This window comes from Stegostoma tigrinum, chromosome 20 (assembly GCF_030684315.1).
Source record: "Stegostoma tigrinum isolate sSteTig4 chromosome 20, sSteTig4.hap1, whole genome shotgun sequence".
Lineage (NCBI taxonomy): Eukaryota > Metazoa > Chordata > Chondrichthyes > Orectolobiformes > Stegostomatidae > Stegostoma > Stegostoma tigrinum.
In genome coordinates this window covers 27975947-28081290 of record NC_081373.1, presented here as the reverse complement: position 1 = coordinate 28081290, position 105344 = coordinate 27975947, and the positions used below count along the sequence as shown (strand labels likewise).

Below are 105344 nucleotides of genomic sequence, written 5' to 3'. Positions count from 1 at the left end.
CTGATAGCTAGCCTAACTATCATGAGAACTGGAGACCAGTAGAAAATGGCAGCAAAAATCCCAACGTCCACACAGCAGCACATTGCCAAATTTTTCAAAAAGCAGCCAACAGCAAAATGCAGACTCACCATCTGCAAACTTGGATGCCACACTAGCCAGATCTAGTGCAACTGCCAACAGTGACATGCAGCTCTTACCTCTGAGAAGACGGAGCTTAAACATGTACTCAAAGTAATCAACAGAACCAAAAATTTGTCTTTTGAATTGAAAAATCCCGGAAATAAGTTAAAATTAATGCATGTATCATTGCTTACAATCAATGATTTCTACAGCTGCAATCAACTGGTTGTTTAACTTTTATTTAATCACCAAGCTTTCTTGTGTATTCTCTATTTCACTTCATGCTATGCTTGTCTTGGTGTTTAACCTAATAAAAATGGTGGATTTTTAAAAAAATTCCCTATTGGTATAGTTAAATCAGTGGCACACAAAAGCAATCCATAAACCCTTTAAAAAAAAACTTGAGAGTTCCTCGGAGTTCCATCTCTGGCACTTGGGCAGGGTCTACTTGTAAGGGACTCAAACATAGGCAAATATGACCCTGTAGAATCCAAATCAGAAATATCAGCAATTATCTTCAGTGCCACCATACCAAAAGCCATTACTGAGCCAAATGTTATTTAATAAGCAGCAGTCTCACCTCTGTGGCATAAAGTGCCTTTCCTCAGCTTGAACAAGTAATGCCTAGAATTCCAAAAGGGAGAGAGGGGGCTAAATCTGCAGAAAGGGTGCAGTAAGAAGAGGTAAAAATTCATTCTACCAGAATCCCTCCCAGTTTCAAATCCAGCCTTAAATTTTGGAATGTAGGATGACAGCTTAAATCCTGGGGAGTGAACTGAAAGTTCTAGATTCAAACAGATTGCGCCAAGTCATTCTTTTCCAGAGAACATTAACAATCTCAAACAAAATTTGAATAAGAACAGGAACACGTACATTAGTAACATGGTTTTAATCAGGATGGTGAAAATAAATCATCACACACTTGTATATTTGTGGGGAATTATTGGTAGAAGATAGCTTCTCTATTTCTCTACTTAACAAGTCTCTCCACTTCAGAAAAATTCAGTGTTCAGGGGAGTAAAATTTCATGGAAATGGTTCTATGAAGTGTAGTAGAGAGAGTTCTTTCTCTTCAGTAAACTACTTACTGAATCAAAGGCTATAACAGAGGTACAAAATTGCTTTGAAGGAAGTGGACCTCTATTGGACACCCAACTGTTAGCACAGGTTTATTGCATTTTTCACACCTTAACTTTCTCCTACTGGTAAATTGGGATGTACATATTTAAACCATTATGAACTATGGGTTTCCACTGTATATTAAATAGCTAATCCTGACTGGTAATAGTACGTTTAAGATCAAAATCGGGGAAAAGAAAAAAAACACAAAGACTTTAGGCTTCTTGGAATAAGAGATGACATTTGTTAAAGGTAGACTCCAAATTTAGAAATCGGAGTCCTAGAACTGGGAAATTTGAATTCATAATGAAACATCATTTACTAATGCAAAAGGAGTAAAGAATATGCACCATGCAAGTAAAACACAAATCAAAGACGGTATAATGTTTAACATGTCAGATGCAGTGTTCTTAGCTGGAGACAAATATATATTTTAAAGATGGTACTGAATATATGGAATAAGCACAAGCTAAAGAAAAGGAAGCAGATTAAACACATGACATGAGATGGCCAATATGCATGAAATAAGAAAAACTGCGATTCTCTAGGAAGATAGATGGAAGAAAATCACTGGGAAGAACACAAAATCTACAAGAAACAAATAATTGAAGAATGTCAGAGTGGGGCAGCAATTGCAAAATGACAATCATATTACAATATGGTTCAATATTAACTTGGAAAAGGGTAAAAATTAGACAACGTTTAAAGACCCCACATTGGAAAAAGGCAAATTTTAAGGGCTTAAAAGTTGAACTGAAGCAGCGTGATTGGAAACATATTTTAGTAGATAAAACAGTGGATGAAAAATGGGAGACTTAAAAGAAAGTGAATAGGGTGCAAACTAGGTACATACTATGAAAAATAAATACAGGGTATCCAAAGCTAGAGTACTCTAGAGTACTCTATTAAGAATGCAGATGAAAAAGTAAGATAAAAGAAGCCATGTGATGTATACCAGAATAACAATAGAAATCACACAGAGTATCTCAAGTGCAGGAGAGGCTAAGATTGGAATATGGAAGGCTAAGAGGAAGCATGAGGAAAGGAGGTCAGGCTGCACTAAAACAAACAGTAAAATGTTCTTCAAACATACTAATATTAAAAGTTTGGCAATGAATAGAGTGGGATCCATAAGGAAAAAGCATGGTAAACTACTTACAGAATCAAAGGCTATAGCACAGGTACTAAATGAATAAAAAATACCCATAGAGCTACAGATGCTGGAAGCCAGAAACAAAGCAGAAGTTGCTGGAAAAACTCAGCAGGTCTGGCAGCATCTGTGGAGACAAAGCAGCGTTAATGTTTCAGGTCCCGTGACTTTCCTTCCGGATACTCAATGAATACTTTGCTTCAGACTTTATCAAATTACAACACGGTGAAGATGGTGACAATGGCCCAGTTGAACGACTGTCCATTTTAGTTGCTACTTCAAAAAAAGCTTCAAATCGGGTTTGCTGGGCACAGTCTATCCTTTACAAATCTATGTTGGTGTTGAACAACTGAGCAGTACAGTGATAGGTAAAGAGGTGCTAAAAGGCTGGCAGCACTCCATATAGATAAATTGGTAGGCCCGGATTGCCGTGGGGCAAGGGAGCAAATTGCAGAAATGTTTGAGGGTTAATCCCAGCAGACTGGAAAACTTAAAATGTGATGCCATTGTTAAAGACAGGGGCAAAATTAACCCAAGAAACTACAGACTTGTCAGCTTAACATCTATAGTCAGAAAACTAAGAGGCTATAATATGGGATAAGATAAATATATACAGAAAAATCACATTAGACAGTTAACATGGGCTTGTCAGGGCAGATGATGTCTGAGAAATTTATCTGATCTTTGACAAGGTGACAAGTGGGTGAGGGTAGTGCAGTGGATATGGTATGTTTGGACTTTCAAAAAGCATTTGATAGTGTCACACAGCCACTTGTTTAACAAATTAGAAACACTTGGAATTGGTAAGCCCTTTGCAGTATGGATCAGAAGATGGCTAAAAGATAAATAGAGGTACGTACTGATTGGCTGAAGGCAAATTGAGTGGTGTTTCCCCAAGGATGGTGTTGGGGCCTTGTCTTTTTATGATTGCCATAAACAATTTGGAGATGAGGATTGACGACAAAATCTCTAAATTTGCAGTTGAAATTCAGCTCGGGAAAACAGCAAATTGAGGATGATGCTGAGAGACCTCAGAGGGATATTAACAGGTTAGCCAAAAAGGGCAGACACCTGACAGTCAAATTGCCTAATGAAATTAAACCTTGTTCAATACAACGTTGATACCATTTTATGTTTTTGTATCATCCTTGCATTAAAATTTGTACGCAAGGAGTTGGCTCAAACAAATTGCAATCGACTTGCAATTATTCTCAAAATACTGATTTCTTATTAAATACCTCAGAGCCAAAACTCCCGAAAACTCCACTCTGCTAAAGTTCATAGGTCATTTACATAAGGCAAGAAAGCAACTAATCCATGCTGAAATGGGGGCCACTTGCAACATTCATGGTCTCAAAAGTGACAGACCAGTTATTTTAAACCTCTGTTATAGGGAAATAGCTAGAATTCATAATTAAGGATAGGGGAACTGAACACCTTGAAACTTTACAGCTTTTTTAAAAAAGCCTACATAGATTTGTAAAGGATAGTCTGTGCCTAGCAAACCCGATTGAAGGTTTTTTGAAGTAGCAACTAAAATGGACAGAAAATGCCCATGAATGTTACTTATTTTGAACTTCTGGAAGGCATGTTATACAGTCCCTTAGAATTAAAACCCTTGAAATTGAAGGCAAATGATCAACTTGATTTGGAAATTGGCCAAGCAGAAACAGGGAGAGGAAATAATGGATAGATGCTCAAATTTGCAGACGTGCAAAACTGCGCAATAAAAACAGATATGTTGGAAATATTCAATGTCAAAGAGGATCAGTGGAGACAGAAAAAAACAGAATTAGCATTTTACATCTGTATCTCATCATCACAGCTGAAAACTTAACTCAATTCCTTTCTCCACAGCTCCTGCAAGACCCACTGAGTATAATTTGCATATAAAAAGATAGTAGTCATATTGCAGCTATATAAAGCCCTGGTCAAATCACAGCAGGGTACTGCCAACAGATCTGCTGAGGAAGGATATATTGGCTTTGGAGCATTGCTTCACCTGAATGATATTTGGACTCAAAAGGTTGAGCTATATGCGTAGCTTAAGTAGACTTAAGTTGTATTGTCTGGAATTTAGACGGTTCAGGGGCAATTTCAAAGATTTCAACTTAAGACCAAAAGATAGGGTAGACGGGGAGAAACTATTTCTTTAGTTGATGAGTCTACGACTAGGGCCTTTAGTCTAAAACTAGAGCCAGGCATTTCACGACTGCAATTCAGGGAAGTTCTTTGCTCAAAAGGGTTTATAATTCCTCATGTACCCATTTGTGGGAGAACAGGTAGCAAATATGATTTTCAGTGTAAGCAGGGCATTTCCTCGAATGTCTTCAGAACACTGGTCTACAGAAATTTTTTTACAGAAAATTTATTTTCAGTAGAAGGCTAACATGAAATATCAAATCTGAGCAGCCGAAGAATTTACTTTCAAGTAATGGTGATTATTCAGACACACCCTTTGTTCTGTCATTCTTTCCGAGGAGAACGATGTTTTTGAGGTTGGTTGGCTCGCCAATCTGGTTTCTTGTTTTGCAAACGTTTCGCTACCCTGCCGGGTAATAAATCAGTAGAGCCTCTGATAAAGCAGTGTGTTTTCCCACCTAGTTTTAAAACTCTGGGGCCCATTGAGATGGATTGTCTCACTTCCGGTTTTCCTTTGCAGTGAAATGTACATGGGGTCGAGTTCAGTACATTTATTAATAGCCTGCTTCGTGGAGTGCCAGGCTTCTAGGAATTCTCGTGCCTGTCTCTGCCTAGCTTGTCCTAGGATTCTGGTGTTGTCCCAGTCAAAATGATGATTCTCCTTGTCCATGTGGATTGAGATGAGTGAGCATTGGTCATGTCTTTTTGTAGCCACTTGGTGTTCATGTGCTCTTGTTGTTAGTTTCCTTCCTGTTTGTCCGATGTAGTGTTTCTCGCAGTCTCTGCAGGGGATCTTGTAGATGACATTGGTCCTGTCCATGGCAGGGAGTGGGTCTTTAGTTCGGATGAACAGTTGTCGTAGGGTTGATGTGGGTTTGAGTGCCACGCGGATGCCCAGCGGTCACAGGAGTCTTGTGGTGAGTTCCGACATGTTCCTGATGTAGGGTAAAGTGATGGGTGTGTCAGGGCTTGGAGTACCTTCCTGATGTTGTTCGTGGAGGCATCTGCTGACTTTTTTTTTGGATATCCATTATCCTTGAAAACCTGGAAGAGGTATTCTTCTTCCTCTTGGTATAGCTGTGTGTTGCTGCAGGGTGTGGTTGCCCATTTAAACAGTGTTTGCACATAGCTTCATTTGTGTGTGCTAGGATGGTTCCTGCTGAAGTTCACTACCTGGTCTATGTTTGTAGCTTCCATTCCTAGACGTCATGGTAGAGCACAAGACAAATCGGCAACTGCAAACAAAAGTACACAGAAAAGCCACACACATGGACCAGGTCCTGAACTTCAACAGTAACCATCCCACCACATAGATATGAAGCTGGGTGTGAACACGATTTAAAAGGGCAGCAACACGGAACTACACCAAGAGGAAGAAGAATACCTCTTCCAGGTTTTCAAGGATAACGGATATTCAAAAAACTGGGTCAGAAGATGCCTACACGAACATGAGAAAGATACCACACGTCCCGACACACTCATCACTTTTCTGACATGTTCCTGATGAAGGGTACTCACAAGACTCCTACGACCGCTGGGCATCAGAGTGGCACACAAACCCACATCAACCCTATGACAGTTGCTCACTCGAACCAAAGACCGACTCCCCGCCATGGACAGGACCAATGTCATCTACAAGATCCCCTGCAGAGACTGCGAGAAACACTACATCGGACAAACAGGAAGGAAACTAACAACAAGAGTACATGAACACCAACTGGCTACAGAAAGACAACCAATACTCTCTCACCTCAATCCACATGGACAAGGAGAACCACCATTTTGACTGGGACAAGACCAAAGTCCTGGGACAACTTAGGCAGAGACAGGCACAAGAATTCCTAGAAGCCTGGCACTCCACGAAGCATGCTATTAATAAACGTACTGAACTCGACCCCATGTACATTTCATTATGAAAGAAAGCCTGAATTGAGAAATCCATCTCAACAGACCCCAGAGTTTAAAAAACCAGGCGGGACAACACACCGACGCTTCATCGGAGGCTGCACTGAGGATGTTACCAAGCATGGTAACGAAATGTCTACAAAACAAGAAACCAGATCGGTGAACCAACCAACCTCAACACCCATCTAATCCAAGCTACAAATCTACTCCAAAACCCTAGAGGAAGATGTTGTGTCCACATTGAACCATCTCTGAAAACGGTCACTGATGGTAGATAAATTGTTAATTTTAAAAGTGAGATTGATAAAATTCTTCTGACTAAAAGCATACAGAACTCTGATGCAAAGACAGGTTTATGGGTTACGATAGCAATGATATCAGCAAATGGCAAAACAGATTCCAATTCCAATGTTTCTATGGTATACTGAGTATCACCAATACATGCAAAACATTGAACATTGTAAGTCCCTATTCATTCATGCATCAGCTTTATTCAGGGTTGAAGATGATTTCATCTTCAAATAACCAGACAGCAATTTCAATGTTTCATGAGAGCCAGACTTTGTGGGTCATATCAAAATTTTCCACCTTTCTGATGCAAGCCTGCCAGAATTACAGCAGTGGACCAGAAGAACTGCCAGTTTTCAACCACTATTAAAATTATCATTACTGTTACCAATAGTGTCATGAGTATATTCCAAGCAAACATACATTTTCCTAATTAAATTGGCTATAGAGGGGGAACTTGCCATTTTTGTAGTGTCAAAGTGGTTCTCAGTCAATGTATTGCTTTTGTTGTCACTACTTTCATTTAGACAAATGTGACACCACATACAGTTACAAATGCCCCATAAATCTGATTTGATTAACATTACATGAAGGAAAAACACAATCTTTCATGTCCTGCTAAAATCAACAGAGGGTGGTGATTTATCATCTCATTCGGAAGTCAACAGCCTTAAACAGTCCATTCTATGCGTCCTGAAGAAGCAGGGTCCCCGAAGTATAAGCTGGGCAGGGGAACATAGGCTGATTTAAAGGGGCTGTTACATTGCCCTTGGTAAAGGAGCCTGTTGTATTTTCAAACAAATAGGAGACTTATTGCATATGTCTTTGATATTCATCTACATTTAAAGAACAAAATGTTCAATATTTCTCATATTTTAAAGAATGCTAAGCTCAAATATAAATGTTGGTAAAGAGTTAAAATTCCCTTCCAAATGTGGTTTTAGAATGTTAGGCAAGGTTATTCATCGTCATGTTTCAGTCACAATATTCTGGTACTGTGTAGGTGGCTAAAACTAAAAGCTCATCACATGCTTCAAAGGCACTCTTTGTTAAATCTTTAAGGGAACTCACTGTCCAAACCTTCCAGAAAATCAAGTAGTTCAAGAAAAATATTGCCGATCCCAAACCAGAGTTTCTGATTATTGTTAGTGTTGCTAACATAGATCAACTGGCTGTTCTGGAACAAGACTGGGCGTTGTGTATGTTGGGGGAAAAGAGATTGATTACCATGTGTGTGATCTCATTTTGGAGCCGAAGTATGGAGATCTATCATAAATTAACAAAATAAATTGATTTCAAGTTAAAAGATCCAATCACATGGATACAATCTTGGGTTTTTATGCTTTATATTTTTAAGGCAAGAACCCTTAAAATTCAACCCAAATACTGATGTTACTACTTCATCTAATAAAAGAAGTTCATTAAAATGAAAAACTAGCCCTGAGAATGTCTCACAAAGAACCCGCAAAAAAATTGGTGATTCTTGTACTCCCAATACAATGATCAGTAAAAGTTATTAGAAGTACAACAATTCTACAGCCTGTGCATTCTTAAATTCATGACTCAAATGGTTACACAGTTTGTTGGAAGTACAGTAAAAGGCTGCTTGAGGTGTTTCAGTAATAGTTCCTTAAGCTCACAACCTCTGCTTATACAAATCCATACATTCTCAAAATAATCCTTCAGCCCGGCTAGCAGTAAGACTTTAATTCTTTATAATTAAGATTTGATCAACACTTCCTGAGTTAAACAAAAATTAATGCCTTAAACAAGACTCTGTTTAAGTGACAATAAACCTGATACACAGGGGTAACTACTCCAATGAGTGTTTTGCCTCACTTCCAGCAGTAATTTGGAAAGACTTTTTAAATCAAAAAAATGTAATACTACATAACTGATACAGATCCTACAGTTTATAATGCTGCAATAATGTACAATGTTCATTGCTTTACCAATTTTGAATGGGTTGGAAAAGACCACTTTAGGTATCACTATCAATGGATATTAAAAATGGCAAACCTCAAAATATTCTGTATAAGACCATAAGACCACAAGACATAGGAGTGGAAGTAAGGCCATTCGGCCCATCGAGTCCACTCCGCCATTTTATCATGGCTGATGGACATTTCAACTCCACTTCCCTGCACTCTCCCCGATATAACTACAAATACAAATATAAATACAATTTCAGTTTTCCATTGTAATTTTACATATTGTCGAAATTAGAAAATAATGAACTACTATTCAAGTTCCAAACTTTATTACAATTGAAGGAAAAAAATACACATTCTCCATGATACAAATATAATTCAAAAACTATATAAATCAAACTTAAGATGTTCCACATATAACCACAAGATGTCGCTGTTGTTTTCTTTCGACGTGGAACAACTAAACATACACATGAAACAGGATAATAAAGTGTGAAGCTGGATGAACACAGCAGGCCAAGCAGCATCTCAGGAGTACTGATATGCTGCTTGGCCTGCTGTGTTCATCCAGCTTCACACTTTATTATCTTGGATTCTCCAGCATCTGCAGTTCCCATTATCTCTGATACACATGAAACGCATTTTTATTTCAACCTATGGTTCAGTGTATCTTAGACAACAAGGTGTAGAACTGAGATAACGGATTCTCCAGCATCTGCAGTTCCTAAGATAATAAAATGTGAGGCTGGATATGAACACAGCAGGCCAAGCAGCATCTCAGGAGCACAAAAGCTGACCTTTCGGGCCTAGACCTTTCATCAGAGAGGGGGATGGGGTGAGGGTTCTGGAATAAATAGGGAGAGAGGGGGAGGCGGACCGAAGATGGAGAGAAAAGAAGATAGGTGGAGAGAGTATAGGTGGGGAGGTAGGGAGGGGATAGGTCAGTCCAGGGAAGACGGACAGGTCAAGGAGGTGGGATGAGGTTAGTAGGTAGATGGGGGTGCGGCTTGGGGTGGGAGGAAGGGATGGGTGAGGGGAAGAACAGGTTAGGGAGGCAGGGACAGGTTGGACTGGTTTTGGGATGCAGTGGGTGGAGGGGAAGAGCTGGGCTGGTTGTGTGGTGCAGTGGGGGGAGGGGACGAACCTTCCCCTGCAACCGCAGGAAATGCTACACTTGCCCCCACACCTCCTCCCTCACCCCTATCCCAGGCCCCAAGATGACATTCCACATTAAGCAGAGGTTCACCTGCACATCTGCCAATGTGGTATACTGCATCCACTGTACCTGGTGTGGCTTCCTCTACATTGGGGAAACCAAGCGGAGGCTCGGAGACCGCTTTGCAGAACACCTCCGCTCAGTTCGCAACAAACAACTGCACCTCCCAGTCGCAAACCATTTCCACTCCCCCTCCCATTCTTTAGATGACATGTCCATCATGGGCCTCCTGCACTGCCACAATGATGCCACTCGAAGGTTGCAGGAACAGCAACTCATATTCTGCCTGGGAACACTGCAGCCTAATGGTATCAATGTGGACTTCACCAGTTTCAAAATCTCCCCTTCCCCAACTGCATCCCTAAACCAGCCCAGTTCATCCCCTCCCCCCACTGCACCACACAACCAGCCCCGCTCTTTCCCTCCACCCACTGCATCCCAAAACCAGTCCAACCTGTCTCTGCCTCCCTAACCTGTTCTTCCTCTCACCCATCCCTTCCTCCCACCCCAAGCCGCACCCCCGTCTACCTACTAACCTCATCCCACCTCCTTGACCTGTCCATCTTCCCTGGACTGACCTATCCCCTCCCTACCTCCACACCTATACTCTCTCCACCTATCTTCTTTTCTCTCCATCTTCGGTCCGCCTCCCCCTCTCTCCCTATTTATTCCAGAACCCTTACCCCATCCCCTTCCCTGATGAAGGGTCTAGGCCCGAAACGTCAGCTTTTGTGCTCCTGAGATGCTGCTTGGCCTGCTGTGTTCATCCAGCCTCACATTTCATTTTCTAAGGTGTAGAACTGGATGGACACAGCAGGCCAAACAGCAGAGGAGCAGAAATGCTGACGTTTCCGGCCTAGACCCTTTTTTTCAGAAATGGGGGAGGGGAAGGGGGTTCTGAAATAAATTGCGAGCAGGGCAAGTGGATAGAAGGTGGATAAAGGAGAAGATAGCTGGAGAAGAGACAGACAGATCAAAGAGGCAGGGATGGGGCCAATAAAGCTGATTGTAGGTGTGGAGGTAGAAAGGAGATAGGTCAGTCCAGGGAGGACGGACAGGTCAAGGGGGCGGGATGAGGTTGGTCAGTAGGAAATCGGAGTGGGGCTTGAAGTGGGTGGAGGGGATAGGTGGGAGGAAGGACAGGTTAGGGAGGTGGAGACAAGCTGGGCTGGTTTTGGGATGAGGCAGGGTAGGGGAGATTTTGAAGCTTGTGAAGTCCACATTGATACCTTTGGGCTGCAGGGTTCCCAAGCGGAATATGAGGTGCTGTTTGTCATATTCCACTTGGGAACCCTGCAGCCCAAGGATATCAATGTGGCCTTCACAAGCTTCAAAATCTCCCCTTCCCCAACCACATCCAAAACCAGCCTAGCTCGTCCCCACCTCCGTAACCTGTCCTTCCTCCACTTAAGTCCCACCCCCATCTCCGACCTACTAACCTCATCCCACCCCCTTGACCTGTCCATCCTCCCTGGACTGACCTATCCCCTCCCTAACTCCCCACCTACACTCACCTTTACTGGATCCATTCCCACCTCTGACCGGTCTGTCTCCTCTCCACCTATCTTTTCCTCTATCCATCTTCTATCCGCCTCTCCCTCTTTATTTCAGAACCCCATTCTCTCCCCCATTTCTGATGAAGGGTCTCGGCCCGAAACGTCAGCTTTCCCGCTCCTCTGATGCTGCTTGGCCTGCTGTGTTCATCCAGCTCTACACTTGGTTATCTCAGATTCTCCAGCATCTGCAGTTCCTACGAGCTCAGTGTATCTTCATTGTTTACTTTGACCGCATAACACTATTTACTCAGTTTATTAAAAGTAGCTGAAAATTTCATCAATGCAGAACCAATGATGCAAGTTTCTGAAGCTAAACCACAAGACAACGTAACAAATATTAAACATGATGGAAAAATGTTATTAGATTAGGTAACAAGGTGTAGAGCTGGATGAACACAGCAGGCCTAGCAGCATCAGAGGAGCAGGAAAGCTGACGTTTCAGGCCTACACCATTCTGAAACGTCAGCTTTCCTGCTCCTCTGATGCTGCTTGGCCTGCTGTGTTCATCCAGCTCTACACCTTGTTGTCTCAGATTCTCCAGCATCTGCAGTTCCTACTATATCTGAATTAGATAGCTTCTCCCAAAAGATGATAATCAATTTATACCATTGTTAAGGATTTGAAAGGAAACACGACATGCAGACATCTAACAACATCTGAATTTGAGTAAAATTAAAGTTTCATGCAAAAGGACAATTGTGCACAATTCTTGAAATAGTATTTATTACATGGTTCATGACCCTACAAGCAATTAAGGCACAAATGAAAAGTACACTCACCTTTGTTTTACTCCAATATCAGCAAACATCTTCATTCCCAGTGAGTTATGAGGGACCCAGTGATATCATTAACTCTGCTGAGTTAATCCCTGCTGCTTGTGCTTTCTCGTGGGGATCTACACTTGGTTTGCAGCGATGACACTGCCCAGTCGCGAACCACTTCAAGTCCCACCCCCATCTCCGACCTCCCCCTCCCACTCCTTGGACATGTCCATCCTGGGCCTCCTCCATTACCACAACGACACCACCCGAAGGCTGGAGGAACAGCACCTCCTTTTCTGCCTGGGAACCCTGCAGCCCAATGGTCTCAATGTGGACTTTACAAGTTTCAAAATCTCCCCACCCCCAACCTCATTCTAACACCAGCCTATCTCGTTCTCACAATTTTGACCTGTCTGTCATGTCTCCCAGCTATCTGTTCCTCCCACCTCACTGACCAACCCCCATCCCTACTTCCTACCGACTCTCACCTGTTCTGGCTTCATCCCCGCCTCCTTGACCTGTCTGTCTTCTCTCCACCTATCTGCTCCTCTATCCACCACTATCGTCACCACCCCCTCTCTATATTTATTTCAGAGCCTCCTTCCCCTCCCCTATTTCTGAAGGAGGGTCCAGGCCCGCAACATCAGCTTTTGTGCTCCTCTGATGCTACCTGGCTTGCTGCATTCATCCAGCTCCACACCTTGTTATCTCAGAATCCAGCATCAGCAGTTCCTACTATCTCTGAAAAAAAGGCTAAGCTTTTAGGGAAGGCTTCTGTCAGCAACTCAAGTAAAGGAGCAATTCCCACCGTGAAATTCAGCATAGGCTTCGATTCTTGCAGAGCCGGCAAATATTCAGAAATCATTTAGACATGTGTAGCCCTAATGTTGTTGAATTCACAAAATCATGGCCAAAGTTACATGAAAAGTTGCACGGATACAAACTTACACTGGGTTAAGCTTCATGTAAAGGGAATGGATTTCCAAGTGTCCTCCAGGAATAAACTAAAAGTACATGAAAATCCAAAAGACAAATTTGCTACAGATGAACTTTTGTTTTGGGTCTCAAGTGATTCTCCCTTAAAAAACTTGGCACCATTGACATTTATTTTTATTCATTTGTGGGATGCAGGTGTCACAAGTTGGTTAGCATATATTGCTTGTCCCTAGATACCCTTCAGAAGATGGTGGTGAGCTGATATTATCCATACATTGTGAAGTCTACTTTAATTCTGTTTTAAGATAAAAATAATTTAGGGTAGACTAATGCAGCAAGGAAAGAGACTCTTTGGTCCAACTCATCCGTGCTGACCAGATAAAATAGACTCCATTACAATTTTATTGATCCAGTTTCCTTACTGTGGTTTATCACAATGAAATCCTGTATAAATGTTTATTCTAAAATACTGATTTATTCATGCTAATCTGCTGAACACAATTCTCAGGTTCTACTGACCAATGATAAATGTTTACATATTAGTTAAAGATGGTCAAGAAACATTAACAAGGAGCCAGCATATCCATCCTGATACGGGTTAGATTTGTGCATTCTCTCATAACACTCAGAAGTTCGCACTGCATGGAGGAATCTGCTATTGTGCAAAACAGACCAACTTTGGTTTATTGCTGTAGACTCCATACCAAGCTGACAGTAAATAACTTTCAATGTGCTGCACATTTACTGAGAGATTCCTTGAATATTTCTATAATTAAACTTCTTAACCCTGAAATGAGCTCCACCCAGTGATTGACATTATGTACATGAACACTTAAGGCCGTCATTTTCTTAATGATACGCATTTGCCACACATTAACTGAAGGCTAGCTCAGCTAGGTTTGTCAAAAACCATATGCTTAGTGCAACATATACAGTATACAGATGGTATCATTTCATTCTCATCTTAATTTCAGAGAAAATCAAAGCAGATGCTCCATTGCACCAAATCATTTAGATCTAAACCAATAGCTCAGTGAGGTTGTAGGGCCTACATAAATGACTGGATAAAGTCATGACGTGGACGTCATTCTCCAGGTAACATAGAAAAAGCCCAAGCAATCAATACAGGAGGGAGAAGTTTCCAGTAGGTGGAGTCATAACACCATCTGGCCTGATATATTGATAAAGATTTTATACTTCACATATCAAAACACCATGAATGGAAGCTTATTTCACAAAGAAATTTTGTAACTATCTCCATCTGAAATCTAATCAAGGCATGCACTGCCTGTAACCATAAGACAAGGTTTTTAATCAGTGTCTTGCTTTCTTCCTTGGACAGTGCACCTAAAATTCAATTAACTGCTCAATATTTGGTAATTTGCTTGCCACGTATTTATCTCCTATGATGCAAAGGATGCAAAAACCTTGGAGAAAAGACAGTTACATAATCCAAAAGCATTCTGGAAACAGGCTGTCAGAAACTCAAATACTCAGGGTTTCTAATTCTTCTGCAAATTTATAAATAATAAATGGCTAAGGAAACAACATTTTCCATGTTCTGAACAGTAATTGATTGAAACAAGTATGGGAAAAGCCTTTGCAACATGTTGGGTTGATGTGCATGAAGCATGTTTAATTGTGGAGTACTTTCAAACATCTGATTGAGAAAGGCAGCAAAGATATAAAAATCATCACATGGTTCTTTATTGTCTTAGATGAACAAACATCATTCCGGTCAACATACATAACCGTCAAAAATAATTTAAACATTTTTATAGAATTATATAAAAAGTTCAGCAAAGATAAATAAAAGCTTCTGTTAGCAGACTAATACACATTTTTCAACTCAACAATTTAGATATTTTCAGTTCACCAGTAGTTAAATATAGTCCCCCACAATAGTGTAAATGTAAATCACGGCTTTCACCCAATTCATATATTTGCAAAGAATATTTTCAATAAACAGCAGTAGCACATGCAATTTCAGAAGCGGTACCTGTGCCAATAAGCTTAGCAAATTTACAATTACAAAAATAAAATATTGAACTAAATATATCAAGATTTTACAGGTTTGACAGGTAATTTCTCCCACAGGTTTTTCAAATATTTTGGGTCATACACAGTAGATTTCCTAACGTGGAAACAAGAAACTCAGCTATGAAATCACGTATCTATATTTTTCAATTGAGTTATTCCTTTTTGGTGGAGAAATTGGGGTTTAAAATTAATTATATTTCAGTATCACAGTGAGAACACATAGGAGAAAACATCTTTAGTGTATTCAAATGTAATGTCAGAAGCACACCCGTTCTCAGTTTAAAAAGAATGTCATTTGTGAAATTTTAACTGTGCTACAAGTTTTGATGACTCTTTTCGACAAAACAATTATACAGGCAAGCAGTTGAGACTTTTTTTTAAATTCAGCAACACAAACTTCAACTGACCATTAACAAAAAATATTTTTTGCTGGTATAGAGACAAAACTAAATCAAGCCAAAGCCCAACATAAAATGCATTTTATTTTGGCAAAACAAACTTAAAGATGAGCAAACTCAAAACTAAGGCATGTTTGAATAAAAACAACACCCAAGACAAAAAAACAAAATAAAGCTGCTGCATTTGAAACTATCCATGTCAGTACTTTGTTTTTCCTCAAGTGTCACAATATCACAGTTATCAAAACAAGCTAGCTAACTCTTTGAATTAGGTAAAATCTAAATGGATAGAGATCCTCCACTATCAATTACTCTTTAGACATAACTTTCAAACAATTTTATTCTATTACTTACTTTGTTTAAAAACTATAGTAACTAAATTGCAGCCAATTGTAGTATTAAAATTATTAAAGCTACCATTATTTATCAAAATACACTAGAAAATTATTTGATTGATGTAAAAGAACATTGCAGGATAAGGTCCAACAACGTCTTATTTTCAAGAGCAACATCAAAAAGTACCCTCCACAAATATTCATCATTTTTAAAGTTACAGTTTGTCAACCTTCCACCAGGTTTGCCACCATCCCAACAAGTTTCAAGCTGGATTCCTAAAAAGTAACATTTCTCAGCTCAGCCTGGGTATCCAAGACTCTGCCTGCTCATCACAGGAAGTGGTGGTAGTGGAAAGCACATTAGAAAATAATCACATTTCAGCACCCAAGCCTCAACACATTATTGTTGCAATGACCCCATATTCTTGACAAACTAATTTTACATAACTGCACTGGGATAAGTCATTGGAGGACCATGCAAAGGATTCAGCTATGCTATTTAAAAAGGACAGTTACATCAATTAATTCCTGAACAGATTGCTCATTTATATTAGGCACAAAAAGGACAGATAAGAAACAGACAGCATATTTAGGGGAATGAAGTACATTAACAAAGCTAACTTTCCATACAGAATAATGAAAATTAATGCCAACTTTTAAAAGGTATGAATGTGGATACAGTATTTGTGAAATAAATATTTTGATGGAAAATAAGTATATCCTATCAGGTACAAACTGCAGAAATACTACAGGTTTAGTAAGTGTGAAATTTCTATACATACGAATAAAATAGGATTGAGCAGATGCAGTATATTTCATCTCTACTAATAACATGGCATTTTCACCATAAATTAAAATTATTGTTATGGACTCAACCCTTGTATAATGCTCCTCTCTACATTCATATTCAGACCAAAGAGTCCTTTAAAGACTTGACAGCTATTCAAGTTTCACTTCAAAGCTTTCACCAATTAAGATGGGCATTCTCAAAGGAAGGGTAAATCTCATGCACAAATGAGCTGAAATATATTTGGTGGACACATAATTGAGAAATGCATCTGCATATTTATCCTGTGTACATAATTATGTATAGTTAAAAATCTCAAGATTTAATGTTCTGATTATACACAGTGACATTATCAAAACCCTCCAGTAAATTCTGCAGTTCACAATTAGAGAAACACATATTGCACAGGAAACCATTAAAAGATCCATAATATTCTAATAGTTTAGACTTGAATTATATCAAAACAATGACATTTACTACTTCCTCCAGTAATTGAGAATTCAAAAGGTTAAAAGCTCAAGAAATCAAAAATGTAACATTATACAATATAGATCAAATATTGATACATAAACAACCTACATCCAGAGATTAAAGACAGGCACTTTAAGCAGTATGGGATTTTGGTGCATTAAGACGTGTACAGGCCACAAGAGAAGGGTCATACACAGTACAACCTGAAGCTGTCAAGGCTGAGCAAAGCAAAGTTTAATACTTTCACAAGGAAACCCTTATTGTTCTGAAAATATAAAAGACTAACCAGTACATTTCATGACAAGGTGCAATATCTTTGGGACCACAATGGTACACCACACTGTTCTTTAGGCACAAACAAAGTCGTTTTTTGAAAAAGTAGGCAGATAACTGAATACAAAATCGATTCATATCCATAAATGCCACATTATGGAATCTGCCAGAGAGAGGTCAGCAGATGGACTTCACTATGCAGACTAATGAGGTGAATTTAGAAGCAAAGTTAAGAATGCGAGAAGATAATTCTCTTCCTGCCTGATCTACTCGCATTAGAGATCTCAAACAAACAAATTTGGATGACAGCGCTTTTACCTTCAAGTTCTACCTTTAAATGTCACTGACAGGAAGGCTGACATCATCCAGATCCAATGGAGCAGAATAACTTTCCGGCATGCCATTTTTTCCTTGAAGGACTGAATCTTCCTTTATCATTTTGGCAGCTGGTTTTCGGGCAGAGACAATCGGGATCTTGTGCTGCCCTGGCTGAGCCATGGTAGAAAACTTGTGAAGTCCTCGCTTCTCCTCGTTATGTTGGGGATTGTGGTCTGAAGTGCTGCTGGTGGCGGCAATGAGGGGATTATAGCTGGCTGGTGTTTTTGTGGAAGATGAGACAGTACAGGATTCTGCTGTGGAATTGTCAGAAGGCTCCTGTAAAGAGGATAGTTCGTCAGATACACAAGGTCATTAGTGGCATGTCAGTATTTCAGAGGCAGAATTTACTCTTTGTAAAACAAAAGCAGAATAAAAAAACCACAAAGCAAAGATGTTAGGAAGCACATGTGCTGTAAAAATGAGAAGCAATGCATTTTAGCCAGCGAGAGAGAGGACCAGTGCCCATAACTTAAGTGAAAGAATAAGCCAGATGGTACACAAAGTTGAATATGTGAAAATAAAGTCATCGATAGACTGTCTAGAAAGCCAGGATCCCCCAAATTTCTGTTGAACAGGGTTACTAATTTTGCAAAATCAGTGGCATACCATGCGATTCACATCTTTCACCTGACCTGTCAAAATGGTTCAGAGGTTTCTCAAAATGTGTGCAAAATGTTACCAAATCAAAATTACACATTTTCAATAATCTGGTATTGATTTTTACTGTCATGCATAAAAGGGACAAAAGGATAAAGTGTTTCACTCAGGTGAAAATAAAATCTTTAGTTAATTTTGTTACAACAGCTGTTTTATTATCACTAATCATTATTTTCAAACTATTTTCTTGTTTGTCGGATATTCAGAGGCATGTCACTGAACTTAATATGAGAGGTCCCTGATTGTGAACACACTTAATTACAAATGCAATGCAAAACAGCAATGCGTTAATACTAATTATAAAGATCTGACCTGCGTATAAATTGGCTTACGAATGAACTTAAGAATGGAGCCCGTTTGTTTAATTGAACCTTCAAAAGAAAGTCAGAAACAAAAACAGAAATTGCTGGAAAAGCTCAGCAGGTCTGGCAGCATCTCTGAAAAGAAATCTGAGTTAATGTTTTGGGTCCGGTGACCTTTCCTCATTTGCACTTCTGTAGTTGATGAGGGATAAAATAAATTGTTATACAAGAATAATGGGCCAAAATTCACACAGGATTGAACTAACAGGTTCACTGTTAGTCAGACTTAGTATTTTATTTATTTTTGGACAGCAAGTTGCAACAATTGCAAGTCAAGGTGGGCATCTGGGTCCCAGGTCAACTGGACAATAAATTTATTAGCCAATTAAATTGTGCAAGTTCATTTCTTTTTGTTTTTAAATTAAGTAATTTCCTTGCAATGTTAATGAAAAGAAAAAAATTTGCCTCAGCCATATACAGTGTTGATTGTGAAATCGATAGTACAAGGACTGAGAAAGAAGAATAGTGCAATGAATGGAAAATCAAATACTGGAAGGAGAGGAGGACTGAATTGAGAGAAAATGGGAAAATAAAACAATGAAAAACTTTAGAAAATTTAAACTGTTGAAATCTCTAGTACCGAATAATGTGACATTTGTTACAGTTAATTTTGTGTCAGTGAATTTGATTGGTAGTAATTAATATACATTAAAAATGAAAAGGCCAATGCTTGAGAGAATTCGAGATCTGTTCCACCTGGCTACAAGACTTGGTTACGATGGATATCTGGAGGCCCAAGTATTGCTGAGCAACAGAATGTACTCACTGCGAAAACAAAAGAAAGAGCAAACAGGCAGACTTTCTTTTCCAAGACTTCCCGCTGAACGAGAAGATTCAGACAGATAAAAAGGTCTAGTGCTCTCTGGGATCTACCAGCAGAAATGCAGGAGGAAAGACAGCTTCTGGTCAAAGAAATGATTGCATAGATTGTCATGGGAATCTGGAGAGATTGGTGTGCTTGGATGCCTTGCAATGTAGGGGGATTGTGGTGAGAGTGGTGGGCTTAGTCAGTTCAGGAATTCTCTGGTAATTGAGGTAAGTACCTTTGACGAACAATTGATATGACAGCTCAGCAAAATCAAAAACTGTGATCACATTGGAAACTGGCAGTAATGTTCAACTACTTTCTGAAAAAAACTCCAAATCTGCAGATAGTAAGCAGTGAAATATGGATGGGGAGAGGTTTTCAGTTGGGAATATCTTTTCTGCAGTATTAGATGCCCACTAAGTATTGTTGTTAGCTGGTTCTGATGACAAATCTTAAAATCTGAAATTTTGTCATGTCATTCACTCCAGCTGGTCATGGGCAGTGATTCTCTGGGGATCTTTAACAATTTGCTGTGCAACGGAATCTCAAGTTACATTCAACCTTCACGAACAAGGAAGGGATTTGAAAACAAATAATAAAGATCAGTGAACTTTGTGTGACTCCTGGATGTACTTCAAACTGCCAAAATATCTAAGGATGTAAAAGCGTTCTCTGGGGATCAGGGGAGCATGTTACAAGTAACAGTCCAAGATGCAAGATCCAAAGTAGACCAGCATGAAAAATCTACTCATGAATTCAACAACCATGAATGAATGAATCTGATAAATAATACACCAAAGACAGGAATGCTTTATTATCAACACACGTGGCTCAGAATAACGCTGAAGTAAATTATTCAAAAGCAATATAGAGTACTAAAATTCATTTGGATGGGATACAGCAAACTGAGACTAGATGCAATTTAATTGCTTGATATCACGTAACAAGCTAACTGAGGTACATTTTACAACTGCTGCAGTTAAAACTTTCTGAATAAACAACAGTTTTAATTTTCATATTTACTCATTCATGAACTCAGTTCATGTATCATTTCTGCTTGGGGTTCTGAGTGTTTTCTTTAAAAGAGAACCTTCTCCAAGTACACTTCATTATCCAAAATATCTCCTGAAATACACACGTTCTTCAGGGCATAGATGTTGAGAATCTGACTGATATTTAAAATATTTTACTCAACTACCAAGGCAAATTTGAAGTGATATCAGCCTAATGTCTTTGTTACTTCCTATAAATCAATAGTGTATGCATTTCACAGGAATTCAGCTAAAATTGCCTCATTATTAAAGAGGATTCATGTTGATGAACCTTATCATACCAGGTTGACAGGCACAGATCAAACTGTAGTATCTGTGATCCATTACTGACTGTTAATTGTTTCTATAAGCACTAAAACTATGAACATAAAATACTTTAGCCCCAAGAAGCACAGAGGAAAAAAATAATTATAGTTCACGAGACACTTGTCAGAATATATTTAACTACTATGTAAATGTCAACCACACATTCACAAATACACACACACACACACACACACACACACACACGCAAACAGCTAAACATTTCTCGTATTTATAATTTTTGGAAATCATCAATTACTGAAGTGCATAAATCCTATGCAAGTATTAATAAAACAAACAAAAGAAAGATAGTTTTAAATTCAAGACAGACTGATGTGTCAATATGCTAAGACAATTGAATATAGTGCAACATCAATTCATCCAGAAATCAGATAATTAATATGTTGATCAGATGAAACAAAGAAAATCTTAAGCAGCTAAGTTTTTTTTAAATAAAATTTGCCCTTGCAGACTACGCTCTAGAAAACACATCTACTAACAGTGTGTTTTGGGAAAATATCAGAACCAACATTCAGAAAAATACACCCATCTAAATTACCATATTTGCACTAAATTATATACATCAGGAATAAAGATTACAAAATCTCGTTCAACTATGTCAACTATTTTAAAAAGAAAAAGCTAATTCCAGCACGAAAACAAAAATTACTGAGGGCCTTCCTTTAGATCACAAAAAGACACTTTTGTTCTTGTCTATTTTCAGACTATTTTCGTGATGCATATCTGTACTATTTCTGCAAAATTTGTTTCAAACAATTCCTAAAGCATGCAAAAATTTAGTGAAAGTGGCATGAAGAGTCTTCACAGTATGTGTTACAATATACATAATGGTTTTTGGATCTGTTGAATATTGACTGTTAAATTGTCCTGTCACTATCCTGAAGTCTGATGCAACAATGTCAGACAGCTGAGAAATGGAAATAAAAAACAAAACAAGTATTTTGCACATTAAATGAATAAACTCAGAAAAACTAAAATCAGAAAAATCAAGTTGTATTACACACACTCCTGAAATAAGCACCTGAATCAAACAAAATAGGCAGATCTCACCAAACATAAAAATTCTACACAAAGTAGAAGTCAAATTTATGCCTTCTTTTAGATGAAGATTTTACATTTCACGCATATACAATCACACAGAAGTATGCTCATGCAATGCAGTTCCACCACAATGATGTCATGCCTCAAATTCATACATCCCAGAACACATTTAACATGCAAAGGCAAGAATACAAATAGTACTTAAGGTCAGTGATCAATTTGTTACAAGGATTGTTAACAAAGCATTAATACATGGTCTGTGCTATTGCAAAGGTAAAAGATCAGCTGTGCCATAAATAAAAATGAGGAAATATGAACTCTCATGCAAATTAATCAAAATGGCAACACACCATGGAGGATTACATGTGAAGGAATATCTACAGCTTTTCTTGAAGATTGTGGTCTTCCAATAAAGAGGACTATCATTTTTGTTTGATTTTGTAAATTTTGTGAAGGAGCTCAAATAACCAATTGTGGATAGGCTTTAAGGTCTGCTCACTTTGATAAATTTGTTTTAACTTGCAAACTATAGAATGGTTTTCTTTTTTCTGTATTCCTCTATCATTTAACATCTCCCCTCAATTGTGATTACTGCACCTACACAAAAACATTGCTACGTCACAAAGGTATTACATCATTTAGAAAAAAAGCTCGAATTATATTTTTTGAGTATTTCCCCCCCCTCCCTTTTTTGGTGGATGGAACACTCTTCCATTGCACAGAGCTGTTTGCAGCTCCTGTCAGGACAGTGAAATGAAGTGTAGTCATACTACCAACCCTGTAACTACGTGGTAGTACAGCTTTGCTTGCCCACAAGAATATGATGTGTTTCTACTTAATTTTGACGGCATATTCCTAATTCTACTTGTGGCACACGTTCGGGATGAATCACCATAATAGAAGTGAATTACCTGGATTTAAAATCATCAAGAAATGTTTTAATTAATTGGCAGAAGTAAGGAGCAAGTGGATAAAAGTATTAGTTTAAATTTCTTGTTATTAATCAGCAATTGAATGAATGGTTTGAATGTTCACTATTTTATGTCAGCCATAAGACAAAATTGCTTCAAGCACATTCATCAATTACTAGATTCTAATCCTCCTTAAAAAGACTTGCTTTACATGAGAGCTCACATACGTGCTGCATTCACCAGTTCTTGATGTATACCTCTGTATACAAGGATTCGACAGCCTTCTGGCTTGCCGCATCTGGAAGAACACAGTGCAAAGCTCAGATTAGAGTACCCGAAACTCACAGAGAGAGCAGAGAAATAGTAGAAAACACAGTCATAGACTTGCATATTAAGATATATCTTCGAAAGCCAATCAAATCAACATACTTCCGAGTTGCAAACTTGTAAATTTTCACAATTAAGCTGTTAGAATTTTATACTTTTTGCACTGTTTTAATATTATAGTATTTCTTTTGGAATCTGGAAACAATAAAGAGACTTATGACTGTGTAATCTCAAGGGGAAGGTAAAACCAGGAAAAAGCTACCTTGAGTAAATAAATAATAGGAAGAAATACTGTAATCCATGTGCAGCATAGTTTGTTTGTAGAAAACAAACTTGCAAGAGCAACTTCAACCACGAGCTTTTCTGGCACAACATTCAATGTTAAACTTGTGTAAACTGACACTGCCAGTTTAAAATATATAACGCATGCTAGAACAAACACACTCAATCACAGTTACATTTGATGTGTCCATGTGACAGAAGCCTCTATTTGAGATATTAGTAAAAACACCCCTGGCATAAAGTAAACTCACATTCAAATTTTCTCTAGCCATTCTTAAGTCTTGCATTATCCATTTTACACAAATTTTTATTTTACTAGCAATCACATCCTCCTGTGAGCATTTAATTTTTGTTTATTTTAATATGTCTGATTAGAAATGTTTAATTTATTACATAAAGATAGATAAAAGATGCAATGAATCAGAAAGTACAGAAAAAGAACGCTACATATTATTGTTAAGTAGAACTTGGTATAATAGAAACCAAGAAATGTTTCTAATAACTACTGGGCGGGGGGTTTGGACATAGAAGATTAAGGAAAGCCACCTTGAATTTAATTTTTCTATCATTCACTGTATAAAAATTTATATCGTTCATATGCGTGATTGTTATCTTGTAATGTTAGTGATTGCAAGCATCTGCACAAAATAATATAAAGACATACAGAAGCTGATCTTCCAGGGCCTCGCTGTGCCACTATTGCCCCAGATATTGCCTTGATCCAGTTGTGCATATCTTCAGGACTGTCAGTCTAAAAAATGAGAATCACAACAGACTTTCAACAAAAAGTGTATGCATTTATACTGTATTGTGAGCAGAATACCACTCTGCACCTTCACTATTTAACCAACATAAGCCATTCAATAGCTTGCATTTGTTTCCAAACTAGACACTACATTATGCTTGTATTCAGGGTTAAGCATTCAGTGACATACACTAGCCTTAGCTATTAAATGGAAGTTTTGCAATTTTAGTTAATCATTAGCTGAAAGCCAGATATAATGTACAAACAGTCCCAGCTAGGTATTTGGGTATTACCACATTTCAAGATAATTTAAGTATATATCCAAGAAGGGTTAGGGGTTAAAAAGGTTTCAGCAGCCTGATTTTCAAAATAAAAGAGAGAGTTCTAAGTGACCAAGATGTTCACTAGCAGAGATGTTTCTCAGACTGTAAAAGTAACTGATTAAGACTGCCAGAATAAATTCAAAGTACCTTGTACCAATTCCATGACAACGCTATCAGCACTTTTCTGATGCTAAATGGCAAATAACATGGTACGGGAATTTCTGAAATGGAATACTGAAAGGCTGTCAGGTTATAAAGATTGCAGGAAAGTTGGAATGCAATGGAGAACAGTCAAACGTTACCTCGTTCCAATTAAGATCACCCTATGATGCCAAAAATGCAGTTCTTAATTATCTTGTAATGAAATGAAGCTAATCATAAACTACTGCTCTGTATATTTATCTTCCTTTTAAATAAAGTTGTGAATGGCATCATCTCACCTAGCTTTGGACTCTACCTTTGGAGAAACTGAAGAAATAAAAATAGGAAGGTCAAAAACACAGGATAAACTGTCAAACAAATTCATAGTGTGTACTATGAATTCCCACAGATGTAAAATGTTCAGACTACTTTGTGAGCAATTCACACTAAACTGAAATGGCTCAAACGCATTACAGTATATTGAACTTCAAAAAAATAATGATTTGGGGGTGAACTTAGTAAGCAATAACTTGTAAGATTGCTAAATACGTCATGGTCTGTTTCTCGCTACTCTCATGGCATAGATTGTCTTGGGGCGATGGAAGGGAGCACAGTCTGAAAAATTGCTTCTTCCAATGGCACAGTAAGAGCTGCAGGATCTTCTGGTCGACAGAAATGAAAAAAGTCTGGTTTTGCTCAGCTGCGTACTGGGTAATTACATCTGCAGCTGTTGAAACTGACCATATTGAGCAAATATATTTACTATGCCTAAATGCAATTTCCAAAATGTAACCGAACTTTGATCTGGCCCAGTCCTTTCTTATAAAAATAACAGAGCTATAACAAATCCAACTCTATTATGCAAGAGCTATATCAAACTCAAACAATCAACTGTTCCTCTCTTCATGAATGCTACCAGATCTGGCGAGTTTCTAGAGCATCTTCTGTTTTTACTCAAATTCAAACTACATTAACAAATCAGATTTATAAGTTTTCCTAGGTCCCCTCTGTATGTACATGAATTGGAAAAGCCTAAGTCTGTGGGTCAATGACTAATGGTGAATATTAGCCCAAGGCCCCACTGCACTGCCTGGGGCATATTAGTTTCATCAGTCAGCATGTTTCTCTTGCTACAGATACTGCCAGATCTGACAGATTTCTCCAGCAATTTTTGTTTTAAGATCTGTCATTTACAGTATTTTGCTTTTATTATAATAATTCTGAACATATTTTCCTCAACTTCCAAAATACCGTAAAAAGATGATTTGAAGATGAATATGGCATTCATTGTATCTTTTAATGCAGAGTTTTGGATTAACAGACAGAGAATGCATCCAATAAAGTGGTGGAGAAAGGATCTTGAATGTAGAAAATTGTTGCTGGAAAAACTAATGATAGGTGGATGTAATGCTGGACTGGGTATAGCTAGCACTGTATTGTGTGGTCTCAAAACACAAACTAGACAATGAGCTTCAATGTATATTCTGTATATGTAAAAGCTGTTAAAACTTAAAAACAGTATTCAAAACCTGCAGTTAATTAATAGTCTTAGAGTCATAGAGTAAATACAGCTCAGAAAAAGGCCATTTGGTCCAATCTGTCCATGACAACCAAAATCCTAAACTAAACTAATCCCATCTGCCTGCACTTGGCCCATATCCCATCATGCATTTCTTATCCAATATACTTAACTAAGTCTCTTTTAAACCTCTAAGGTCACTTCTCAACTTCCTACACTCGCGTGGAAAAAATAGAGTCCCAGCCTATCCTTATAATTCAACCTTCCATTCCCAGCGACATCCTGAGAAATCTCTTCTGAACCCTTATGTTGCGATTGTCCTTTCTTATCCCAAAGCCAATAACTGCTCTCTCAAGACCAGTGTATCAAACATCTTTCAGAAGTCTATGTACACCATATTAACTGCTTTATTCTCATCAACCCTTGCTGTTACCTCTTCAATAACCTCCATCTTGTTACAAACAATTTTTCCTTTAGAAATCCATGCTGGGTCTTCCAAATTAACAAACATTTTTCTGTGTCATTATTAATTCCTTTCTTGAAGTAATAAAGTCAGGTAATATTACTGCAGATTTAGATTACAGTTTCACCATATGATGTGTTTTTTCCCCCCAAAATTGTATTTTACTTTCACCTGAGACATATTTGAGCAAACTTTATATTCATATAAAAAGAAATATTTTACTTTTAAACTTTTACGCAATGTGAGTAATTACTTACTTACCTGGACGTAAAATGTTCTAAAATTAGTAACTATCTCAAACAAGTTATCACGCAACAGGATTTCTCTGTAACAGAAAAATATTGTTTTAAATGGTCAAGTATTATTTTTCTATCCATATCACTCAGATGAAAAGACAAATTGGCCTATTATACATTTACCAACATCAGCTGATATACAAGATGACTCATTATTACCTTCTCTTTGAGGCAAAGTGTCCAAAGTACCCAGCTTTGCTAGTTCTGACAACAATTGCAATTAAGAAATTCATACAAAACCCACATCATCCTACTGCCCCACAATATACTTCTAAGCGTAAAATTCAGTGAATTAAATCTGATCAATTTATAATAGCTCTGAGGTGACCTCACATTGGTTTTTCACTTGCTAAACCTCTACACATAATTAGATGAAGCAAACGCTGGTGGAATACAAAATAAAACCAAACTGATTTAAATACTCAGGTTTAACAACAGCTATGGAGAGAGAAAAACAGTGAATGTTTCAAATGGAACGGACCCCTGAGCCAGAACTGAAGCAAGGAAGAAATTTGATGGGTGTTAGGGATGGGACATGGGGAGGTGCAGAAAGAACAAAAGTGAACGTCTGTAGTAGGATTGAGGGCTGAAAAGGCTAAATCAAACCATGTCATGGAACTAAAAGCAAAGAGATGGTAATAACTACCGATAAGAACAAACATGTTTGTCCAGAGAAAGTACGAATGGGAAGATAATGAACAGCTCTGCTGAAAGAAAAAACAAAAAACTTCAAAAAACAAGATTCAGGGCAGCACAGCAAAATCAAAATTGTCTGGCAGATGTTTGCACTGAGTGTTACTGGAACACTGCAGCAGCCAGGGGACTGAAATTTGAATGGAGGAATTCTGCAAAGCAGTGACATGCTTGCATTTGGTCTCCGCAAATTAGAGGAAACCAAATTATCAATATACTGGAAAATGAGTTAGAGGAGGGTGCCTGAAACAAAGGATGCTCCATAATCCACAAAAAGACAGGTGTAACTAGTAGCCAAAGCAACATCTTTTATACGAAGGGATTATGAACAATTTCTCTTCGATCAATTTGTCTGTGACAGAACAAGTTCAGCCAGGCGATGGAGGGTGCTGACTGACAGATGTTGGTGGGACCTTTGTTCAAGGTAACATTGAAAAGACCTGTTTATGGGCCAGACCAAAGCCCTTCAAGGGGATAGCCTAGACTCTAACTATTTTTTTTAAAAAGGCACTTGCCAGACATTGTGCCCCAGGTACAATCCAATTGGTCGAACGACTCTACTTTAAGCAAAACACGCTATTTCTTTCACTACAGTTAAAATACAGACAAAATTTAAAAATGGCTTAACTGTAACTCTATCGAAATACTTAACCAAATAGTATATCATTTAACCACTACTAATTAAGTGATCCAATGTAGCAGCATCCAACAACCTTGGCAAAGGCAAATAGACAGGAGAGCTTAAAAACATAAATCCAGCAACAAGGACAGAACATCAGCTTTTGAACAGAGAGCGTGAGAGCGCGGGCTTCTTTCAAAATTCTATTTTCAACTGAAAAGTGCAAACCCTGGGTCTGTATTCTTGACTCCACCTATTAATGCTTCTTTTGTCTGCTTTCAAAGAGAAACAAAGCCACCTACATTGCTGGGCTCAGCAAACAGTTTAGTTCAAAGTTTATAACACTTCCTTTCAACAGAAACATGACAGAACAAATCCTTCCTAAAGGCATGTCTCATAACAGACTGGAGGGGGTTGGAGGTGTAGTGTCACTAAAGATCCACAGTCAAGAGGCAGCATTTCAGAAACAGTTGAAATAACAGCGTCCGAAGAGTCACAATAGACCACACAGGGACTGGACGAGGGAAGAAAGAAATAGGATCAAGTTAGGCAGAAATAATGTTCAGTGAAACAGACACAGGCTGAAACAATGGGCCCATCAGATAGTTCTGTTCATGGGTTTTAGAAAAATACAAGTAGGTTATTCTGAAATAACAGAGTGCGGAGCTGGAGTAACAGCGGACCAGGTAGCATCAGAGCAGGAAAGCAGACGTTTCGGGTCAGGACTCTTCTTCAGGAATGGCCATTCTTCAGCCCAGTTCTGAAGGGTCCTGCCCTGAAACGTCAGCTTTCCTGCTCCTCTGTTGCTGTGTTCCTTTGACGCCATCATCGCCAGTTCTTACTATCCCTGGGTGGGTTATCCTGAGTTGGGAATATCACTCACAACGTCTCATCCCTTTCCATATAATTGCAAGAAGTGTAACATTACACTCCTCTCACAGAGAGATCCCAATACTCCTTCCAGATGAAGAAGCAATTTTATTTGCACTTCTCCAATTCAGATTACTAGTTCTGGTATTCAAGACCCTTTTAGCTATATATTGGACACAAAACGCAGAATTGGTGATTGTTTTATACACCATCACCATTCACTCTGCAAAGAAATAACGCCAACATGTGGTTACTTGCCATTTTAATTCACCTTTTTGCTTTCATGCTCACATTTCTGATCCTGCTGTGCTGCATGTTCCAGTGAAACTCAAGAAATAGTATTTCACCTTCCAATTAAGCACTTTACAGCTTGCTGGACTCAATGGTGTTCAACAACTTCAGACCATGAACTCCACCCTCCACTTTGACTCAGTTTTATTGCTATGAGCTGGTCAAAATTTTGATTTTTCATTTTTGCCAACATTCTACCTGAATTTTTTTAAAAGCACATTTGTGTTTTCAGGCAGAGGTGTTCATTATGCTACTACTCATATTCTATCAAAGTACACTGCTTCTTTACTACAATCATTATCATTCCCATCGCTTTTTGTTCCAAGATATTCCAAGTCATTAATTCTCCTGCCTCTACATCCCACAGCTTCTTCAATGTTCAAGTGCTCATCCTGCCTCTCCACCTTTTCAACAGGATAAAACACATCAGATTTCGACCTTCCTTCAATTCTGAACAGTTAATTTGACATGAAATGTTAACTGTCTCTCTCACCAAAGGTGCTACTTGACCAGCTAGATATTTCCAGCACTTGGGTGTTACTTCAGATTTTCAGCATCCACACTACTTCAGTTATGAGAGGTATGTAAATCTCTGGTCATCAACTAAAGAAAACAGTGTAGTTAGTGTGCTGCCTTAAATCTTTCTTGGAATATTCCAGCTTGCACTTAACTCTATGTCAGATTTGAAGTTAGTCTTATGCTAGAAACTGAGATGTCTATAACTGAAAAATAAAACTTGAGACCAATACTTAGACATCAACACTGACTGAATGAAATGAATTAAACCCTTATACAGCATCACACCTCAAAGTCATGCAATATTAAGAAACAAGAATATCAAGGCTTCTAGGCAATCAAAAATATCCATTTCATTTTAAGTAAAATGTTCAAATTGCACTGGATTATTCTATGATAACATATGGATTCGCTTAGGAAAAAAAATTACGTGGGGTCAGGGTGGAATGTGAATTAAAAAATTAAGACTCCCAGTGACAGAAGAATTAGGATTTACTTCCAAGCAAGACCTCACACAAGAGTGAACTGAATGAAGATCAAAAACATTGCTGCACTAATCAGGCATCTTGTAGTTGCGTTTTCTCTGCCAGTAATTTCCACGTGAAGGTTGGACAATGAAGAATGGTTGAAATATTCTCCAAACAGAAAGAAAAACACAAAGGTAGATTTCTGTTATTCACCTACCATTGCATACATTTCCATCATAGACATTTCAAAAAAAAAATGTCCTTTCATATCTCTAGATCAGGTGGGGATTGAACCTGGACCCTCTGACTCAGAAGTAGGGACATGACCACAACATCATAAGAGCCCCACCATATAACACCTACACTTCAATACAGAATTCAAACCGGAACTTACAATCTATACCAGACTTGAAATGTTAATTCAGGTTCTCTCTCCACAAATGTTGGCAGACATGCTGGGTGAATTCAGCAGCCTCTTTTTTTATTTAAAACAAAATGTAACTGATTTATAGGTTCTTAGTACAGAACATGCATGTCCAAGTCTCAAACTAGGAATCTCTACTGCAGTTTCAATTGAAGTAGTGGTTTTTCATAGACATCAAATGCAAAGGAGCAAAAGTTCATTTTGTTTTCATCACAACTCTGCTGGTTAGCTTTATTGTTTTTCGTCTAATCTGAATAATGTAGCAATGTCTGTACACATACACAAGTGAAAAGTATTTAGTTGTATTCTTCAATAAGCAGTGTGCTCCACTGCTTTATCTAAGTGGTAGGCAAAAATTTACTGGAGTTTAGAAAAATAATATTCTAACAGGACGAGACAGGTCAAATGCAGGAAGGAAATAACTGATGACCAGGGAGTCCAGAACCAGTGGTTACAGACTAAGGATATGAGAAAAGTCATTTAGGACTGAAATGATGAGAAATTTCTTCACTCAGAATGGTGAGCCTGTGGAGTTTTCTGCCACAGAAATAGGCTGAGGACAAAGTACTGAATGTCTTTGAGGAAGAGACATATAATTTTTGGGACTAAAGGAGTCAAAAGGTTACGGCAAAAGCAGGATGAGGGTACGGAGTTGGATGATCAGCGATGATCATACTGAATGGCATACCAGGCTCTGAGGGTCAAATGGCCTACCACTGCTGCTATATTTCTGTGTGTACATTTACAGTAGAGATAATTCTTATTATTTAACATTACATCATATGCTACACAACCCATTTCTGAAGCATCACGTTAACTTTTATATACAAGATCAACTACATTAAACTTTAACAAGCAATCACTGAATACTTAAATTGAAATTTTAGATTTTGATCCTATAGGGCAAATTGTTTGGCTCACTACCTTCAGCATGCAAGTCATGTAAATGCATAAAACAAGAATTAAATGTGAATTTATATTTCAGACAGTAATTCCAATTCCTTAGCATCCCACCGAATGGTTGCTCCATTACATTCCCCATTGCTTTCCTAAGTAAATCTTCCAATCCAGACCAGAATTCTGACCCAGCAGAGAGATGGAATGAAGAATGATCAAGAAGCTATAATTAACTGATTAAGCAAACAGAGGCAACACAAATAACACAAAGATAATGAAGTGTGAAGCTGGATGAACACAGCAGGCCCAGCAGCATCTCAGGAGCACAAAAGCTGACGTTTTGGGCCTAGACCTTTCATCAGAGAGGGGGATGGGGTGAGGGTTCTGGAATAAATAGGGAGAGAGGGGGAGGTGGACCGAAGATGGAGAGAAAAGAAGATAGGTGGAGAGGAGAGTATAGGTGGGGAGATGGGGAGGGGATAGGTCAGTCCAGGGAAGACGGACAGCTCAAGGAGGTGGGATGAGGTTAGTAGGTAGATGGAGGTGCGGCTTGGGGTGGGAGGAAGGGATGGGTGAGAGAAAGAACAGGTTTAGGGAGGCAGAGACAGGCTGGACTGGTTTTGGAATGCAGTGGGTGGAGGGGACGAACTGGGCTGGTTTTGGGATGCGGTGGGGGAAGGGGAGATTTTGAAGCTGAAGTCCACATTGATACCATTAGGCTGCAGGGTTCCCCTCCACCCACTGCATCCCAAAACCAGTCCAGCCTGTCTCTGCCTCCCTAACCTGTTCTTCCTCTCACCCATCCCTTCCTCCCACCCCAAGCCGCACCTCCATCTCCTACCTACTAACCTCATCCCACCTCCTTGACCTGTCTGTCTTCCCTGGACTGACCTATCCCCTCCCCACGTATACTCTCCTCTCGACCTATCTTCTTTTCTCTCCATCTTCGGTCCGCCTCCCCCTCTCTCCCTATTTATTCCAGAACCCTCTCCCCATCCCCCTCTCTGATGAAGGGTCTAGGCCCGAAACGTCAGCTTTTGTGCTCCTGAGATGCTGCTTGGCCTGCTGTGTTCATCCAGCTTCACACTTTATTAACTTGGATTCTCCAGCATCTGCAGTTCCCATTATCTCTATCACAAATAACACAAACCTTTGTTTACACTCCTGAACTTTAATAACTTCTTTAAGTGGTATACTACGAAGTGGCTCCTTATCCTGCAAGAAAAACAACTTGTTTTATAAATCATGCTTCCATCCAATCAGGCATTCAAACATTTTCGAACTTTAAGGAAACAAACATTATTTATAGTTGCAGCAATTACTGTCTAACAAGGATGTTTACATCATTTCTCAAGTTTCCAATTTAATGTATAGTCAACAAATTTTCAATTTGTAATAAAAAAAGGTGGCTTTCACAACTTTCATGTGCCAGGAAGTGGTTAAATTAGCAGTCTTGATTCAAAGCATAGCGCAAAGTAGTGTCACCAAATAAAGAAACTGTGCAAACTTTCATGGTAAACTGTTCCATTTATATATCCAGTAAATCAAATATTAACCTATAGTGACATCAAGGGGCAAAATGAAAGAAAGCTAATAACACAAGCAATTCTGTAGCAAATACATAAGAAATAGGTGATGAAACATCAGAGCCACAATTCTTTCAGGCATCCAAAATTTACAGAGCTAGAAAAAAAGCAAGTTGTGATCATCATTTACTTTGCTTAGAAGAACCAAAATTAGAACCAACTGCACCATTCCTTTTGCATACATATACAGCTTTATCTAAACATTTTTGCACAAGTCCGATGGCACTCTGAGTAACATAAGTAATGTCAACAAATTTAACAACAGTAATCAGCAGACAATTCAACTTGGTTACAGTCCTCAGTCTTCCAGCTTTGTTTTTCAAATTAGTAATGCAAACTCTTAAAAAAAGCAAATTAATCAGAAAACAAAGAAGCTGCTAATTATTTCAATTAATCTGTATACTCACTGTTGAGAATTCTAAACTGATACTAAACTCAAATTTAATGCCATCACTGACTGAGGTAGAGAGAGAGAGAGAGAGATGGAGCAAAATAGAACTTAAGTATTTAGAGACTTCCATCACAATTGAATTTAAACTGATTTACCAGTTGGCTTCCGTACAAATTTTGCACCAACTAATGATTTTATCGTGGAAAACTATACAGCTTGTTATTTCTGACCAAATTAGGTGAATTTCATCATAAGCTCGACAGGTTTGAACTGGTTAAGAAACTCTGGAGTAGTAGTTTAAATATTTGTTCTCTAAAGAGGAAAGGATTCTTTCTCCACTGTTGAACATGTTCTAACAGTTCTGTATCAGTCTCTGAAGAGTAGTATAGGCTATGCACTTTCCTGAGATGAAATTTAAAAGAAAATTCAACTGCACGCTACAAATTGAAAACAGATTATCATAAGTTCAGACAGGCAATCTCCCCAGGTTGCAAAATATGCTGCTTTTATTACAAAGTATTTTTTCCAGCTAGGTTATACTTGTATCTACTGTGATTACAACGATTATATAGTGTTTGATAGCGTCAATGCCCCAAAGTGCTTTACAGTACACTGTCAAGTATAGTCGCTACTGTAGTATAGGAAATGCAGCCAAATTGCAGACAGCAAGATCCCACAAAATGAAATGATGCAGGCTATAAAGATAACATGTTCTTATGTTGCTGATTGGGATAAAATGCCGGTTAGGGCAGAAGAAGAACCCTTAAATTGTCCATCTAACGAGAAACACTGCAATTAGAATAATGGGAGGAATATGCCTTTATCTTAAAAGGCATTTTTTTTCCCTCCAGTAGGAGCTATGACAAGTTTTCTGGCACTCTGAACATGTTCAGATTCATGTACTCATGATTGCTGCTGTGAATACCAGCATGAAATTTTGCACTGCACTGTATACAGAAGTTTGGTTAAATCAACCACAATATATTGGACAAAAGCACAACTATATATTTGCACAGTTATGAAAACGCCTTTTAAAAGGTAGATTTGGATTTGCTTCTTTATACAGAACATGTCATTTTCTTAGTTTTCACTACTCTCTTACAGGTTAAGAGTGGTTTTAAGGATGATCAACAATGTTATTAACATGACACCAAGGAGCTCAGGTCCATCTTACCAGGGAAATAAAGCTAATGCAAAACTAGCTTATTAATTCCAATGAGAATTTAACTATCCTGTTACATTACTTTTCTTTTAGAATTAACAGTTATACCAATAAAGACTCCTCTACGTACTGTGAGAAAGCGCTTACCATTACTTCTAAAATATTGCAGGTGCCATCTTGAAACCTGAAGGTGGACAAAGTAAGCAAACTTGCATCAGCCTGAATGTTTTCTGATGCAAGGTTTTCTGCAACTTTATCAGTAAGAATTGATCAATACAGTTATGCAAGTGATTCCATAACTTTGTAATTATGTGATCATCACTTATTAGCGATGCCAATAATGATGAAAGATTGTAAATTATTCAAAATTAAAGGCAGCATACCAGATCAGATTTATAATAACTTATCGAGTTTTCATCTAGTATGAAATGTCTTCTTTTCCAGTTTTTCATCTGTAAAGATAAAAACTACAATTAAAAATAAGATCAAATTTTACCAAATTGCTGTCAGCATACGTAAATTTTGTCATATTCATCATTTAGTTGAAAAGATCACCTTTGTTGTATTGAATAACTGCACACAAATACTTGCCTGTAGTGTTAAAAACAGGTAAATAAACCTCTATTCTGCACATTTGGAGTATATATTACTTAACTAACTCAAATTACACTTTGTTTAATGTTTGCATGCTTCTGTCATAACAGCTGAATACTAATTTCAGTTATGATCATTCTGCATTAGAATTTTCTTACCGTCATAGAGTCATATAGTACAGAAACAGGTCCTTCTATCCAATTCGTCCATGCTGAGCAGGTTTCCTAAACTCAACTCTTCCCATTCACTTGTGTGTTTGGCCTGTTTCCCTCTATACCTTTTCTATTCATGTTTGTCAAAATGCCTTTTAGATCCTGAATTTTACCTGCTTTTACCAATTCCTCTGCCAGTTTATTCCATACACACGCTACTCTCTATGTCAAAAAGTTGCCCCTCTTTCTCCTCTCATCTTAAATCTCTGGCCTCTAGTTTAAATTGAAGGGTACAAAGGAGTGACTTTTATGAATAAAGGGCTCAAAAGCTTGTAGAATGTTTAAATCTTTCCAGCCTTTGCTAGTAAAGGCTTCTTGAATAAAGTCATAGAGCTAATTCTTAAATAGAATCTAACTGAAACATGCCAAGACACCAAGACCCTAAGGATCTAAAGTTGAAGCAAAATGCAAAGTTGCCTAACTGAAACATAAAAGAATCATATGAATATGTGCTACTATGGCAATGATCTACAATCAGACAGAGTTTAATATCCAAAATAAATCCTGGTTACTCACAACTGCTCCTTGTTTAACACAGTAACCACTTTTAATGACTGCTTGATCAGATGTAGGCTTGCCAATAAAATATGCTAACTGACTTTGAGAACGTTTCAAATTATTTTTCTCAATTCCTTCAAGACATTCCATCCCCTCCTGTCAAAAAAAAGAAGAAAAAGTAATTGAAGGCAAAAATGAATGAGAATTAAATCTGCTCTAACATTATCATCAGTAGGTAGTCATACTTGTATATGTGATTTGATGTCTACACAGAGTTAACACATTAACATTTTGCCAGCATTTGAAAGCAACGTTCCAGACAAGATTGGCTTGAATAAGTTTCAAGTCTAGACCCCAAGATTAATCTGGCCATAATCAGTATACATACTTCTGTCAGAGGTTAACAATATGAACAGAACTTGTTAAATTGCTGGGGCTGTATAATGTTGATAAGAAAAATCTACTTAAAAAGAAATTAGAAACGAACAATTTTTTTTAAAAAAAATCAATGACACTGACATGACTGTCCAAATAAGATTTACTTCCACATGTTTCAAGCTACAAAGTGCAAACGTTTGAGGTAACAGCACTTTCGCAATCTTATGAATGATAATAGCAGGCATAACTGTAGCAATCCCAGAGTAAAAACAGAACCACCTTCAAAGGTAACTGCTGTTTCAACATCTGTAGTAAGTCACAGACAATGCATTAGAAAGTTAAATCACAAAATATATAAAGTATCAAATCGTCATGTAAATGTGTGACCAAAATTGATTCTGCATAAAGCTCTTCCTTAACTTGTATTTCTCATGACACCATTGCATAGATTTATTAGATTCGCCATTTCCCTTATACACCTTTTATCAGCCTTGTGATGTGACTGACACACATTAAAATCACTAAAATTAATTTCATTTACAACCAAAGGTTCTGAATATTTTAGTCAAACATAACACTGGAATTTTTAACAAAAGTTTATACATGATGATTTTCATAACTTTGAGTTAAACAAAGTCTGAACTTTCAGCCAGTTCTAAGTTGGACAGGTATGTTTCACAAATACATTTTGCTTGACTATTATAATTCGATATTTACATTAGTGTGATCATTTTGTCTTTCACCTGATTAGTCTGTGTAATAATGGGAACACCACCAATAATTTCGGTCTTGTATGGCCCTGGCTTCCTTCCACACGGCCCCTCCATAAGACAGTTTTGGTTGTCTGCGCTCACTTGAACATCTGATGGTTTTGGAACCTGTTTTAAAACAATCACAGCAGCAATGCAACATACGTGCAGCATGGCTCAAACGACAAATTTTTATCTGCTACTGAAGAAATTAACAGCAAGATTATCCAAGGCCAATGGTATTGACATGCTCTAAATTAAGGTATTTCACAAAAATAACAATGCTTGATATTTTCAGATAAATATGCAACTTACAACTAGTCACTGAATTACCACGCAAGTAGGCATCATCAGGAAAATACAATTAACACACACAAGTAAATAGCATGTAAACATATTTCAGAACATTTTTCTGAGAGTAAGTGAATATATACATACATTGCAATATCTCATTATCAGTCCTAATACCAGAGAAAAATAGCTCAAGATATGAACACAGGTTTTCTGCAAATTGTTTGTAATTAATTTTGAATGTAAACTGTCATTCAGCACAAAAAGCACTTCATGAAAGCCCAACAAAATTCCACAGTGTGCTACCTCAGAGGGCAGTCAGGAATCAACAACATTTCTATCAGGGTGAATCACATACAGATGTGAAAAAGGTAGAAGTAGTAAAATTCCAACGCCAGAGAACATTTGTGAACAACAAAAATCCAACAAATTCATAGCCATTTTTATAATTATTTCACAGCTTGCTTTAAAAACCTATTTAACTTCTCAAAGTTCCATCATAACTTTTCTGGATTGTTAGCTTTGCCAATGGTGCAAAGAAAGTAGGGCTACACAAAGGCCCACGTCATCACAAGGAATCTGCATGAGGGGTTATATTGCTTGAGGAAGCTGCAGAGACAGAGTGAGGCCATGAATTAATTAAATGAGAGTGAGAATTACAACTTGTTAAGAAAGCAGTAATTTGAAACTTACATTTCCAAAGTTTACTGCTTTTCTTCCCAGTTAGACATGAGGGGCCCGGACAGAAAGCAAGTTGCTGGAAAAGCTCAGCAGGTCTGGCAACATCTGTGAAGGGGAAAACAGAGTTAACGTTTCAGGTCCAGTGACCCTTCCTCAGAACAGTTCCGAGGATGGGTCACCGGACCCGAAACGTTAACTGTTTTCACCTTCACAGATGCTGCCAGACCTGCTGAGCTTTTCCAGCAAGTTGTTTCAGTTCCTGATTTACAGCATCTGCAGTTCTTTTGGTTTTTTATAGAATGCACGGACACTGATTAAATACTTCTGATGTCTATTCTGAGGAAATGAGAAATCAAGAGCCAGTGTACACTAGCAATTTCAGGGTAGAATGTGGCAAGACCTGGAATTGCATAAAATGCAGGGAGCAGAACTTTGGATAAGCTGAAGTTTACAGAGATGGAGAATGGGAAACTGACGAACACTATGCAGGTCATTCTATTCACATCAACACACAGCAAAATCTCTCCCTTTTTCCTTCTACTATTTCATTCCTTTGTTATAGAATCATACAGAAAGAAAACAGACCCTTCAGTCCAGCTTGTCCATGCCAAGTTTCCCAAACTAAGCTAGAACCATTGACTTGCATTTGGCCCACATCCCTCCAAAACTTGTCCTATTCATGTACCTGTCCAAATGTCTTTTAGATGTTACTGGAAAAGCTCAGCAGGCCTGGCAGCATCTTTGAAGAAAAAGATCAGAGCTAACGCTTCGGATCCAGTGACCCTTCCTAGCAAACACTAATCGATAAGTATTATAAAACTGATCAGGCTAATTTTCTCCACTTCTTTAAGTTCTAATCATCTACTTAAATTAAGTAAACTTGAACTTCACTTTTAATAAAACAGAGAAACAAAGCAAACTTCAACAAAATATAATGTGACACTAGTTAAATGACTTAAATGTTGTTACAAAGAACAGAATATCAGCCAATACACGATGCGTATTTCATCATGGTGAAATGCGAATCACCAGTTTTATCCAAATATTTCCAGTAGGACTCAAATAATGAAGTAAAACAGTGTTCTAACTTGCCTAACCCTTGCAAAATGCAAAAGATAAAAGATAGGTATTTCCTAAAGATAAACATTGAACTAGTAAGCTAAAATGTTGCACCCACCCGCCTACTCAGGTTTGTAATAACTGAAATTCCTTTATTTTACATTTCTGAGCAGCTACATAATTTACATCCTCTGAATAACCTAGCTGGAATTGATAACTACTTGCCAGATTTTGAACTCTGGAATGAAAGTGACATTACTATCCTTAAAAAAACCAAAAGTTCTACTGTTAATTACTTCTCATATCCAGCTGGACTTAGGGTTTTTAGGCTTTGTTTGTTCTCTAATCACCTTGAACACTTTTCATTTTAATTATAACTTTCAAGCTAATGATTTGCAATTCAATTTTTTTTACTAAGTTCATTTGCGAATTTTTCATTTGATTATTGGAACAAGAAGCAATTTCAGATTATATCATCCTGAGTATCAATTTTACAAATTAATAAATGGTGAGAAGCATTTTTATAACTCTCCTGATGAATCCCCAAAAATCAGAATAGCACTCAGCATCATGATTACCATTCCCAGAGTTTTGCAGGTAAATTATATAATCGGGAATCCTTTGTGCTTCCAATTACCTAGATTTACAGATAATTATGGTTAAACCATCTTCAAACGTCATTTTAGAGCAAGGCCAAAGCAGTACATAAATATAAATGCTAATTGGACATGTATGTCTCCAACAGCCCAAAACATTTCTTTCCTTCAATTACTAATTTGTCTTTTAAACACCTCACCTGCACGTGAATATTGCAGAGGCTGCAAAGGACATGTTAAAACAAATGAATCATCTCATTAGTATTTAAATAACACGCTATTTTGTTGCTACATTATTCCAAAAAATAATGTCTTATGTAAACAGTAACATTGGCAAATGATAAATAAAATAAAATTTTGAAAAAGTCCCTCATATAATACAGAAATTATGATACCTATGAAAGAATAAAACTGAGGTTAGAAGAGAACTTGTAAACAATACAATTTTTATCCTTTTAGTGACTGTATTACAGTGATACCTCAACAAGCTTGACTTACTGTAATCTTGGTGGCTTTGTTCAGTATATTCACCCACTCAACCAAGTCCTGCTGATCATTCGCTTGCAGAAAGTACTTTCGCATTCCAGCATTAATGACTGTTAGGATACAAATTAAAATCCTGATTCTAGACTAATTGATAAACTATTAATACTTTAGTCAATGACCAAATGCATTTCTCTTTGAAAAGCACAACTGGGATTCTGCGAAGAATTCATATGCAAGTCCTAACACAACCAACTCCATGGAAATCACCCAGCAAGTTGAAATTTCCAATGGGCAATTACCAGTGTCTGGAAGTCTCTGTACTGATGGCCAACTCTAAGTTAGTGTTATTATTAGAGTTGATTTTAAATAGCAACCATGCTTAGAAAGTAATTCAACTTGTACCCTGTGGGATATCTTGAGGCTAATAAGGTGTTACAATTAATACTGTTTTGTGATGCTTCAGTGCAGAATGAGAGTGCATACCGGACAGTGATTACAATGATTGGAAACATAACTAAATTAGTGGCACTGACTAATAATCATTTCAAATGAATAAATGCAGTTTTAGAAAATACTTACCAAAACAGTACTCTGCTTTTGGCCGCTGCTTTGTTGCATCACTGACCTAGCAAATTACAAGTATCAAGTTAACAAGCAAAAAATATGGTACACGTTGCCCCTTTTGCAATTTTGATAATAATTCAGAAGACTGCTAATTAAACGGAGGCAAAAAAATTGTATTAAAAACACCCTCAGAATACATATCTAAAACAATATAATATTATGACATAGTTTATTTGCTGAAATTCAGAAAACTACTTTATACATAATAGTGAGCTTTTGTGGTTCCAGGTCATTGCAAGTAGACGTACGCCGTTGATACACGTTGCTTATTATAAATTACAAAGGAACATTTACAACCATGCAAAAATGAAATTCATTAGGCACAGTCCATATGCATCTTTCTATAACTTTCTTTGACTCAGTTGGTAGTGTATCTGTCTTAGCCAGAAAATTGTGGTATCAAAGTCCATGAAGACTTCAACATGTTGACATTTCAGTGCAGAACACGAGGAATGCTACCTTAGCAGTTGAGATGTTGAAGTACAGCCCTATCTGCTTGTTTAAGTAGTCAAAGATACCAAATTTGAAAAGGAAAAGGACTTCTCACATATGTCTAGCAAAAATTGTAATCATTTGTTTATGATAACTTGCTGCATGGAATTTGACTCCAAAAGGAAAACTGAACAAAAACTAGAACAAATAGTAACTAAAGATGTTACACTCAACAAGCATGCACTGGTGTTCACAGAATAGCAAGTCACAAATGCCACAGAAGTCAGCTAAGAAAAATATAGAAAAAGATGTACTTAAATTGGAGTTTATCACACATGGGAGAAATCAGACAATTGTGTGCAAAATATACCAAATATAGTGTTTTTCAATGGCTCAGCACAGGCCAATAATGGTTAAATAATCAGTAGTAATAGGAAGCTAGCATACCACAATGGTTTTATTTATTGGCTTGAACATATCAATACCCAATAGAAAATTCAAAGCTTTACTCCAATTGAAATTTAAATCTACAGATCTTTAAAGTGCAATACTGAGAAACAGAAGCAATTAAGGTGCTCAAACACATTCATCCGGGCAATTTATGATAAAGAATTTTGTTCCTGCATAGGTTTCACTTGGAACACCATTCCCAACCCTTGTAGTGTATGGCACTGAGGTGTTTGAAAAGGATGCAAAGGAGGGCTGCTGGACGAATTGCCAATATAAAGCATCCTAGTTACCAAGAGCGTCTAAGGGCTGGAGCTCTTCACTTTAATAAAGCACAGTCCAAAGAGTGATCTGATTGAAGATTCTGGAAGGGTTATAGAAGACTGAAAAGTAGCAAATACAGCTCCTCTATTCAAGAAATTACAGAGACAAAATGACAGGAAACTACAGAGCAGTTAGCTGATGCCTGCCTTTGGAAGATGTTGAGCATTAATCATTAAAGGAGGTTAGAGCTGGATATTTCAAAAAAACTCACTAACCAGGAAGAGTCAGGATGGTTTTGTGAAAGGGAAATCATGTTTAGCAAATTCACAGAATTCTTTAAAAGGAAGAATTTGTGCTTTGGCTAAGGGGAAACCCACCGACGTACAGATATTTAACTTGCAGAAAACTCTTGCAAGGTGCCATATAAAACATTATTGCACACGTACAAATACATGGTGCTGAGGATAACATGCTAGAGTGAACAGAAGATTTTCTGCCAGTCAGTCAAAGTCTGCATTAATAGGTTTTGTCCACCCACCACCCCGTTCCCCCAAATCTGGCAGGATGCAACAAGAGGAGTGCCACAGGGGACTGTGCTGGGGCTTCAGCTTATTTTTTGTTTTATAATTTATAACAGTTAGATATGGCAGTGAAATCATGATAGCATGATTTGCAGATATCACAAAGCCAAGCACAGAGAGGACTGACGGAGGTTGTGGGCATAGGCCGAGAGTACAGGCTAAGAGTAGACAAAAGACTGACAGAGTATAATGTAGAAAAATATGAAATTGTTCACTTTAACAGAAAGAACTTTTAAAAAAGTATGACTTAAATGGAGAATGAGAATTCAAGTGCACAAGTCAAAAGAAGTTAACATGTAGGCCCTGCAGCTAAGAAGGCTAAACGAATGCTATTCTTTAATGTGACAGGTAATTAAAATAGAAAGGAGGCGGTTATGCTTCACTTTTACAGGTCATTGGTGAGACCACATCTCTGATAGTATGCATAGCTTCCATCGCCCTTATTTAAGAAAGGATGTAAAAGCATTAAAGATGGTTGATATCTGGAATGAGTGGGTTGTCTTTGGTGAAAACGTTGGACAGAACTGGACTTGTTTTCAGTCTGAGATCCTGAATAATCTTAAAAGGTGGACATGAAAAGAATGCCTGGAGGGGGAACAACTTTAAAATTAGGTGCTGCCCTTTTAAGAGAGAAATGTTTTCCCTCAGCAAGTTTAGAGAACTCTGCCACAGAAGGCAGAGTCAGTGTAACTAAGTATTTTTAAGGCAGAGGTGGACAGATTCTGGTCAGGCAAGGGTATCAAAAAGGTCAGCGGCAATAGGTGGGAATGTGGAATTTGAAACACAGATTAGCCGTAATTTTGCTGAATAGTAGACGGACTTGAGGCTGAAATGCTTACTTTCACCTAAGTCCTATGTTTGTACTGAAGTTTTAAAGTCACAGACAAAACAGATCATGGTTTAACTGACAATGTGGTCCAATTGAGTGGGAAGGATTAGATAACACAATTTCAGAACATAGAACATTTTAGAGCAGTACAGGCCCTTCAGCCCTCGATGTTGCGGCGACCTGTGAAACTAACCTGAAATAACAAGGTGTGGAGCTGGATGAACACAGAAGGCCAAGCAGCATCTTAGCAGCAGGAAAGCTGACGTTTCGGGCCTAGGCCCATCAGCTCATCTAACCTACACTATTCCATTATCATCCATAGTCCATTTAAATGCCCTTAAAGTTGGCGAGTCTACTACTGTTGCAGGCAGGGCATTCCACGCCCTTACTTTTCTCTGAGTAAAGAACCTACCTGACATCTGTACTGTATCTATCACCCTGCAATTTAAAACTATGTCCTCTCATGCTAGCCATCACCATCCGAGGAAAAAGGCTCTCACTGTCCACCCTATCTAATCCTCTGATCATCTTGTATTAAGCCACTTCTTAACCTTCTCCTCTCTAACGAAAACAGCCTCAAGTCCCTCAGTCTTTCCTCATAAGACCTTCCCTCCATACCAGGCAACATCCTGGTAAATCTCCTCTGCACTCTTTCCAATGCTTCCACATCCTTCCTATAATGCAGCAACCAGAACCGTATGCAATACTCCAAGTGCGACTGCACCAGAGCTTTGTACAGCTGCAACATGACCTCATGGCTCCAAAATTCACTCCCTCTACCAGTAAAACCTAACACACCATACGCCTTCTTAACAACCCTATCAACCTGGGTGGCAACTTTCAGGGATCCATGCACATGGGCACCAAGATCTCTCCGCTCATCCACAATACCAAGAATCTTATTGTTAGTCCAGTACTCTGTATTCCTGTAACTCCTTCCAAAGTGAATCACCTCCCTTTTAGGCATTAAACTCCATTTGCTACCTCTCAGCCCAGCTCTGCAGCTTATCTAGGTCCGTCTGTACCCTGCAACATCCTTTCGCACAATCCACAACTCCACCAACTTTAGTGTCAACCGCAAATTTACTAACTGATCCTTCTATGCCCTCATCCAGGTCATTTACAAAAACGACAAACAGCAGTGGCCCCAAAACACAGCCTTGCGGTACACCACTATTAACTGAACTCCAGGATGAACATTTACCATCAACCACCATCCTTTGTCTTCTTACAGCTAGCTAATTTCTGATCCAAACAGCTTAAATCACCCTCAATCCCATGCCTCTGTATTTTTTGCAATAGCCTACCGTGGGGAACCTTATCAAATGCTTCACTGAAATCCATATACACCACATCAACCGCTTTACCCTCATCCACCTGTTTGGTCACCTTTTCAAAGAACTCAATAAGGTTTGTGAGGCACGACCTACCCTTCACAAAACCGTGTTGACTATCCCTAATCAAATTATTCCTTTCTAGATTATTATAAATCCTATCTCTTATAATCCTCTCCAGTACTTTACTCACAACTGAAGTAAGGCTCACTGGTCTATAATTACCAGGGTTGCCTTTGCTCCCCTTCTTGACCATTTGCTATCCTCCAGTCTTTTGGCACCATGCCTGCAGACAATGATGACAAAGATCAAAGCCAACGGCTCTGCAACCTCCTCCCTAACTTCCCAGAAAATCCTAGGATAAATCCCATCTGGCCGAGGGGACTTACCTATTTTCATACTTTCAAGAATGGCTAACACTTGCTCCTTATGAACCTCAATTCCATCTAGTCTAATCGCCTGTATTTTAGTATTCTTGACAACATTGTCTTTTTCCTGTGTGAATACTGACGAAAAGTACTGATTTAGCGCCTCTCCTATCTCTTCGGACTCCATGCACAACTTTCATTTTAAGTTGTGTAAAGTAAGATGAGGTTCAATATCAGATGGTGAGTCTTTTCAGAGGCAGATAAATTGGATAGCTGCCCACCATTGCTAAATCTGCATCAACACTGTCATCAAACTTTGATTCTGTAGAAACCCTTATTTTCAAAACAAAATTTACAAGTTGGAAAAGTAATATCGATGAGAACACCAAGCCTAGGTTACATCCCAAAGTAGATTCAAAATCTGAGGTTTGTAACTAGCCACTAAAATATTCCTATTGTGTTAAACAGCATATTGGTGATAGTCAAATACCTCATTGAAGTAAACATACAACCTTGCATTACATACCCATGTACCGGATTTCTCTGCATTTCAAAATGCTATCATTTTGAATTTTCTATTTGCTAAGACAAACAAATTCTATAAAGACTAGTTAATTACCTTTGAGATGTAAGTAAGTTTAAGAGCCCCAACGTGTGATGCACCTGATGGCAGATTCTAAAAATTAAGCAAATAAAGAATGCGCCAGTTAAAATGAGAGCAGCTGCAGCACAGGCCTTTTCAGACAATGTGCTTATCCGGCATTACAAAGAGGTGTGCTGCAGTAATGAAGCCTTTTCCTTATAGAATTTCCTTTGTTGGCTGTAAACGTGCATCTATGAGACAAATTGCTAATGGCAATCAGCATTTTCCATGATGCCGGCTTCCAAGAATTGAGACCGCACCATCTTGAAACCAGTGAACAATGCAACAGTGTTTTTGCTACATTTTATTCCATGACAAATTAAGTAAGGTTTATGCAAGAAATATTCATAGAACGAAATTATTACTTTTCAGAATTTAAAATGTCCTTACATGTAAATTTATAGTTTCAACTATTAATTTTAAACTTGTCTTCAAGCTTCATCAGAAATGTTCTTAACCATTACTAAAAACAAACACTTGCTAAAATCTGCCTAGAATGACTGAGCTAACTTTATATAAACTGTTTTGTTCCTGGTATAAAGCAAGTAGGTTCAAGAATCGGCAATGAATTGCTCAATTGTAATGCAGACTTGCACATTAAAATATAATCAGAAGTGGTACCACATTTACCATTGACATTGTATTTTATGAAGCATGTTGCGGTCTGGGGTAGAACCCAGTCCGATATAAAACTACCATTTGTGGAAAAAGTATGATTACAGTATGAGTTTAACAAAGTTGTTCAAAATCTGACCTGTGGATTGTCCATATACCATAGCAAACTGTCAGCTCGAGTGTCCAGTATGAAGTATCGACGCAGAAATTTTCCACTGTTTTCATTTTCTTCAATGTCTAGGAATCCACAAATACGATTCTGTCGATCCACATAAGGCATTTCTGATGCTACACATCACACTGCAAAAGAAATTAACTGGACTCAACCAATGCCCCAAACAAACTGGCATAATTTGAAGTGGATTCCAAATTGTATAGTACCACCTTGTTTTTTTCCCTTTGGTAAAATGTTATGACCCCAAATATAAATGTCAGATTGCAGCATCGAATTGCTCAGAAGCTGCTCAATGCACTGCACACTGCTATGTATTTGCTTGAGTAATCGGACTTACTATGTAAGCATACTCACAATGAAAGGATGGTGCTGGCATAAAACTATATTATTGACTCTTCTGGTGTGAACACTAAACAGCCTTTCTAAAGGAAGTGAATTAATATATGACTCCACTACTGGAAGATACTCCCCCACCCCCCAAAACAGCATTGGCTGGATTTTCTTCTGGGGTTGAGGGGAGGGAATATTACAATGGAATTACGGAATTATTTCTAGCACAACAGGCCAAGACCAGTTCTTGTACTCATAAAAACATGTCCCACTTAATTCACTATTATTTCCATAATTCTAACCACTTAATTTGCTATCCTTTGTGAGAAAGGGAGGAGAAACTATGGTTCTCTCAGGAATGCACATTGAAGAAATCTGAAGATGAACTACACCCTACCCAATTTTGGCACGTATCTTTTGGAGAATGCCTCAACTGAGAACAGGTTAGGGAGGCAGGGACGAGCTGGGCTGGTTTTGGGATGCAGTGGGGGGAGGAGACGAGCTGAGCTAGTTTTGGGATGCAGTAGGGGAAGGAGAGATTTTGAAGCTTGTGAAGTCCACATTGATACCATTGGGCCGCAGGGTTCCCAAGGGGAATATGAGTTGCTGTTCTTGCAACCTTCGGGTGGCATCATTGTGGCACTGCAGGAGGCCCATGATGGGCATGTCGTCTAAGGAATGGGAGGGGGGAGTTAAAATGGTTTGCGACTGGGAGGTGCAGTTGTTTATTGCGAACTCCGCATAGAGAGACCTGAGTGTATCTGTGCACAGGTCACTGAAGGGACCAGACAGTGGTGTGAATAAAAAATACAATATCCTTAGTTTATTAATACAGAAATAGAGTACAATAGCAGGGAAATTATATACGGGTTTCGTCAGAAACTTCAGTTGAGGGTAGAAAGGAGGTTTGGACTGTTCTCCTGACTCAGAATGCAGCTAAAAGGAGATCTGATAGACAATTTCAAAATCATGAGGCGTCTGGATAGAGCTGATAGTGAGAAATGGTTTTCACTCAAAAAGGATCAAGAACAATTTGTAAAAGAAACAAATGAGACCTGACAGAAAAAAAACTCTTTCACATAAAGTGCATGGAATTGACATATTCAAAAGGGCATTGAATAATTATTTAAATACAACCAATGTGCAGGAGTACGGGGAAAAGACTGGCATTAAGTCATAATACTTATTTGGAGTATAGGTCCCTTCAGAATGAATGCACCAGTACCAAGTTTTAATTTTGTTCCAGTTAAAGTTTTTGGACTGAGCCTTGTTCACACTCCATGGCACCTATTCATTTTTCATTTCAACCATACTTAGTGACAAAAAAAATGCTCGCTATGTGTTACCAGCATGCACTATAAAGTCAGCAACCTGGATTCAAAAACAAGTTGAGTTTCATGATACATTTCAGAATAAAACATGTTTGTTGTTTAAACTGTCAAACAGCAACTAAGAACAGGTAGAGTTTTGTTTTGGCTTGTATAAAAATAAAAACTGTAAATTTTAGGTCTAATTAGTCTAGTATGTATTTTAAGAATGGGGGAGAAAATGGAAGGCATAATGTACTGTATAGTACTTTATACTATACAAAAGTGTAACCATATCATATGGTTAAAATTACACTCCTAGTTCTGCAGGATGTAGAAACCAGCCCACATCCCAGTTATACAGACAGTAAAGTAATACATATGAAAATACTTCCAAGTAATTATTTTTTCAAGTACAAAGATTCTATTAAACTGCATCCTGAACGTACAAAGTAGTTCACCCACATCACCCTTAGGCCAACAGTAATCACTGTTATATTCACAACTGTTTTGAGAAGCAATGCAACATAAAGGGCAGCATGGTGGTTCAGTGGTTGGCCTCTCAGCACCAAGAACACCAGAGGCAGGTTTCATTCCAGCCTTAGATGACTGTGTGAAATTTGCACATTATCCCCATGGTTGCCTAGGTTTCTGCCAGGTGCTTTAGTTTCAAACCACAGTCCAAAAATGTGCAAGCTAGCTAGATTAGCCATGGTAAATGTAGAGTTATGTAGAGAGAGTTATGTAGAGAGAGTGGAGAGGCTGAGTTTGGGTGGGACGTTATTCAGAGGGCTGGTGCAGACTCAATGGGCTAAATGGCTTCTTTCCACACTCTAGAGATCCTATGAGAAAGGTTTCCAAGTAAGTTACCGTCATTAATACAGGTGCCACAATAAGGCAACATAGCACTTCTCGTGTATTTTACTTGTAAAATTACATATGACAATGAATTCTAAATATAAAGGGATAACAAATGCATAATTTTCCTGTAAAGCTTAATTCAATTCAAATTCCCTTTGATAATTTACAGAACATTTTTAAAATTTATAGCTTCAGTCATTTGCATCCACTTACAAAATCAAGTTGCAAGCTTCTGAGATTGTGAATGAAAACACCTTCTGAACTCACCAAAAGTTGACCAAGATTTTATGTAAACTTACAAAGAATTCTGTGACTAATTATGAGCTAACTAGAATAGTTTCCAGTAATAATCACCGCTGACATTTTTTTTGAAAATGCAGCATAGCTCTATATACACCAAAAGGAAACAATAAAATACTTTGTTAAATCAGTCATTCACTACACTTTCAATACCAGATTCCCTCATCCAACACACAAATAACCTTTGAAAATACAATTGCATGCTTGGACAAATCATGAGACTGAAACAGAAGCTTGCCTTATTACATATAACTATACAGCACAAACGAACTAAATTGTGCATATGTTTAAACTAAATACCAGTTTTTGGGGTTCACAGACACCAGGGACCCCACAAACTTGATTAGAGAGTGTTTGAAGTGAAGGAACACCTAGGGAACAGTGACCATAATCTGATAGGATTCACCCTACAATATGAGAGGGAGAAGCTGGAATCAGATGTAATATTATTACAATTGAGTAAAGGTAACTACAAAGCCATGAGTGGGGAACTGGCCAGAGTCAACTAAAAGAGGAAGCTAGCAGGTAAGATGGTGAGCAGCAAATGTAGAGGTTTGAGTGTATTTTGGAAGGCACAGCAAAATTTCATCCAAGGCAGAAGAAACATACTAAGGAGAAGATGAGACAACAATGGCTCACACAGGAAGTCAGTGACTGCATAAAAGCAAAAGAAACAGCTTACAATCTGGTGAAGATCTGTGGAAGCTGAAGTATTGGGAAGCCTGCAAAAACTTGCAAAAAACAACTAAAAAAGCAACAAGCAGGGAGAAGATGAAATATGAAAGTAAGCAAACTAGTGACACAAAAGATATTCAAGTTTTTCTCAAATTTACAAAAAAGGGAAGAGAGATGCCACAGTGGACACTCGACTGCTGGAAAACAAGGCTACATAAGTACTAATGGAGAACAAAGAAGTGGCAGAGGAACTGAATAGGTAATTTGCATCAGTCTTCACAGTAGAAGGCACCAGTGGCACAGCAAAATGTCAAGAATGTCAAGGGCAGAGATAAGTGCAGTGGCCGTGACAAAGAGTTGCTGGGGAAGTTAAGGATCTGAAGGTGGATAAATCACCCGGATCAGATGGACATCAGCCCAGAGTTCTGAAGGAGATAATTGAGGAGACTGTGGCAGCACTGGGGTGATCTTTCAGGAATCAATGAATCCAGGGCGGGTTCCACAGGACTGGAAAATGGGTAATGTAATGTTCCTGTTTAAGATGGGAAGGAGGCAGAAGAGAGGAAACTATTAGCCACTTAGCCTGACCTCAGTCACTGGGAAGATTTGAGAGTTCATTATTAAGGAAGAGATTGCAGAGTATTTGAGTTGCATGGTAAAATAGGGCTGAGTCAACATGGCCTCATAAAGGGGAGGTTATGTCTGACAATCAGATGTAATTCGGAGGTAACAAGCAAGTTAGACAAAGGAGAGCCAGTGGATGTGATGTATTTGGATTTCCAGAAGACCTTTGACAAAATGTGATAAGTAAGCTAACAGGCCATTGTATTAGGGGCAAGGCACTGGCATGGATAGAGGATTGGCTGACTGACAGAAGGCAAAGAGTGGGTATAAAGGTGTCTTTTTCAGTATGGTATCCAGTAATTATAGTGATGTTCCGTAGAGGTAAGTGTTTGGGCCAAAACTATTCATATTATATATTCACGATATGGACGAAGGAACTGGGGGCATTGTGTTGTTTGTAAGCTTAGCAACAAAGATAGGTGAAGGGACAGATAGTGTTGAGGAAGCAGGGAGGCAGTAGAAAGACTTGGACAGGCTAGGAGAGTCTATTCCACTTGCCATTCTTTGGCCAATGTGGGAAAGTGTCAGGTTATGCACTTTGGTAGTAAGAATAGAGGCACAGATTGTTTTCAAAATGGGGAAGGGCTTCAGAAGCCTGAAGGAAAAGGGACTTAGCAGTCCTAGTTCAGGATTAACATGCAAGTTAAGCCGGCAGTTAGGAAGGCAAATACGATGTTAACATTCATTTCATGTACAGATGAGGCTGTATAAGACTCTGGTCAGATCATATTTGGAATACTGTGAGCAGATTTGGGCCCCATATCTAAGGATGGATGTGCAGGCATGGAGGGGGTCCAGACGAAGTTTACAAGAATGCTACTGGGAACAAAGGGCTTGACGTACGATGAGCAGTTGAGGGCTCTGGATCCGTGCTTGGAGTTTAGAAGGATGAAGGGGAATAGCTCTTTGAAACCTAAAGAGTACTGAAAGGCCTGGATAGAGTGGATATGGAAAAGACGTTTTCACCAGTAGGAGGCTAGGACACAAAAGCACAACCTCAGTGTGAAGGAACAACCATTTAAAACTGATAGGAGGAGGAATTTCTTCAGTCAGAGGGTGAAGAATCTGTGAAACTCAATGCCACAGAAGGCTGTGGAGGCCAAGTCATTGAGTTTATTTAAAACAGATAGACAGGCTCTGGATCAGTAAGGGGATCAAGGTATGGTGAGAAGGCAGGAGAAAGGCATTGAGAAACATATCACCACGATTGAATGGTGGAGCAGACTCCTTGGGTCAGAGATGCAGAATTAGGCTATCTCCTGTTCACACAGACACTTTCCAGGATAGGTCCATGAAATAATGTACAAGCTCATGCTTAGTCAGCGTCGAAACTAATATGCCCAAGTTGTGGGAGTCATTGGAAAGCAAGCTACTAAGTGACAATGAAGGACTGCTTACACTTCAACAAGTGTAAATGATCAAGTGCAGTATTAATATCATATTGTTAAATGTGGTCAAAGCAATAAACTTTGTTATGAGAATGGTTACATGGTCCAGATCAAAAGGGTTTAGGGTTTTATTACAGGTTTTATGGCTCCAGGGTGTCAAACTCAGGGCCAGAAGAAACTTGTTTTTAAATGGCTATTATAAATTATAACACCAATATGAAATGGAAGAACTTTAGTTTGAAGACAGTTTTGGTTATTTTCCATAAGTGCACTACAGGTCTATGTACTTAACCTTTAAAATTAAGTATCAAAATTCTTTTATATGATGATTTCTTCTTAGAAACTTAGTTTGTACAGATTTCACATAGTGTTAAACATTTGATTCCTGGTAATTCCCACCTCAGTTGAAAACCAAAGAAAGTAGTATTCTCTTTCCAAAATTACTTTTAAATTAAATTGTCCCAGGCAATAGCAGCAACTGAAATGACACAACAGGAAATAGCTATTTTAACCGAAACATACTGACAGACTCTGGAATGCTCCAGAACAGTTTGAAGTAGCAATTAGACAAATGGAATAGTATTAGTTATTTGGATTGAGTGGTGCTGTATTATCTTCATTTACTAACTTCATAGCTCTGCATTAACAGAGAACAGCAGAAGGAAAAACATGTTTCAAAGTGTCTGAATCCAAGGGGCCAATCAAAAAAGAGAGACAATAGGAAATGAAATTATTAAGATAATCAGCACCCTGAGAAAGGCAATCAGAAATTGGGCACAGACAACCAAATTGATTTGTTATTGATGCATTGGCAAGCCAATGCTCCAGGTAGTGACTAACAAGAGTTAATGAGCCATCAACATAAACACCATCAAGATGCACAGTGAGAGATGTCAGAAAAAGATCTTCAGTTCACAGCACAGAATGAAAACATGTGCCAGACAACCACAAGTTGCAAGCTATGTCCCTACGTAAATCAACTGATCCACTGCTTTTATTGAATATGGTTCCTTTGCAATAAATTTAATAAATAATGTGAAAATTGTAAAAACCCACCTCATACCCTGATTGGCCTCATGGCTAGTCAGGAACAGGCCAACCTTTAAATGAACACTGTCAACTCAGTCTATTGACTTAAGTCTTACAATTAAAGTTACACTGAATACTCAAGACCTTACAGCAGCTGAAGCCACGTGGCTTGGACCTTCTAGGAAATACGGGAAAAATGTTGCACAAGCTGGGATGGTGCAGTTGAGCATTGGGCTGAAGAGGAGCCATTTTTGACAAAAGACTGATGCTGTGAATAACAACAGCATTATTTACGTTGAAAATTATTGTGCTGCTTTTCAGCAGCTTCAGCTTCCATTATTCTTTTCTGGGATTATGGATATGTTTGGCAAGGTCAGCATTTGTCACTCATCCCTAATTACCCTTCAACTGAGGGGACAATTAAAAGTTAACCCCATTGCTGTGCATCTGGACCAGACAAAGCAAGGATGGTAGATTTCCTTAGTTGAATATATTAGTGAGCCACGTGTATTTTAGTTCCATGATCACCATTAGCAATAGTTGCTTTCAATTCCAGATGGCTTTTTGTTAATTTGAATTCTACGGTTGTTGAATCTGAATCCTTGTTCCTGAGGTAGCCTGGACTCAGATACTCATCCGGTGACATTGTCATCGGATCACCATCTCTTCCAACCAGTTTGTAATAAGAAACAAAAAATCAGCAGCAATTCCTCCAAATCAGCAAAGAACACTCGAATATTTCTGGCTGTCACATATAAACAGAATGCTGGGGCACACATCAACCTGCATTATCACTGCGAATTCTTCAGAGTCTGGTTATGAACGTGAGACTTGAAAACCTGCTGTCGTTTCTGAATACAAAAGGTTATTGATGAATTTTCTTCACACTGCAAGATACGTACGTGGGTTGTGGCCATCTGTAACCAGGAATGGACTGATGATAAAACTGCTGATAAACAGCAATTTGTTTTACAAGTATCTTCAAGAGTGGTTGTGCTACAATGATCATGGGGTTGCACAGTGCAACAAATGGATCACATACAGCGATGGGCAGTTAGAGAATGGTCTGACAGAGACTATGTTTTCACATTTGCACTACTGATTATGAAATGCTGCATTTTTGAATCCTAGTTGTTACTTTTAATATCTCTGTTAACAGTTCAGCTTGCTGGCACATCGGTGACATTGTTGCTTGTTCTGCCCAAAACAGTAATTAACAAGTTTTAAATATCGTTCCATGAGATAATTCAGAAATTCTTTGTCAATGGATTTTAATCTAAAATTAGGAGAGGAAAAACATGAGTTTGGTATTGACTGCAGATTCTCATTCAATTGCTTATTCAAATTCAAACCACAAATGCAAATTACAGTTCCATCAGTGGTATTTGTGGTACTCTACTTTTTAGCTTTCTCCTATCTGAATTGGTATCTTTTACCCCAGCAAGAACATAAAAATAAAAAAAACGTAGGGGCAGAAATATGCCATTCAGCCTATCAAATCTGGTTAACCATGCAATGAGATCATGGCTGATTGACTTATGCCTCAAATCCACTTTCCAACCATTTCCTCATAACTGATTCCCTTGCTGACAAGGAATCTGTCTACCACACAGCTTTAAACATACTTTATGACCCAACATCTATAGCACCCGGCAGTAAAGAATTCCAGATTCACTACACTCAAGAAATTCCTCCCCATCTGTATTAAACTGGCAACTCCTTACTCTGAGTTTATGCCCTTGGGTCCCGTAAGGGGATAAAAGTTCTCAGCATCTACCCTCTCAAGCCCCACAAGAATTCTATATTTCAACAAGGTCTCCTCTCATCCTTCTGAATCACAAGGAGCACAAGCACAAAGTACTCAACATCTCATACCAAAATCCTTCAACATCTGGAATTAACCTAGTGAATTTTCTCTGAACTACCCCTCTCTAACCTATCTTTCTTTGGATAAGGGGGCCAAAACTACTCTCAGTATTCTAGGTGTGACCTGACTTAAATCTTGGATAGCAAGATCTCTCTACTTCATGACCAGTGAAATAAAGGCCAACAATCCATTTGCCTTCCTTACTAGCACTAAACTTGGACACTAGCTTTTTGTAACTTGTTCATGAGGACTCCCAAGTCCACCCACCCCCGAACTTGACCCATTTCCTTTAAATCTTCAGCTCTTCCCACCGAAGTATATAACATGATATTTTCTACAATCTATTTCAAATGCCAAGCTTTTATACCTGTCTGTATCAATTGGCAGACTCAGTGATGTTCTTACTACTTGATCTCCCGCCTACTTTGTCATCTGTACAGTTAATGATAGTATATTCACTTACATTATCCAAGATATTAAGATTATATGTGTATATTAAATAATTATGGCCCTCCACTGGTTCCTGTGGCACTCCACCAGTCATGGGTTGTTATCTTGAAAACGTCCCCTTTCCAGGTATTCCTGTTATTAGTTAAACAATCCTCTATTCATGCTGAAATATTACCCCCAATACTATGGGGTCTATCTTATTAAGTAGCCTTACGTTCAGTATCTTTTCAAATGCTTTTTGAAAATCTAAAAATTAGATCCACTGGTTCCTGTTTATCTATTCTGCCAATTACCTCCTCAAACAGTTTTAATAAATTTATCGGGTATCATTTCCCTTTCATGAAGCCAGACTGATTCTGCTTGATCGTTATATACATTTCTAAATGCTCTGTTATTACGCCCTCTATGAGAGACTAATTTTTTCCCAATGACAGATGTTAAGCTCACTGGCCTGTGGTTAGCTTTTATTTTGTCTTCCTTCTTTATTCGAATAAAAGTTTTAATTGCAGTTTTAAATGCTCTGGGACTTCAGATACAAAGGAATCTAGGAAGATTACTATCACTGCATCTATTCTCATTATAGCTTCTTCCTTTAAAATCTTAGGATGCAAGTCATCATTTCCAGGGGCCTAATCAACTTTCAGCCCCATTTATTTGGCTCCTTGATTATTTTTGGATTGCTATCAGTGTCCTCTACAGTGAAGATTGATGCAAAGTATTTATTCAATTCCTCCGCTATTTCCCATTTTCCTATTAATTCCCAGTTTCAATCTCCAGGAGACTATGTTCACTTTGACTCCTCCATTCATTTTTCAGTATTTAAATAAGCTTTTTAATCCCTTGTTTAAACACTACATGCTAGTTTACCCTCAAATTTATTTCTCCTTCTATTTTTATTTTGGTCAGTTTTGTTGGTTTTTGAAACTTTCTCAATCATCTGGTTTACCACTAATCTTTGACATATTTCAATTTGATGCTATTCTCAACTTCCTTGGTTAACCACAGTGGTTTATCGCCTTTCTAGAATACTTCTTCCTCAGTGGAATAATCTTTGTTATGAATCATGAATATTTTCTTAAACATCTGCCACTGTTCCTCAACCATCTTTTCTGCTAAACTCCCTCCCCAGTCTATTCCACTCAACTCATTTCTCAGCCTAAGGTAATTGCCCTTAAGTTCAGTGAAGTATTTTCCGACCCAAGTTCATCATGCTCTTGCTGAATGCTAAATTCTGTGTTATGATCATTGTTCCCTAAAGGATTTTCTACTAAGAAAATTTGCAACCAGTCAGATTTTCTTTAAAAAAAAAAGGGGTAAAATACTGAACTTTGGTTCGATCCTTAACACATTGTTCTAGGAAACCATCCAGATTACACTCTATGAATTCATCCTCATTGATACATCGCCCAATTTGATTTGCCAAATCTACACAAAAATCATCACCTATGACAGATGTACTACCTTCTTTTAAAAACAAAGATGCTCTTATTATCTCTGAACATATTCTCTGTCTGACAGATTATGTACTATTCGAGGTTCAATAAAATATTCCACCAATGTCTTCTTCCCTTGGTTTTTTCTTACCTTGACTCATTTTCCATCTCACACTAAAAAAACTACCCTTTCCTTCCTGCCGATCCTTTTTGAAAAGTCACATTCTCCTGAAACTTTAGCTTCAAACTCTGATCTCCTTGTAACCATGTCTCTGTAATGGCTCTAAGGTCATAACAATTAACATCTACTTGTACCATTACTTTGTTCTGGATATAAGATGAAATTAGTTAAACAGCCATAAATTTCGCCTCTTGATTTTTGTTTCCTTCCCTTTGACCCTATTTATTGTCATTTCTTTTACGCTTGTACACTGTCCCTTGCTGACTGTATCTTGTATCATTGTCTAAATAGTTGCCCTGAAATGCTTTCATGCCCTTTTTCTTTGTACACCTACCTGAACCTCTCCAAACAACCTCCTCCCCCTCTATTTGTTTAGAGCTTTCTACACTGCACCTCTCACACCCCAACCCAATCCCGCCTGAACAAAACTAGTTTCAGGGATCTAAGTGTGCAAAATGACAACTATGTGTTCCTACATAGCAAAGGCATGCATTTCAAAGAGGGGGTGAATAGGATTGATATGTATCAGTAGTTGGTACATTGGCAGACTTGCTAGAAAGGCTGATGTCACTGTTGACAGGAATGGAGAAGCTCTGCTCCAACTTGGCAAAAGGCTTCTCGCAGAGCTTGCAGTCTATCCATTCCGGTGTAGAATTCTACAAGAGCATTTGCAGACATAAGCATGATGCAGATTCAGATGGCCAATGCCTCAACTTCCAGGGCAGCATAAGGAGAAGCCAAAGGCCACATTGGAATCGAGTGTAAGTAGTGCTGATAACACTCCAGTAATAAAATAGCACAGTAAAACAGAAACTACTAGATTCTGAACTTTGCAGCGTTGTACCTGACAAACTTCAAGAAGTCACTGCAAGACGTAATGAGCCCAAGCATGAAAGCTATTTACTTCCTTTCCTTCTTGGCGATTTAAAAATACTAATTCCACTTCTCTATGAAAATCTCCACTGCCCATCCATAAGGAGAAAATCCAGGAGCATTTTCACTCTGCAAAGCACATTGCAATTCATTCTAAAAAGGCCCCAGTAACCTACATTCTTTCACATCAAAATAGCCTGCAACACCTCCAAGGAACTAAAGAAGCAAGAGAGTGTTGTATGCAAACCTGGTCGGGGAGGAACTTAAACAGGATTGGGAACAGAAGATGCATACAAGCAGCATGAGTACACATGGTCCTTTTAGGTACAAGACAGAGTTGGGTCTACAGATCAGGTACTTCATTAAAAGGCACGGCTGTGGATGGGCAAAAAAAAACTAATATTAAAGGAATGCATGTATGCATCACAACAGTTATAGATTATTTCTTGTGCCAAAAAACAAGAGGAAAAACAATGGATAACAAAAGTTAAGGAGTATTAGATAGTTGCAAGAGTCAAGTCTTGGGATTGAGAGTAATTTATAATTGCATGGTGGACTAGGGAATGGATCCAAAAGTAAAGGAAAAATAGAGAGTTTGCCAGTAAACTTGCATAAAAATGGACTGCAAGAATTTCTAAGTATGCACAAATAAAGATTAGCAAAAACCAACTTATGTCCCATAGTTAAAAACCAGACAACAGAGAAATGACACAGCAATAAAATGGCTGTCTTAGTTCTATCTTCATAAAAGATAACAGAAGTAACAGAAATGTAAGGAAAGCAACTGCCTATTGGGAAGGGGAAACTGAATGAAATTAGTATACCTAGAAATAGTGAAGAAATTAATGAGACTGCAAGCTGATACATCTCCAGGTCCTAATAATCTACAATTTACATAAGGAAAGGAGGCAGCCATGGAAATGGTGGATGCATTGGTGGTCATTTTCCAAAATTCTGCAGTGTGAAACAGTCCGAACAAATTATAGGGTGACAATGTAAACTCAGTATTTTAAAGAGGTAGGGAGAAAATTAGATACCTGTTAGCTTAAACATCAGTAGTAGGGAAAAATGTTAGAGACTATTATAAAGCATGCAACAACAGGGTGTTAACACTAATGCAAATACAAAATACTAATGGAATTAGTCAACATGGATTTATGAAAAGGATATCATCTTTAACAAACATATTAGAGTTTTATTGAGGAGTAACTCTAAGGATAGTTACGGAAAACCAGTGAATGTCTTGTATTTGGTCTTTTAGTACTCTTTTCATAAAGTCCCACATTAAGGGGCTATTCTGTAAAATTAAAGCACACGGGATTGGGTTGAGCAGAAAGGATACCGAGTGAGAACAAATTGGTCTCTTTCAGAGTGTAAGGTAGTTACTAGTGGGACACGCTAAACTTTACCTCTTTTATAAATCCTACACACACAGGAAAAAAAAAGACAAAAACAAAAACAAAATGTGTGAAGGGTAAACAAAGTCAGAAGAATAATTCCATACCACTGACCCAAACTAGAAAACTAGATGGGTTGGCTTCTCAGTCGTTCTGATTCTTCAATGGTGGCTTGATGTTACCTGCATAGCACTGGATAGTCTGTATTTCACCAGTAGTGTTGGACATGAAGTTTTACTTCTCATCTTGGGCTTTAAATTATTTCTTTCAGCATTTTCTCTGCCCCTTGACAGAGACAGCTACTTCACAGAAGACAGAGACTGATGTAGCCAGCTTCTGGAGGTCTCCTTAGTTCTGTTTCACTTCCTTTGGTGTGACAAGTTGCATACTGTCCAGCGGGTTGTTGTAATGCTGAGCTCTCCCAAGCCCATATCAAATACTGCTACACCATCAGGATACACGGTCCTCAAAAAGTAACATTTTCGCACACACATCCGTTAGCTTCAATTTTTCCCCAAGGTGCAAATAATTCCCTGCACATTTTCCCCTGTTTAAAAGATTGCACATTTGTTTTTTTTTATTTTCAGTCCATAGTCCAAAAGTGAAAAAGATTCATCCTGCTCCAGAAAAACACCTGTTGAAATAGGATTTATTTGTATATTCCAAAGTCTGCCTTTATTGTTTTTTTATAAGATCATCTGCAGGCAAACTTTTCGTCTCCCAACATGCAAACTAATGATGTGCGTGAAACATACCAAGATATAGAAATTAGTTTCACTACCTCTGAAAAATGGTAATTTTGACTATACCCGTTTTTCTCTCACACTGAAGCAGGCTTAATGAAATCAATGGTCAGATGACCCCTGCAGCCATTTCCGGTTCAAGTTTTTTTTCAAATGAAGAAACAATTTTAGTCCATGAAAATGTCAAGTTTTAAAATAAGATGACCGAGGTTACAATTTGATTGTCCATTTTTACCATATTCATAATTTAAAAGGCCCCTACATCAACCACTGAAACATCCCACTGAATACCCCATTTTCTCCCACCAATCTTCCTTTTATACATTTCTCCTAACAACTAACCACAGCTTCCTGCAACTGAACCAAGGTCTTTCTATCTTCCACTTACCAAGTGAATGACAGACATTGGAGATCTAAGTTTTTCCCTTTACAATTTGGAAATATCCTATATACTCGAGACTAAGATTCCAAATCATCTTCAAACTGTATTTGGACCTTCATGCATAGCAGTACTGCAGAAGTATAGCTTTAGAGTGTAAAGGTATGGGAGGAGCATTTGCTTTGCATCTGGTATTGATCCATCTGTCAATGCTTTCAAATTCATCTCAGGGAGAAAGCACTGACTGCCCAAAAATGTCAGACTTCCCTTGTTCATTTGCTGCTGTGAGAACTACCTCTTCATCTTGTCAGGGCCAAACATTCAAGCAAGCAACAATAGAAGGGAACAAGTTGACAGCAGATTTTGAGGGAATCACTAAAAAGATTTTGTTCGCATTCATCAACTGCCTATTTTGCGGACGGAGATTAAAACATTGGAGGCTGAATTCTTGACTTACACCAATTATTGATTTAAAAAAAAATGAGAGGCTGGATGAATACTGCAGGCCCAGCAGCATCTCAGGAGCACAAAAGCTGACGTTTCGGGCCTAGACCCTCTGATGAAGGGTCTAGGCCCGAAACGTCAGCTTTTGTGCTCCTGAGATGCTGCTGGGCCTGCTGTGTTCATACAGCCTCAAATTTTATTATCTTGGATTCTCCAGCATCTGCAGTTCTCATTATCACACTTACACCAATTATTACTAGCTTTAACATTTTACAGTGAGACATATATAGTGGAATTACATATTATAGTATGTATGAGTTTCTAGCTTTCAAATTAGTAAACAGTGGGTTTGCAGTGTGTCTGAAGTTACTAATTTCGAGGGACAAAAAAACCTCTCGCACAAAGCCATGCAGATTATCCCTAATAAGTCCATTCTTTTCCAAATTCAAGTAAATCCTGTCCCTAGGAATCTTCTCTAATAATTTCCATACCAGTGATCTAAAGCTCACTGGCCTATACTTTCCTGGATTATTCCTTTTGTCCTTCTAAAATGGAGGAACAGCACTAGCTAGTCTTCTGGGACCTCACCTGCGACTAAAGGAGATACAAAGAACTCTGTCAAAGCCCCAGAAATCTCCTCCTTGCCACCCTAAGTATCTTGAGATCGATCTCATGAAGCCCTGGGGGCTTATCGATCATAACTGGGATTTTGGGAAATCGGGATTAGCACGCCTTTAGTGGTAGTTGTGTCAGTGCAGACTCAAAGACTCTAACTTGCAAGCATTTCAGTATCCACGGTAATTTCTTTCACATATATAAATACAGAGAACAGTGTAGCATAAAAACAGGGCTTTTAGCTCCTGTGCCAAGCTGCCATTCTAACATAATCCCATTTGCCTGCATCTGATCCGTAACACACTATTCCCTGCTTGCTCATGTGTCAGTCTAAATGGCTCTTAAAACCTCTGCAAACCAATCTACTTCTACCACTTCCCATAGCAGTGCATTTCTTGCATCTACCAATCTCTATAATAAAAGGTTCCTTGCACATCATCTTTAACATTTCTTTTACATATATATTTGGGGCAGCACAGTGGCTCAGTAGCGAGCATTGCAGCCTCAGTGCCAGGGACCCAGGCTCAATTCCAGCCTCGGGCGACTGTCTGTGATGTTTGTGCATTCTCCCCGTGTCTGCGTGGGTTTTCTCCAGGTGCTCCAGTTTCCTCCCACAACCCAAAGATGTGTAGGCTAGGTGGATCAGCCATGCTAAATTGCCCATTGTGTTCAGGGGTATGTGTGGGTTATAGGGGACGGAGATGGGTCTGGGTGGGATACTTCAAGGTGCAGTGTGGACTTGTTGGGCCGAAGGGCCTGTTTACACACTGTAGGGAATCTAATCTAATCTTAAAAACTTTTCCCCTCTCACCCTAAACCTACGCTGCCCTATATTGACATGTACACCCTGGGAAAAAGGTTTACATCTGATCCATGCCTCTCAAATTTATCGACTTCTCTCAGGCTACCCCACAGCCTCCATCGCTTCAGCAGAATAAATTCAAGGTTGCCCAATCTCTCCTTACCTCTAATGTACTCCAATTCATAGCAACATACTGGTAAAGATACAGTGAAAACTGCCAATGCTGGAGTCAGAGATAACAGTTTGGAGCTGGAGGAGCACAGCAGGCCAGGAGGCATCAGAGGAGCAGGAAAGTTGACATTTTGGGTCGGGACCCTTCTTCAGAAATGGGGGAGGGGGGAGTTCTGAATAAGGAGAGAGGAGGGATGGGGCTCGGGAAGGTAGTTGCAATGGTGGGGATTGGTAAAGTGGAAACAGTGGATAGGTGGGAGAGAAGATGGACAGATTGTGTCAGGTCATGTCAGGTCAAGGTGGTGGGGTTGAGGGGGCTCGGTCATGGGATGACGAGATTTTGAAACTGGTAAAGTCCACATTGAGACCATTGGGTTGTAGGCTCCCAAAGCGGAATGAGGTACTGCTCCTCCAGTTTCCTAGTGGCGTCACTGTGACACTGGAGGCAGCCCAGGGTGGACATATCGCCCAGGGAGTGGGAGTTGAACTGGTTCACAACTGGAAGGTGCTCTCATTTGTCACGAACAAAGCACAGGTGTTCTACAAAGCGGTCTCCAAGCCTCCGCTCTGAATACTACTAGTAAATCTCTTGAATTTTTTTAAAAAGTTGAGGCTTTGCTTTAGAATTAATAAAGATTTCTCCAGAGTGATAGAATTTTATGACTGTACAACTCCAGCTAAAGTCAGAGAATTTTTCAGCTGGAGAGAGAGAGTTTTTTAAGTTTTTACTTTGAGTTTACAGCAGTCCTATTAAGTCCTTGGAATAGAATGCTATACACAGTACTGCTGCTGAGATGGGAAGAGTATATAACAAACTTAGTTATGTTAGAGTGAACAGTTAAGGTTAGTCCCAGATGAGAAATATTGGAATAATACCCTGAAGTGTTTTTTAAAGCGGAGTACATTTACGTAGGCATGATAGCTGCAGTAAATCCAACAAGATGTTTGTAACAAGAATGTTGGTGTGAACAGTACAAGTGGCATTTTTGGTATTATACAAGGTTTAATTTGGATATTCACCAGGGGTCTGTTTTAGATATTCTGCAACAGATGTTTAAAGTAGTGTTTTGGGATTAATGGGATTATGTTTTTACTTGTTAAAGCGAAACCTGCAGCATTACACGCCTGATGTTTCACCCAAGAGACCAATTCATTACAACTAATGCAAATCAAACTATTTATCCAACCGGGTTTGTACCTGAGATATGGCTTGTCTGGTAATACATCAGTTAGAATCATAGGAATAGAATATCCAAGAAACTTGAAAGCAAACATGCAAGGTTTTCAAACATATAGTCTCTGCTGCTTTGAGAATTGTAACAGTGGGACCAGTGATGCGATATTGACAGGACATTCTAGATTTAAACAGGATTCCTGCACCTTTAGTAAAATAAAATTTGATGATTTGTCCAACTTGAAGAAGAAATTTTCAGCAAGTCAAAGAGTTAGAGCATGTAGCTGCCAACTACAGACAGGCAGCATCATTTTAGACATTGTCTCTTCCATCAGCTGCTTGTTCATCTTCCAGGTACGAAGTAGGTATTCTCGGAATCCTTCATTTCTATGAAGACAAATATCCTCAACTGACAAAGATCAGGACTGGAGGAAGAAATAAGAACGTGGGAAAAGGGAGTTACAGATCAGAACCCAGGTGGACTGAGGACGCAGGCGAGAACTCGAGGCAGGGATGAGGAGGGAGAAAGCTGAGGCAGAGAACACAGATGAAAAGAAACAGATGGGAAAAGGGCCTCAACTCCTGAACCCTCCTTGCTGCATTCCCTCCTTTTGGTCACACCACCCCTTCACCCACTAGGTCCTGGGCCCTCACTCCTCATCCAGTCTCTCAACATCTTTTGTCACTGCTGAACTTCAATCCAAAATTGTACGCATTTTCCTCAGCATGCACGGTACTGCATTTGCAGGCATCAGCAAACGCTGCCTTTGTATTTTTTTTCCCTCCTGTAGCTAAATCAACTTATCAAACATGGGTAAACTTCAACTGCATTGTTTTGTTGGATGTTCTAACAATAACTAAGCCCTGCACTTTAATTACCTTCACATCAACAGACATTAGCAACAAAATATTAACACGAACCCGGAATTTAGGTACTTGCAAGTTTTTAAAGAAGTCTTTTAAATCAGTTTTTAGATTTTTCATTATTATCGAGTTGTTCTTTACTTTTTCCACACTGAATTTGTGCTTTTGACTCTTTTGAGTCATGCAGAGTTTTGCTAAATTCACATGCCTTTCAAGTTAAGTGTGCTTCTACTGAAGTACTACTGTCCCTAACCAAAAATTTGTCAAACAAAACATTCCCTTCACAAAACCATGCTCATTCTGCATGACTATTATTATTTTCTTTACGCTCTTCTGCATTTTAACATTCTAACATTTTCCCCTCAACATGACAAACAAACTGGCATAACATTTCCTGCTTTCTGTCTCTCACCTTTCTTGAATAGCGCTGTTACATTTGCAGTTTTACAATCTTTTGGACCTTACCAGAATCTCAGAACTGTTTGACAGTCATGCCAATGCATCCACTATCCCCACAAACATCTCCTTTAAGAAGCTAGATACACAACATTTCCACAAGACTTGCGGAGCTGCTGTCTTATTTTTCCTTGTAATTTTTCCTCTAGTGATCATGATAATTTCAACATTCTCCCTTATGTCTTGATTTTTTAAGAACTATTCCGTGTTTTGTGTTATGAATTTAGACACCTTATCGTTATTCAAAACCCTTGTTTCCTATAAGGAATATCTCAGTCTCACTCTAAGGGACAAATACTGGTAGAAGCTTTTACTGTCGATTTTATATTTGTTACTTTTCTCACAAATGCCCACTTTTCCCCTTTGAATATTGTTTTAAACAGCCATCCTAATCTTGGAGGATGTTACAAATCTTTGCACTGTTTGACACTGCTCCTCGACCATCTTAACTGGTATTCTACATCTATTTCCCCATTCCAGCATGGCCAATATTATTTCTGACCACTATTTACAAGTCACTAGTTTAGTCTCACCCACAAAACGAATGTGAAATTTTATCATGCTATGATCACTCCAACCCACAGATCCTTTACTCAGAAGTAATTTTATTTCGGCAAGGCATTATCCATGAGTGTCAGGAACGACTTCAGTAGGACAAACAACAGTGTGTTTTCTCAACTAAACAGTCACCGAATTTAAATTAAGTAGTTAATTCAGTATCAAAAAATGTATACAATGTGAAATAAAATCTAAGACTAAGAGAAGTAGAGGAGACAGGTGTAATGAGTGGTAGTAATCACAAAAGCTGGTTCATTGTAATGCAGAGACAAAAATAATCTGCCCTTTCGTAACCACAAACATTCCAAGATGGTCAACTCGTTCAACTGAAATGCAATCATTATTGGAACAATGTAAAAGAGAACAGTATAAATAGCAATCCTTCCTAAAGGATTGGCAAGTTAGACAACAATAAAGGTGAATTTATTTTCTGCTTACTTCCATCTTCTGGTGTATTGTTACAAGAGTAACTTCAAAACATAATAAGAATAAATCAAGATTACAAGTTTTATGACTGTGTAATTATTTTGTGACACTCTGCAATGTACAAAAGACCATGGTTAATTTTACCTTTATATATGCATTTTTTGCCACAGCTATTCTATCGGCTGCCCATAACACACCATGTCCAATCTTTGTTTGCACTGAAGCCAGTAGAAGGTGGGGTGTATAATCAATCAACAACACAATATTGATCTCACAAGAAATTAAGGGCTACAGGGAGAGTGCAGGTAAGTGGAGTTGAAATGCCCATCAGCCATGATTAAATGGCAAGTGGACTCGATGGGTCGAATGGCCTTACTTCCACTCCTGTGTCTTATGATCTAATATTGCCAGTTTTATAATGTCGTCACAAAGTTTTATAATATCATCACATAGTTTAAACTAATTCCAAGGCTTACTATTTCAGTGTTCACTTATTTCGTTCATTCCAAATCTGTTGTACTGAAACAGTGAAGAAGCCAATGCTGCATATTTATAAATAGCATTGAAAGCGGAAGTCAGAAATTAAGGAAGCCTGGGATAACAATACCTCGTGTAATTATGTCACAAGGTGTATAAACTTCCTCCAGTGGGAATTTCATATATGGAATTGACCATTGTGAGGAAGATAGCTTTCCTTTTCCCCAAAATAACTTTGTTCTAATATGGAATCATTTGGTTGGTCCTGACAATTAAATGATTTCAGAAGCTGTTTTCCTACTTTGGTTGTACATGAGACAGATGGCTTTAATATCTAAAAAGAGGTTTAAAAAAAATACAATCACAACTGCTATAGGTCCTCCAGAAAAAAAAAATTGCATCAGAAAAGGTTTGTACCAGTTATTTGAATAGAGGTGATTATGTTCTAACTACTTTTAGAACATTACAGCACAGTACAGGCCCTTCAGCCCTCGATGTTGTGCCGACCTGTCATACCGATCTCAAGCCCATCTAACCTACACTATTCCATGTACGTCCATATGCTTATCCAATGACGACTTAAATGTACCTAAAGTTGGCGAATCTACTACCGCTGCAGGCAAAGCGTTCCATTCCCTTACTACACACTGAGTAAAGAAACTACCTCTGACATCTGTCCTATATCTTTCACCCCTCAATTTAAAGCTATGCCCCCTCCTGCTCGCCGTCACAATCCTAGGAAAAAGGCTCTCCCTATCCACCCTATCTAACCCTCTGATTATTTTATATGTTTCAATTAAGTCACCTCTCAACCTGATTCTCTCTAACGAAAACAGCAAGTCCCTCAGCTTTTCCTCATAAGATCTTCCCTCCATACCAGGCAACATCCTAGTAAATTTCCTCTGCACCCTTTCCAAAGCTTCCACATCCTTCTTATAAATGCGTGACCAGAACTGTACACAATACTCCAAGTGCGGCCGCACCAGAGTTTTGTACAGCTGCAGCATAACCTCTTGGTTCCGGAACTCGATCCCTCTATTAATAAAAGCTAAAACACTTTATGCCTTCTTAACAGCCCTGTCAACCTGGGTGGCAACTTTCAAGGATCTGTGTACATGGACACCGAGATCTCTCTGCTCATCTACACTACTAAGAATCTTACCATTAGCCCAGTACTTTGCCTGCCAGTTACTCCGACCAAATACTTTGCCTTCCGCTTACTCCGACCAAAGTACTTTTGGTGAAAGGAAGACCCTGCTGGTTGTGTGCTGCAGTCAGCAATAATCAAGATTTGACAAATGTTTAGAAGCTTCTGTAAGTATAAGCTAAACTTGGTTTTTTAGACCACATGAGAGATTATTGTGAAAATTTCAGTTCATGTTAAAACTGTTTCATAGTAAAACATTTAAACTTCCAAGTACATAACAAGAAACAAAGCACACAAGGCATAGATCTTGGACAGCCAATAACACCTCAATATTAAAATAGGGATGTAAATAATATTTTTAACCACTATATCCTAAAAACCTGTTTGCACTGCACGAGAAAGGTATTCACCATGCACTCACTTTTCTAGTGTATACGATAAGTTTAATATTATCTTCAGGAATCTAAGCCACTTAAAATCATACGCAAAGAATGGTTCTAAAACGTGTATGGACTTCAAGGATAATACAATGGGTACACTTAAGTGATCAAAGAAAAATGCAAACACAAACATTCACAATTAAGATTCTGGTCCTCCGAAAATGTAGGGCCAGGTTTTAAACCAAGTTAGAATTGTGTCAAGTTTTTTGAAGGCATTTCCATCACAAGGCCTCGAGATTTCTTGCCCTTTCTTATCTAATTTGTTAACTACTCATCCCCTTCTCTATAACATCCCCTACATCCAAATGCGACTCATCTTACCACATACCATTCAGAGGGTAACGCGGCATTCAGCAGATATCCTGGGATTTTTAGTCATTTGCAGCATGATATTTTTAAGAGCTCACTACGCGTGAGACAAACACTGTCTGTCCAAAGCTGTCCTGCATTGTCCCAGAGATTTGCCCCAGACATGGCTGGCAGGAGGAAATCGGTACCCTGCTTTGCAGGAAGGGCCAGGAGATCCTGCTAGATGTACTGGCGCAGATGCAGGATTTCCTCTTTCCCCAGGGCCAGTAGCAGAGGCCACAACACTAGACTAGAGAAGCTTGGTCTGAGGTTGCCATCAGAATAAATCAGTCCTCAGCCTTCTGAACGAATGCAAGAACTGTAGGAAAAAGTCAATGACCTTCTTCACTCCACTAGCTCAAGTGCCATTATCTTTTCTCCAATACTTCCCACTCACTCACTGCTCAGAATCACAGAATCCCTACAGTGTGGAAACGGGTCATTTGGCCCAGCAAGTCCACACTGTCCCTCCAAACAGCATCCCACCCAGGCCCATCTCTCTACCCTATCCCTGTAACCCTACATTTCTTATGGCTAATCTACCTAACTACTTTCCCATCTCCCATCATGCTCTCTGCTCTACCACAAAAACAACTGCGTGCAACATTTTGCTCACTGTCATCCTCCGAACCCTGACAGAACTAACACTGTAAACCGTCAGTGCTGCCGAATGACTCACTTGGGACACCTCCTGTCTGAACCAAAGGTAACAGCTATGCCACCCATGTTCCTCACCCTTCATATTTACTCCTCTGTTGTTCTAGGGCGGAATGGCCCTCAACAAGGCAGAACAATTCAAGGCAGGTAGTGGGCTGCTTTATGTTAAGTTCCTTACCCCTTATGTGAACAGCATCCTGACTGTGACCGCAGTGAGTGGCTGACTATTTCCAAGCCCCTGAGCCAGTACTATAGGCTGCCCTTGACTTGACATGTTTGGACCCCCTGAGCGAAGGCTATTGCCCTTGACTTGAAAGTGGCTTGCTTACAACCCTGACAAATATAACTCCTTTGGTTACGCACTAAATGAAAAAGCAAGACAGGAGTAATATGAGCCTGATATCTCTGGCTGAAGGGGGAAAAAAAACACACAAAGGCAAAGTAAGGCAGGAATGTTGTGTGAATCCAGGTAGGCTGAGACAGTGAGCTCTATGAAGAGCAAGCAAAGAATCCAGCGACGCAGCCCAGCCAAACCATGAGCATGTCACTGAGCACACTGTCCTTGCTGCAGCATTGCAATGAGTGCCACTGCACCCAAGGTGCAACATTGAAGAATGGAAGCAGTTTCTGTGGATTCAAGCACAAGAATACTTAAAGAATATATCCACCCATTTCTAATGTCAATATCCCTGGAAGTGGGATGCATGTGGCTGATACCCATGGCACATGCCGAGATTTTGATGCCTGGTGTCCAAATGGCGGTAAGCTTGACAAGACAGAAAGCTGAATGAGATGAGTTGAATGAATGAGATGAATATCCAAAACCGTTCCGTTTTTGGGTTGTATAATTCATAGTAATATGCTGCTTCACTTATAAAATTAAAGAATCATATTGTACAGGCTAGAATATATGCTGTGTTAATAATTGTACATAATTTATTGGTTAATAGTTTAGAAAGAAACAGTTTGTATGTTCATCATCCTCAACTATTATTTTCCAATGTCACTATTGGAAGTTGGATCCCTTGAAAACTCAGCTTCTGCAGTATTTTCTGCATTACTGCGTTACATCTTATGCAACTGTTGCTATAGCTTGCTTGCTTTCCTCAAACAATTTCAACAAGAAAAAGAAAGATGACAATAAATACCACTAAGGTCACTATATTTCATAAGCTAACATCAAATAATTATCTGAACCCGTATATCTAACTGAATAATATACACAAGCAAAATACTGAAGAAGGAAGGAAGTTCTAGGAAAAGGACATCAACCTAAAATGTTTATTGTTTCTCTGATCTGCCAAATAGTTCCAACATTTTGTTTGTTTGTGAATGATTATATGTAGTTAGATTACATTAGTAGTTAGAATAAGAGATGTAAGCTTTCTTAAAGTAGAAAGAACTACCAACCACAAGCTTCTTTTTGTCAGAAATGATATCAATATTTTCAACCTCACGAGATCAAAGATGGTAAGTGATTTGACCAAAAGGAAACAAGTATTCTGTGGGGCTACATGGAAATAGATTCTGTGACGTTGCTGGCACATGGGGAGTGACACTAGAATCAGTGAGCAGGTTTAGAAAGCTACAAACGTTGAACCATCTGTACAGTGTGATATCTGTACTGGGTAAGATAGTTGCTCACAACTGAAGATGAAACAACTTGACTTCGTACTGTAGGAGGCAGAGACATTGGTCGACTACAGAAAGTCAAAAGAGGCAAACAATTCCTGCAAGAGATTCAAAGAGGTCAGACAAATAACAGTATATGGAAGGATCAAAGGAGAGACTGTGCTCAAGGAGGAGTTGTGGTTCACAGCACTGAAAGGAAGGAAGAGCAAAATAAGACCCAGAAATGAGCAAGAGGATAAAGGTTAGAGATTGCATGCCAAGAACAGCTGCTAAGATGCACATGCAAATGGACAAAGCAATTGAAATAATTCAAGTTTCTTAAATAAGGTTATTTTCTTAGTTAGGTACCCGAACATTTTCAAGATTGTTTTAGAAGGTAATTCAAATATAAACATCATCAGCAAAAGGTTTATTTTTGGGAAATCCTGTAATACTGTTAACAGTGAATACACCACCACAAGAGCTACACGATTCAATGAGAAGATCCATCCACTCCTCAAGGAAGCTGGAGATGGACAATGAATGTAATTTAACAGCGACGTCCTAAAAATCCTAAAAATAAATTACAATTATAGTACTGAACTAGCCATTAAGGGTGAAAGAGCAGCACTCAGATTTTCTCTTTCCATTTGTGGTCTTTGGTTTTTACTCAAGCCCTCATTAAGAAAGCCAGGATCAAACACCTGCCACATGACAAATCTTAAACAAGACTTTACAACCCATCGTTATAGGGAAAACACAAGCTGGAGCACCAACTCAGCGCTTTATGCAGCAGAGTATTAATTAACATTCTGAACTACATTACAATCCACTTAAGGATCGGTCAAAGAGGCATCTGAACACCTAATTTTAACCAACTGGACAATGCCACACTATTTCATGCTTTTCAGCAAAGGTAGCACAAACCTACTGGCGTATCGAATAATTTAATTCAAACAAATACAGTTGAGTTAAAATAATAGCTTTAACTAGATATGCAAGACCCTTAGATTTACTCTTTTCTTCCCCTAAGAATCCTCTATGTTAAAATATCCTAAAAGCTATTTGCTTGTATGGGCAGCAACCGTAATTATGGTACGTACCTCTGGAAATGGTCTTCAACTGTCCTCAGCACCAGCTATTTGTGGAGGCAAACTGCTAATTCTCCAACTCTTGGCTGTGCATTCTTCGGTCCTTTATTCTGTTTTATTTTCGACACGTTCAAGCTAATCTGTCAAAAGCTTTCTTTGCATTAAGACTCAGCAAGGACCCTTGTCAATACTTCAAACAAGGCTATTTATATGCCTCTATTCCCTCAATACATTACACATCACCCATATTCAATTCGTGAATGAAGAAATTAGATTTTTTTCTAAGTGTAGATCTTGCTAGCTATCATTTGTTTTGGCTGTTCTTAGCGAGCTACATCCACCTAGCTTCAAACTAAAACTTGGATAACTGCATCCATTTACATAGCTTCTATCAGTTTTCAGTCTGTCTGCTAGTGTTAATTTCCGATTCTCAGGGTTCAATTTTTGTTTTGTTAGATTCACTGCCTTCTGATTTTATCTTTTTATATTTTTTAGTTCTATCACTTCTATTCTGACCTTCACAAAAAGGGAGCCACCTCCCATGTTATTTACATTGCATTCAAATCAGACATTTCTCAGCATTGAAAGATGTTTCCCACCCTATACCCGAGATTTCTATTGTCCAAATATGAATTCCTAAAACAGCAAAATTATGTTCAAATACACATGAACTAGACAGTAATGATTTCAATAAGTTTCCTTTAAAACTAATAATTTATCGCAACTATTCTGTTATCCAACTAAGCTGTATTAGACAAACAATACACAAAAAGGAGAAAAAGCTGAAGGAGGTGGAAAAGCTCAGCAGGTCTGGCAGCATCTGTGGACAGAAATCAGAGTAAACCTTTTGGATCAAGTGACTCTTCCTCAAAGTGTCACATGACCTGAAACATTAGCTCTGATTTGTCTCCACAGATGCTGCCAGACCTGCTGAGCTTTGCCAGCAATTTCTACTTTTGTCTCGATTTACAGCATTCAGCATTCTTTGGGTTTTTACACAAATGGAGAATGTGGATCCAAATACAAACAGTCAGATCTAGTGCAGGAATCTGATCAATATAAACCTTTGGAAGATTCAATGTTATATTCTGTGTGTCTGTAAATATATCAGATACTAAAATCAATTCCAAAATACATTACTGCCATTAACTATAACAACAGAATACACTGCAACGCTTCAATGCAGAACTGTCCCAGATTAGATTAGGGCTAACTTGCACAGATTAGCCCTGTGCAAATTTAATAGTACATCGCATAATAGGTATTCAAAATAAAATCAAAGCGTTGTGACACAACTGTCAGCAACGTGGAACTCAAGTGACTCAACTAACAGAGATAACTGTTAAATACAAACAAGGAAAAAGTGAATTATTTTAGTGACAGCCATCTGTGGAAAGAAATATCAGTTAATATTTCACATTGCTGGTTCTGTTTGGAACCAACGGGAAAAGAAACATGTAACAGGTTTTGAGCAAGTAAAGAAATAGGGAAAGAAAATGAGAAAGAGAAAAAAAAGAGGGAGACCTGCTCATTCCCCTCCAAAGGGTGGGGGGAGAGACATGGGCCCTCCCCCACCCCCCAGAGGGTGGGAAGCAGACCCTTCACCCCACAACACCCACCAGGGGCACACTAGGTGGGGTGTGGAGGGGAAATGAACGCTGTAGTCACAGTTGAGGGCAAACATACACCCAGAGCCAGGGTCGGGGGGGGGGGGAAGACAGAGAGGTGGGGTTGAGAGAGTCGGAATGGAAGGAGATAAAAAGAGCAAGTGTACACCACTTGTTGCTCAAGCAAACATACGTCCTGCGGATAAGGGGAGGATGAAAATGACTGAAAAAGGGACACACTATGGCAATGATGGAAGGGTCAGAAAGATGATCTTAGTATTGCTAACACTCCGGTGACAGGAGAAATAGCACTGAATGATCTGCTGAATGTGGCGTGAAGCGGTGCAAAGTGAAAACAAGGACAACCTAATTGTGATTATGGGAGAGAGGATAAGTAGTGGGAAGTGAAACTTGGAAAAATGGAAGTTTCCCTTGCAGCAATACTTTCATGATATTCTTCAGCTGAGATTCAATCACATAGCAATAAAATTTTCAAACTGACTAACCCCCAAAATTAAACAGAAATGGTCATAGACAAAGCTTACAAGTCAACTATTTTACCTCTAACTTAAAGACCAAATCAAGCATTCTTATCCACAAACTGTTCAACTTCCACTACTGGTTAAAGAACTCTACTCCCACTGTAAATTGTACTTGTAACTGGTTAGTATGGACCAGATCAAATCACCTCAAAATATATTAATAGGATAGCCTAGACTCTAGCTTTTTCTGATTTTAAAGGTAAGTGCCAGGCATTGAGTACCAGATGCAATTCGATTGGTCAAACTTGCAGTCTTGAAGCAAAACACATTTTATTCAGACACTAATTAAAACTCAGGGAAAATAAAAATAAGAAAACTGGCTTAACTATAACTCTGGAAACGTTTAACAAAATAATAGATATATTAACTATTTAATGAACTGTTCCAATATAGTAATTTCCCATAAACAAAAGCCAATTCAGTAAAATGGATTGTCTCACATGTAATTCTAGCAGGAGGAAGAGAACCCTAGCTTTTAGCTGGAACAGAGAGAAGAATAAGAACTTTCATATCCAGCTTCAAGGCCCCAGCAACAGCTACTGAAGGATAAAACTTTTTTAAAAAATCCTAGTTCTGTGAGAGCTTGAGCTCAACCAATCAAGCTGCTTCTATTGTTCCAACCTTAAAGAAAACAACCAAGGTCTCACATGTTGTTTACTTTATTCTCTCTGAAGCAGATGGCTTGGTACATCTGTCTCATTCTTTCTTACTACAAAAAAAGTGACAATACACCTCAAAGTCATAGTATCATCATACTGATTAAATACTTACTGCACTAGTTACAAGAGAAATTCTAAGCATTTGGTCTAAATAACGACTTAAAACATAAAGTAAAGCTGAAAATCATGCATAGTAGCACAGGCACTTGACAGGAAAGCAATTTCGTAAGCAGTCATACGTTCTGCTTTTACCCTTCATGGGTTCATGTTTTAAAACTCCTAATCACATTTGATATTTTTGATCCGAAGTTGTTAATTATTTGCTACCTTTCATTAAAAAACAAGAATCAAAATTTACTCATTTAGTCATAGCATGGTCTGCTGGTCTACATGTCACACAATAATCTGCTTTTAGTTTTAAAATATCTGTTGGTTCAAGACCTTGCTCAATAAATATTTATTCAAGGCACTAGTCTATTACTTCATTCCAGCAGGACTGTCAGTAACAACAACTGGTACTATATGGTAATCTTTAACATGAAGTACATTGCGAAACATAGTTGGTAGGAGCTTAATCAGGGGAAAAAATTAGAACTGACCCAATCTGAACCCGAATAGGGTAAGTGACCAAAGCTTCTTATACTTTTTCATGGAATGTGGCAAGCATTTGTTGCCTTGGAACTGATTGGTTTGCTAGGCCATTTCAGAGGCCAACTCAAAATCAACCACATTATTGTGGGTCTGAAGATACCACAGGGGCCTGACCAGGTATCAACAGTTGCCATGCTTGTCATTATTGATATTAACTTTATATTCCTAAATTACTAACTGAATTAAAATTCCATCAGCTGGTGAGCTGATGGAATTTGAAGCTATGCCCTCACAAACTGGCCTGGGCTTCTGAATGAGGAAAATCCAGAACTTAGGGCTTGGAATACACAATATTTTTACCAGATCTAGATTATTCATTCCATGTTTCAATCAGGCACATCTTACTTACCAAGGGGCACCATGGGAATTCTAGTTTGCGAAAACTCAGAATTAAAGAATTTATTCACCTTGAGCATGACACGAATGGTGGAGAGAAAGGCATGGAGGATTCACATTAACCAGACTGGAGAAACACAGAATTCTTAAGGGATTGTAGGGCTTCAGAAGCCAACAGCAATAGCAAGGTTTGAGGGCATGCACAGATGTCAACATCATGCAGTAATTTTAAATAAGAGACACTGATAGCTTCATACCTGTTTCAAGGAGGTGATTTCATGAACTATTCTTACTAAGAAAGTAGCAGTTCCATCCTTCTGCACTTTTATTCATGGCTGCAGTCAATACATATTTATTCAAAATAGGAGCAAGGCAACGACATGTTGCACAACAAGTCAGTGATTAATCAACACTTTTCAAATGAAAGGCAAGGCTAAAACAGGAGATAATTAAATAAGTCATTTTACTTCTTTTCTACATGTTCCACGGTGAATTCTATTTCCTTCTATTTCTCAAGCTAATCTTTTCTAGTGTAATTCATCTGTAACGAATTTCAGCCGAGGACAGGACTGTACTTGAACTATCACTTTTACAATGTCGCCTCTTTAAAAAAGCTTCAACTTCTGTCTTACAAGTTAATCAAATGAAGGTGAAGCCCCAATTAAATTCACAGTATTTTGTTGGACCTATATTATTTGCTCTTTGTTTCAATCAAGTACATCTTTAACATAGGACGAACATCATGGGAATTCTGGTTTGTGAAAACTCAGAATTAAAGAACTCATTCATTAAATGTGCAGAATGTAGTATTACAAGTTAAGTTCTGATTACCGCACCAATGCTTAATATTTAAAATTGGCCTGTTCTAAATGCTATTTTCAATGGAACAAGTTAAAACATAACTGAAAAACCTCAAAATGCACTAGACTATAAGCACCACTTCAAATCAAATATGGATGATGCAGAAAATGCTGGAATGTTGAACATTAAAAAGAGACATAAATCAGTGACGTAAAGTGCTTTCAAATTTTAATGCCATCCAGAATCCAGCCAATTTTCCCATCATATGTATAATTCCCCTGCATCATACTTCCAAAAACTTATGCATCTCCAGTGCTCTACCCCTGTGATCAGTTAAAATATTCATGGATCAAATTAGACAATTTTTGATCTGCAAGAGAGTCAATATTTATGGTGGAATAGACAGAAAGGTGGAATTTGGACCACAGTTAGACAAAGTCATACATCACAGAATCAGACCCTTCAGTTCAACATGCCCACGACAACCAGATATCCTAAACAGATCTAGTCCCCTTTATCAGCATTTGGCCCATATCTCTGTAAACCCTTCCTATTCAGATATCCATCCTTTCCATTGTTATAATTGTATTCATCTTCACCACCTACTTTGGCAGCTCGTTTCACAAATGCACCATCCTCTAGTTGGAAAAGTTCACCCTCTGGTTCCTTTTAAAGTTTTCTCTTTTCACCTTAAACCAATGCCCTCTATGTTTTGTACTCCCCTACCCTGGATATTCACTCTATCCACATCCCTCAACTTTATAAACCCCTCAGACTCCAAGGCTCCAGGGTAAAGTGCCCCAGCCTATTCAGTCTCCCCTATAGCAGACACCCTCTAATGTCGGCAACATCCTGGTAAATCTTTTCGGAGTCCTTTCATGTTTAACAACATCTTTCTTATATACAGGGAGACCAGAATTGAACACTGTATTCCAAAAGTGGCCTGAACCAATGTCCTGTTCAGCCACAAAATGACATCCCAACTCCTATACTCAATGCACTGATGAAGGAAGGCAAGCATGTCAAATGTCTTCTTCAACACCCTGCCTACCTGAAACTCCACTTTCAAGGAACTATGCACATGGGCTATGATGTTACAAAATCAAGGACCCAAAAGGCTAACCTGTTCCGACTACTTTTGTTATAAAATGATGATCATTTATTTGAAAACACATATTTTGGAAACAAAGCAACTTGGTCACTAAAAAGCCATGGTCAGTTGGTTGCATTTCCACCTGAGTCAGAAGATTGTGAATTGAAGTTCCATTTCTGGACTTAAGAACAAAAGTCTGGACCATTCCACCGAAATACTGAGTATGCCAACCTATCATGCTGTCTTTCAGATGAGACATTAAACTGAGTCTCCATCTCAGAATTCCATCCCAGAGATCAGTGGGGTTTGAATCATTGAATTTCAGATATTTGATGCACAAGGAAACAAAGCAGAATTCACTTCATAGTTAGATCATCCATCATCATATCAAAAGGCAAAGCAGACTAATATAAGTTTCTGTAGGACTAATTCGGAGAACGGTAGGGAATTGATCCTTAGTGTTTAGGCCACTGCTTATCCCTCAATCAATATCAGATGTTATCCAGTCATTTTGAGGTCACTGGTGCAAACTGGCAACCATATTTCCTATGAAAAATGACCACATATCTATAGTACTTCAAATGCCTGTAAGACACACATATACCACGGTATTTTTTTTGAGGGTGAGGTGGTGATCAAGATCTGTGCAGGGGACAGATCGAGCCTGGCGCAGCACAGCTACAGGCCCTTGGCTAAAGGAGGACTGTGGTGTTGAGCTTTTAGCTTTACTTCTTTATTCTTCTACTTTGTGTTTGAGACGGTGCCAAGAATAAAGACTTTGTACACTTTTCTCTGTACTCCTGCACCCCTGTACTTCAGTACACATGACAATGATAGCTAATGCCAATCCTAAAAGGCAATACTAAATGCAAAATTTTTCCTTCTTGATGGGGACATTTTTGTGTAATAATTTAAGAACAGTAAATTTAGGTTATTGACATTACACACCCTTGTAAGTACATTTGCAACTCTCTTTAATGATGGTTAACAGAATTCATACAGTTCACCCAAGAGCACCCAAACACATTGTACTTTTGAATAAAAGCATGTGCTGTAACTAATAATTCCTTAAATAAAGTATTACTTCTCAGAATTAATTTGCTGAATTTTGACCAGTTTCAAATTCCAAAACTGTACAAGTCATTGAACACATACTTAACCAGGAGCTGGTTTGAACAAGACCAAACTCATTTAGAATTTATTTTTCAGCCGAAGTGTTCACTGAGGGTCAATGGCCCCACAAAAGATAATGGAAGAAACAGATCTCAGCATGTGCATGCGTGTTTCTTCAACCACTACCATCTTGTAAAACTGAATTTAGAAAAGTAACAAAATACCTTAGTCACACCTAACTACATTTAAAAGGAAAGAAAGTTAATAAACTCAACTGAATAATATACAAATGAAGCCCAAGTGTAAATTTGGCCCAACGTGCCATGCAAAGTTAAGTTACTGACAGTGATGCACTGTACAACTAATCTGGTATACCTTGGAACGCAAATGAAAATATACTCATCAATTGCAATACATAGAAGATTTCTTCACAAATTAGCTGCAACGATGCTAAGTATTAGTGCAAGGATGAAATACGCAAAAATCATATTTAGTTTAGAACAGCTGACAGAGCAGCAATAGCTATTCACTGGATTTGTCTGTTACATACCTTACAATTTGAAAACTAATTACTGCATAGGTATCCCCATAAAATCCGAAATGCTAAAAAGTACATAATTGCTAGGTATACAAGCTTAAAATTTAGCATTGTATTAGTAAATTTTCACAGGTGTGGATTTTTCCAAAAACAAAAGCGGAACAATTGCCATGTTTAACACACAAATATGAATTTCCTAACTATATACATAAACCATCAAGTGCATACTCAAAGTCACACTCAACATGCAGAGATAATGGGAACTGCAGATGCTGGAGAATCCAAGATAATAAAATGGGAGGCTGGATGAACACAGCAGGCCCAGCAGCATCTCAGGAGCACAAAAGCTGACATTTCGGGCCTAGACCCTACAGAGAGGCAGCGTTCAGTTTCACACCTGCTAGCTTATCCTTCAGGAGGATTTGCTGTCTCTTAGATGAGGTGAGTAAAAGATGAAGCCCTTGCTCAAATTAAACAAAAAAAAAACCACACAAAATCAAGCACTGCAGCCGCTACAGAAATATACCGACTGCTCCTGACCTTACAACCACAAATATTTACATTGCTAAGCCATATCTATGCATAGCATAAGCACACCTCCATGTTTACTAACTGTAAACAATCATACACTATCTTTTTATTGCTCTGCATCATTGAGATGCTCACATATTTAACATGTAACTTCTCACCTACAGAATAATCTACACATCTTGGAAGGAAAATTCACTGATTCTAGCTATCTCCAGCACTTACAATTACATGCCATTACTACACTTTCCACAAATATGGCGTTCACCTGAAAGATTTTAGTTCAATTGCTGAGAAATTATTAAAGGCTATTGGCTTTTAACAGATCAAGAGTAATAGTAATCATCTCAAATCACTACTGTAGAATCACAGCTACACAGTCATACAGCATGGAAGCAGACCATAAGACATAGGAGTGGAAGTAAGGCCATTTGGCCCATCGAGTCCACTCCGCCATTTAAATCATGGCTGATGGGCATTTCACCTCCACTTCCCTACATTCTCCCCGTAGCCCTTGATTCCTTCTGAGATGAAGAATTTATTGATCTCTGCCTTGAAGACATTTAACGTCGCGGCCTCCAGTGTGCTCCGTGGCAATGACTTCCACAGGCCCACCACTCGCTGGCTGAAGAAATGTCTCCTCATTTCCGTTTTAAATTTATCCCCCCAATCCTAAGGCTGTGCCCACGGGTCCTAGTCTTCCTGCCTAATGGAAACAACTTCCCAGCGTCCATCCTTTCCGAGCCAAACATTATCTTGTAAGCTTCTATTAGATCTCCCCTCAACCTTCTAAACTCTAATGAATACAATCCCATGATCCTTAGGCGTTCATCATACGTTAAACCTACCATTCCAGGGATCATCCGTGAGAATCTCCGCTAGACATGCTCCAGGGCCAGTATGTCCTTCCTGACGTCTGAGGCCCAAAATTGGACACAGTATTCTAAATGGGGCCTAACTAGAGCTTTATAAAGTCTCAGGAGTACATCACTGCTTTTATATTCCAACCCTCCTGAGATAAACGACAACATTACATTCACTTTCTTCATCACAGACTCTACCTGCAAGTTAACATTTAGAGAATCCTGGACCAACACTCCCAGATCCCTTTGTACTTCTGCTTTATGAATTTTCTCACTGTTTAGAAAATAGTCCATGCCTGTATTCTTTTTTCCAAAAGTGCAAGACCTCGCATTTGCTCATGTTGAATTTCATCAGCCATTTCCTGGACCACTCTCCTAAACTGTCTAAATCTTTCTGCAGCCTCCCCACCTCCTCAGTACTACCTGCCTGTCCACCTATCTTCGTATCATCGGCAAACTTCGCCAGAATGCCCCCAGTCCCTTCATCCAGATCATTAATATATAAGGTCAACAGCTGCGGCCCCAAAACTGAACCCTGCGGGACACCACTTGTCACTGTTTGCCATTCTGAAAGAGAGCCTTTTATCCCAACTCTCTGCCTTCTGTCAGACAGCCAATCCTCAATCCAAGCCAGTAGCTCACCTCGAACACCATGGGCCCTCACCTTACACAGCAGCCTCCCATGAGGCACCTTATCAAAGGCCTTTTCGAAGTCTAGATAGATAACATCCACTGGGGTTCCCTGGTCTAATATACTTGTTACCTCTTCAAAGAATTCTAACAGGTTTGTCAGGCACGACCTCCCCTTACTAAATCCATGCTGACTTGTTCTAACCTGACTTCCAGGAATTTAGAAATCTCATCCTTAACAATGGATTCTAGAATTTTACCAACAACCGAGGTTAGGCTAATTGACCTATAATTTTCCATCTTTTGCCTTGATCCTTTCTTAAACAAGGGGGTTACAACAGCAATTTTCCAATCATCTGGGACTTTCCCAGACTCCAGTGACTTTTGAAAGATCACAACCAAAGCCTCCGCTATTTCCTCAGCCACCTCCCTCAGAACTCTAGGATGTAGCCCATCGGGGCCAGGACATTTATCAATTTTTCATCAACCCTTCAGTCCAACTCATCCACACAGACCAGACATCCCAATCTGGCATAATCTCATTTGCCAGCATTTGGCCCATAACCCTCTAAAGCCTTCCTATTCACATACCCATTTAGGTGCCTTTTAAATGTTGTAATTGTACCTGCCTCCACAACTTCTTCCACTGGCAGCTCATTCCATACGCACACTACACTCTGTGTGAATAAATTACTCTAGGTTCTTTTTAAAATCTTTCACCCTAAACCTATGTCCTCTAGTTTTGGATTCTCCCACTCTAAGAAAAAAGACCATGGCTATTCACCCTACCCATGCCCCTTGTGATTTATAAACATCTACATGGTCACGCCTCAGTCTCCAATGCTTCAGGGAAAAAAGCGCCAACTTATTCAAGCTCCCCCATACCAGCTCAAATACTCCAGTCCCAGCAAGATCCTTAAATCTTTTCTGCAGTCTCAAGTTTAATAATATCCTTTCAACAGAATGGCGACCATAATTGCTTGCAGTATTCGAAAAATGCCTTACCAATGCCCTGCACAGCCACACCATGACATCTCAACTCGTACATTCAAGAACTGATCCTAGTGACACACCATTGACCAACAAACCCTGTCCACCTGCACCTGCACCCCTGGGTGCACCGAGTTAGAGAAAAGGTACTAGCATCTAGCTTACTACAACAGAAGATTGGCAGGAAGCAGAGAACGGGAATAAGATGGTCCTTCTCAGGATGACAGCCAGTGACTGGTGGTGTTTTACAAGGGTCAGTGTTGGGACCACAACTTTTCACTTTATACGTTAAGGATCGAGAGGAAGGAACCAAGGGCATTCTAGCTGAATTTGCAGATGTCGTAAAGCGGGGGTAGAGGGACATGTAATATTGAGGAGGCTTGAAGGCTGCAGAAGGATTTAGATACATTTTAAGATCTTCAGCACCTTCTCTACATAATATGAGCAGTTTTCAAGATAACACTATTTATTGCTCAAAGCTTCCATGTCCTGCTATACAGTAAATACTGAATGAGATTCCTGTTTGAGACCTCACCCATCTCCTTGATTTTTAAGGGAGGCTGTTCTCTCTTTAGTTAGTACTTTGTCCTTAATGTATTTATAGAACCTCCTCGGATTCTCATTAACTCTATTTGCCAAAATTCTCATTTCCCCATTTTGTCTTCCTGATTTTCCTCTTAAGTACACTCCTATTGCAGAGTGGACTCGATGGGCCGAATGGCCTTACTTCCACTCCTGTATCTTATGGTCTTATGTTCCTCTAGGGATTCACTCAATCTCAGCTGTTTGCACGTGATATGCGCCTTCTTTTTTTGACCAGTTTCTCTAGTCAGCCAACATTCCCTACACCTACCAGTCTTGCCCTTCATACAAACAGGAACATACTGTCACTGAACTCATGTCATCTCATTCTTTAAAGGTCCCTCACTTCCTAAGTGTCCCATTATTCAACTTTTGAAAGTTCTTGTCTAATACATCAAAATTGGCCTTATTCCCATTTAGAACTTTAATTTTTTGATCAGGTCTACCCTTTCAAAACAATTATTTTAAGATTAATAGACTTACGATCACCTGTCCCAAAGTGCTCCCCCACTGACACCCCAGTCATTTGTCCTGCCTTATTTCCCAACAAAAGATTGCTCCTTCTCTAGTAGATACACCCATATATTGAATAAGAAAGTTTTCTTGGACATACTTAAATTTCCCCCACCCAAGTCCTTAACACTGGGACAGTCCCAGACTATGTTTGGGAAGTTAAAATCCCTTACCATTACAACCCTATTTTTCTTACAGATATTGGAGATCTCCCTACCCTGCTGACTATTATGGGACCTATAATACAATCCCAAGAAGGTGATCATCCCTTCCTTATTTTTAAGTTACACCAAGATCTTTACAATAACGAGCATGCATTTGGAAACTGAAGTTGTTTAGATCACTACTTTGTTCAACTCTTGCCAGTGTGCCCTACAACGTAATATGAGAATCATCACAAACATGCCCAGCTGAATGCATGCCTGACAGCTGCACAATGCTTTCAACTCTATGCTCATGGGAAAAATATATAAATTATAAAACTACAAAGCTATCAGCTTAGCCTGTATTTCAACCATAACAGTACTTTGTACATTACAACCTAACATTTTTTTTAAACCAAAAATCACCCGAAACTGGGAACAAGACGACAACATTCAACTCTCACCTGTTCCATCACGAAATGGATCGTGGCTGTTCAACTCCTTTTAGGTAACATTTCTCCATTATCCTTGAAATCTCTGGCTAAGATCAAAGAAACTCATTCTTGAATGTTTGAATTGACACAGTGGCACAGCCTTTTTAAGGGGAAAAAAGTTCCAAAGTTCCCGCCAGCCCCTGGACAAAAACTGTTTACTTAATCCACTACTAAAGAACATCCCTCCAATTTTGTGTTGCCTTGTTGAGGGTTGCAACTACAGAATTTCTCTGTATCTGCCCAACTGAATTCCTTTATGTTCGCACTCTCTCAACGAACTCAGACCTCAGCTTTTGAAGATTAAAGAAATGCATAATAAATCCATGCAAACTATCCTCAACAGAACCTTTTAACCCCTGAACTCTACCTCTTGCAGGCCAGTATCACTTTCATGAAGCTTTATACATTCATCACCATGTTCCCTCCCTTAGCCGTCTTGACCGGGAGCCAAAAAGTATTCCTGAGAGAGTCTGGCCAACATTTTGTAAACTAAAGTACTGCATCTTCATTTCTGATTCCCAAACCCATCAAAATAACATAGAACATTCCATTAACCCTACCGATCACTTATGTATACTGTGCATACTGATTTCTGTAAGAAATGTTAAGTACAGTGTACATGAACACATAACAGCTCCTTGACTCATTAATACTCCAACTCATCTTGCTCTGATTTAAAGATGATCACATGCTTTCACATAATGAGCTCCATCTGCCACAGCTTTGCACTCATTTAAATCTCTCAAACTGGCAAGATACAGAGAGTGGGGACAATTGTAAAGTAGTCTTAAGAGGAAACTAGTAACATACTGTAAGGGTCCATGTTGGGGATTCAGCTATTCACTGTATTTATTAACATCCTAGATGCCAGGACAGAGTCAAATGCCACACAGATAGACAGCATTACATATAAACCTACGAAGTAGTAGGCCAAATAAATAGAAAAAGACTATAGCAAATGGATTTCAATTTAGGGAAATGAGAAGTCATTCATTTTGGATCTTTGATAGGTTTGTTCATGTTAATAAAAATTAGAAACAAGGGAGCTCCAAAAAGACCAGAGGGTCCCAAATTTTAAAATCTACGGTAGGGTATAAAAACTATATTAATGGAATGCTTTATGGAATTTTATGCCTGTAGGGCCAGAAGATAACGGGTTAGAAGTCATGCTTGAATGCATTGTGTCTTCATTGTGGCTGTTCCAATGACACTACCTTCCACCTCAGTAGTTTTAATGCCTTTTTTCCCCTCCAACTGAGGAATCCACACCACCCCATTCGTTGAAGTGTGTCCTCATCCGTATCCGATATACTTCCTGCATTTCTGTCCTAACCCATTCCCTCCTTCTCAGAACCACGATAGGTCTTGTCCTCATTTTGCATTTCACTAGTCTCCATATTCAAGGGATCAACCTTTACTATTTCTGCTATATCCAGCATGACACCACAACCAAATATTCAAAAGGAACTGTTCATTCTTTGACACCCGAGTTCACTTCTACTCCCATCCCAATCCATCCGTGGCCCCTGCTCTGCAATCATAAGTGGTATAACACTTGCTCATTAACTTCTCCTCATCTTCATCAAAGGCTCTAAAAAATGCCTTCCAGATAAAGCTATGATTGACAGACACTTCTTTCAATCTAGTCTATGTATTGACTGCTAACAATGCAGTCTCCACCACACTGAGGAGATCAAATGCTGACTGAGTGACACTTTGTTCACAAGTGTGCTCCTGACCTTCAAGTCACATGCCATCTTAATACACTATCTTCCTTTCACACTTTAATTTCTGTCTGAAGCCTGCTGTGGTGTTCGAGAGAATCCAACACAATGTGGAGGAACAATACCTCATTTTTCACTCAGGCCATTTTACAGTCTTCTGGATTCAGATTCAAGCTCAATAACTGCAGACCATGAACTGTATGCCTCCATTTTGTTTTGACAAATTTCCACCAGCCCTTCAGTTTCAGATTTTCTTAATTTTACTTTCAGTTGAGCTGATGTATATTCTGCTGTTAATATCTGCTCTGGGCTTACTTTCTTCCTCAACTATCACCTCTCATTTTGCCATTTCTTCTATCATACCCTAACCTCCCTTGCCCTCAAGTGTTCCTCTTGTTGCACTTGCTTCTCCCCACCCTTTTCTACAATATAAAAGTCACTTTTTCACTTCTCTCTCCAGTTTCAAAGAACTGAACTTTTATACTTGAAACATCAACACTTTTCTCTCTCCACAGATGCTGTCATACCAGAACGTCTGCAGCATTTGGTTTTCATTTTGTATTTCCAACATGTGCAGCATTTTAGCATTGTATGTAAAGCTGTGTCCAGTTCTAGACACCATATCTTAGGAAGGATATGTTGGCTTTGGACAAAGTGTACAGATTTACTAAAATAATACTTGAACTCCAAAGATACAATTATGACATATACAACTAGAGTTGTATTCTCTGGAAATTAATATAAGGTGTAATTTGATCAAATGTTTCAAGACAGAGTCTAAAACTTAGATCCAGGTCATTAGCTACACAAAAAAAATAACAAAGGGGTGGAATTTTACAGCAAATGGCAGCTGATGCATAAATTGTTAGGTTTAAAATGAAGATTGATAGATTTTGTTACACTTTTAGTTAGGTAGTAAATCAACAATCCCACTGAGAAGGAAAAGACTCAAGGAGTTAAATCATTCACTCCTTGAATATATCCCCTTGTCATCACTTCCTCTGACAGTTAGCTCCATACACACACCACCTTTTTGCATGAAAAGTTGCCTCTTAGATCCCTTTTAAAACCTTCCCCTCTCAATCATAGCTTTATGTGGAAGGAATTTTTAGAGCCTTTGATAAAGATGAGAAGTTAATGGGCAAGTGTGAGACTATTTGTGATTGCAGGGAAGGTGCCACGGATGGATTAGGGTGGAAGTAGGAGTGAACTATGGTGTCACAGAACGAACATTCACTTTGAATATTTGGTTGTGGTGTCATGCTGGACATAGCAGAAATAGTAAAGGTTGATCCCTTAAATATGGAGACATCTCAAGTTGTTTTCAGGGTATACAGCACCAGTTAAGAACTCAGTTTGACAGAGATCTAACATCAGAAACATGAATTCTTCCATTCTTTTCATAAACACCAGTCCCAATGTAGATAGTACAACGTGTTTCCAATACTGCACTTCATGTATTATCAAGCTCTTTCAGAAAAATTACATTCACGTTATCAGACCTGGTACAGATAAAACTCATTAAAGCCATTACATATAAGGGGAAAACAAGAATAGACCACTCAGCCCTTCTAGCCTCCTCTGCCATTCAATAAAATCATAGCCGATCTGATTTTAACCTCAACTCTACATTCCTGCATATCCATGGCAATTTTTCATCCCCTTAGTTACGAATAACCTACTTACCTCTGCCTTAAATATTAGAGATTCAGTTTCCACTACCTTCTGAGGAAAGGAATTTCAAAGACTCAACCCCCAGGCTTAAAAAAAAATTCCTCATCTCAGTTTTAAATGGGCACCTCATTTTTAAACCTTCATATATAACGCTACAGGACAAGAACAGTCCTTCAAGCCAAGATAATAAAATGTGAGGCTGGATGAACACAGCAGGCCCAGCAGCATCTCAGGAGCACAAAAGCTGATGTTTTGGGCCTAGACCCTTCATCAGAGAGGGGGATGGGGTGAGGGTTCTGGAATAAATAGGGAGAGAGGGGGAGGCGGACCGAAGATGGAGAGAAAAGATGATAGGTGGAGAGAGTATAGGTGGGGAGGTAGGGAGGGGATAGGTCAGTCCAGGGAAGACGGACAGGTCAAGGAGGTGGGATGAGGTTAGTAGGTAGATGGGGGTGTGGTTTGGGGTGGGAGGAAGGGATGGGTGAGAGGAAGAACAGGTTAGGGAGGCAGAGACAGGTTGGACTGGTTTTGGGATGCAGTGGGTGGAGGGGAAGAGCTGGGCTGGTTGTGTGGTGCAGTGGGGGGAGGGGACTTGTCTGCACCAACCATGGCAACATTCCAAACTAATCCCATTCACTTGCATATGGTCCATACCCCGTTATTCCCTGCCTGTACCTGTGTCTGTCTGAATGCCTCAAACATTGCTATCATATATGCTTCTACCGCCTGCCCTTGTTCCAGATTTTCCCACAAGAACCTTCATTTCTTCATCCACCCAGTTAAGTCCCCTCAGAATCTTAGATATTTAAATTGTCACTTTTGACTCTTCTAAACTTCCAGAGAATACAGGCCAAGCTTGTCTCGTCTTCCGTTAAAACAAAAAATCCATTCATTCCAAGCATGAGTCTAGTAAATCTTCTCTGATTTGCTTCCAACACATTAACGCCTTTCAAGAAGTAGAGTGGCCTGTATTCTATACAGTACCACAGACGTGGTCTCACCAATGCCCTGGATAACTGAAACAATCTCCCAATTTTCATTCAATTCCCCTCATAACAAAACGTAACATTCAAGTTTCCTAATTTGTTGTTTCATACTAACCTCCTGCAATTCGTGCACTAAGACACTCAGATCTCGGCACCCTCTGCCCATATAGACAATCTCGTGCTGTCAAAAATGGGCAACCTCACACTTTCTCGCATCGTATCTCATTCATCTCACTTCGATTACAACAAACTTGGACACGCATAGTTGTTGGCTTCAAATCTGAACCTCCCAATCGGACGCAAAATTGCTCACGTCCGATTATCCATTTCGTAAAGGTGACAGCAATATTCAACGAGGTCACGAATAACCGATAAACCATGAGGCAGAAGTTTACAGTTTAAAGAAGAAACAAAAGCACGGCGATAAACCGTCTGTCCCTCTTCTCCCTAACAATATGCATACATACAACATTCAATACAGGCACAGCGTCCTTGGACTGCATACGGGGTTAGGCTGAGATTATTAGTATCTCACTCTGTGGTTTCGGTCCTGTCGAGGCTGTGTGAGGGGGGCAGTTGTGCAGTATAATATTCCGCGGTAGGGAGCCGGCTTTTAGCAGCCCATAGCCAGCCAGCCAGCCAGCCGCCCGCCCACTCGGGAAAGGCCGACTCTGCGTCGCTCTGCTCCCTCTTCCTCCCCCATCAAAGCTCCGCAAAGCCCCGCTCACACCGGGGACACAATCGGCGACAAGGCAGACTCACTGGATCGGCTGTCACACTCACCCGCAAGCGGGAAAGAATAAGGAAAGCGACCCCGAGCTCCGCGACGCTCTCCGCCGAGCGAGCGCTACTCTACCGAACTATCCACTTCCGGGTCAAGGGGGTCATCCCGAACAACGAATCTGATGTCACAGGTCTGCTCGCAAAGGCCCTCTGGGCATTGTAGTTCCCTTTCCAGGGCCGTCTGCTCGAGAAACAAAGTGCTGCAGAAACTCAACAGATCTGGCAAGACATCTGTGCGGAGAGAGAGAGTTAATATCCTCGAATAATATCCTCTCTGGCACTGGTACCATCTATATGTGACTATCTGCGCTCTCAGGCAAGTGCTGGCAATCCAGAGATGCACTGCATGTTTTGTGGCATTTACAACTAGTTGCTCTCAATGGTGCACTTGTTGCGCAGTTTTCTTGGATTTCTCACCATGGCCCACAACGCACCAAGCCTTATAAGATTTTGCTCTGTGTCCCCACGCTGGAAATCTCGTTGTACTTGATGAGTACCCATGTGAGACCGAACATTACATAGTCCTGAAGTGGAATCTAATGAACCAGAGCATCATACTGGGGAAAATTAATGAAAGCTTGCATGGAAAATTACTAACAACTTTTTTTTAAAATTCCCATAAATGTTATCTACCACCTTAATCATGAAAAATTAATCATTAATAAGTTAATGATTTGAGAAAAGTGAAATTTGTGAATCCATAAATTTAGAACTAAAGTGCCAAATGAGTGATTGAGAACACTTTTTTTTTAAAAATTGGCAATTCAATCGTTTTTGTTTGTTTTGTAAAAGACAAGTATTCACAAAATATGTATTCACGAAGAGGTACATTTACTAAAGTTAGCTTCTCATTCCAGAAAGAAAAGTCTGCAGTAACTCTATTCTTTGAATCTAATTAGATCTGCCATGCTTGCAGGCAGTTTTACCTGTAAGATTCTGTTGAGTATCTATTCAAAGTTTTGAAATTATTTGCAATGAAGAAATTCTTTATATCTCTGAATTCTCATGTTTGTTATTTTAGACCTTGGGACTATGTCTTTCTTCTATGTTTTCTCTGGAAGTAATCCCACTAATCCAACTGTTCCACCGTTTTTTAAACACCTTATCTATTCATCAAACTCTTCAATGGTAAATAGCCCAGATATCTAGTTTCCACTTGTGCTCAATCTTCTGATATCAGGAATTAGTTGGTTACTTTTCTCGACTCTGGTTTTAGATTTTTGTAGAGCCTCGGTGTCCAAACTTGATTTAGTACTTCAGGTGTGACTGTACTACTCTACAGTTCCAAAAGAATATATCCCAATATTCAGTATTATATCTACTTTATTTCTGCTGTCCAGTGTGTTGGCGTGCTGAATGGTGAAGACATTTACAATTACAGCATTTAAAAGACATCTGGGTGGCTATGTGAATAAGCAAAGCTTTAGCTGGATATGGGCCAAATGCTGCAAATGGGACTAGGTCAGATTGGGATGTCTGACTGGCATGGACAAATTGGGCTAAATGGTCTGTTTCCATGCTGTCTGACTCCATGACTCTGTAGGTGCACTATTAGCCCAGGATGTGATATGACTTCATGACAGATGATCCAAAATAGATGACAATGGCACATAAGCTATAATGGTGACTGTGACACTAAAATTAATTGTTGTAAAAAAATCTTTGGGTTAACTGATATAAGTGAGGTAAGGAAATTAGCCATTCTTCTCTCGTCTGGTCTGCTTAATACTCCAGATCCAGGGCAATGTGGTTGACTCTTAACTGCCCTCTGAAATGGCCTAGCAAGCCACTCAGTTTACCAGTTATTGGAGTTGGGCAGTAAATGTCAGCCTGTGATCTCACTGGAAGAATAAATTTACAAAAACAGGAGACAATATGTAGATGTGTGACACATCCACGGCACTCTCCTGATTTATTGGATTTGTGAGGCAGTTGCATTGAAAACTGTTGGGACCAAATTAAGCATCATTCCACAGTTTGCAATGAAAGCTTGTCACAAAAATGCTGTTGCTTACAGTGGAACATGACTGTGCCAACATCGCACCCAATCCTTGCCAAGAAGAAAGAAGGGACCTGAAGAAGAAGAATATTATTTTTAATGGATTTGTTTACTAATTCAAATTTTGCCTGTTTTGCACCACTCTCCAGTCCCAGATTACAAATTTGCATTGGAAAGTCTTTGGAATGCTTTCAAAAGTATTGTTTTGTCCTCTACTGTCTTGTTAATGAACAATTTCCTCAAGTAAATGTGTAATTCTTTCCTAAAACCCTTTGAAGTTTGCCTTGTCTAGTTTCTCACTTTAGTTTTATGCATTAAGTCAGATCTTATCTAAAGATTCATGCTTTATATATACATGAAGACAGCAGTGTCAATAAGAAGCGAAACCTCCACACAGCATCCTACAGTTGTAGTGTGCATGCATTCTAAAGCTGTACTTGGCGTAGCTATCCCTTCGATAATGATGAATGTCAGTTTATATGAAATTTAATTACATTGTAGTCACTGTTCTCCATATTGTTCAAACACCACCATTCTTCAAATTATATCATGTTTAGTGATATCAAATCCAGCTTGAGAACAGCTTCCAGTAGTTTTACTGATTAATTTTGAAAAAACCATGCATTAGATTTACCAAATTAGAGTGTTTGAGTATTGCAATTCATATTAATTAGATAGAATTCTCCATTTGTTTAACCTTCATGTTTTTACATAAGCTGTTTATGTCTTAGAATCATAAAATCATACAGTTTGGAAGATGCCCATCAATCCATTGAGTCTGCACTGACAAAAAAAACCCTGAATATACACTCATTCCATTGTCCAGCACTTGGCCCATAGCAATGAATGTTATGATATTTCAAGTGTTCATCTAAGTACTTTATATCTTTAGCCAAAGTATGCAACACCCCACTTTTGTTCTGATTTGGTGATCTGCACTAAATTCTGAATATCTTTTATGCTCTTTTTGTAATATAATCATTTAGCCACACTTTCCATAAGAAGCACTTTATAACCTCTCATTTGTACCTGACATATAGAGATTAAAATTGCTTTTAGATTCAATTGCATAATTAAACTTTGATTTGTAGATGCTGATTAGGTTCCTAAAGATCAAATATCTTAATCCAAGAAATGAGTATTATTTGACATGAACAAAATAATTTGAAACAACATAAATGGATGTATTCAATGCATTCAAATATAACTCCTATCTCTTAAAAAAGGGTTATCACATGTTTGGTAGCCATGACCTCCGACCTGAGGATTTAATACGTGATTAACACACATCTGTTGATTGCGAGGCAGGTAGTGCACAAGCTTTGTGAATACATCTTCAATGCCAATTCCTACCAAACACTCCACTCACTTCAGACAGTCAGTAATTCACCACACCCTAATTACTCATCAATCAACGATCTCTATCATCAGAATTCATACCATGCATTCATATGCTACTTTGCACTATCACACACAACACTTTTGCAAAACACACAGTATCTCACAGCTTGCACACATTGTGAACCATTCATCCATGTCAGCCACATCAACCAAACAGATTACACAACTCATTGACACAATCCACTCAATTGCAGACAAAAATAGAAATTTCTGGAAAAGCTCAGCAGGTTTGGCAGCATCAGTGGAGAGAAATCAGTGTTAACTTTTCAGATCGAGTGACTCTTCCTCAGAACTTTATTACACTATAGTGCAGGACAAGGTGACACACAACCAGAGACAATAGCTCAATCGTTTATGTACACTAGTTAGAAATCCCATGTGACAATGGAATGATGGAAACTAACAGAACCAAGAGTTCAAAACTGGCCATTGATAAAACATTTTGAGCCAACAGCAGAAGTTGAATTGTATTCTTAATAATCTGTTACCTCAAGGTTTAGCATATCCCTCACTACCATTACCGTCAAACTGGGTGACTGACTTTAGATCAATCATGAGTGCAGGAAAGCATGCCAGAAAGAACGCCAAACATGCCAAAAAGTAAGGTGCCAACCTGCTGAATGTTGGCACAGTCATGTTCCAATGTAAGCAACAGCATTTTTGTGACAAGCTTTCATTGCAAACTGTGGAATGATGCTTAATTTGGTCCCAACAGTTTTCAATGCAACTGGCTCACAAATCCAATAAATCAGGAGAGTGCCAGATTTAATGGTTGTGAAACAGGAAAAGCATATTCCATAGACCAAGACAAAAATGTATACCACTCAAGTGTCAGACAGGGACCAGCTCCAACAAAGAAATATCTAATCGCCACTCCCTACCATTCGACAGCATTTGATCATTGGAGCTCAGGGCCATAAAACCAGCAGGAGAGATTGGGCGACTGCAGGAGTTCAGGCCTATAAAAACCAGGAACTATAAAGAGTGAGAGACTGGAGGAGATTGTGACCATAAAAACCAGGGGGAGAAAGAGCAAGTGATCAGATGGATTCAGGTCTTTAAAACCAGGGTGTGAAACAGGAAGTGATTGGAAGGGTTCAGATTATAAAAGGAGGAGTGATCAGTGGGGTAGGGGGTGTGAAGGAAGAAGTGATCAGAGAGATTCAGGGTGTAAAAGAGGGAGTGATCAGAGAGGTTCATGGTGTGAAAGAAGGAATGAGCAGTTGGGTAGAAGGTGTAAAAGAACAAGTGATCAGAGGTGTTTGGGGTGTGAAAGAGCAAGTAATCAGTGTGGCTTAGGGTGTGAAAGAGGGGGTGATCAGAGAAGTTCCGTTGTGGGTGTGAAAGAGGAAGTGATAGGACAGATTCACGGCTGTGCCATTGTTGCTGCTGTGAGACTGAGAATTACTTTCGGGGCAGGAATCAATGCGTGACATCACCGGAACACTATAAGGACTTTGGCTGGAACTAGTTCTTGCTTTAACGTAGTGAAAGGAGCTTGCCTTAGCATTTCTCTCACTGGAGACTACCAACAGAGACAAACTGAAAGACAGCAGTTTAAACTGTAATTTCTAAACTAACGTAGCAAAAGAAAGTTTAGAGGCAAGGGGAAGGGAGCTGTTTTGTGAGTGAGGACATGGAATTTTTGTTTTGCACTAATCTTCAGTTTATAGTACACAGTATACAGTAAGGTTAAAGTCATTCAGATCAAGTAGAGTTAAAGAAGGTTAAAAGTTAAGGTTTATCAGTGTAGCTCAACCAGATGGAAACCCCATCCGGTGGCATGTGGACCCAGACGAATCCAAACGCAGATTAACAACGTTAGTTCTGCAATACCTCAATTAAACAAATAACTCTCCCTGATCCAGAATATTCGGATTTTAATCTTGGATTCAATTCCATCGCTGCAAATTTAACTTGAAAATCTATCTAAGACTCAAAGTAATATTTGTAACATTTTAGATATAGAAATAAACTTGTAAGATCTCTGACTTTGAGCATTCTTTTTCAATGAATAAAACAATGAAAATATAAAACCATAAAAAGTAGTTTGTTTGGAAGGAACCATTTAATCCCTTGTTTTACACAGCAAAATCTTCACTTTCATTGGACAACTTGTAATGCTAAAGCAGGTAGAGTTAGAATTTTCTGTGGAGTGCAGAGCTGAAAACACACATTATTAAATCAGCAATCTATTTTACCGCATGTCTAATTTTCTTTACTAGTGTACCTTGATTTCCATTATCCTATATTGAGTACACTGACAAAAGTTAATTATGTTTTAAAGTTTATCAATGGCCTTGTGATCCTTTTAATTGCTGTAGACGTATTTAACTTTCAAAGTATTCATACCATTGAAATGACTATTATGAGGGGGCATAACTTTAAGATGATTGGAAGAAGGTATAGGGAAGGTGCCAGAGGTAGCTTCTTCACACAGAGAGTGATGGGTGTGTGGAATGCGTTGTCGGCAGTAGTAGTGGAGTCAGATACTTCAGGGACTTTTAAGTGACTCTTGGATAGGCACATAGAGGATAGTGAAATGTAGGGTATGCAGGGTAGATTGATCTTAGTAGGATAATAAGTCGGCACAACATTGTGGGCCGAAGGGCCTGTACTGTTCTGTACTCTTCTATGTTCTATTTAATTCCAGACAAGAAAATTCACGTGCATTTTAATTATTAAATAAACAAAATAATGCTTCCAAATTGAATGAGCGAAGTTGGGACTACAAAGTTCACTTTATGCATTCATGATATGGGCAAAGGAACTAATGGCATTTGGTGTTAAGCTTGGAGATGACACAAAGACAGGTGGAGGGACTGGTAATGTTGAGAAGGTGGGGAGGCTGCAGAAGGACGTTCTAGGCCAGTGGGCAAAGAAGTGACAGATAGAAAATAATGTGCGAAAGTGTGAGGTTTATGCATTTTGGAAGGAGAAATAGAGCTGTGGACTATTTTCAAAATGAGGAAGGGCTTCAGAATTCTGAAGCACAAAACGACTTGGGAGTTCTAGTTCGGGCCTCCCTTGAGGTTAACATGCTGATTCAGTTTGCAGTTGGCAAATTCAATGTTAGCATTCATTTTGAGGGGGCTAGAATACAGGAGCAAAGATTGTCTTGCTGATGCCTTATAAGGCTATGGTCAGACCACATTTGGAATATTCTGTGGAAATTTGAGCCCCAAGTATAAGAAAGGATGTAGTGCTGATGGAGGAGTCCAGAGGAATTTTACAAGAATGATCCTGGAGATGAAGGGCTTGTCGTCTAAGGAGTGGTTGAGGACACTGGGTCTGTACTCAATGGAGTTCAGAAGGATGAAGGGTTATCTCATCAAAACTAACAGAATATTGAGAGCCCTGGATAGAGTAGCCATGGAGAAGATGTTTTCTCTATAGAAGAGACTAGGAACTGACGATACAGCCTCACAGTGAAGGCATAACCTTTTAGAACTGAGATGAGGAATTTCTTTAGCCAGATAGTGGTATATCCATGGAACTGATGGCCACAGAAGTCTGTGGAAGCCAAGTCTCTGTGTGCATTTAAGACAGAGATAGATGGGTTCTTGATGGTTCAGGGGAGAAGGCTGAAGAATTGGGTTGACAAACACACCAGCTATGATAGAACAGTGAAGCAGACTCAATGTGCCAAATGGCCTAATTCTGCTTCTATATCTTTTGGTTTCATGGAAATTGTAGTGGACAAACACTGTGCACTTCAAAGCAGTATCTGAAAGTATCAATCATTAATCTTACAATGTACTTAAACACCCTTGCAGCCAGACAGGACATAAAATGTAACTGTCAACTGACAGATGAACCTTTACCTTCAACATATCCCTTTGTCACATCATTTCTTGCCTTTGTTTATTTTGTTGACATGACTATGACCTGTGTTCTTCTGAACATTCCTGTTCTGTTGCTCATCAGGTGCAAAATATGTGTCCTGGTATGCTGTTCATTCTCATCATCTGTTACATGAACTCATTCACTAACAGTACATAACAACTTTCAAGCTCCTTTCTGCCCTCACTTTTTATGTTGCTGTGCTATATTCAAAGCTTGGAATCATCTTTGCACTGTTTCTTGCCTTATTTATCTTCCTCTCTCATTCTCTATGACCTAATGATATATGGTATCATAAAGCATAATCTTTCATCTTGGTTTCCTGTTAAAGAATGCAACGTACTCCAATGCATTTGAGCCATAATACATTAATGTGTACCTGAACAGAACATTTCAGCAAAGTATAAGATTTATAGTTCTTTTACAATCGGAAAGGAACATTTGTAAAGGTGCAATAATTTTGGCACAGAATGAAACTGTTGTTGCCAAAGGGAGTGGAGACAACAATGACTGATGTGTCAAATTTACTAGAATTGAGTGATGCTGACATGAGGCCAAGAGCAACAATGAAACAGTTTCTGCAATTATTTGATTCACAAGTATTGATGGGTCTTTGAAGTTTGAGCAATAGGAATGCATATCAGACACTGGGTACTAGAATAATTTAAAACACAAATAGTTCCCAAAGAATATTTTGATGTTTACGTAACCTAGACTAAAACCTACACAGATTGCCAAAAATTAAGTGGTGATATATTAAAGAAAATCACAAAAGGAGGCTCAATTGGTGAATCATACTAGTGTAGATATGATCATGTGATTTAGAATTTACTAAAAGCACTCTTTCAGTATTGTATAATCCAGCAACATTTAAAACATCACGTGCTAATATTTAGTTGTTTAGCACCATGTAAAAAACATCATGTGATGTGGGCTTCATTGGCCAGCATTTATTTCCCATTCCGAGCTAACCTGGAGAAGGTGGTGGTGAGCTGTCTTCTTGAATTGCTGCAGTCTGTTTGCAGAAGATACACCCATATTTCTGTTATGGAAGGAGTTCCAGGATTTTGATTCAGGAACACTCAAAGAACAAGAATATGGTTTCAAGTTCAGATGATGTTCCCTTGCACCTGCTGCCCATGTCCTTCTGGTGGTCATGTATTTGAAGGCATTGTCTAAAGATCCTTGATGAATTTCTGCATTGTATCATGTATGTGGTACATGCTGCCGCTATGAAGCTGCAGTGGTGGAGGGCATGAATGTTTGTGAATATGGCACTAAACAAGGAGAGTAAAATTTAACAAGAAGGTGAAGAAAGAACAGATTGCTGAGGAAGCAAAATCAAGACTCGGGAGAAGTGGAATTACAGTTCCAACAGCCAAATTTTGAGGAGGAAATATAAAACCATTAAGTGATTGATGGGGAATGGTGTGTATTGGAAGTGCAATTGAGGTGTTTGCTGTAATAGCTGAATGGTCACGTCTGCTTCCCTTTCATATGTTTACATGCTTTCAGATAGAGTGGTGGAAGCTTGTACCAAGTAAGTGGATTGTTGGGGCATTGGGTGGGGGGGAGCTGACTTACAACCAGTGAGAAATACCAAGGTTCGGGTTGTGATTGAAATCTACCTCATTGTGTCGGGGCCAGCAGGCAAACAATACTCTAGAGTGTATGTTAAGTCTAGCCAACCGAAAATCATACGGTCCTTAAAAAGTAATGAAGCATATAAATGGGTGAGAAATGTTTAATCCTATTATTGAATTATTATCCTTGTTAATTATTAGCATTTGCTCATGAGCACAAAGGTTATAAATAGCTTACTTTCTGAAAACTAATTAATGAAACACACATTGTCCAACAGAGCATTTATTTTAATACTTGTAATTTTGGCATGGCCATGTTTGTGTTCAATAACTGCAGAAAGAAAAGCTTTCATATGTCTCTATATAACTTGCATTTCAGATCATCAGATGAGTAAAGCAGTCCCAAGTAAAAATGCATATTCCCTGGGCAGTCTTATTTGGGGGCTGAGAAACATTGGGACATAGCCATTGAATGTACCATTGGTGAGAGGAAGAACTTCTGCACCACCCTTGAAGGATGCCCTGCCTCAGAGTTGTCCTATCAGCACCACTAAGAGTTGATAGGTGCAGCAGTCTTGAGATCGGAACTGAAGGGGAGGCCCTGTGTGGACAGGGCTGGGGGATGGGGCCAGGATGAAAAGTCTGTGAAGGTAGGGAACACCCAAAGAAACTCAGTAGTGGTGATGGTGGTGTGGTAGGGAGATGTTAAAACTGGGTAAGGAGACACAACCAGACCCGAAACATCAGCTTTCCTGCTCCTCTGATGCTGCTTGGCCTGCTGTGTTCATCCAGCTCTACACTGTGTTATCCCACTCCCCCACTTTTCTGACAGTTGTTAAAGCATGGCAATCTGTTGGGCTCTGCCACTTAGCCCTTCGCCCCACCAGCAAGTCCGTGACCTCTTCCATCTGCTTCAAAACGGTGGCTGGAAGGAAGTAGTGCTGTTTTCTTCTCATCATGAATTGGCTGTTTGAGGCATTAATTTGCAAGTGAAGATGGGTAACCCAAGGGCTTACCTGCATGCCCCAGTACAATGATGGATAGGTCAGGGCAAGGAAGGTAGGTAGACAGGGCAAAGGCCACTCGGCGATTGTAACAGCTCGCCCACAATGTTCCTTTCTGCAAACTCATAAAATTCTGCTTCACAGGTAAAACTACCATCAACGAGAACAAAGATCTCGTTGTACATTAAGGAGCACAGGGCTCTTGTTAAACCACCTAAGGCAATGCATCCACTAAGAAGGCAAAGAAAGCAAAACATTTTTGTTAGAATCATAGAATCCCTACAGTGTGGAAACAGGCCCTTTGACCCCAAAGTCTACACCAACCCACAGAGCACCCCAACTAGACCCATCCCCCTGTAACCCACCTAGTCTACACATTCCTGAACACTGTGGGCAATTTATCATGGCCAATCCACCTAGCCTGCACATCTTTGGACTGTGGAAGGAAACTGGAGGATCCGGAGGAAACCCACGCAGACACGGGGAGAATGTGCAAACTCCACACAGACAGTTGCCTGAGGGTGGAATCAAACACAGGTGCCTAGCTCTGTGAGGCAGCAGTGCTAACCACTGAGGGGTTGAAAAGTAGGAAATTTGTACCACCATTGAAGGAATCTTTCCATATATCTAGTCAGCAAGTCCAGCCTCTAGTTGAGTCCGTGATCATGTCTCAAAGCTACAAAATACGAAAATTAAAATTAAAGGCTAACATGCAGCTGTGTGGTATGATGGGTCTGCTGTATTCACCAGGTGAAAGTTCTGAGTATGTTCAAGCCTGGGAATTTGCCTGGTTGTATTCAGTGGCTGCAGGAATGATCACTGTGATCGGGACATTGGAGACAGTAGGGTGAGAGGGAGGCATTGTATGAACTTGTTGGGGGAGTATGTGAACTCAGTAAGTCGTGGTCACTTTTGCCCCAATGTGGGGAGGATGCTGGACCAGCAAAGTCATTGGAACCTCAATAGTAAAGCAGGGACATTCGTGGTCACATGAAGGGGCTCGAGCAAACTGGATCATTGAGGGACAGGAACACGACACAATCTGCAGTGTGAAGATTCAAGCGTCACAGGCAGGAGTTGCAAGTCACTGTAGTGAACAGAAAGTTGGAACTTTACCAGATTGCTCAAAAAATCAACAGGTTTTACTATCAACAGACCCAAACTCAAAGCGGAAGGAGTAATAAGAACTTTTCTGTAAAGAAGCAGAACAAAGACTTAAAATATGAAGACATCTAAAGGATTACTCCAGTAATCAAGAATCCTGTGATTCCATTCTATTCATTTGCCTTCTATTCAGTTATGCCAAATATCAATTGTCTCCAATTGAGACCACTTGAGGACAACGGATACCACAGGGGCTGGCGTGCATCATTAACTTCCAAAATGACATTTAATTTTGCATTTTGTTGATTTAAATTTTGAACATTTGGTTTTGTTACAGTGCCCATTTAACTCGCTGTCATCCTTTAATCAAGTCTAATTTGTTTAATTTGATTTAATTAATATTAAGTGGCTTAAAAGAGCTTCCTCATACCATTCACCCTGACCTCATCTTGTGAAGAACTGATTGAGTACATGATGCCTTATTGACATTTTGTAATGTCTGAGGGCAACAAGAATACCCCTGTGAGAGCCTAACCTGGAATATCATGGGGAAATACTTAAGGGGTGAAGTGTCTCTTTACTAAATATGTATCCTGTCTCTTGCTCATCTCAGCAATCTGCTGCGTTTTTTTTGGAATTGTTCGTGGGATGTGGGCGTTGCCAGCTATGCCAACATTTGTTACCTGTCCTTAACTGTCCAGAGAGCATTTAACAGCCAACCTCATTGTTGTGGGTCTGGAATTTAAAAGTTGGCCAACATAGGCAAGTATGCTGAACTTGAAGGATTTGTGTGACAATTGACAGAGGCTAAATGGTCATCATTAGGCAACCTTTATTCCAGATATTTGAACTCAAATCTCACCGTCTGCCATAGTAGGATTCAAACCCATGTTCCCAGAAAAGTAATCTGGGGTCCGACAGTCCAGAGATGTGCAGGTTTAGTGGATTAGTCATGGAAAATGGAGTGTTACAGTAATAAGGTAGGGGTCTGGCTGGGAGGGTCAGTGTGGACACAATAGCCTGCTTCCACACTATAAGGATTCTATAATCTAAGGATTCTACAAGACCTAGGTAAGAATTTCATTCCAGTAGTCCTAAGGTAACATTACCATTATTTTCTTTGCCAGCATATGATTTCAGGGAATCTACCAGAGACCTTGGTGGCATATAACAGATATCAATTCATACACAGGACATCACTCCTCAAGAGCTCACTGAGCCATTTCTTTCCCCTTGACATGGAGAGTCGGGCATTAAGGGCTTTGGGGTATTCTGATTTCTCGCAGGTTTAGAGTGCAATTAAATGAAGCAATATTTGTAATTATGAACCATTAGTCTTCATGAATAGTAAAAGATTCCACTCCCTTAATGTTCAATTTATTTGTGACCACAGCCATGAAATATTGCAAGTCAGCAGCAGATATCAAGAGAGATGCCATGACATCCTGGACTTCTCACCAGACACCTTTTTTTCAAGGCAAGTACAAGGATAATTACTGGGCAACAAGGTGTATACACAGCCAACTCCCCCCTTCCCACACCCCACCTAGCCAATCACATCCTTCAGAAATCCTTAGATAGCTGCCAAGGTGAGGTACAATGTAGCTCGTACTTCAACCAGAACCATTGTAGAGGAGCATGAAGATGAGATTCTCATGCCAGGACCGGTCAGGCAGTGCCTTACTTCAGATAGGGTGTCCCATATCATAATGGTTTACTGAGCCCTCTACAATCTCAGTCACCAAAGGAGAAGATTTGTTACATGAAGAGGAGATGGAGAAGTGAGAAGAAACCTTTGAGGAGGAAAATGAGAGTGACAATCCTGAGATGGGCCAGGATGACTGTCAAAGAATATAAGATCAAGCTATAATGCACAGATCCTGAGAAGCCAGAGAGAAAACGAACAGCGACCCACTTGCGGAATGAATGAGCTGACTGTCCTGCTTTTATTCCACTTGTATAGTTGAGTGCAGGACTCTGTTTGCTGTATGCACTTTCCTCAATGATTGAATTGTTTATCAGTTTGATTGAACTATGCAAAATAATATTGACTTTTATTGCTAACTGTGGCTCTGATAGCTTCATGTGTAAAAGTTTCATTGTGATGTGCAATGACTTCTTCCATTGTACCCTAGCTTTCATTCTGGGATGGTCACTGACTATCTCATGTGTCTGCACTGAAATTCTTCGGAAGCAGTGGAATGCCAAACGGCATGCACAACCATCTTTAACTCCCTAATGGCATCCAGAAAGTAGTGAAATAACAGTTGCTTTCATTCGGCTTCACTTACCAGTGAACATCTTTCTCATTGAGAGTAGGAAAGACCTTTGCACTTGGCAGGTTTTGGCAACATTTCATATATGTTCGGCACAGATTAGTGAGATATTTTCAAAGCTTTATTGTGATCCTTTGGACCTATGTATATTCTTGTTCTCAGTATTTTTTTCATTGTTACCATGCTGTTAATCCAAGCCTGTGGGAGATGTCGCTTTCTTGATTTTTTTTTTTAATTTGCTCAAGGCATTGCTGGCTGGGCCAGTATTTATTGTCCATCCTGAGTTTCCCTTGAGTGAGCTGCCTTCTTGAACCATTGCAGGTTGACCCACAATGCCATAGGGAGGTAATTCCATGATTTTGACCCAGTGACAGTGAAAGAACAGGGATATATTTCCAAATCAGGATGGTGAGTCCCTTGGAAGGAACATTTTTTTAATGTTATCTGCTGCTCTTGTCCTTCTAGATGGAATTGGTTATGGGTTTGGGAGGTGCTGTTTAACCTTCTTTGGTGAATTTCTGCAGTGCATCTTCTAACTAGCACATACTGCTGCCAATGTGCATCAGGAGTGGAAGAAGTGGATTGTTTTTATTATTATTCACAGGATCTGGGTGTCATTGGCTAGGCCAGCATTTCTTGCCCATCCCTAATTGCCCCAAGGGTCAACCTCATTGCTGTGGATCTGGAGTCATAGATAGGCCAGACTTGGTAAGCATGGCAAATAACAATCCCTAAAGAAAATGAGTGAACCAGATGGGTTTTTCCAACATTTGGCAATGGTTTCATGGTCATCATTAAGTTCCTAGCTCCAGATTTTTTATTTAATTCAAATTCTACCATTTGCCATGGCAGGATTTGAACTTAGATCCCCAGAACATTACCTGGGTCTCTGGATTAATGAGCTAGTGACAGCATCATTAGGCCATCACCTCCCCCAGACATTTGTGAATGTTGTGTCAATCAAATGGGCTACTTTGTCCTAGGTGGTGTCAACCTTCTTGAGTATTGTTGGAGCTGCACATATCTAAGCAAACAGGGAGTATACCAACACACTCCTGAATTGTGCCTTGTAGATGGTGTACAGGTTTTGGAGAATCAAGAGGTGAGTAACTTGCAACAGTATTTCAAATTTCTGATCTGCTCTTGTAGCCGCTGTACTTATGAGGTGAGTGCAATTGAGTTCCTGGTTAATGGTAACCCCTAGGAAGTTGTTAGTGGGAGATTCAGTGATGGTAATACCATTAAATGTCAAATGGTGGTTAGATTATCTTTTATTGGAGATGGTCATTGTATGGCATTTGTATGGCGTAAATGTTACTTTCCACTTCTCAGCCCAAATCTGGATGTTGTCCGGGTCTTGTTGCATTTAAACATGGACTGCTACTCTTTTCTTTGCCAGCTATTCTACCTTTTTTCCAAATGAATTTGACAGCAGGTGGAACTGTCCTCAGCAGATGTTGATTTGCTCTCTAATTCAAGTTTATATTCATCAGGAAGACACCAAGACCTGTAATAATATCTTTTAATGTAAAACCATAATATTTTTGAGAAACTCAGAGGGTCTGGCAGCAACTGTGGTGAGAGGATCAGGGTAAACATTTGAAGTGTAACATGACTCCTTCAGAACTGAAGAAGTTTCTCTAGCACTTTAAAATAATGAAAAGACTACTTAAAAAGCTTTTGGAGAATATTCTACATGTACTCATTTTCTTCTTTACCCACTCAGCAATTTGTAGTGAAAATTCTGAAAGACAACTGATGAAAAATTTAAGCTTTTGTCAGCTTTTGTTCCACTGTCCAACTCGAAGACTTTTAGACCACCCCCACTTCTTTCATCAGTAGGAACCATTCTGTTCTCAAACTTAGAAACTACGATAAAGGTTTCATTGTACAGCTGGATCAGTTCATTTGTTAAGATATCTTTTTTGATATGAACAGCAGAATAGTCTGTATTCAGAATATTTCTAGTTGCTTTTAGTACACAAAAGTGTAAAAGGATTATATTGTTTTCTAGCTTTATTCATATGAAAATAGATGCAAAATTCTTCAATGTGCCCAATTGAAGAAAATGTTCTACAAACAGTAAAGCTTTGAAGGGTAGAGTTAAGTAGAGTTCAAGATTAAAACTTAGCTTTCAATGTGCTAACATGAAATCTTGGGTTTCTTTGATGATCTGTGTTATCCAAATGCCAAGCCAATTGAGAATAGTAAGGTTCAGATTATATTGTCTTTGGACCCTCTGATTTGTACCCAAGTCAACTAAAAATTCCCTTGTTCGGAACTTTCACGACCCCATGGGGGCAGCTTGTGATGTGGGGAGACATGCAATTTCAGAAACAAAACTGTCAAGCTCTCTCCAAGATGAGTTTCAGCTTCCTGCTTCCCAGTCGGCAAAGTGCCTGACAGAAAATGGCAAGATGGCCGTCTTCTCTTGCGTATGTAACCTTTCTGAACACAGAATGTGGAATTTGCGCAGGCAGTTCTCTCCAACCTTCATACTTCACCATGTCGTGCTGCTCGCCTGATGTTGCTGGTAGCTCCAGTCATCCTGGCATCCCTGCCACCTCTCCTGCCTCGGCCTCAGTAGTGCTCTCACTTTTCACACAGCGTAGGCTGCCAGCATCCCTTGCCATGTGCCACACTGCCCTGAGCTCCCACCTCCCAGAACACACCTTCAATCTCTCAGCAGATGACCTGTTAATTGGCCCCTTGCTATTGAGTTAGACAGGCAAGCTGACTCCTGAAACACACAGGCTTACAGCCCAGACTTCAGGATCCTGGCATCCCCAGGAAATTCCCTGGCTCCATCCCTTTTTTTCAGTCTGTGGCTCCTTAGTATTTAAAGAGTACTTGTGCCAATATAACAAGATTATATATTATTTTACAATGTAAAATGTAAATGCAAATAGTGTTGAGTTTTGCCTTGACAAGTGACCAA

The 105344-nt window shown here is 39.1% G+C and overlaps 1 protein-coding gene across 6 annotated transcripts; it reads right to left on the bottom strand.

Annotated features, from left to right (window-relative positions):
* Positions 1-14824: 14824 nt before the first annotated feature.
* On the bottom strand, positions 14825-89287 carry plekha1b (pleckstrin homology domain containing, family A (phosphoinositide binding specific) member 1b). Of its 6 annotated transcripts, none has more exons than XM_059653071.1 (13): positions 88949-89110; positions 46793-46953; positions 46015-46071; positions 41096-41141; positions 40529-40626; positions 37398-37532; positions 36295-36432; positions 35356-35424; positions 32984-33048; positions 27022-27085; positions 24234-24320; positions 23172-23258; positions 14825-18081 (listed from the first exon to the last, which is right to left on the bottom strand). In XM_059653071.1, the coding sequence occupies exons 2-13, from the start codon at positions 46931-46933 to the stop codon at positions 17761-17763; spliced, it is 1308 nt and encodes a 435-aa protein (XP_059509054.1). In that variant the 5' UTR covers positions 46934-46953; positions 88949-89110; the 3' UTR covers positions 14825-17760. The 6 variants fall into 6 exon arrangements, with proteins under 6 accessions (XP_059509054.1, XP_048406833.1, XP_059509051.1 ...); XM_059653069.1 differs by having other exon boundaries at positions 17755-18081; positions 23188-23258; positions 88949-89109; XM_059653070.1 differs by having other exon boundaries at positions 17755-18081; positions 23218-23258; positions 88949-89109.
* Between the last annotated feature and the right edge of the window lie 16057 nt (positions 89288-105344).

Coding starts and splice junctions, on each gene's coding strand:
- plekha1b (XM_059653071.1), bottom strand. CDS start 46,933: ATGCCTTATGTGGATCGACAGAATCGTATTTGTGGATTCCTAGACATT. Junction 46,072..46,792: donor GGTATATGGACAATCCACAG/GTCAGATTTTGA, acceptor CTTAATTTTTAG/AATCTGCCATCAGGTGCATC. Junction 18,082..23,171: donor GCACGTATGTGAGCTCTCAT/GTAAAGCAAGTC, acceptor TCCTCTTTACAG/GAGCCTTCTGACAATTCCAC.